Source organism: Schistocerca piceifrons, chromosome 11 (genome assembly GCF_021461385.2).
Source record: "Schistocerca piceifrons isolate TAMUIC-IGC-003096 chromosome 11, iqSchPice1.1, whole genome shotgun sequence".
NCBI classification, from domain to species: domain Eukaryota; kingdom Metazoa; phylum Arthropoda; class Insecta; order Orthoptera; family Acrididae; genus Schistocerca; species Schistocerca piceifrons.
Window position 1 is genome coordinate 149,730,445 of NC_060148.1, and position 144,179 is coordinate 149,874,623.

General features: G+C 42.7%; 1 protein-coding gene across 1 annotated transcript; it reads right to left on the reverse strand.

Annotated features, from left to right (window-relative positions):
* Nucleotides 1-41,133: 41,133 nt before the first annotated feature.
* LOC124719927 (poly [ADP-ribose] polymerase tankyrase-2-like) lies at nucleotides 41,134-100,282 on the reverse strand. The gene is made up of 3 exons (XM_047245124.1): nucleotides 100,158-100,282; nucleotides 48,397-48,964; nucleotides 41,134-41,710 (listed from the first exon to the last, which is right to left on the reverse strand). Exons 2-3 carry the CDS (start codon nucleotides 48,951-48,953, stop codon nucleotides 41,209-41,211), a joined length of 1,059 nt encoding a protein of 352 aa, XP_047101080.1. The 5' UTR covers nucleotides 48,954-48,964; nucleotides 100,158-100,282; the 3' UTR covers nucleotides 41,134-41,208.
* Nucleotides 100,283-144,179: the final 43,897 nt, after the last annotated feature.

Consider the following 144,179-nt stretch of genomic DNA (forward strand, 5'->3'; position numbering starts at 1 on the left):
AAAAAACTTTAAAGAACATTAGTAAACAGGCTACTAAAGTAAACACACAACTTTGTTAATAAAGTACGGTGAGGTAGTGAAGCTACCACCGCCATTAAAGAAAATTAAATGTCTCAGCAAACACCGGATTACTGGCAATAAAGGAATGGAGGAATTTAAAAAAGTTTTTAAACAAAAGTGTCCGGGAATATCATTAGAACATAACAGATATGACGGACCCGTGTAAGGCGGCCGCAAATCACCCACTCAGGGATGCTCAGGCTAGGCAGAATACTGACCAATTTAAATATGACCGTAAACACAATTGCCACTCTCAGGCTGGTCACTGCACCGACTTTTAGCCAGCGAAAACTTGTGATAAGATGGCTTAACTTGCTGACAGAATTAGAGCTAACCTCGTGCAAGGAAACATTACACCACACAGTCCTGAATGAGCGACCACATGATCAACCAACAAGAAGCATGAATTTACTCATAACACACGACAACATAGGGAAACAATTATACTGCTAAAACTGCACATCGCATCGGGTAGTAAAAAGAGGAGGCGGAAAGATCACTGTCTTCAATTACACCGATGAAGGGGACAGGAAACCCGATCGCCGGAGGCCACAAGGCAGAAGAAACACTGGTTACGCAAACTTATTACTTAATGATTAAACCTCCCACTAACTTAACTTGCAATTATGCTCCAACAGGCAGTACACGACCTCCGATGGCAAGGATCCACACATCTGACCGCGCACGCGTCGCCAGCGTACCCAGCACGCCACGGTCACGCGACAACACGTTCTGTCACCGGAGTTCACGTCTTCTCTGCAACGTTGACGCGTATTGACCGCTCCTTCATGTGGTGTCACCACCAGGCACCACACTCGCTAGGTGGTAGCCTTTAAGGGGCTCCGGAAGGGCTCAAAATCATGAAAAGTTCAATTTTTACTTTTTTTGCGTTTTCTGAATCTGCAGACTATTACCTTTTAATAGATATATAATTTATTCAACTCCGAAGACTACAACTATTTTTAAATTTTTTTTGAAATGTGTTCTACATGGGCGTGACCCACTGTGGCGCTGTTAAACTGCTGTCAAATGGTGTTATTATTAACGTCCGTGTTCATCAGGTACATTTTAGTGATGTGAGATAAAGTATGTGTTGTGGCTAACCTGTGATGGTTCAATATATATCGCTGGTGTGATTGTCGATTGTTTCATGTTTATTTACTCTGTCGTTATCTCGAAAATATTCGTAATTAATTCTGTTTCTTGAGTCTCTGTTTTGTTGAAGTATAATAACGAGTAAAAGTAAAGTTATTAGAAATCCTCTGAAGGCTTTTAAGAAAAGGAGAAATGTTGGAAAGCCAAAGGTATGTGTTATTACTGTAAACAATAAAGACGCTAACCAAGTGAGTGAACCTAACCTCTCAAGTACACTTGCCCATAGCAGTCAAAGTGGGAAAGAAAATACTTCACAGAAGAAGCTTGGTTCAATGAGTGAAAACTATGAATGTTTTACGGGCGAATCGGATGTGAATGAAATATTTGATATGTCGGTTCTCAAAGGAATTTTTTCAAACTGTGTAAGATGTATTCATTGTAGTGAAGTTGGTCTGGAACTCTCCATAATAAAGCACGTAGGACTTGCTAGTGAAATACAACTGAAATGTGATAAGTGTTCATACATGACCACCTTTTGGAACAGTGTTGCAGTAACTGCAACTGAAGAAAATGGTAGCAAAATCTACGAACACAACAACGAGCGATGCTTGCTTTAGACAAGGAACGCCTTCGGGCTGCAGACAGGGCTGTAAAGAGTCTAGAAATACAAGCAAGAGTAAACAGGAGGATGAACAAGAGGAAGCTGGAGGAGGAGCTTGCAGAGGATGAAGATAATCCATCCTATGGACCTGGAATGCACTAAAAAGTTAATCCAGTCTTTGTCGCTCGATTCCCAAAACTTTTATTTTCTCGTACTAATTACATGTTTTCTAAGGATCTTCCAAACATATTTGTTTCAAACTTTCAGTAAATGTTACATAGTACCTTCTGCATAATTTAACACAGCCTTTTTCCAAAAAACTGTATATTTTTGAATATATAAATAAAAAATTGCAAAAAAATGTTGTGAATTTTCATTACAATTGAAAAAAAATCATCTTTAATAACTGAACTAAAATTTTGTAAAATCCCTGTGTTAAGTTGTAGCCCATATTCCAATAAATAATCTGTAAAAAGTTCAACTTCCTACCTCAAATACTTTGTGAGGAAAGATGTAATTTATAAGCGTTATTTTAACATTGCAAGTATAGGGCGTTCCGGAGCCCCTTAAATCGGCCGCGGTCCGTTAGTATACGTCGGATCCGCGTGTCGCCACTGTCAGTGATTGCAGACCGAGCGCCGCCACACGGCAGGCCTAGTCTAGAGAGACTCCCTAGCACTCGCCCCAGTTGTACAGCCGACTTTGCTAGCGATGGTTCAATGTCTACATACGCTCTCATTTGCAGAGACGACAGTTTAGCATAGGCTTCAGCTACGTCATTTGCTACGACCTAGCAAGGCGCCATATTCAGTTACTATGTATCCTGAACAGATAATATTGTGAATCATGTACCGTCAAGAGCGACGTTCATCATTAATGGATTAAAGTTAAGTATCAAACTAATTACGTCCGCTTTCTGAATTCTAATTCCTTGTCATGTTCCAGACCTCACGTCAGTATAGTCCTTGTAACTCTTCAGGCTTTCCCGGCGATCTAATGACATCTTGGGTTGTCGGGTGTTCTGCCGGATATCAGCGTCGTACTTGCACGATATTTCGGTCACGTAGCTCGAGATCTTCATCAGGTGCGACCTGAGACTGCTCCTCGAGTGGACGTGGTCCAGTATTTATGCCTATGGCCTTCCCCCTCCACCAACGGCTGCAGGCGCTTCCTCTGTGGTCCGCGCCCATTCCCTGTGACCTGCTGGAGCGTTGCTGCTCCGTTTTCCGTCCGCTGCGGTTCTAGGTGTTCCCTCTGCGGTCCGCGCCCACCAAACCCGCTCCTGGGGGTTTCATCTACGGTCTGGGGTACCAGGCGTTCCCCCTGCGGTCCGCGCCCGCTCACCACGACCTGTTGGAGCGTTGCCGCTCCGTTTTTCGTCTGCTGCGGCTCTGGATGTTCCCTCTGCGGTCCGCGCCCACCAGTCCCACTTCTGGGTGTTCCATCTCAAGAAGCTGGACAAGCTACGGCAGAAGAAAGGGAAGATGCTGAGTTCCCTCAGTTTTTTGCTGAGGTGTCGAGATGGAGAAGTGGTACCAGTATTTGCCAGAATTAAACATCACATCAACTCCAGAGCGGCGAACAAGATAAAACGCAGAGCTAGCATGGCACCGGTGAGAGAGAGGATTCGAGATATGCGCCACAGGTTAGATGTTGTGGCCAGGGAGCTGTTACACATTCATCTGTACATGGCTGCCTCCTTAACAAGAGAAGATTGGGATTGGGTAGACCGTGCCTCCTGGTCTTTAGCTGAGTGTGCTAGAAGGAATGCCTCATCTTGCCAATCTGCAAAGTTTGACCGCATGAGCAAGAAAGCACAGCAGATGGAAGAGACACGCACGGTGACGAATCTGAGTGGCATACAGTTTGATGATACAACCTTAAAGGTACTCAGCAGGGGTCTCAACTTTGCTACGACCCCTAGAAACGTACCCATTTCAGGTTTCGTCAGTGCAGTAGAGCAAGTTGCAGCCACACTTCCACCTAATGTGGTAGAGGAAGTCCGCCGAGAGACCTGCAGGGCCCTCACCAAGGCCAGGCCGCCGAAATCGAACATCACAACCGTGGAGAGGCTTGCACTCAAGAAACTACGGGAAGACAACAGCATTGTGGTACTGCCAGCAGACAAGGGGAACTCCACTGTCATCTTGCAGCGAGTGGATTATGATGAGAAAGTACGCCAACTTCTGGAGGACCCTGCATACAGAATTCTGGAGTGTGACCCCACGGACAAGGTGGCCAAGAAGACTAGTGCTCTCTTGAAGGAAACAGGGATGCCCGATAAGATCATTAGACAACTACGGGAAAAAGCGCCAGTGCCACCTAGACTGTATGGTCTGCCTAAAATACACAAGGAGGGTGTGCCCCTACGTCCTATTGTCAGTAACATTGGGGCACCTACGTACACAACAGCCAAGTACTTGAAAGGTCTCCTGGCTCCATATGTGGGGAAATGTATTCACCACATCCGCAACTCAGAAGATTTCCTGCAACGCCTCAAGCAACTGCACATCACAGATTCGGACATCATGGTTAGTTTTGATGTGGTATCGCTGTTCACCAGGGTCCCACTGAAGGACTCACTAGAACTGATTGCAGAGAAATTCGATGGTGCTCTGTTGGACCTGTTCAGTCATACACTGACATCCACGTATTTCCTGTACAGAAACCAATATTACGAGAAAACTGAAGGTGTAGCTATGGGCAGCCCACTGTCCCCTGTGGTTGCCAACATGTTTATGGAGAGTTTTGAGGAGAGGGCATTGGAAACAGCCACATTTAAACCCACATGCTTCTTTAGGTATGTCGATGACACCTTCGTGATCTGGCCACATGGGATGGACAGGCTCAATGAGTTTCTTGAACATCTTAACTCATGCCACCCTAATATCAAGTTCACCATGGAACTGGAGAAGAATGGCCAGCTGCCATTTCTGGATGTACTAGTCCAGAGGAAAGCAGATGGATCAATTGGTCACAGTGTGTACCGAAAATCTACACACACTGATTTATATCTGCAGGCCAGCAGTTGTCACCACCCTGCACAGAAAAATGGGGTTCTGAAGACTTTGGTCCACAGAGCACGTGCCCTATCAGACCAAGAGAATCTACCCATAGAGATAGAACATCTCAAGACAGTTTTCTCCAAGAATGGATACATGGACAGACAAATTGAGAGGGCACTCCGACCAGCCACTATACCACAGGTTCCTGAAGAAGACCAAGATGAAGCAAGGAAGGTGGCATATCTGCCCTATGCTGGCTCTATTTCTGCCAGAATCAGTAGGATCCTGCGTAAACACAATATCAAGTGTGTTTTCTGTCCATCCAACAAGATCGGGGGACTGCTGGGGAGTGTCAAAGACGACCTGGGGTTACGAAAACCAGGGATTTACAATATACCTTGTCAATGTGGCATGTCCTACATTGGCCAGACGACAAGAACTGTGGAGATCAGGTGCAAGAACATCAGAGGCACACTAGATTAAGACAGGTGACTAAGTCAGCAATTGCTGAACACTGTCTAGAACTAGATCATGCCATGAAGTATGAGGATACCAAGATTCTAGCACAAACACCCAGATTTTGGGACAGTGTTATAAGAGAATCGATTGAGATTAAAATGGCTGACGATCTTATGAATCGTGACACAGGGTACCAGCTAAGCAGAGCCTGGGATCCGGCTCTGGAATTATTAAAGGAGCAACGGGGCCAGCTGCAACACTACACAAACAGAAGAACCAGAGACATGGAGATGGTAAACGAGCCCCTGACGGACTGCCAGGAGCTCCAGACCGAAGATGGAACACCCAGAAGTGGGCGCGGACCGCAGAGGGAACATCCAGAGCCGCAGCAGACGAAAAACGGAGCGGCAACGCTCCAACAGGTCGTGGTGAGCGGGCGCGGACCGCAGGGGGAACGCCTGGTACCCCAGACCGTAGATCAAACCCCCAGGAGCGGGTTTGGTGGGCGCGGACCGCAGAGGGAACACCTAGAACCGCAGCGGACGGAAAACGGAGCAGCAACGCTCCAGCAGGTCACAGGGAATGGGCGCGGACCACAGAGGAAGCGCCTGCAGCCGTTGGTGGAGGGGGAAGGCCATAGGCATAAATACTGGACCAGGTTCACTCGAGGAGCAGTCTCAGGTCGCACCTGATGAAGGTCTCGAGCTACGTGACCGAAATATCGTGCAAGTACGACGCTGATATCCGGCAGAACACCCGACAACCCAAGATGTCAGTATAGTCCTTCCCTCCTCACGCCAGCCTGCGTGAGCTAAACGCAAGCATTTCGGCATCCACTAGCAACACGGTGTTGGCTCTCTGGCCAACAGAACACTCCTTTTTAAACTCCAGTGTTGAAACGGAGGACTTAAAGAAGCTTGTTAACGTCCCACCAAGGTGAAATGAACAGCAGCTACTCGTGGGGCGATTCTGTGTACAACCAACCCGCGGGGAGCTCTTCCGTCAACTCGCCCGCTCGTTACACACAACCGACATACATCACGAGGCGACTCGGTACAGCCGACCATGCCTGCTTCGTGCTGGAGAGCCACACTGCCCTCCCGTCTCCACCAGACTCTCTGAGCGCACGCCCCTACTTCCGCGCCACCACATGAAGTAACCACCGGTCAAAGATCTCACTTCCTCCATAGCAGTTTCCCGGACGCAAAAACGCAGATATCGATAGCAGATAGAAAAGGCAACCAAGCAGCCACTTAATGACGGACAACATATCAAACAAACATGTCAGGGGAAGAAAACGAAAACCAGTGCGATCTAAACACAAGGTGTAGCACGAGTCGATACACGGCTCAGATGCTAGACAGTAAGTACCTCTCCCCTTTATTATTCAAAAGCTTTCATTGACTGCTTTAGATCAATTACCGTAACGTGACAATGAAGAAATTCTTGCTGAAAAGTAATGCCTCCAAACTTTTTATGTGAGAACTCGTAAAGCTTTTTAAATAAAACAAACGTGACTAACATTCTACACCTTTATTCTTCATGCCTACGTATTTACAGCCTTCTACTGGTCTGAGCACTATGGGTCATCAGTCCCCTAGAACTTAGAACTACTTAAACCTAACTAACCTATGGACATCACACACATCCACGCCCGAGGCAGGATTCGAACCTGCGACCGTAACGGTCGCGCGCTTCCAGACTGTAGCGCCTAGAACGGATCGGCCACTTCGGCCGGCCAGCCCTCTGCTGCTAGAGGGCTCCGAATTAAAGTGTGTAACATGACGGTGTGTAAGTTAACTACAGCAGTGCACGAGAAACAGCTAGCTTTAGTCGAGTTTCAAATTTGAACAGTTTGTACAGACACTGAGGTTCCTCTCCTTGAGCAAGACAATGCCAGAACACACACGGATGCTACGATGTCTGCAAGAATCAAAGGCTTGCTTTCACTGTCACTGATCACCCTTCATACACCTGATCATAAACAACACCTTTGAGTACTTCATTTTGACAGCGCAGAAATGGCGCAACAAAGACAGACATTCTCCACTGACAGTATCAATGAACTTGGCTCCTGTTGAGAGAAATGTGTTCGTTACCAGATTGACTATGTTGAGAAATAAATAAGTAAATATGAAGATGAAGATATATAACGTCAAAAACATTTATATTACTTAAGAAACCAGGATTTTCGCACACAAGATTAAGAGGCGTTACTTTTCAGCACACCTTTGTAATATACTGAGACTCACACAGAAGGTGCCTAATCTAGCTCTCTAAATAACTTTTTAAAAAATGTCAACATGCAGTATCTCTTTTTCCAGTAAACTACTTCAGTTATTTACAGCTGCTGCGAAAAATTGTTACTACAAAAAATTGTTAAAGTCATGAAAATTCAATTTGCCCAGCTTTGTATATTCTCAGTGTTCCCTACAATTTCTGAGTGACATGGCCCCACACGTTTATATAATATTCCAAAACAGGACGCGCGAGTGACTTTTCAGTGGTTTCCAATCTCTTTGTAGACTGACATTACTCTAGTAACCTGCCAATTAATTGAAGCGTGCCAGCTGCTTTACTGCTACTTGACCCTTTATGGTTATTGCATTTCGTACCTTTAGAAACTGTCACATTCCAGGTATTTGTATTAGTTGCCTGTAACTGTTTAATGTATTGATGAGACACCACCTGTTTGCACTTTTTAAGGTGCATAATTTTACATATCTATCCATTCAAAGCAAGTTACCCATTTTTGCACGACATTATGCTAATAACAAGACGTGACTGGACATTTGTGCATAGACATTTCTGCACAGATAATTTCATTGACTGCAAACATTCTGCGATTGTAACACACTTGGGTGTTAAAGCATCCTAAAATATCTGATCTTTCTCACTTCGAATCCTGCACAAAGTTCAGTAAACACAGGAATGAGATGACATACGCAGCTCCTGTCTGGGGATACGCAGCGTCCACACACCTGGACCGCCTTCAGACAATACAGAACAAGGTATTATCTATCATAAGCAATGCTCCCCGATACACACCGACAGCGGACCTTCACCGACAATACCGACTGGAGACTCTCCAGGAGGTATTCATAAAACTCGCCACACGACTGTACACGAAATCAAGTCACTCGAACAATCCTCACATCCTACACTTGGGCAACTACGATCACAACCGTAGGTGGAAACTCAAGCGCCCAAAGACACTCCTTAGGGACTGACCATCTATGGTAACTTCGTAACTACGCAAACGACACAATGAGGTGAGCCCCTGCACTTCAGCCACTGACTAGCTTGCTAGCTGAGCCTCTGCCAAGAGAACTGGCAATCGCAGGGAAGCCACACACGACTCACAAACAAACCCCCAACACATACCACACTGCCAGTCCCTTCAGGACCATCGAACTGACAAACCTACGACGACATGGCTATATTACAGGCGCGGCAGGAGCAGCAGCTGGCCCAGGAGACATCACCGGCCCAGCAGGAGCAGCGCTCAACTCCTCGACAGGACTGATCATTCCGTGACAATCTGGCATCGCTTCTACGGTACTGATGCATGATACCCAACCACTAACACAACCTTACCCTGCACGATCTGTCGCAGATAGCAAGAAACCGCTACTGCCCTTGCTACCCAACCTGACACTGTAGCGGAGGTTTTCTTTTCCTTGCCTTGGCACTTTTTTCCCTCTGCCCTTAAAACCGCTCTTCTTTCAAGCTTGACTCTGTCGAGCTTTTTCGACCACTTCTATCACCCAGATGCGCCAGTATTAATGGGTAGCAACCCTATCCTGACGTACGGATAACATCGCAGTTCCTCGCTCCTGCGATCTCTTCGATGTAATTACTAAGAATGCAGAGGTGACAGCAGACCTTTTGAGTTGGTCACCATGGTGGTTCCAGACTGTAGCGCCTAGAACCACTCGGCCACTCCGGCCGGCAGTGTGTAATCCACTGGAATGTACTCATGTCTATTGTCAGAACATTAACCGCTCAGTTCAGGTACCCGGAGCAGAAACACATGAAAGCCACTGTTAAAACAGGCTGTTATAAGATTAGGTTAGTGCCACAGTTCTTTGAATTGGTACGAATCCATTCTAGTGGTTTTACAACTTATTTTCATGAGTGTATGTGTGACCGGTTGAGATGTCGCTTTCTGAATACTTCGTAGTACAATATGAAACGAAAAGTATCTACACTCTTCATATTTGTCAAACTGATTAGAAGTGTCTCTCTCTCTCAGTTTCATTGTTCACACAGGTAATAGTCCAGTATACATTATCTGTCCAATAACCATCGTGACACAGCTGATTGATGTTCTTGTGACACAGTTCATGATTTTAGGACTATCACTTTCAAATAAATCACCAAGACTGAACTGTTGACAATGATATATAACACACAACTTCCATGGAAAGAATTTCAACTACTTTGGCCAAATTACTGTAGATTGAGTTGTCCATGTGTGGCATTGACACTGCACAACACACACACACACACACACACACACACACACACACACACACACCATGGAAGCTAAGCTTCTACTGAGCACCAGAGGGAGGACTCAGTAAAGACATGCAGTATAGGCAGTGATACTACAGTATGCTTATGTCCCTGCGCAAAAATTTTCCGTATTGTGAAAGAGAACTGCAGAGAATAAGAAATAAAGTACCTCTGGCAGTGGAGATAGGAAGGGCTAGGAGCTGTTCCATGGATCCAGACCTATCTAGCATGTGATCACATTGCCATACCATGTAGTTTGACCAAAAACATATGAAACTACAGAGTTGTAACCCATGGCATGAGGAATCGGAGACATTTACAAACCTACAGTGCAGCCTGTTGTAAGAAATAGTCATAATATTAATCAGTTTTAACGAAGAAAGAAAATGAAACAAAATTTTATATTCTTAAATTCTTGATAAAAGAGGAAAAAATGTATAAATGCTACAAAAGTCACATTATACGTCATTCCCAATGTTGTTGTTGTTGTTGTTGTTGTGGTCTTCAGTCCAGAGACTGGTTTGATGCGGGTCTCCATGCTACTCTATCCTGTGCAAGCTTCTTCATCTCCCAGTACGTACTGCAGCCTACATCCTTCTGAATCTCCTTAGTGTATTCATCTCTTGGTCTCCCTTACGATCTTCACCCTCCACGCTGCCCTCCAATGCTAAATTTGTGATACCTTGATGCCTCAGAACATGCCCTACCAACAGGTCCCTTCTTCTAGTCAAGTTGTGCCACAAACTCCTCTTCTCCCCAATCCTATTCAGTATCTCCTCATTAGTTATGTCATCTACCCATCTAATCTTCAGCATTCTTCTGTAACACCACATTTCGAAAGCATCTATTCTCTTCTTGTCTAAACTATTTATCGTCCACGTTTCACTTCCATATATGGCTTCGCTCCATACAAATACTTTCAGAAACGACTTTCCGGCACTTAAATCTATACTCGATGTTAACAAATTTCTCTTCTTCAGAAAGGCTTTCCTTGCCATTGCCAGTCTACATTTTATATCCTCTCTACTTCGACCATCATCAGTTATTTTGCTCCCCAAATAGCAAAACTCCTTTACTACTTTAAGTGTCTCATTTCCTAATCTAATTCCCTCAGCATCAACCGACTTAATTCGACTACATTCCATTATCCTCGTTTTGCTTTTGTTGATGTTCACCTTATATCCTCGTTTCAAGACACTGTCCATTCTGTTCAACAGTTCTTCCAAGTCCATTGCTGTCTCTGACAAGTCCATTGCTGTCTCTGAAAGAATTACAATGTCACCAGCGAACCTCAAAGTTTTTATTTCTTCTCCACGGATTTTAATACCTGCTCCGAATTTTTCTTTCGTTTCCTTTACTGCTTGCTCAATATACAGATTGAATAACATCAGGGAGGGGCTACATCCCTGTCTCACTCCCTTCCGAACCACTGCTTCCCTTTCATGTCCCTCGCCTCTTATAACTGCCATCTGGTTTCTGTACAAATTGTAAATAGCGTTTCGCTCCCTGTATTTTACCCCTGCCACCTTTAGAATTTGAAAGAGAGTATTCCAGTCAACATTGTCGAAAGCTTTCTCTAAGTCTACAAATGCTAGAAACGTAAGTTTGCCTTTCCTTAATCTTTCTTCTAAGATATGTCGTAAGGTCAGTATTGCCTCACGAGTTCCTACATTTCTACGGAATCCAAACTGATCTACCCCCATGTCGGCTTCTACCAGTTTTTCCATTCGTCTGTAAAGAATTCTCGTTAGTAATTTGCATCTGTGACTTATTAAACTGATAGTTCGGTAATTTTCACTGTCAACACCATCTTTCTTTGGGATCGGAATTATGATATTCTTCTTGAAGTCTGAGGGTATTTCGACTGTATCATACATCTTGCTCACCCGATGGTAGAGTTTTGTCCGGACGTTGGATATCCTCCCATAATATGTAGGATACTGATTGAAGAGTGTTGTGAAGAATTAATCTGAAATTTTGTGGTATCTAGATACATATAGGCATGAAAGGACTTTTATAAAACAGCCAATTCTACTGTTGGGATAAAACTTTCATAGACGGACGATGAGTCTGGAGTTGCTCTGAAAATGTTAGGCAAACGCTCAATCATGTACTTGCGTGAACCACAGTGTGACGAAAGTCAGCCTGATGAGCGTATAATCACGAATGCCCAGTTTCCATGATTTCACTGACGGTACTTGAAAGCCAAATCCAGAATCGTTGTCCTTTCCACAAGTCACATTACTCTATCAGTTTTGAGATTGTAGCTCGCTGTAAAGTAAGGAACTGAAATATTTTCTATAGGAAATATTGTCATTGAATACTGTGAAAAATGTCATTTAATCAAATTATTATTACTGTTCATAACAAAAACAATGTGTTGGACATATGCACTTGTCGGCCGTCGTGGCCAAGCAGTTCTAGGCGCTACAGTCCGGAAACACGCGGCTGCTACGGTCGCAGGTTCGAATCCTGCTTTGGGCACGGATGTGTGTGATGTCCTTACGTTAGTTAGATTTAAGTAGTTCTAAGTCTAGGGGACTGATGACCTCAGATGTTAAGTCCCATAGTGCTCAGAGCCATTTGAACCATATGCAATTACTGTGTCACACCAAACTGGTGGCAGTATTTCTCATTTTTTAAGGAACATAATTCAGTTTCCTAGTGAACTTAGATCTGACGTGCATAACAAAACCTACAGCAGAACAACGCTCAACATTACGCAGTTTTGGGAAAGGGAAATTTCTGTCAAATTATGTATAACTTTCCTGTTATTTGGGCAACGGCCTTACCGCAGTGGATACACCGGTTCCTGTCAGTTCACCGAAGTTAAATGCTGTCGGGCGTGGCCGGCACTTAGATGGAAGTCAATCCAGGCTGTCATGCGCTGTTCCCATTTTTTGGGGTGCACTCAGCATCGTGATGTCAGTTGAGGGGCTGCTCGACCGAATAGTAGCGGCTACGGTCACAGAAAACCATCGTAACGCCCGGGAGAGCGGTGAGCTGACCACACGCCCCTCCTATCCGCATCCTCAGCTGAGGATGACACGGCGGTCGGATGGTCCCGATGGGTCACTTGTGGCCTGAAGGCGGAGTGCTTCCTGTTATGTGTTACATTGTTCGTCGCCCTAGACCCGGTATCGGATTTCAGAAACATATAAAAGTAAGAGACGATAAGTAGAGGAGCCGGCCGAAGTGGCCGAGCGGTTCTAGGCGCGTCAGTCTGGAACCGCGTGAGCGCTACGGTCGCAGGTTCGAATCCTGCCTCGGGCATGGATGTGTGTGACGTCCGTAGGTTAGTTAGGGTTAAGTAGTTCTAAGTTCTAGGGGACTGATGACCTCAGAAGTTAAGTCCCATAGTGCTCAGAGCCTGTAAGTAGAGGAAACATAGGCCAGCTCACCATGCTACATATTGCCAATTCACAGGTCTCACCTGGTCATATGGCTCCAACTGATACCTTTCTACCCATTGCACCAATGTTAAAACTATTTCCATCATTCGTTTAATGTCTTCATTTCATGCTCTGTGCTTTATTCTGGCTTGAGCAATATCGTTCCATATATCATTTTTACTGATTCTAACCTTTCTTCTAAACTGACAGAAAAAAATAAAGAAAAAAATAAAAAAGAAAATCGCAACAGCAAGAAGGAAGTGTGTGACATAAACGAACGTTGGTAGGCATGTTTCCACATCTGAAAGATGATGTCTGTTCCAACTTCGTGCGAGTTGAGTTGCAGAAGAGTGGTACTAGCAGTCCAACTATGGGGATGCAAATCAGGTTTGCTTTAAATACATGCCTTAACGGTCGTGAACGCTAGTTATGTTTGAGACTGCGTGTGGTGAGTTGATGATATTCAGGAATGCCTTTAAGACAACAAAGACGCAGTTCTTCTTCTTCTTCTTCTTCTTGCGTTACGGCCTCTGTAGGACCACAGGTAGCCCCTTCGTGGACTGCATTTTCCTCTTCTTCTCCCAGAAGCTCTTCATTCTTTTTCTTCTCCTCTCCCACTCTTCTTCCGAGATCTTCAGTTTCCGTTTCTCCTGGCGGCTCCACTGGTGACATTCTAATCTTTTCCTGTATTCTTCTCTATCATTGATCTCCGTCATATTTGTCGTTGTATATTTGTTCCTCCAATTTTCCTTTCCTTCGACCTTGATCCCCAATTCCGACCGGTCCTTCCGATGTTTAACAACTCACTCGGTTCCTGTCTTTCCCCTTGTCCTCCCTGTTGTTTCCCACACTCTCTTCGTCATTCTGTCCATACTCATCCTAATTACATGCCCAGCAAACCTTGCCCTTTTGAGTTTGATTTCCCCAGATATTGTTCTCATGTTCCGGTACAATTCTTTCCTAGGTCTTCGCATCCACCTCTCTCCACCTCTTTTGGGACCTAGTATTTTTCTCAGTATTTTCCTCTCTTCTTTCTCTAGTTGCTCTGCCCCATTTCTTCCTACTGTCATCGTCTCAGCAGCATATAATACTGCATTCCTCACTGTTGCCTTGTAGTGGCTTATCTTCGCCTCTGTGGATATACTCTTCTTATTGTATACCTCTCTCGTCATGCAGAAGGCTGACCTCATCTTCTTTATCCTCTCTGTTATTCCCTCCTTACTCCTGTTCCTTCCTGTTATAAATTCTCCCAGGTAATTAAACGTGTCCACCATTTGCACAGTGCCTTCCGGTGTTTCCCAGTTTGCAATGGGGTTTAATGTCTTTGACTTGTTATAGGCGATCCTCAGTCCCACCTTTCTGGCTACTTTACTTGTCGAGTTGTGTCTTTGCGTCTTCTTCCGTCTCACTTACTATTACTATGTCATCTGCAAAGGCTAGGCAGTCCACCTGAGCCCTGTTGTCCCTTTTGTCCCCCACATGGGTCTTTGGTGTTCCCATTTCCTCGTTTATTGCTCTCCACTGCCTGATCACTTCGTCCAGTGCTATATTGAACAACAATGGTGACAAAGACGCAGTTATCAACACCTCACTGAGTTACAATGAGGTCACGTAACAGGGCCGTGAGGAGCAATCTTGCAGGTATGTAGCCACTGTACGTAACTGGTGGCAGCAGTCGTCACGAGAATGTACGGTCTACATCTACATCTACATCCATACTCCGCAAACCACCTGACGGTGTGTGGCGGAGGGTACCCTGAGTACCTCTATCGGTTCTCCCTTCTATTCCAGTCTCGTATTGTTCGTGGAAAGAACGATTGTCGGTATGCTTCTGTGTGGGCTCTCTGATTTTATCCTCATGGTCTCTTCGCGAGATATACTTAGGAGGGAGCAAGATACTGCTTGACTCCTCGGTGAAGGTATGTTCTCGAAACTTTAACAACAGCGCCGGCCGCGGTGGTCTCGCGGTTCTAGGTGAGCAGTCCGGAACCGTGCGACTGCTACGGTCGCAGGTTCGAATCCTGCCTCGGGCATGGATGTGTGTGATGTCCTTAGGTTAGTTAGGTTTAAGTAGTTCTAAGTTCTAGGGGACTGATGACCACAGCAGTTGAGTCCCATAGTGCTCAGAGCCATTTGAAACATTTTTTGAACAAAAGCCCGTACCGAGCTACTGAGCGTCTCTCCTGCAGAGTCTTCCACTGGAGTTTATCTATCATCTCCGTAACGCTTTCACGATTACTAAATGATCCTGTAACGAAGAGCGCTGCTCTCCGTTGGATCTTCTGTATCTCTTCTATCAACCCTATGTGGTACGGATCCCACATTGCTGAGCAGTATTCAAGCAGTGGGCGAACAAGCGTATTGTAACCTACTTCCTTTGTTTTCGGATTGCATTTCCTTAGGATTCTTCCAATGAATCTCAGTCTGGCGTCTGTTTTACCGACGATCAACTTTATATGATCATTCCATATTAAATCACTCCTAATGCGTACTCCCAGATAATTTATGGAATTAACTGCTTCCAGTTGCTGACCTGCTATTTTGTAGCTAAATGATAAGGGATCTATCTTTCTATGTATTCGCAGCACATTACACTTGTCTAAATTGAGATTCAATTGCCATTCCCTGCACCATGCGTCAACTCGCTGCAGATCCTCCTGCATTTCAGTACAATTTTCCATTGTTACAACCTCTCGATATACCACAGCATCATCCGCAAAAAGCCTCAGTGAACTTCCGATGTCATCCACAAGGTCATTTACGTATATTGTGAATAGCAACGGTCCTATGACACTCCCCTGCGGCACACCTGAAATCACTCTTACTTCGGAAGACTTCTCTCCATTGGGAATGACATGCTGCGTTCCGTTATCTAGGAACTCTTCAATCCAATCACACAATTGGTCTGATAGTCCATATGCTCTTACTTTGTTCATTAAACTGACCAGACTCTGGACGGCCGTGCAGAACTACTGACAGGGAAGTATGGGTCCGGTGCACCGTACTCCATTTACAGCATCAGTTTTAGCAGCAGTTGGCACCAAAGTCACAGAAATAAGTTTTAAAAATCGATTACTTCAAGGACAGCTCCAAGCCAGACCCAAGACCGCTGCCATTTCCGACTTGAGTGGTGTGAAGCGACGGCTGATTGGAGGGCAAGATGGAGACCTGCTGTTTCCTGCGATGAAAGCTTGCTCTGCCTTGGCGCCAGTGATGCCCATGTGTTAGTTACGAGGAGACCAGTTGAGGCCCTGCAACGGACCTGTCTGTGCGCTAGAAACGCTGGGCCTACACCTGGAGCTATCGTCTGGGGTGCACCCCAACTGCAAATTTGTACATCAGTCTGGTGATGCGACCCGCTGTGCTGCCATTCATTAACGGCGTTCCAGGAGATGTTGGTGTTTTCCAACAGGATAATCCTCGCCCACAAACCGCTGCTGTAACCTAACCCAACATGCACTACAGAGCGTCGTCATGTTGCCTTGGCCTGCTCGATTACCACATCTGTCTCCAAACGAGCACATATGGGACGTCGTCGGATGACAACTAGAGTGTCATCCACAAACAGCATTAACCCCCCTGTATTTACCAACCAAGTGCAACAAGCAGGTAACTCCATCCCATAGACATGTGGCCCCTGTACAATGTAATGTCTGCACGTTTGCATGCTTGCATTCAGCGTTCTGGCGGTTACGGTGGTTATTAAAATAGTTCAAATGGCTCTGAGCACTATGGGACTTAACATCTGAGGTCATCAGTCGCCTAGAACTTAGAACTACTTAAATCTAACTAACCTAAGGACATCACACACATCCATGCCCGAGGCAGGATTCCAACTTGCGACCGTAGCGGTCGCGCGGTTCCAGACTGAAGCGCCTAGAACCGCTCGGCGAAACCGGCCGGCGGCGTTTATTAATGTACCAGCATTTCACATTTGCAATGACTAATCTCGTGCTGACATTAACCTGTCATCTTTCAATGTTAATTACATACTTTACCTAGACAAATGTACGTATTCTAGAAATTTCATTAGCCTACGTTATTTACGAGGGTCAGTCAAATGAAAGCCTTAAATATTCTTTTTAAATAATATTTATTGTGCACAAGTGATACAAAGCTGCAACACTTTTCAACATAATCTCCGCCACGCTCAATGCAAGTCCTCCAGCGCTTACAAATTGCATAAATTCCTTTAGAAAAAGATTCTTTTGGTAGTCCACACAACCACTGATGCACCGCATGACGTACCTCTTCAACAGAACGGAAGTTCTTTCGTCCCATTGCGTCTTGGAGTGGTCCAGACATATGGAAATCACTTGGGGGCAAGGTCTGGTGAGTATGGTGGATGAGGAAGACACTCAAAATGCATGTCTGTCATTGTTGCAGCTGTTGTACGGGCAGTGTGGGGCCTTGCATTGTCATGTTGCAAAAGGACGCCTGTTGACAGCAATCCACGTCGCTTTGATTTGATCGCAGGCCGCAGATGATTTTTTAGGAGATCTGTGTGTGATGCACTGGTGACAGTGGTCCCTCTAGGCACGTAATGCTCCAAAATGACGCCTTTTTCGTCCCAAAAGAGAGTCAGCATAACCTTCACTGCTGATGGTTCTGTTCGAAACTTCTTTGGTTTTGGTGATGAGGAATGGTGCCATTCCTTCGTCGCTCTCTTCGTTTCCGGTTGGTGGAAGTGAACCCAGGTTTCGTCCCCAGTAACGATTTTTGCAACGAAGCCATTACCTTGTCGTTCAAAGCGCCGAAGAAGTTCTTCACAAGCATCAACACGTCGTTCTCTCATTTCAGGAGTCAGCTGCCATGGCATCCATTTTGCAGACACTTTGTGAAACCGGAGCACATCATGCACAATGTGGTGTGCTGACCCATGACTAAGCTGTAAACATGCTGCAAAGTCATTCAGTGTCACTCGGCGGTTTTCCTTCGCTATGGCTTCAACTGCTGCAATGTTCTGTGGAGTCACAACTCGTTGTGTCTGACCTGGACGAGGAGCATCTTCCACTGAAGTCACACCATTTGCGAACTTCCTACTCCATTCGTAGACTTGTTGCTGTGACAAACATGCATCACCGTACTGAACCGACATTCGTCGAGGAATTTCAATAGGTTCCACACCAAACCGAATAATAGAACGCTGTTCTTCCCTGGTGCAAGTCGCAAGTAGGGCGGCCATCTTTATATTGATACTGCGACAGTATGTCTGCATATGCACTGTGCTGCGACCTACGAGCCATTCTGCACGCTGCTTGTAGCACGCTTACCTAGTTACAGGATAACGACGCGAAATTTCATATTGTTATTACAAATTCAAGGTTTTCACTTGACTCACCCTCGTATTTTGTGGTATTGCGATATTTTTCGTCAGTGTACTTTCTTTGTTAGTCTTCACATATCTGCTACACATGTCACAATGCATTGCACAAAAATCTTGTACATCTGGTTCTTTGTACCTTTCGATACATTTTCACTTCCTACCTTTCAAATTTTTGCAGTGATCAACAGTATGACAATATTGTGGTATGCTCGTTGATATCAGACTATGAATTACCGGTACCTAGTTTGTCTGTATCTATATGGTATACTTACATATCTTGCCGGCCAGAGTGGCCGAGCGGTTCTAGGCGCTACAGTCAGGAACCGCGCGACCGCTACGGTCGCAGGTTCGAATCCTACCTCGGGCATGGATGTGTGTGATGTCCTTAGGTTAGTTAGGTTTAAGTAGTTCTAAGTTCTAGGCGACTAATGACCTCAGCAGTTAAGTCCCATAGTGCTCAGACCCATTTGAACCATTTTGAACTTACATTTCTTAAGTGGATCCTCTAAAAAGTGTGGTGCACCTGTTTAGTAATTCGTATGCAGGAGACTACTGAAATTTTTTGTAGGGCATTGCCCCAATCTTTTGAATCCTTGTAGAGCAGACTTGACAGCAGACAGTAAATGACATATAATGTGTGTGGCAGTTATCCTAGTAGGTGAAGCCGGCCGGAGTAGCCGTGCGGTTCTAGGCGCTTCAGTTTGGAACCGCGTGGCCGCTACGGTCGCAGGTTCGAATCCTGCCTCGGGCACGGATGTGTCTGATGTCCTTAGGTTAGTTAGGTTTAAGTAGTTCTAAGTTCTAGGCGACTGATGACCTCAGCAGTTAAGTCCCATAGTGCTCAGAGCCTAGTAGGTCAGAATTCTGTTGGGAGAAGGGTGGCAACTCGAGTGATCAGGGAAGGGCCTTTCCACAAGACCCTCTTGTGTAAATAAAGAGCGCCGGTATTGAAGGTAAAATGTGCGACGCTTCTGCTGGCTGCTCTCTTTATCAGTGCAAAGCTTTTTGTGTTCTGTTCAGGTCTATATGACCAGAAATTTCGTTAATTATTATTTAAATAACAATATCACTTTATAAAATTTGATAACTTTTTCTGGAAATGCAAAGTTTTAAAATATTTTAAGTGATTTGTTCATAAACCTAAACAGTTGCACATGTAACTTTTGTGTCATAGTGACCCGGCGTTGGTTACTCTGACGTCAAATACGTTCTGGCCGTCTCTCAGATTTTACAGTAGTAAAGAGTCTCGTTGTTTATACTTGGTCTCAACACTCAACAAATCAGCAAAGGCAGTGCGTTTACAACAATAGACTTGTCATTAGCACTTCTCAGCTGTTCTAATTATCGATTGTTTCTACTCAGTTTAAACTGTGACATGGAATTCTCTATCCTTTGTGATCAGTGTGAAGTGCGACATCATGGACATCACTGACTGATGCTGAGTTGGAAGAACCAGTAAATACCTTAACAAATGAAGGACCACTTTCCGATTTCGGAGATCATCTCAGTAATGCACCTAAAAAAGAATTGTATGACGTCAACATGTTCAAAATAGTATACAGACTTCTGTTTCTAAAAACTGGAACAAAGAATGGCAGTTGCAACCACCGGCACACCATGGCTGCCTCCATTCTTCAAACATCATCAAGAATACTATGAGAGTTACCAGGTATGCAAGTGGCCGAATAAGTGATGTAAAAAGGTCATTTGAAGTAGTATTGTGTACAATGCTTTAGAATGTCATTATAGAGATGTCAAACATTGAGGGTCGATGAGCTTATAGTCAATAATGGACAAACATCGATGTTTCTGTTTCCCACACACGCTTGGGAGTCATTCATTGTGGTAGTATATTCATCACATGTCGAATGTACAAAAAGTTTGGCGGACATGGATACTGGGGGGGGGGGGGGGGGGGTGATATTTTGATCAACCATATCCTTTGAAAATATTGCGTCTTGCAATCTGATAAGAAATCCAGAAGAGAGGAAAGACGATGTGCTGGTAAACTTGTCACAATGTGTAGTATCTGGACTAAGTGGTTAGAAATCCTTCCCAAACTAGACAGGATGGAAAAAAATTGTGTCACGAAGTTTTATCCCTGGATAGCTGATGCCAGTAGGAACCTAAGTTACTAATGTTGTAAACGTCGACAACGCACCATTTTCAAACTACGGAAACTTGGCGCCAGACGCTCCGATTGGCTGTGGGATTGCCCTGTTGCCATTCGTCGCTATGGTTGTCGGTTCACCCATACAAACATCTGTCGCCTCGTCACTGCTCCAACGTGATACGCACATGTGTCGAATAGGTCTACCTGTTTGTCTCTACCTCACGTCAGAGCACACACACATCACCTGCGATTTAGTCATACAGTAAGCATGGCGACACAACATTCGTTTGAAGAACAACGAGATAAGGTTTTTGTTTATGAACTAGCCGAAGGTAATGAAGCTCGACGGTTGTATGAGGAACGGTACCCAACAGCCCACCACCCACACCTCCAAACGCTTACAGCAGTTCACCGTCGTCTTGGTGAAGCAGGCTCATTAGCGGGATACCATGGTGATGCTGGAAGACCTCGAACACGACGGGATGCTGCATTTGGAGAGTCTGTTCTCAGGCACTTCGAGGAAGCACGTACGACAATATCTCGAGTGGCTGGACACGACACTGGGATGGCTCATTGGTTAGTCGGGGAGGTTTGGAGGGATGGCAGGCAGCATCCATTTAGTTCCCACCCTGTCCAAGACCTAAATCCTGTGCACGACTATGAACACAGGCTAGTGTTTTACCGGTGGATTCTGAACGTGTTGCACGAGATCCCGACTTCCCCGCCATTGTGAAGTTCACCGACGGGTGCACCTTCCATCGGGATGGCCTTTACAACGCTCAACACGTTCATTACTGGGCAAGGGGAAATCCTCATGTCACATGCGTCCAGGGAAACCAGGAAAGATTTTCGCTCAACATTTGGGCAGGCATTGTGGGTTGGCCATCTGATTGGACCAGTCCATCTACCTCCTCGACTTACCGAGACTAATTACCTTCACTTTTTGCTAGAAACTCTACCTGACTGAAAGATGTTCCCCTGGAGATACAGCTACACATACGGTTGCAACATGGTGGGACACCTGCAAATAACATTCGTGCCGTGCACGGAGATGTAAATGAACTCTTCGACAGCGGGGTTATTGGCATGGGTGCTCGTAGGACATGGCCTCTTCAATCACCAGACCTCACGCCACCGGACTTTTACCTGTCGAGATTCTTCAAGGTTCTAGTTTACCTACCCAGACGCGAACCACCTAGAAACGAAGAGTAATTAATAGATCGCATTCACCATGCCGTTAACCACATCAGGGCAGTGCCAGGAATCTTTGAAAGAGTTTGACAAAACACCGTTCGGTGTTACCAAGCTTGTGTTCCGTCGGAGAGTCACCGAGCAACTGCTTTAAGTGAACAATGTCCTAGCTACAAAAAAAGGACCTTTCTAGGGCCGACACAATTTGTAAAAGACATTTCTGTACGCGAATTAACTGGTGTTGACGGGTTTGTTTCGAGTATGTTTTATCATCAAACTACAGTGTATGTGGGGATTCGCCCCCAGAGTGGAAGGCCGGCGCGCCTCCACCGAGCGTGCGGGTCGCCTGGGATACATAGCGATCTCTGGCAGACAAAGAATTCACGGTTCTGCGTTGTCCAGAGCATCCGGCAACAGGGCAATCTCGCGGCCAATCGGAGAACGTGGCGCCAAGTTTCTGTACCTTCAAAATTGTGCGTTGTTGACCTACACAACATTAGTAGTTTTGGTTCCTACTGGCATCAGCTATCCAGGATAAAAATTTTGTGACACATTTTTTCTCCACCCTGTATAATCTAGGGAAAACGACACCATCGACGAGCAGTTAGTAGCATTCATAGGCCGCTGATTCAGATTTCTGTTTGTTTTAGTGGCTAACATGATCAGAGAGGTATTGCTTACACTGCTTACATGCAGTTGGTCACTAACTATTTCTGAATGCAAGGACTCTTTGTATGTGAAAGTTTCCTTGTAATATCAGAATTTTTTCACTCTGATAACTTTCATGTCTTGTCCCAAGTTGGATGGTACATGTCCACGCTATATCAGGTGTTCGGCGAAGGTAGAATGACTATTTTCTTCCTTCCAGCTTTTTATACAGGGTGTTACAAAAAGGTACGGCCAAATTTTCAGGAAACATTCCTCACTCACAAAGAAAGAAAATATGTTATGTGGACATGTGTCCGGAAACGCTTACTTTCCATGTTAGAGCTCATTTTATTACTTCTCTTCAAATCACATTAATCATGGAATGGAAACACACAGCAACAGAACGTACCAGCGTGACTTTCTTACAGGAAATGTTCAAAATGTCCTCCGTTAGGGAGGATACATGCATCCACCCTCCGTCGCATGGAATCCCTGATGCGCTGATGCAGCCCTGGAGAATGGCGTATTGTATCACAGCCGTCCACAATACGAGCACGAAGAGTCTCTACATTTGGTACCGGGGTTGCGTAGACAAGAGCTTTCAAATGGCCCCATAAATGAAAGTCCAGAGGGTTGAGGTTAGGAGAGCGTGGAGGCCATGGAACTGGTCCGCCTCTACCAATCCATCGGTCACCGAATCTGTTGTTGGGAAGCGTACGAACACTTCGACTGAAATGTGCAGGAGCTCCATCATGCATGAACCACATGTTGTGTCGTGCTTGTAAAGGCACATGTTCTAGCAGCACAGGTAGAGCATCACGTATGAAATCATGGCGGTGAATCGAGGATGTAAAGTACATACTGACGAAACTAAAATGAGCTGTAACATGGAAATTAAGCGTTTGCGGACACATGTCCACATAACATCTTTTCTTTAACCCTGTATATTCTATATGTCTTGTTTTGAAGTTCTTTCCTGTATTCCTGAGATACACTGATTCACATTCGTGACAAAGTAACTGGGTGAGCCACTAACTATTGCCACCAAGAATAACTCCGAAAGTATGATAGTAGCTGAAACGCTTGTGGGCCCATAATATGACGTTGGTTTTTTGTTCCTAGGTGGGGTCGCGTCAGAGATATGAAAGTCAACTTCTTTTTTTAGTGGAATGTTATAGTTTGGCTACCGAGACGATGATTTCATCTAATGAGATGCCACAGCTATTTTCTGATAGCGGCTATCGAGACGAATCCAGTGATGTGTAACAGTAAGGTCTTTGAAGGTCAACGGAGGTCAAAAAGGTAGCATGAACGTCCATTTATAGAAAGTTTTCGAAATAATGACCATTGGTATCAATGCAGTGCTGCAATCTTCTTATGATGGACTGAGTGGTATTCCTCATCACATCGGCATTTATCGAAACACATGCTCTGACAAATCTCTCTCGCATATCGTGCAAATAGTAAATATTCGCCGAATAAGGCGTATCCATCTAACGTGCCACTGACATGTAAACTGTGTTCGACGGTTTCGCAATACAATACTAATAGGAACAGTAAGACTAGTATCGTCGAATCAAGCGAATGTGAATGATGTATTCCTTCGAAGAACAAGTCGATATGCTTCTCATTTACGTAGAATGCCAACGAAATTCAGTGAGAGCTATAGACTTTTATGCTGAAACATATCTTCAGCATACTCACCCGACACGTCGAACATTTAAATATGTGTGTGACAAATTGAGAACAACTTCTCATTCTGGAATTTCCAAATCGTTGGACTGGACGCGGAGGAGATGTGTCGTGGCCGGCTCGTTCGCCAGACTTGACGGCTCTGTATTTTTTCTTGTGGGGATTCGTAAAAGACATTGTTGATAAAGACGTTCCAACTACACTTGAAGATATACGAGAGAGAACTGTCAGAGCATGTGCTTCGATGAGTGCCGATGTGATAAGAAGTACCACTCAATTCATAAGAAGATTGCAGCACTGCATTGATACCTATGGTCGTCACTTCGACCACCTTCTGTAGATGGACGTTCGTGCCACCTTTGTTACCTTCTTTGACCTTCAAAGACCTTACTTTTACACATCACTGGATTCGTCTCGATAGCCACTATCAGAAAATAAATACCAAACCATAGCATCCCATTTAAAAAAAAAAAAAAGTTTACGTTCGTATCTTTGTCGTGACCGCAACTAGCAACAAGAAACAAACGTCATATTATGGCGCCCATTGTCCCATGCAACTTTTGTCCCACAAACTTTTCAGCTCCTATCATACTTTCGTAGTTATTATAGGTGACTCACCCAGTATATCTGCATCTTGGTATTTATCTGGTTTGTCTGTTGTTTGTTAACGTGATAGGTGCGTGTTTCTTATTCTGTAGGCAATACGTAATCCCTGCTTCTTTTATGTATTCGCTATCCTGTGGGTTGCTTTGCGTTTGTACGTCATGTTATGGGCGTTAATGTTTTGTTTTACTGTGTATGGTGTGGTATCTGTGAGGTTCTGTGTATTCTCTGCTTGTTTTCATTTTTCTTTGTGTTTTTGATTTTTTGGTTGAGTTTCTATCCTATATGAGTGTTTTAACCATTGTTTGCGGCTGTGAGCTGTACTGTTTGTAATTCTTTTTCATAGTTTTCTTTGGTGAGTGGAATATTATTTAGTCTGTGTAACATGTATCGTAGGGCTGTTAATTTTCGATTTTTCAGGTGGTTGGGCGAAGCACGTATAATTGTATCTGTAGCTGTTGGCTTTCTGAAGATGTCAAGTGTGTGCTTATTGTTGCCTCTCTTTACTGTTATATCCAAAAAATGTATTTCCTTTTGTGTTTCTTCCTCCATGGTGAACTGAACACTTTTATGTATATCGTTAATGTCTGCATTAACTGCTAGTTTGCCTACCATACAGATTATGTCATCCACATATCTGTATCAGTAAGCAATTTTGTATCCTTTCTTTGTGAAGACTGTATCAAAGATTGTGTTTTCTATGTGGTTGATGAACATGTTTGCCAATGTTCCCAATATTGGGTATCTCATTGGAAGCCCATCTTCTTGTAAGTAAAATTCTTTTTTCAAATTGGAAGTAATTTTGGGATGTGATTGCCTTGAGAGCTTCAGTTATTTTATTAATATTATCTGCAGCTAGTTTTTTGTCTGTCAGTAAGTTTTCTTTAATTAGTTTTAGTGTGTATTGAGGTATACATGTTCTCCATGTTGAAAGGGTGTCATTCCGTTTGTGGAACATGTAAGTCCTTTATTTGTGTAGAGTTCATTTGTTTTTCCCTGTTGTTGCATTATGATTTTGTTCATGTGTTTTGCCACATGGTATTATGGTGTGTTCACGAAATTAATAACAGGCCTCGACGAAATCAGGCCTTTGTGAACCTAGGATTCACTTCTGAATGTTGGTGCCTTTGTCTTCTTTTGTGTGATGTGTTGTTTCTCTTTATCTGTGGATACGTGTTTGATGTCTCTGAGGTTTTTTATATATGTCTGGAAATATGCTGTTGTACCAGATTTCAATTTTTTAGTATTGTTAGATGAAATCTTTGGTTTTTCCCTATGTATTGTTCTTTATTGATCAGTTCTGTGTTGTTCCCTTTATCAGCTCTTGTGTCTATGATGTTGTCTTTCTTTGATATGCTGATTATGTTGTTTATTTCACTAGTTCTCGTGTTAGCCCAATATTTATTGTGCTATTTTCTTGTTTCACTTCCTCTGTCAGGATGCTTTCCGTTTCTACAATCAGTTTCTAGGTAGCGGTTAACTATTTTTGTACTGATGTTCTGTTTGAGCCTTTCCTGTAATAGCTAGGCTTCTGTCTCTGTTAATTCTGAATCTGTGTGTTTCATTGGTTTTCGGTGGCATTTGTAGTGGTACAGGTATTGTACTTTATAATGCTTTGCTTTCTGGTTGTTTTGAAACGTCCCCTTTGAAAAATTTATACAAGACTGTGCTTAAACTGACACACAATATTTTGTTAGCGCAACGCAATCTGACTTTCAAAATTCCCTACAAAAGAATGGCCCTGACTAACATTAAACTATACCTTTCACAAATCACTTACCTCACAAAAATCTTCGCTGCTCAAGCTACTGCAATACAGCGAGCGCCACTACTGCCAGCTAAATAAAAGATTCAAACTATGGAAGGCACTAACTACTGATAGGGATAGTTAGCAAATGAAAGATATTAATAGAGAACAAACAATGTATTTACCTTGATATCATCATATATAAATATAGCAGTTCATGACAAATTTCAAAACTCCGCCATCTCTCTCCCCACATCCACCACTGCTGGCGGCTCACCTCCAACTGCGCAACGCTACGCGCTGTTCACATCCAGCTGCCGCTGCCCACCACTACAATGGCAGACAACAATGCAAACTAGCCACAGACTGCACACAGCACAGCCAGTGATTTTCATACAGAGGTGGCGTTACCAATAAAAAAACCTAAACAGCCTACTTACATAGCCCCCATGCTCCCCACAAAAATTTTTACAAATTGGATTGGGCAGTGGCCAATACAGATTTGAAAAAAATTTTTCATAATTACAATAACAAAGAAATCAAATGCACACACTTATTGATACAATGTTGGTCAAAAGCTAAAAATTTCTCACAGTCCATAAAGACAGTCCACATTGTTCATCACAGTAAAAATGCAGAGTTTTTTTCAAAGTCTGAGCAGTAAAAGAAAATGCACATAGAAGTAGTGGATTTCCATGCAGTCTTGAAGAAGTAGTGTTGTCCTTCCAACGGAAAGACAGTGCTGACTCTTGACATGCAGACAGGTAATGGGCCACAACATAGCAAACCCACAGCAGAGTCATTCGACGTTTTGAAGAATATTGGTAGGTAGGTCATCACAGAACAGACCCACTGTAGTCCTGGTAGAGATTACGGTATTGGTGGGCCACCAGAGGTGCAGACCCACTGCAGTCCTTGTAGAAATAATGGTACTGGTGAGTCAGCAAAGGTGTAGACCCACTGTAGTCCTTGTAGAAATGGCCAGCAGCCATCTGTTGCGACTGTGCAGGTGCACAATCACCATCGAAGAGTCTTGCAGAGAATATAGCAAGTCCATAAACCACCACTTGTGCACTCACAAAGTGTTTGGAATTGTCCTTAGAACCAGCAATGCTGTTATCCAGTCCCTTGCTGAATTATTAACACACGTGCAAACACTAACAGTCCCTACTTCTCACATATTGTCCATATACTACGACCAACAGAAACGTGTGCAGTGAAATGTAACTTAATTTGAAGAACTTGTGTCTGTACAATTATAAATTTACAACATGAAAATACAATTACAAAGGTACAAAATACATCATTAAAGAACATAACAAACAGATAACATTTGTAGTAACACAGGCTTTACAAAAGAATAGAAATAAACATATACATCAGTGGAATTATGACATGAGTACATACATAAAGGATCACAATAACTTTTGAAACATCAACTTCACACATGAGCATTGAACAGAACAGAATTAATAATGTCTAACATCTTTACAAAGTAAATAACATATTATTAATGCCAATTATATTCGAGGATAACAGTATTCCTCATCATAGTGAATGTAGCTTAATATTAAAAGAAGAAAAAATTCTATGAAACTACACAGAGACAGGAAGAAAACAAATACACAAGGGTACACAAACACATAGTGGGATAACACCAATAGGAAAGGACAGGGTTCGTTTTCAGTGTAACATTTGGTACTGCAGTCCAACCCAAAAGTTCATATATCTTTCCTCTTATTTCATCCTTTGTTTCCACCAAAAAAATTCTATCTAAGCATGCTTTCTGTATATATATGTTCACACATTTCTTACCTCAACATTTATTTCCAAGAAAATCCTACCTAAACCTGTTTTCTCAATGCATTTCTTCCAATTCATCGCAACTCATTCTCTTAGAGGCTACCCCCTCTTAAGCTAACTTAAATCTACTGAGCTCAGATGCTAAGCTAAGGGACGAGGCAATGCAGCAGCACAAAATAAGTAACACAAACAGCAATGACCAAAAAATTGGAAAATTGCAAAGCAAGCTACAGTAAATCTAAATTACCAATATGAGCCAATGTGCAGCAACAAAAAAATAAATCTGGCTTAGCAGAGTAACACAAATTAAAGTTCAGTAGCACTATGCCTGGCAAACAGCAGCTTATATCTAAACATGACATAGCTCAAGCAGAAAAAATAGTACACTAAGGATAACAATGCAGATAAGGGAAATGTATAATCACATCTTAATGTCTAAGTAATTAAAGTGGTGCACCACAACAACTTATTGTAAAAGAAATATTACCATGTACTTGAAAAGAATATTATGTATGCAGTTACTGTTACTAGTCCCCTCTTATTGTTCTTTCCTTTCCAAGTGCTCCTTTTTTGAAGAATGTGGATCACAAAATTATTATTTAATAGATCTGTTGACAGAAAGTGTTCACATTAGCAAATGCATTTAATTTTATTTTATGAAACCAATGCTGCAACACAGCTGGAAAACAGATGTCAAATGAAATAAGCAACTATGAAAAGCAAAGCATAAAAATATCATTCAGTAGTCATGTGACATTTCATAAGTTAGTAGAAATTCTCTCAACTCTCATAGAAAGACGCTTGTCGTAATCAAGAGTGCAGATGTAAAAATATTTCTCGTAATTTCATTAGGCATTTCAGTAAATATCATAAATTACGAGCTCCACAGTATGCTTTCAACAAGGAAATGTCAATAGCAAGGTTAATAGAAGTAATGAGGGTGTCGCATTTGCAATATTTTCTCTAAAGGAATGTCAATGGCGAGGAAAAGGCCTGCCTTTTTTCTTTTTTTTCTACCTGTGCTTCCGGAAAGGCACACCCTTTTTTTCTACCTGTGCCGCTGAAAGGCTAATGGCTTTTTTTTTTCGGGCGGCTGTCGCCCAGGTGGGTGCCCGCGACGCATTACGTGCAGGTGGTCACTTAACTTTCTTACGGAAATTTTTACGACAGCAGTTTCCGCTACAGTGACAGTCTCACATAAAAATATTTCACAGGTCAAGAATTTGCATTACAAATCTGTAGAAACAAAATGCTATTGATATAACAGTGTCCAAAAAAATTTTCGTCTGCATTGTAATACATTCACGCATATACACACACATTTCATACTCTTAAAGTACGTTTCTTGGTTTCCAACATCCTTTTCATAAATCAGAGTCCCTAAACACTACTCATTATTCCTTACCTCATTATACACATACATATTCGTCGACACTTCTTCAATATTTCATCATGAGAAACACGTAGCATAATAAACATTCCTCAACAACATGATACACATCATCGTCGTAATAATAACATCATAACACTTCAGTCAAATCTCAAAATCGTCGTAACTTCCTCCAATAATTTCTAAGCCTAAAAAAATTCTCTGCTCATGTCAAAAGTGTCAGCTGCCTCAAACATACTTTAAAAATCATGATCTCATACCAAATACATCATTCAAAGCTCTCATAGTATCACAATGATTCCGAAAAAATATGAACAGTTTACAAAGTACAGACAAAATACAGTTTCATAAGTGTGAAGTTATCCAACTGTGTAATTACGTAAACATCTGTCACTGATATAGTAAAATAAATGTTTGTCTCTCTCAGTTAAATGATAAGATAGCTGTGTAATTTGTGTGTTAGAGAAATATGGTACCGATGTGTAAAGTTGTATAAGCAAATACCATATTAGCTAGGGTTCCTTGTGCTTGCCAAACACATGGTACACAAAGTAGGCGTGTACCCCCCTGAGGATTAATGTAATTATACCCTCAGGTGTTACAGATTACACCAATGGAATGAAATATATCACGGAAAACTTTCTTTATAATTCAAAAATCTTTAAAAATAAATGTTTTAAGTATAAAATTGATCACTCAAATACGTGTACTGTAGCGCTAAACTGTGCGTCTTGTAACATAATCTCTGTGGAAGTGTCGTAGTTATCGTCCTCCGAAAGCTAAGTTCTGCAGAAGTCAATGTACTTACCTCATGATAAACAAAAGTGAAATGCTTTGCGTATAGATATCGTAGTTATTATGCTTATTGGTGTGATGAAGAAAGTACTGTACAGTAACGTATTGTTGTGCCACGAAAAAGGCTGTCTCATTGTTGCTATACCACAAAAGTTACTACTAAAACATGTTTTTCTTTCCAGAAGAATTCAGAAAACTGTGCAGATATAAAACAGATACACCGCAAAAGCAACATTGTAAACTGTCACTCATTAGTAGCGTCGTGATAAAAATCGTGTAGCTGTCACATAAACTAACCACTGTGTCATCTGGTATCTCACAGAAAGTACTTTAAATCCAGAATATATTTTCAAGTAAACCAAAATGTTTCATTAAAATCTCATTAGCAGTACCAGTATATGTTCTAAGTATGTAAGCCTTATAGTCGTTACATAATCGTGCAACTAACAAGCAAGAATGTACACACACAATAACACTGTGACGTCTGTTCACTATAACAATGCATTCGTAATTTCTGTTGAAATAAGTTCTCTTGGTTCTTGATTGGATATTTAACTTCAAACATTGTTGTATGTTAACAGATTCTAAGTCTGACAAAGCATATTAGTAATGTGAAGCGAAACATTTTATGACAAAGACTAAGTTAAAAAGCAGATTATCTTTCAATAAACGGTTTTACATGTGAAATGTGGTGTAAACCTTTACTCTTCCTAGTACGCAGAGTTTCAACTTCAACGCAATTATCATGTGGTATACGTCGTATTCTGTAAGGTCCATTGTAAACTAGAAAGAATTTGTGACTCAAGTGTTTCTTCTTATGTGACAATGAATGAGCTTTAATGAGAACTTTCTGACCAATATACAACTTCTTTGCATTTGCTTTACCGTGTAGTTTTCTCCTTTTGTCTGCTGCAGATTTTATATTTTTAAGAGCCAAATCAATTATGTCTTTGTGTCAAAGTTTACGTGTATTCGGGAAAGGTACAAGCTCTCTGATTCTGTACGGTGGTTCTTCATTCTTCAGTACAAGAGTAGGTGGTAAGGCAGTGGAATCATGAGGCATTTCATTCAGCACATTTTGAAATAATTGTAGATATCTGTCCCAATGCTGATGCTTTCTGTGACAATAAAGTCTGCAAAGCTTATTGATTTCTTTCATAATCCGTTCGGAAGGGTTACAATGTGGTGAGTACAATGAAATAAAAACAGGTTTGATTTTATGGTTGCGAAGCATGCGTGACCAAACAGCAGATCTGAATTGCGGTCCGTTATCTGAAATGACTTTACTAACGTGTCCAACTTCACGTAAGAAATTTTTAACAAAGGCGTTGGATACAGACCGTCCAGGGGCTTTACGTAACGGTGTGAAAGAAACAAATTTTGAAGTAAGTTCAACAGCGACTAGAACGTACGAAAATCCATTAGATGTTCTGACAAGCGGTCCCATGAGATCAACAGCCGCAAATTCTTTTAATTTAGAAGGAATAATAGGAAACAACGGAGCACGATGTGAGACAGTAGATGGTTTCGCCTTTTGACAAAGTTTACAAATAGACAAGACTCTTCGAATTCTTTTTTCCATATTGTTAAAATAACAAGTCGTTCGAAGAATATGATAACATTTTCGTGGACCAAAATGTGCGTAGCTGAAATGAATGTACCAAATGAGCTTATTAACAAAATCGTCTGGAATGCAAAGTACCCATAGCTTGTCATCAACAGTGCAGCGTTTGAAGAGTATGTTGTTTCTAACCAGGTAATAATGCCGAATCTGAGTGTGTGTCTTTTCATGCCATTTGCTCTTGATGTCTTTCCAAATCGGATCTTTATCTTGTTCATGAGCAATGTCCTTTAAAGATGTCGTGATGAAGTTTTCAAAGGCGACTTTCTGAATGTAAAGAATACTGAAATTTTTCTCGAGGTTGCCTTCTGTGTTACTTTTCTCAAGCCCAGTCGGTGCGCGTGACAGTGCGTCCGCAACAATGTTCTCCTTGCCGGGAATGTAGACTATTGTGAAGCGGAATTCTTGCAGAAACAATGCCCAACGTTTTAACCTGTCATGATTTAATTTTGAAGACATAAGAAATTGTAATGCACGATGATCACTGTACACTTTTACGTGCTTACCAGAAAGAAAGAAACGGAATTTGTTAAATGCCCAAACGATAGCTAAAGCTTCTAATTCAGTAACGGAATAATTTTTTTCAGATTTTGTTAGCAATTGGCTAGCAAAAGCAATGGTTTTCTGAATGGTAGTGTCATTTTCTATGGCTTCTTGAAATAAATGGGCACCAAGACCGACTTTAGAAGAATCCGTGCTAAGGCAGAAATCTTGTGGCAGATCTGGATGAGCTAAGATTGGCGCGTGAAGTAACGCTTCTTTCAAAGAATTGAATTCCAACTGTTCTTGTTCGTCCCAGTTCCAAATAGTATTTTTTCCAGTGAGAGAACAAAGTTTTGGTGTAACAAGAATTTGCATATTCAGAAAACGACGGTAAAAATTTACGAGACCTAGAAAACTGCGGACTTGTCTTTTTGTGGATGGAACTGGAATGGCTCTGATTGCTTCTAACTTTTCAGGATCCGGCTGAATGCCTTCAGAAGAAATAATATGTCCCAAAAACCTCACCTTTGACCTACCGAATTCAGACTTTTCCAAGTTAACTGTAATTCCAGATTCTGCAAAAATACGTAACAAACTGTTGAGGATGCGATTATGTAGTTCCCATGAAGCTTCTGCTATTAGAATATCGTCCACATATAAGGTGATGTGACGTTTTAAGAACTCAGGTAATATGGAATTTAGCCCGCGAATGAATGCTGCTGAAGAAATGTTCAAACCAAAGGGAAGTTTCCGAAACTGATAACAAACGCCGAAACAAAGGAAAGCTGTGTATTCTCTACATTCTGGATGAAGTTCGATCTGATAAAAGCTGGATCGGAGATCAATGGAAGACAACACTTTTACACCATTAAAATTTTGAAGAAGTTCTTCCAACGTTTGCGGCCTGTCTGTTTCAGGAATAATGATCGTATTGATTTGTCTCGAATCTAAGACAAGCCTGATCGATCCATTTTTCTTCTCAACAACATGTAATGGATTGTTGTATGAGCTTACTGCAGGCTCAATAATGCCCTCGTCGAGCATAGATTGTATTTCTGTTCTAACACGGTCCCTATAATGTGCTGGAATTACATATGGTCTAACACAAAATTTAGTATGCTCACGAACACGAAATTGGTATTGAAATCCCTTGATTGTTCCTGTTTTATGAGTAAAAACTGTGGAATGTGCTTGTAAAATCTCAAAAAGGTCCTGCCTATCAGTGTCATTACAATTCTCAATTGTTTGAATTTTATTCTGAATTAACTTATTAGTGTCAAATGCGCCGTCGGTATCATCCCTGTCAGTACTTGCAGAGTGATTGTTAGTGTCTAGTTCCGTAGAAAAGTCCGAACTGTTGTCCAACAGAAAGTAAAGCCGATTGATTTCTTCGTCATGGTTTGAGAGCCAATCTTCAAATTTCAAAGCTATTGACTTACCTTCCTTCTCTAAACTTATTTCAGCATCGTAAAAGTTTAAGATTGCTTTGAATTCATTCAAAAAGTCTACTCCCAATATAATTTCCGTCGACAATAATGGAACAATAAGAAAGTTCGTAGAGAAGCTGTGGCTTTGACAAAAGAATTCTAAGTTGGTTTGTTGGCGTACATCTACACTTTTTCCAAAGATTGCACCTTGTAATTTAATCTTACGTAACGGAAGTGTGGGGCAATCGTTCGATTTGTTGCATTTGCTAAAGGCTGTTTCACTAATTACTGAGATGGGACTGCCAGAGTCAAGTACTGCCGTAACTTTTACGTCATTTACAGTAATGTGAATCACAGGATATGCAATGTTGTTAAGTTTTAGGTCGTGTTCCTGGAGTAAGATGTCCCTAATGTCTTCCATTTTTACGTAATTACTAGCTACGGCAGCTGCGTCATCAGTTTCATAAGTACGTTTTGTTGCTGCCAGCGGTGTGAGTCATTGCCTATTGTCTCTTTGTTGGCGCGCGTCGTTATTGGGATTTGGAGACCTAACTTCTACAAATTCACCGTGACGAGAGGGCCCTGCTCTGTTTGAATCCCGCCAGTTCTGATGCAATTCAGGTCTGTCGTTACGATCATATCGTCTGTCGTCATGTCGGTAGTTCCTGTAGTTTCTTTCTTGTCGGTTAAGTGGTGGAGAATTTCTCCCTGAATCGTAACTGCGCGCTGGACCGTTGCGTCTAAAGTTATTCTGTCTCCCTTGATAATAATTATTTTGGTTCCCAAATTGTCTGTTTCTCTGATTGTCTCTGTGATAGTCACTACCGCGGAGAGATGATCTTTCCCTGTAATTATTACTACTCTGCCAACGGTTATAATACGGGTGGTGTCTGTTTCGGTCGCGATTTGTGTTGTGAGAATAGCCTTGTTGCGTCCAGTTATTATTTCTTTCATCGCGGAATTGCGACTGATGTGATCTGTAATTGTTGTGCTCCTGCATTCCGCGATTGTCAGTGTCACTTTCCAATTCTTTCAAGAGTCCCTGAAAAGCTTCAATGTCGTCTTTGCAACGTCCTGCCAAAATAATATGTCGTAAATGTTCAGGTAATATGATTAAGCAAATGCGGATGAGTTCTGAGGGGCTGTATGGGTTTGACAGGTACTGATTCTTGTGCAACATGTCTTCAAAATATTTCACAAGACTGGAGAATTCAGATTGTTCGAAATGTTTCATCATTATGATACCATGTTTTACTCGGTCTTGTGTGGCTTGAGACCAATATGCTGGGAGGAAGGCATGGTAAAATTCTCCTTCACTGTGGCAATCGTGAATGACCGATCGCATTCTTACAGCTGGTTCATTCTCTAAGTAGCCACACATAAATTCTAATCTGTGCTCCAATGACCAGTTGGGAGGAAAACAATGAGAGAATTGATGGAGCCACGCTTGTGGATGAATGTCGTTGCCGGAATTCTTAAATGTTTTGAATTTACGTGTAGTAATGAACAGCTTATAGTCAAAATCATCATGTCGGCGAGTCGCATATCGGTCGTTGTTAGGTCGTGTCGGCCGTTCCATCTCAAAATTCGGTGCACATTGCCAATTTCTTTCATAACTTCCGAAATGCCCTGTGTTATTATTTTGCGGCTTTTCCGTATTTCTAAGTCGCTCTTCCCGTGTTGGAGCGCGAGTGCCCTCTGAAATACGTAATTCTTGTATTACCTGTGTCAGCTGATCTTGTACTTCCCGGATTTCTCTTTGGTGTTGTGTATTAATTTGATTCTGATTTAGTTTGAATTTCCTAATTTGTTCGTACTCTTCTGTGTCATTAAAGACTACCGGTCTTGCGTCAATCAGATTATCATCTACCTTCGTAGATAAATTAGTGAACTGATCCAAAAGTTCGGCTACTTTCTCCGATAGTGTACTTATTTCCTCAGTGTGTTTTTCTGAACCAAGTTTCAGAGTATCTACTGTGTCCTTAAAGTTTTCCTGAGTTTTTGCAAGTTGCATAACCGAATCGGTAGATGCAACTGAGTCAAATTTAGCTTGCAAGGTCTCATGATTTTCATGAACAATAATTTGCAGTTCTTTTATGGCTGCTTCGTGATTCTGTAATGCATTTTCATGCCGCGAAAAAATAGGTTGAAAATGCTCACAAATTTGAGTTTTTACGTCATTACAGACTTTTTGACATTTCGATTCAATGTTATGTAACTCAGTAGTTAAATCTTCACGCGTTTGTTCAAGAGTTTGTTCCAATGTGTCTAACTTTTGAAGCTGTTGCTGTGTTTGTCTCTGATTTTGTTCCATTGTGTCTAACTTTTTGAGATTTTGTTCCACTGTGTCTAACTGTTGCTGTGTTTGTCTCTGGTGTTGTTCCATTGTGTCTAACTTTTTGAGATTTTGTTCCACTGTGTCTAACTGTTGCTGTTTTTGTCTCTGGTGTTGTTCCATTCCGTTTGTGGAACATGTAAGTCCTTTATTTGTGTAGAGTTCATTTGTTTTTCCCTGTTGTTGCATTATGATTTTGTTCATGTGTTTTGCCACATGGTATTATGGTGTGTTCACGAAATTAATAACAGGCCTCGACGAAATCAGGCCTTTGTGAACCTAGGATTCACTTCTGAATGTTGGTGCCTTTGTCTTCTTTTGTGTGATGTGTTGTTTCTCTTTATCTGTGGATACGTGTTTGATGTCTCTGAGGTTTTTTATATATGTCTGGAAATATGCTGTTGTACCAGATTTCAATTTTTTAGTATTGTTAGATGAAATCTTTGGTTTTTCCCTATGTATTGTTCTTTATTGATCAGTTCTGTGTTGTTCCCTTTATCAGCTCTTGTGTCTATGATGTTGTCTTTCTTTGATATGCTGATTATGTTGTTTATTTCACTAGTTCTCGTGTTAGCCCAATATTTATTGTGCTATTTTCTTGTTTCACTTCCTCTGTCAGGATGCTTTCCGTTTCTACAATCAGTTTCTAGGTAGCGGTTAACTATTTTTGTACTGATGTTCTGTTTGAGCCTTTCCTGTAATAGCTAGGCTTCTGTCTCTGTTAATTCTGAATCTGTGTGTTTCATTGGTTTTCGGTGGCATTTGTAGTGGTACAGGTATTGTACTTTATAATGCTTTGCTTTCTGGTTGTTTTGAAACGTCCCCTTTGAAAAATTTATACAAGACTGTGCTTAAACTGACACACAATATTTTGTTAGCGCAACGCAATCTGACTTTCAAAATTCCCTACAAAAGAATGGCCCTGACTAACATTAAACTATACCTTTCACAAATCACTTACCTCACAAAAATCTTCGCTGCTCAAGCTACTGCAATACAGCGAGCGCTACTACTGCCAGCTAAATAAAAGATTCAAACTATGGAAGGCACTAACTACTGATAGGGATAGTTAGCAAATGAAAGATATTAATAGAGAACAAACAATTATTTACCTTGATATCATCATATATAAATATAGCAGTTCATGACAAATTTCAAAACTCCGCCATCTCTCTCCCCACATCCACCACTGCTGGCGGCTCACCTCCAACTGCGCAACGCTACGCGCTGTTCACATCCAGCTGCCGCCGCCCAACACTACAATGGCAGACAACAATGCAAACTAGCCACAGACTGCACACAGCACAGCCAGTGATTTTCATACAGAGGTGGCGTTATCAATAAAAAAACCTAAACAGCCTACTTACAGTTTTGTTAGTGAGTGTTCCGATGTTTCGTTCTGTGTATACTGCAGTGTTCTTGCTGTGGTGTGTTAATTTTTTTGTATTATTTTGTTCATTACTGTTGAGTTGTTAATCAATGGTGATAAGTCAAGATCACATCATTTAACATTCTATTAAGCATGAATTTCTTGTTATAAAGCGACTTGATTTCAATATTTAGCCAAGTGTTTTGTGCAAACGATTTCAGTCTTTGTGTTGCCAAGGAGTTGTTCTGACCTTTGCATTGATATAACTCGGAATTATTTATTTTGCAAGTCTGACTGAATCCAGTGTTTCAGATGGTCTTGTGGAGTGTGACTTGCAGAGTATTCTCAACAAAAGATAAACACTCAGCGACAGTTGGCAAACTACACACTGTAAACACACACGTGTTGATCACAAAATGAAAAGTGCAAGATATCTGAGTGATGTGTTGTAACAAATATGGCTGAAAAACACCGTAAATCGGCCAGCTGGAGCATGGGAACTAATGAACACATCTCCGGGACCACATATATGATCTAAAAGCACTTGAATTCGTAAGTAACACCGAACGATAGTTTCACTGCACGAAATTTGTGTTACGAAAGTTGATTCTAATCTAAAAAACAAGAGAAAATGTAACATAGTAACACACTGTAACTACTACATAATAGCTGCGTGTAGTAGCCGTGTGGTCTAGGGGAACTTGTCACAGTTTGTGCGACTCCCCCCGTCGGAGGTTAAGAGTCCTGCCTCTGGCATGGGTGTGTGTACTGTCCTTAGCGTAAGTTAGATTAAGTAGTGTGTAAGCTTCGGGCTCGATGACCTCAGCAGTTCGGTCCCATAGTACTTACCACAAATTTAAAAAAAAATTACTGCATAATACACTTATTATATGTACAAAAATAGATTTAAGCGTCAGGAAATCGTTTCTCAAAGTATTTGTATGGAGTGTTGCCATGTATGGAAGTGAAATGTGGATGATAAATTATTTGGACAAGAAGAGAATAGAAGCTTTCGAACTGTGGTGCTACAAAAGAAAGCTGAAGATTAGATGGGTATATCACATAACTAATGAGGAGGTATTGAATAGAATTAGGGAGGAGAGAAATTTGTGGCACACCTTGACTAGAAGAAGGGATCGGTTGGTAGGACATATTCTGAGGCATCAAGGGATCACAAATTTAGTATTGGAGGGCAGCGTGGAGGGTAAAAACCGTGGAGGGAGACCAAGAGCTGAATACACTAAACAGACTCAGAAGGATGTAGGTTGCAGTAAGTACTGGGAGATGAAGAACCTTGCACAGGATAGAGAAGCATGGGGCACATTTTCATTTTCATCTCACGCGCTATGCGAATAAACAAAACTACCGTTACTGGGCAAACACAAATCTTAATGGCGTTCATGAGCGCCCTTTGCACGCTAGTAAAGTGACAGTGTTGTGTGGTGTTTCATCACATGGGACTGTCAAACCGTATTTTTTCGCAAATGAACAGAGAAAAACAATAACTGTCAATGCCAATCGTTACGTGGAGACGTTAGGAACTTTCGTTGCACCTGCATTGAACAACCGGTTTCAACAGGACGGAGGAACATCACACACTGCACAGCAATCAGTGGCATACGTGCGAGAACTGTTTGGCAGCCGTGTGATCTCAGGATACGGTAACATTCCCTGGCCCCCTATATCGCCAGATTTATCCGTTTCTGATTTTTTCTTGTGGGGCTACCTCAAGAGAAAAGTCTACACGACTCGACCAAGAACCCTGGATGAGTTAAAACACAGAATTCAAGATGCAGTATCCCAGCTGAGATGTTGCAGTGGTCAATGTGGACTCTCAACAGCATATTTCGCGAATGTACACTACTGGCCATTAAAATTTCTACACCACGAAGATGACGTGCTACAGACGCGAAATTTAACAGACAGGAAGAATATGTTGTGATATGCAAATCATTAGCTTTTCACACAAGGTTGGCGCCAGTGGCGACACCTACAACGTGCTGACATGTGGAAAGTTTCCAACCCATTTCTCATACACAAACAGCAGCTGACTGGTGAAACGTTGTTGTGATGCCTCGTGTAAGGAGGAGAAATGCGTACCATCACGTTTCCGACTTTGATAAAGGTCGGATTGTAGCCTATTGCAATTGCAGTTTATCGTATCGTCACATTGCTGCTCGCGCTGGTCGAGATCCAATGACTGTTAGCAGAATATGGAATCGGTGGGTTCAGGAGGGTAATACGGAACGCCGTGCTGGACCCCAACGGCCGCGTATCATTAGCAGTCGAGATGACAGCCATCTTATCCACATGGCTGTAACGGATCGTGCAGCCACGTCTCGATTCCTGAGTCAACAGATGGGGACGTTTGCAAGACAAGAACCATCTGCACGAACAGTTCGACGACGTTTGCAGCAGCACGGACTACCAGCTCGGAGACCATGGCTGGGGTTACCCTTGACGCTGCATCACAGACAGGAGCGCCTGCGTTGGTGTACTTAACGACGAACCTGGGTGGACGAATGGCAAAACGTCATTTCTTTGGATGAACCCAGGTTCTGATTACAGCATCATGATGGTCGCATCCGTGTTTGGCGACATTGTGGTGAACGCACATTGGAAGCGTGTATTCGTCATCGCCATACTAGCGTATCACCCGGCGTGATGGTATGCGGTACCACTGGTTACACGTCGCGCTCACCTCTTGTTCGCATTGACGGCACTTTGAACAGTGGACGTTACATTTCAGATGTGTTACGACCCGTGCCTATACCCTTCATTCGATCCCTGTGAAACCCTACGTATCAGCAGGATAATGCACGATGGCATGTTGCAGGTCCCGTACGTGCCTTTCTGGATACAGAAAATGTTCGACTGCTGCCCTGGCCAGCACATTCTCTAGATCTCTCACCAACTGGAAACGTCCGGCCAATGGTGGCTGAGCAACTGGCTCGTCACAATACGCCAGTCACTACTCTTGATGAACTGTGGTATCATGTTGAAGCTGCATGGGCACCTGTACCTGTACGCGCCATCCAAGTTCTGTTTGACTCAATGCCCAGGCGTATCAAGGCCGTTATTAAGGCCACAGGTGGTGGTTCTGGGTACTGATTTCTCAGGATCTGTGCACCCAAATTCTGAGAAAATGTAATCACATGTCAGTTCTAGTATAACATATTTGTCCAATGAATACCCGTTTATCATCTGCATTTATTCTTGGTGTAGCAATTTTAATGGCCAGTAGTGTATTTGTACAGAAGGAAGCCGTTTGAGGAACGTAGTTTTTTAAAAATGATAAATGCCATGAATGTTATGTAAATGGCAAAGTGGTAAGGTTTCAATTACTATGAATGAAATTTCTTTCCTTCATCATGTCTAGTTTTATTGGATTGTGGAAATGTTCCTGTTTTCTGTGTCGTGCTGTAGTTCGTAAATATGGGTACAAAGAATGACTGCAGGATTAACTTTTTTGTATTATTTATTTTAAAAAAATAACAAATTTAGGTAGAGAAGCAGTTTTAGTCTTACTCCAAAGTTATCTGTTGGAGTGCTGGTTTAATCTCAGCATGTCTACCAAGTGCAGGTGGTTCTTCTGCCTGGCGATGTCCAGCGCCGTTTCCCCACAGCCAGTCCTCACCCGCCTGTTAGCCCCTGCTTCCAGCAGCACCGCCACCGCTTCGGCAAAGCCATTGGATGCTGCATCGTGCATTGGCGTCCACCCCCATTGATTCCTGGCGTTGGGGTCGGCGGAATTGGCCAACAGCAGACGCATCACATCCAAGCAGCTATTGAACGCGGCCCGGTGCAGAGGCGTGGTCTGCACCTCGTCTCTGGCATCCACCTCGGCTCCAGCTGTTACCAGGCACCGCGCCACCTCCAGGTGCCCATTGCACGCTGCATAGTGCAAGGGGGTCCACCACCACCCACCCCTAGCTGCCACGTCCGCCCCTGCCGTGAGCAGCTCCTTCAGCTCCTCCACAGCGCCCACCTTAGCTGCCTCGATCAGCCTCCTGTCCTTCTCCTCTGCAGGAAGCCTTCTGTCAAAACAAAGAAATTCTCACACTTTTCTCCAAACACACACTTCTGATAAACTAAATTATAATGGAAGCTGAACTGTGACCAGTTATAAAAACACGTATGTACAATGACAAATTAAAAATATACAGTACTCTCCTATGATACAGATCACTGGGAAAGTATTTCTGCATATTGAGGTTTGGATATATACTTGCATCATGATCTCCAAGTACTCACACTCTTCATTAAAATTTTTACATTGCACATCTCAAGAAATTCATTTGTCATTTTGATTCCTAAGAGTAAGTTCACTTGATCTCAAGATGCAATTGTTAAGCAGTCATTCCCCCTGGTGAAATACATGCTGTGTACGTGTGTGTGTGTGTGTGTGTGTGTGTGTGTGTGTGTGTGTGTGTGTGTGTGAGGTGATGTTTGTGGCAGAACGGTTCTAGGCGCTTCAGTCAGGAACCGCACTGCTGCTGCTGTAGCAGGTTCGAATCCTGCCTCGGGCATGGGTGTGTGTGATGTCCTTAGGTTAGTTAGGTTTAAGTAGTTCCAAGTTCTAGGCGACTGATGACCTCGGAAGTTAAGTCGCATAGTGCTCAGAGCCATTTTGAACCACACCCATGCCCAAGGCAGGATTCGAACCTGCGACCGTAGTGGTCACGCGGTTCCAGACTGAAGCGCCTTGAACCGCTCGGCCACCCCAGCCAGCTAAAAATAACAAGTTTCTGTTTTTGAATACTTGTGATATAACTTAGAATGAGAAATGATCTTTTACAAAATAATGTTGTGAAGTTCGCGTTTTTGAAACATACATTCTTACAATCAAAGCAAGAAAACCACAAAATTTGTGCTACTGTAACAGTATCAGTTTCTCCCTTTCATATCATGAACAAGTTGAGATTGTATTTGTGTCCAGCCAAGCAGATGGGAACAGTAGAGCGGCAGTACGGCTATAGCAAAACAATATTCCCTCACAGACACTAACCACACCACATAACATTTTAAGCTAGTTTTGTGTGTTTGTGTGATCATGGGTCCTTTCAGACAGACGAATGTGCAGGGAAACTGAGGACTTTGCATAGGCCAGGTCTGGAAGATATTGAAATGAACCCTTGTACAAGCTATGGGCAAGTGCTCTCCAACATGGTGTAAGCCAAAGTACAATTATGTGTATCCTGCATGACAGCTGTTACTATCCCAATTGCGTGCAATCCCACAAGGACCACTTCAAACATTTGTTGGGATGTGGATGTTATGCAGCTCTGTGATAAGCTCCAGCATCACTTCTTGTCGTTGCATCCACATACTCGTATATACCTGCAGTTGGCTCCTGGGTAAGTGTAAAGCGATGTAAGAACTGTACATATCCTAAGCTTTTACCTGTTCGGTAAAATTAAAGTTTGGCTTCTAGACCTCTTTGTAAACCACTCATTTATAATGTTCCCACAATGAGAGTGCTTTTGCAAACAAATTAGCTACATATTCTCTGAAGAAAGTGTTTCTGCTTATTCTGTTTTCATTTATGGAGGGTACATAAATATTAAATAACAACAGATCCTGTAGCCATACCACTAAGGCCCTTCAATCATTTCAAACCGAATGTATTACATTTTACTCCATATCTAGATAAAGTTGTGTATCCAACTGTATCGCCTACATTACACAATGTGTCATATCGAAATTTTTATTTTTTATTAGATTTTACTTCCTATAAGGAAATTATAGCTCACTCTGCTGTGTAAAACTAGCCTTTAAAAGTCTTTAAAAGTGTTACTTTTTTATAACGTTGTAAGTGGCGTGAATAAAAGGACGCTATGTGCAAGAAGCATGAAGCGCCCTTTGAATGTATCATGATAGCTAAAAGACCCACGCGCACTTTGAATAAGAAAATGCAATTTGACACTGAAATCAATATAAAAGATAGGGTCGCCACCAACTCTAGCCACACGACAAAGAAGAGGTAGCACTGAGTCGGAAAATTACTTAATTTATTAATAAGAAAAACTCACAAAAGAACATTCATTGTAAAGTCATTGATAAAGAATGGGATGTAGTTATTAATATGATCCAGGCATTCTTCCCGTGAATCAAATATTGAGTAAAGTAAATAGGTCGTGAACACCATGCGTAAGTGCAGCCTGCAGCAAATTTTCGTGAAAACACGATCTATTCCAGAGCATTTGTTTCAGATAAAAAAAAGGGACACTAATCACTACACCTGTGCACATGGAAACGCTATAGGTGGGCCAACAAGGAAAACTACAAGGTAAATGGCGAAGGTAACGGCGACGTAACATCGGTACACAAGATAAGATTGAAGGCAAAATTATTTATTCCTTAAAACATTGATGTAGTGCATCTATAGACTGCTGTTGCATGCGAACTATGTACAATTGCTTGTGAAATACTATACGTTTCATAACAGTCTCGCGTGCCCACTCGGTCCGCGGAGACAAGTTCTATGGACCGTGGCCAAATTTTAATCACATAAGACGAAGAAAATCCACAAATACACAAAAATTACCAAGATCCGGAAAAGATTAGAAGCATACACATACAGTTGTAGGCACATAAACATTCACACTGAACCGAGGGCACTTCAACATATGCAACTCCTTTGTGCTGCGTTCCTCTCACGGATCAAAGTCAAGACTGCATTGGGAATCAAACTGAAAGTCTACAAAAGCCTTGCATTCCCTGCTGCAACCCAGCAAGTAAATCTTTATAAGACGAAATTCGAGACCAAAAGCTAAAAGCTCCCCTCTCTATGTGACAACGCGCCACGCGGTCAGTCCAACTCACCCTTCTTCGACTGGAGCACAGCTGTGGACGCTTCCCGTACCAGCGGCAGACTGCCTCGCGCTTCTCCAGCCTCTTCCACGCTCCGCGTGGACCGGAAAACCCCAGGATGCCATTTCCGCCACCAACCTAACGCAGGTGGATTTCTCCCAAGTAGCGGAAACCTCTTTGCCGACTTGACCACTACGAGAGTTGGCAATGAAAGTTGGCTACAGGACCCTTTCAAGGTCTTTTATTTGTCCTCAAAACCATCTGATGTCCACCAAAGAGAGACCCCTTCACTTTCTTTGACCTGCACGTCTTAGTTCTTATTGGTTATTGGCAAACATACCTAATAGTACTCAGTCTCGAGACACATTCTGCTTTCCAGTACGGTTTTCTTATTCTCCTTACCAACGAACTTTTGGCCACCTTTTTTTTTTAAGTGCTCTTCTAGTTGACTTTATTTTCTGCTCTTTTATTTCCTCCTCGGATTGTTCCCTTGTAACTTTTTAGTAACCTACTGGGAATGCATCCTGAATGATGTCCTCTCTCTTTAAATTGGTGAAACTGTAGTGATGTCTGTATTGTGGCAGACACACATTGTGGCAGCGTGCATGGAACGTCTGCTCTTAATTACACACACTGATAATGCATCACATTCCTATGTAAGCTTATTACGCTTATACCACATCGAGTTTTAATATCCTCCTGCGCCATCAGGAACACTAACCCATGGTTTCCCACTTTGGTGGGCTGTTTGTGAAAGCTGTGACTGTCATGCTTTAGGCCGCTGACTTGTGGAGAGGTCCACCTGTTAGCTTTAAGGTGTCGTTCTGGCTGCTAATTGTGCACTGTGAGACGTGATATCGGCATAGTGATATGCTTCAAGTCTAAAAATTGCAACAGGTCAGAATTTATAGTATGACAACACCACAAATGGAAAATGATAGATACATGACTGCCATCCTTGTATGGTACCACAGCATACTCCAGAGTTCCTGGTGCTGGTAAAGAATGACATTTCCTGCTCATATTCTGTTTCTGTTTAAGCTGCATTGCTGTCTTATTGGTAGAAGCAGCGAAGCTACTTTTTGTACAGACGTTTGCATCGTGCAACCCAAGAGCTCAGCACTCTTCTACTGGCCTGCAAAGAGCACAGGTCACTGTTATATACTGAACAGTTGGAGCTATGAAAATCTTGATTCATTCATGATCTTTGTTATCTAACTTATTTGCTAATAACCACAGAACAGTTCAATCTAGTGATCCATCGAACCAGTTATGAAAAGGCAACGAAAACATTGAGAGCTACACTAAATGATCAAAAATATTCGGACATCTCAAAAAACATACGTTTTTCATATTAGGAGCATTGTGCAGCCACCTACTGACAGGTACCCGTTATCAGCGACCTCAGTAGTCATTATACATCGTGAGAGAGCACTATGGGACGCTCCGTGGAACTTGTGGACTTTGAACGTGGTGAGGTGATTCGGTGTCACTTGTGTCATACGTCTGTACGCGAGATTTCCACACTCCTCAACATCCCTAGGTTCATTGTTTCTGATGTCATAGTGAAGTGGAGACGTGAAGGGACACGTACAGCACGACAGTGTACAGGCAGACCTCGTCTGTTGACTGACAGAGAATGCTGACGGTTAAAGAGGGTCATAATGTGTAATAGGCAGAAATCAACCCAGACCATCACACAAGAATTCCAAACTGCGTCAGAATCCACTGCAAGTACTATGACAGTTAGGCGGGAGGTGAAGAAACTTTGATTTCATGGTCGAGCAGCTGCTCATAAGCCACACATCACGCCGGTAAATGCCAAACAACACCTCGCTTGGTGTAAGGAGCGTAAACGATGGACGATTGAAAAGTGGAAAAACGTTGTGTGGAGTGACGAATCACGGTACACAATGTGGCTATCCGATGGCAGGGTGGGGGTATGGCGAATGCCCGGTGAATGTCGTCTGCCTGCGTGTGTAGCGCCAGCACTAAAATTCGAAGGCGGTGGTGTTATGGTGTGGTCATGTTCTTCATGGAGGGGGCTTGCACCCCTTGTTGTTTTCTGTTTCAGTATGACAGCACAGTCCTACGTTGATGTTTTACGCACTTTCTAGCTTCCCACTGGGGAAGAGCAGTTCGGGAATGGCGACTGCATCTTTCGACACGATCGAGCACCTGTTCATAAAGCACGGCCTGTGGCGGAGTGGTTACACGACAATAACATCCCTGTAATGGACTGGCCTGCACAGTGTCCTGACCTGAATCGTATACAACACCTTTGGGATGTTTTGTAAAGCCGACTTCGTGCCAGGCCTCACCGACCGACATCGATGCCTCTCCTCAGTGCAGCACTCCGTGAAAAATGGGCTGCCATTCCCCAAGAAACCTTGCAGAACATGATTGAAGGTATGCCTGCAAGAGTGGAAGCTGTCATCAAGACTAATGGTGGGCCAACAACATACTGAATTCCAGCATTACCGAAGGAGGGCGGCCTGCAAGAGTGGAAGCTGTCATCAAGACTAATGGTGGGCCAACAACATACTGAATTCCAGCATTACCGAAGGAGGGCGCCACGAACTTTTAAGTCATTTTCAGCCAGGTGTCCGGATACTTTTGACCACATAGTGTAGAGAATTGCCGTAGCCGTAACAGAGATACACCAAACAGAAACTCAGTAGTAAATATTGTAGGCTTGACAATAACAAACAAAAACACACATACATACAAAAAAATGTTCAAATGTGTGTGAAAATCTTATGGGACTTAACTGCTAAGGTCATCAGTCCCTAAGCTTACACACTGTTGTTGTTGTTGTTGTTGTTGTGGTCTTCAGTCGTGGGACTGGTTTGATGCAGCTCTCCATGCTACTTTATCCTGTGCAAGCTTCTTCACCTCCCAGTACTTACTGCAAACTCCACCCTTCTTAATCTGCTTGGTGTATTCGTCTCTTCGTCTCCCTCTGCGATTTTTACCCTCCACGCTGCCCTCCAATGCTAAATTTGTGATCCCTTGATGACTCAGAACATGCCCTACCAACAGAGCCCTTCTTCTTGTCAAGTTGTGCCACAAACTCCTCTTCTCCCCAATTCTATTCAATACCTCCTCATTAATTATGTGATCTACCCATCTAATCTTCAGCATTCTTCTGTAGCACCACATTTCGAAAGCTTCTATTCTCTTCTTGTCCAAAGTATTTATCGTCCATGTTTCACTTCCATACATGGCTACACTCTATACAAATACTTTCACAAATGACTTCCTGACACTTAAATCTATACTCGATGTTAACAAATTCCTCTTCTTCAGAAACGCTTTCCTTGCCATTGCCAGTCTACATTTTATATCCTCTCTACTTCGACCATCTTCAGTTATTTTGTTCCCCAAAAAGCAAAACTCCTTTACTACTTTTAGTATCTCATTTCCTAATCTAATTCCCTCAGCATCACCCGACTGAATTCGATTACATTCCATTATCCTCGTTTTGCTTTTGTTGATGTTCATCTTACATCCTCCTTTCAAGACACTGTCCATTCCGTTCAACTGCTCTTCCAAGTCCTTTGCTGTCTCTGACAGAATTACAATGTCATCGGCGAACCTCAAAGTTTTTATTTCTTCTCCATGGACTTTAATACCTACTCTGAATTTTTCTTTTGTTTCCTTTACTGCTTGCTCAATAAACAGATTGAATAACATCGGGGATACTTACACTCTACTTAACCTAAATTATCCTAAGGACAAACACACAGACCAATGCTCAAGGGAGGACTCAAACCTCCGTCGGGACCAGCCGCACAGTCCATGACTGCAGTGCCTTAGACCATTCGGCTAATACACACACACACACACACACACACACACACACACACACAATCTGGAAACACAGAGGAGTGCCTTGTCTTGTCTTTACCTGATTTCTTCACGTTTCTCATCGAGTAGCCGCTTCACTTCACCTGTTTCTTCAGGCTGCTCGCGTTCCGCATCAGCCCAGCCCTGCGTGGCGAACACCTGGGGGTTGGACCATATGAAGCTGATGGCAGCCGACTTGAGGGTAGGACAAGGGTGCCTTAGAGCGAACACAGCTGTGTCCGCTGCGTTCTCCACAGTCAGCCGAGCAGCCAGCTGCTGCTCGCAGTCGGCCTTCAGCCCCAGCAAGCCGTACTTGTCTGCAGCCGCCAGGAGCTGAAGGCTCATGCTGGATGGCTGTGGAGACTTGAGCGTATAGCAGTAGCCCACCACCAGGCGCAGGACTGGGCCCTCCACGTCGCTGATGGTGACCACGCCACTGCTGGCCTCCAGCGTGTCGTGGCGAAACATGGCGCCGAACACGGGGCTCCTGGCTGCCAGGACTGCCCGGTGCGCCACCAGCCGCATCTCCCCCGCCACCAGCACCACGATGGCGCCGTCCGAGGCGTCCAGCACTGCAGCCAGGTCCTCGGTTACGGTGTCCTCAGCCTTGGTCTCCATTGAGGATGATTCTGAAACACGGCACCACTGAGCAGGCCTTTGCCCTTTCACAGCACCCTCAGCACTTTTACAAGGCAGAGGAAAAGCTTTGTCAAGAAACAGATTTTAAAAGCCGGCCGGAGTGGCCAAGCGGTTCTAGGCACTTCAGTCCGGAACTGTGCGACTGCTACGGTGGCAGGTTCGAATCCTGCCTCGGGCATGGATATGTGTGATGTCGTTAGGTTAGTCAGGTTTAAGTAGTTCTAAGTTCTAGGGGACTGATGACCTCAGATGTTAAGTCCCATAGTGCTCAGAGCCATTTGAACCATTTATTTATCCTTGCTGACTCACACAGTTAATAACTGCATTTCTTCTATAGCACAATAGCTGTATTTCCCTTATTGTTTAGCCGGCTGCTGTTGCCGAGAGGTTCTAGGCGCTTCAGTCCGGAACCGCGCAGCTGCTATGGTTGCAGGTTCGAATCCTGCTTCGGGTATAGATGTCTGTGATGCAAGGGTGTACCCAGGATCTGAACTGGGGGGGGGGGGGGGGGCAGGTGATACTAGTCTCAGGAAACAAGGACTCGAGACAACATACAGCACTTCTTATTCAATAAACAGTAAACCAGTGGAAAACTGCTTTTAATAAAAATTTTAAATGCAAGAATGCACTTGTACAATCCGAGAAAACGTGCAGCATTTCTTATTAAATAAAACAGTAAACTAGTGAACAACTGCTTTAAATAAACATTTTAAATATAAGAACAGTACCATAGCGAGGTGCCTGTTTAGACTGCGGGCTGAGCAGAGCGATGCAGAACAGTGCTGCACGGTAGCTCCGAGTTTTGTTTCGAGCGATCGTTGGATGCGATTTCTTGCGATGGACATTGAAAGTCCCATATGTACGTCAACATCCCGTATTGTGGGATCAGAAAAAAAAAAACACTGCCACGACAGAGGTCTGGTATGCCAAGCTTGGAATGAACTGTATACCTACAAAAAAATAAAATAAGTAACTACCAAAAATACTACTGACAAGAAACGCATAAACTTTGGTATATTATCATATTTGAGTTAAGTACAAATTTTATCAATTTAATAAAGAAATGATAGCCCCAGTAGTTACAGTACTCAATAAACGATTTATGAGGTAAATTTGCAATAATGACAGTTGACAGGTTTTGAACATCTCTCCTCATCCTTCTTGAAGCTCCACTCTTTGCTTCTGAAAACATGCTCCAAAGCGCTGTTTTCGATTATGTCCTGGTAAGAACTCAACTGAAGCGAGATTTTGGGTCTACCTTTATCGATTAATATGTTGTAAAAGAAGGAGATGTACTGAATAACAATGTCTTCGTGTTCTAAAGCAGTTTTTTTCTTTGGGAGAATATGCAACTTGCTCGTCAAAAATCCGAACGTGCGTTCCACTAGCACTCTAGCCGCCGATAAGTTTTTTCTAAATAATCTTTTTTCGTCACTTAGTAACAATCCAGAATATGGACCCATTAAATTATGCAAGTGAGCAAGGGCTTCAGGCAGCCCTAATGGGGCTTTTACTGAAGTGCCCGGTAGTATTTTCGGTGATGGCCAGTTTTGTGGAACGTTCTAAAAATTATTTTATAAATCGCTTGCACTAAATGTCTCGCCATCTACTGTTTGTCATAACCTGCACGTCAAATGCTATTAATCTACAGTTAGCGTCACCTGTAACTAAAAAATTAATAGTTTGGGAGCAGAAAAGCATTTTGCATTTAAATATAAGAGGCGAAACCATGTTGTTCGTTAGAAACTTCACACAGTCATGATTCCTTACTGCCTACAAGTGAATACGCTGTTCCTTGGCGACGTAACATGCCTGCAAGTAGCAGAGCGGATTGCTTATCGCTCAATTTATTATTTCTATAAACTTCCCTGCAGACAGTAACGTGCCGAAGACGAAAAAATTACTCCCGGATCTGCGTGAACGAGTTCGAATATCTTCTGGGGGGGTACGCCCATACTGTGATGTCTTTAGGTTAGTTAGGTTTAAGTAGTTCTAAGTCTAGGGGACTGATGACCCCATAGCGCTTAGAGCCATTTGAACCTTATTATTTCAATATCCTCATTATGCACCTGACCAGTGACATCCTGATTATATACTGCATCACCATAGAAGTGTCAAAAACCTCATTTCTTTAACTTCTATACACATTCCAGTGTTACTTGAACATTAAGTCTTTCAAAATGTTGACGTAGGACAATACTAACAAGAGACAAGTGTTTTACTAAGCGACTTCTACTCTATCTTGACATTTAGGAAAACAACGATATTTTGCGACTGGAATCTGTTGTTAATTGCTACTCCCATATGTTGCCACGCAGGAGCTGATTCACGAAGCTTACTGGTCATATGCTACCAAAGTTTGGGAGGGAGGGGCTAACTGAGAAACATTAGCTCTGGGAAACTGCTACAGTCAGACAAATTACTCCTCAACATATTCAAACATGACGACGACCGACCATGTGTACACGAAATGTTGAGTGAATCATTGTGAACATGCCATCCATTGTACTAAGACGATGCAATCGTTCCAGAAGTAGACTCAGATTATCACAGCTTTTGAGATGATACTGATAACAGGGTATTACTTATTGAGTTACTTCTCCATTGCAGCACCACAACCTTTTGCTTGCCCAACACTCACTCCCAATTCATACAGACACAATACCAGCATAGACTCTTGGGGGGGGGGGGGGGGGAGGGGGGTGTCGATACACTACTAAGTAACTGGTCTTCCTATATTTTACTGGCATGACTCACTGTTCTTGGTGGTCATCAATGACTGCTGTCAATTAGCATATAACCACCGACTCCAATGTTTAAAAACCAGATACCAGAATCTTTAATCAAACTCTGTACAGTGTCAATACAAATGACACAAATTAAATTCCAATAAGAGGATTTCCCATTGGGCGTGTCAGGGAGGCATCCTGGAGATTTCTGGTGGAGGCAATGGCAATCAGAGTGCAATGTGTGACCCACTGCCATCAACACTTTCCCCAAACACAGTGGTGCGCATCTAGTCCGTCAAAAAACAATTCTACAGTTATAAATTCATCATTTACATTTGGTCTTTCCTCGTGTGTAGCACTTCTTTACCATACCCTTCCACTGTGTTTCCTTGCTAATTATAGAGCTGTCACATATAGTCTTAAAGATGTCTAAGGTCATAAGAGGTCTCACCGATTGTATGAGCAAAGTGGAATGACCTCAGTATATCATAAACATTAAGGGTCATTTTACAACTAACTACAATATTAGATGTAAAAGTAAGTCCTATGCATACCATACATCAGTATCTAGGGATGAGAGTGGCGTGTTATACTGCACAAGAAAAGTGTTCTTCTGGGACACTCTGTAGTAATCTTTCTCTATTTCTAAGTGGACATGTGATGAAGACCATTTAGATTAATGACTTTTTTGGGGTGAAAATATGTAGTTTGGTAACAGCTGCATAAAATATATTGCAGGTAGTTAGTAGACTTGAGACAGACATCGTCCAAATATACAAAACAGAGGTAAGAGTATGATGTTAGTGATTACTACTGCAGTTTATCTGTGTATATGGACTCAGCGTCGCAAGTGTCACGTGACCTTGATCTGTACTGGAGATCTTTACTTCTCCAGCGTATGGGCAGGTAATTGTATTCTGTGGGAAGTTAACATAATTGCTTTGGTTGAAGTGTTAGGTAGAAACAGTAGGTGAGTAGTACTGTAGAAGCAGCAGTAGCTTGTTTCACAGTGGCGATTTTTATCCTTATATACAAATACAAACTGCCGGGAAGAAACCGCATTACCAGGATGGAGTTGTGTGACATAACGAAAATTGTTAGCCGTGTTCCTACATGGTGTCTAATACACACATCGCACCAGTCACATAAGAGTGGCGCTAGTAGCGCAACTATGAGGATGCAAATCACTCAGACTCCGTCTGAACAGGCCTTGGGAGGCCAAACGGTACCGACCGGGCGCCGTGTCATCCTCAGCCCACACACATCACAGGATGGGGATATGGAGGGGCATGTGGTCAGCACACCGCTCTCCCGGCCGTATGTCAGTTTACGAGACCGGAGCTGCTACATCTCAATCAAGTATCGCCTCAGTTTGCCTCTCAAGGGCTGAGTGTGCGGCAGACCAGATGGTCACCCATCCAAGTGCTAGCCCAGCCCGACAGCGCTTAACTCCGGTGATCTGACTGGAACTGGTGTAGCCACTGCGACAAGGCTGTTGGCGATGCAAATCAGGTTTGCTTTAAATACACGTTGTAACGGTCGTGACGGTTAGTTACATTTTAGACTGGAAATGGTGAGCCGGTGTAAGAATGACTAAGGCGACAATGACGCCATTATGGACACCTCACTGAGGTTGAACGAGATCATGTAATAGGGCTACGAAAAGCTGGACGTTCCTTCCACGATACTACAGAAAGACATGGCAGGAATGTAGCCACTCTGGCAGCAGTGGTCATGAGAATGTGTGGCCAAAAAAACATTGGGCTCTGGATGGCCACATGACACTTCCGAAGGGGAGACCATCGTGTTCAGCATTTGGCTCTAGCGCATCTGCAGCAACAATTGAAATTGTTGGCACCACAGTGACACAACCAACCGTTACAAATCGGCTACTTTAAGGACAGCTCTGAGCTAGACGCACTGTAGCGTGCATTCCGCTGACCCCAAACCATCGCCATTTGCGACTTCAATGGTGTCAGTGAGAGCTCATTGTAGAGATGGTTGGAGGTCAGTTGTGCTTTCTGAGGCGGCCAGTGTGGCTGTGCGGTTCTAGGCGCTTCAGTCTGGAACCGCGTGACCGCTACGGTCGCAGGTTCGAATCCTGCCTCGGGCATGGATGTGTGTGATGTCGTTAGGTTAGTTAGGTTTAAGTAGTTCTAAGTTCTAGGGGACTGATGACCACAGATGCTCAGAGCCATTTGAACCATTTTTGTACTTCCTGATGAAAGCTGGTTCATGAAAGCTGGTTCTGCCTTGGCTCTGTGCTGGTCAGAAGGAGGACACTTGAGGCCCTGCTATCAACCTGTCTTTATGCTAGGCACACTGGAGCTACACCTGAGTTATAGCCTGGAGTGCCATTTTGTGTGACAGTAGGATCACTCTTGTGGTTGTCTCACGCACCCTGACTGCAAAACTATACCTCACTCTGGTAATTGGACCTATTGTGCTGCCATTCACGAATAGCACTCCAACAGGACAACGCTGACTCACATACCGCTGTTGTAAGCCAACAGTCTCGCAGAATCGGCATATTGACTTGGCCTGCTACATCACCAGATCTCTCTCCAACTGAGCACATATGGGTCACGATCAGACGACGGCACCAGCAGCATCCACAAAGAACATTACCCATCCATGTACTGACTGACCAAGTGCAACAGGCACACAGTTCTATCCAGCACCTGTGCAACACAATGCATGAAAAATATGCATGCTCACATCCAACATTCTGGCGGTCACACCGCTTATTGAGGTTACAGCATTTTACATTTTCAATGGGTTATCTCGGTCTTGCACTAACCTGTGATCCTGCAATGTTAGTCAAATACAAACATCAAAAAAAAATGTCTTGCATCATCACGGTTCCGAGAGTTCCGAAACCTGTACAGAAAATTGGAACAGAGACCAACTTGATCATTTCCACCCTTTTTATTGCTCATGAAAACCACACATACAGCGAGACCTTCAGAGGTGGTGGTCCAGATTGCTGTACACACCGGTACCTCTAATACCCAGCAGCACCTCCTCTTGCATTGATGCATGCCTGTATTCGTCGTGGTATACTATCCACAAGCTCAGTATTTCTGTGTGGGATTTCAAACAATTGGTTGAGTCTAGTTGTTGAACTCCGCCGGGAAAAAGGAAATCTGACACTTTATTTGGAGGCATCAGATGACGTTCCCCATCTCAGTGTATGAGGTGGACAGAGTATTCTCATTTTCGACTTTTCCGCACAGCAGCGTGCCTCGCTTCACGCGGGGTGGGATCGGCAAACAACTTTTTAGCGAAACTTCCTGGCAGATTAAAACTGTGTGCCGGACCGAGACTCCAACTCGGGACCTTTGCCTTTCGCGGGCAAATGCTCTACCATCTGAGCTACCCAAGCACAACTCACGCCTCATCCTCACAGCTTTACTTCTGCCAGTATCTCGTCTCCTACCTTCCAAACTTACCTTCCAACGGCACACAGTTTTAATCTGCCAGGAAGTTTCATATCAGCGCACACTCCGCTGCAGAGTGAAAATCTCATTCAGGAACTTTTTAGCAAACTAGCGGTGGCAGAAAATAGCTTAACTGGATTAAATAACAGGTTATTGAGTACTCACTTTTGGCGAAATAACCTGTTTCACCAGTGCCAGGTAGTTATTCCGACAACAAAAAATGGTTCAAATGGCTCTGAGCACTATGGGACTTAACATCTGTGGTCACCAGTCCCCTAGAACTTAGAACTACTTAAACCTAACTAACCTAAGGACACCACACACATCCATGCCCGAGGCAGGATTCGAACCCGCGACCGTAACGGTCACGCGGTTCCAGACTGAAGCGCCTAGAACCGCTTGGCCACACGGGCCGGCATTTCGACAACAGCCAATTCCGCGCACGTCATCTGTTATGTCAACTTGAGCACACGCCATTACCTCCCCTCTGGTCTCGCTCTGTCTTACAACGGATAATGAATGCCCTGACCACGTTACCTTCGTAGTACCACGGAAACAGCTGGTGAGTAACTGCAAATACTGGGTGCTGTCTATTTACCGACGAATGTACTTCTAGTTAGGTCTAACTCTGTTTGATCATGAATAAATGACAATGACGTTAAGATCTACATCTACGTGATTACTCTGGTATTCACAATAAAGTGCCTGGCAGAGCGTTCAATACACCACTCTCGAACGGTGCGCGGGAAAAACGAGCACTTACATTTGTCTGTGCGAGCCCTGATTTCTCGTATATCATCGTGATGATCATTTCTCCCTATGTAGGTGCCTGCCAACAGAATTTTTCGCAAACTGGTGATCGAAATTTCATGAGAAGATCCCGTCGCAAAGAAAAACGCCTTTGTTTTAATGATTACCACTCCAATTCAAGTATCATGTCTGTGGCACTATCTTCCATACGTCGCCGTAATACAAAACGAGCTGCCCTTCATTGTACTTTTTCGATGTCATCCGTTAGTCCCATTTGAAGCGGATCCCACACCACACAGCAATACTCCAGAAAAGGGAGGACAAGCGTGATGTAAGCAGTCTCTTTAGTAGATCTGTTCCACCTTCTAATGTTCTGCCAATGTATCGCAGTCTTTGGTTGGCTCTACCCACAATATTATCTATGTGATCGTTCCAATTAAGGTTATTTGTAATTGAAATCGCTAAGTATTTAGTTGAATTTACAGCATTCAGATTTGTGTGACTTATCGCGTAATCGAAATTTAGCGGATTTCTTTTAGTACTCATGAGAATAACTTCACTCGTATCAATTGCCACTTTTCGCACCATACAGATATCTTATATAAATCATGTTGCGATTCGTTTGGTCATCTGATAACTTTACAAGACGGTAAATGACAGCATCATCTGCAAGCAATCTAAGACGGCTACTCAGATTGTCTCATATGTCGTTACTATAGATCGGGAACAATATAGGGCCTATAACACTTACTTGGGTAACGCCGGATATTACTTCTGTTTTACTCGATGACTTTCCGTCTATTACTACGAACTGACCTCTCTGACAGGAAATCACGAATCCAGTCGCACAACTGAGGCCATACTCCGTAGGCACGCAGTTTGGTTAGAAGACGCTTGTGAGGAATGGTGTCGAAAGCCTTCTGGAAATCTAAAAATATGGAATTAATTTGACATCCCCTCTCGATAGCACTCATTATTTCATGAGTATAAAGAGCTATTTGTGTTCCGCAAGAACGATAATTTCTGAATCTGTGCTGACTATGTGTCAATAAATAGTTTTCTTCGAGGTACTTCATAATGTTCGAATACAGCATATGTTCCAAAACCCTACTGCAAATCGACATTAGTAATGTGGGCCTGTAATTCAACGGATTACTACTACTTCCCTTTTTGGGTATTGGTGTGACTTGAGCAATTTTCCAGCCTTTAGGTACGGATCTTTCTGTGAGCGAGTGGTTGTATATAATTGTTAAATATGGAGCTATTGTATCAGCATACTCTGAGAACAACCTGATTGGTATACAATCTGTACCGGAAGCCTTGCTTTCATGAAGTGATTTAAGCGACTTTGCGACACAAAGGATATCTATTTCTATGTTTCTCAAATGGCTCTAGGTACTATGGGACTTAACATCTGAGGTCGTCAGTCCCCTACACTTAGAACTACGTAAACCTAACTAACGTAAGGACATCACACACATCCATGCCCGAGGCCGGATTCGAACCGGCGACCGTAGCCGCCGAGTGGCTACGGACTGAAGCGACCAGAACCGCTCGGCCACAGCGGCCGGTTTCTATGTTTCACATCTTGGCAGTTATTCTTGATCGGAATTCCACGGAAATAACTGCCGGAATAACTGGTTATTTCCAGAGGTACGTATAGAAATACTAATGGTTGCTGGTAACAGTAATATTGGACAACTGGTATCTGTAGAGCAAATATTTTCTTTTCTCAGCTCCACGATCCCAGAACATTATACCACACGACAGGATTGAGAGAGAGTATGCCAGAACTCATTTTTCCAGGCCAACACAGTGAAAAACATTTCTGAGGCCTGAAAATAAAAGTATGTTAGCAAGAATGCTTGGTCTCAGACTAAAAGTTAATACGTCGTCAACTGAAACAGTTTTGCGAGCAGTGTTTAAAACCTTACTCAAACCTTTATCATTGTACTCTTACAAGGGGAACCAGCCAAAGGTCGCTCTAGGACACGGACGAAACTTCGCAAATAATGAGACCGTCTGAACGGTTGCATAGTGATTAAGAGGTCTAGCTGGTGTCCAATGCTGCTCTCCCTTCATATTTTGTTGTTGAGGATGTACGTGACGTGAATATTGTTGTGGCATCGTGAAATACAGTGAAATTATCGACAACTGAAGTAATTGTTTGAGATCTTATTAACAGATTTTATCATTACAGAATTTATATCATTTTATATTCTAACGGTAACTGAAAATAAAAACAAAGTCTAATATTTCAATTTTTGCTTCCATTTCTGCTTTTTACCTGTAGATAACCATTGCCTTCCCTATGACCACAGCAGTCATAAAGACATTGAAAGCATAACAGTTTTGAACACTACGGGCAACGTGCGAAGTCGCATATGTCGCGGTCGTATTTTTTTAGTCTGTCAACTGAAAACCATTAGGAAAATCAACATCGTTAACGCTAATAAATACCTCGCGGTTAGGCGTTAGTTTCGCGGCAAACCACAACGCATACAAAGGCATTTTCTCGAAAGCTGGAGCCAGAATCTGATGAGGGATCAAAGGGTATACTGTGACTCCATCGCTCCTACTTGTCAGCTACCTTTTGCTGTGCGATGAGAACAGGGCAGTAATCAGCGAATGTAACTATTCACCTGTCGTCGCAGGGTTGATACAATGGCGTCCACTTTAGTCAAATTACTGTTAACGAACACGTCAGTATTCTGATTTTATAGACACACAGGCCATCGCGTAAGGGAGTGGAAGTTCTAGAATGTGTGTGTTTTATTTTATTTTTCAATTACTTTCAATAGTATAAAGTTACATAAGATTAGTAATCAGAATGAAATTTTCGCTCTGCAGCGGAGTGTGCGCTGATATGAAACTCCCTGGCAGATTAAACCTGTGTGCCGGACCGAGACTCGAACTCAGGACCTTCGCCTTTCGGCGGCAAGTGCTCTACTAACTGAGCTACCCAAGCACGACTCACGACCCGTCCCCCTAGCTTTAATTCCGCCAGTACCTCGTCTCCCACCTTCAAAACTTCACAGAAGCTCTCCTGCGTACCTTGCAGAACTAAAGTGCGCGTCATTTATGACGGCGGCCGAGTTTAGGTTCGTTCTGCGCATCTGACATCACAAAACACAATCAGCCAATGAACAGAGAACGACGTTGCCAGAGCTCGACTGCAGTGCAGAGCACAGATGAGTGTCTTCAGTTTTAGAAACGTTCAGTCATAAATAAAGTAATTCAACAAAAGCAATGTCTTGATAGCAGACTTTCTTTTATAGAAAGTTTGGAAAAAGCATTCTTTATACCGATTGCTTCATAATCAATTAATTAATTAAACCAAACAAGCAATAAGCCTCCTAATTCAGGCGATAGCAAGGAAAGGTGTTTGTATCATTCCCACAAACCGCTTTTTCCGAATAAAGAACAGCGGTACTTGTTTATTTCCTATTGTACTTCGACCAAACGTGAGTAATTCATAATCATGCCAGCAGTGTTTGTCGGTATTTTGCGTGATATTTTAAAGTCCTCCGGGAGATGTACTGAATGACTAGCTGTGTTAGCGTAATGACTGCCAGCACGGTAGCTCAGCGTGTTCGGTCAGAGCGCCGGTTGGCCTCTGTAATTAAAAAAAACTGAGTCGAAGGCTCAACCACCGAACTTGAACAGGATGTCTTGCGACGTCCGCAACGACCAAACACAATGATTAAAAAAAAAATTTAATGATTAAAGTGTAGGGTTGGTAAGCGAAACGTTCTGAGTTCAAACATTGATTGGTGCTTAATATTTTGTTTATTTAAAAACAATATCGAAGTGTCTTACTTCATGAATTTTATTCGTTTGAACGTAATTTTTGGAAATTTCTAGTGGCAACTAAAATCGACCATACGGAAAGTATACGCTATCGACTTTTACCTCTGCAAACTCTTCAAAATTTCGTGCAATGGTTTACTACATCTAATGCTGCACAATAACTGCGTTGAACATCGAAACAAAATTAAGTCATTTATGGGGGGAAGGTATCAGTCAAGATGATGTTTAAAAATCAAATTTTTGGGCCAAATAGATTTTGTGAAATCGAACGATAAAGTGTGTCAAAGCAGTATGAACACCATGTGTCTGCACAGGCGAGCAGTGCAGTGATGACAAAATCGCGCACAGCGCGGAATACGGGGAGCACGTCTTTGTAGCAGCGAAAGGGTTAATGCGGCCGTGGTGGCTTGACTTCATAAACTGCGCGCTCCCCCCTAAACATAAGTTTGCGAACTATACTATGGCGCTGCTTCTCTTGGTGCGTACAACTGGCAATGCAGCAATCTCCCGCGTCTGGGCGGGCATGCGCGAAGTTAAAAGAATTGAACTATAGCACTCCTGGAAGAAAGGATATTGTGGAGACATGGCTTAACCACAGCCTGGGGTATGTTTCTAGAATGAAATTTTCACTCTGCAGCGGAGTTTGCGCTGCTGATACGAAACTTCCTAGCAGATTAAAACTGCGTGCCGCACCGAGACTCGAACTCGGAACCTTTGCCTTTCGCAGGCAAGAGTTCTACCATCTGAGCTACCCTCGCACGAGTAGGAGACGAGGTAGTGGCGGAATTAAAGCTGTGAGGACGGGTCGTGGGTCGTGCTTGGGTAGCTCAGATGGTAGAGCACTTGCCTGCGAAAGGCAAATGTCCCGAGTTCGAGTCGGTCTGCACACAGTTTTAATCTGCCAGGAAGTTTCAAGATTGGTAATGTTTAGGTTACAAGCAACATACTATGAAAGCTTTCACGACCGGATGACATATCTTCTGGTAAACCTTACGGGATGTAAGGTCGTGGTCCATGACACTCTTCAGCTCCTAACGTTTCGTCCAGAGCTGCGCTAGACATCTTCAGAGGGGTGTTTCTCACCGGAGGAGAAACACCCCTCTGAAGATGGCCAGCGCAGCTCTGGGCGAAACGTTACGAGCTGAAGAGTTTCATGGACCACGACCTTACATCCCGGAAGGTTTACCAGAAGATACGTTACAAGCAACAGTCGATATCCCAATAGCATTTGGCCGGCCGTTTTGACCGAGCGATTCTAGGCGCTTCAGTCCGGAACCGCGCTGCTGCTGCGGTCGCAGGTTCGAATCCTGCCTCAGGCATGGATGTGTGTGATGTCCTTAGGTTAGTTAGGTGTAAGTAGTTCTAAGTTCTAGGGGACTGATGACCTCAGATGTAAGTCCCATAGTGCTTAGAGCCATTTGAACCAATAGCAATGAAATGAACCTTAGCTGGTTACAGGCGTTGATATACGTCAACGGGGACAGATGAAAACGTGTGCCCCGACCGGGACTCGAACTCGGGATCTCCTGCTTACATCTTTTTTTGTTAAATCTCATTTTGTTCGTTTTCATTCGTTGTATGTGCTCGGGGCGGACGTCGTAACACACCCGTTTAAGTTCGTCTTTGATCGGTTAACTCAGTATTTTTATTACAGAGGGCTGCTGACCTTCCATCTGAGCCACCGAGGACACAGAGGATAGCGCGACTGCAGGGATTTATCTGTGGCACGCCTCCCGCGAAACCCACATTCTCAACGTATTGTCCCGCACTACATTCGTAGTGCCCCCGCCCATCTGTACTCATTACTCGCGGCGCGTTGCCGATTCCCGTAAGAGTTCGGGCACTGTATGGGCATTCGTACAGAAGAAGAAGATGGTCAAGTGGCCGGTGAGCCTTAACTATGTATTTACTAAGATGGTATCTGTTCTTTCAGACATGTAAGCAGCTAAGGGTGTCCATTTAATTCTAATTTCATTCTAACGAGCTGCTTGGTCACCGATGGTATCTGTTCTTTCGGACATGTCCGAAAGAACAGTTACCATCTTAGTAAATATGAACCAACAGCATTTGTCTATTTGCCCCTTTCGGCTTATGTTAAAGACATTTTCAGAATTTTTGGCCACTTACGGAGGCAACGGCCTTGTCGCAGTTGATACACGGTTCCCGTAAGATCGCCGAAGTTAAGCGCTATCGGGCGTCGCCGGCACTTGGATGGTTGACCATCCGGGCCGCCACGCGCTCTTGCCATTTTTCGGGGTGCACTCGGCCTCCCATCATAACGACCGGGGGAGCGATATGCTGACCACACGCCCCTCCTGTCCACATCCTCAGCTGAGGATGACACGGCGGTCGGATGGTGCCGACGGCTCACTTGTGGCCTGAAGACGGAATGCTATGGCTGGTGCTGGCGGCTCCGTTTTCCCGTGGAACCAAGATTGCACACAGTATAATCACACAGTATACGATGGTGTTACGACGAGAAACCCGAAGAGCCGTCAGCACCAGCCATAAGGGGCCAAAAATTCTGAAGATGGCATTAACATGAGCCGAAACCGGTGAATAAACAAATATTATTGCGATCTCGACTGTTGATTTTAACCTAAATATATCACCAGATCGCTTACTCCATCGACAATGTTGTCTAAATTTATGAAATTTGTGATGGTAAAATATTTTTTGATCTTTCAATCAATGCTAATAACATAAAATTGTATAACACATGTAATGATAGAACATTTGAATGGGATTTTAACTTCATTTTTCTGTTACAGTATTGCAGTGCCTGTGTTGTTAAGGAGATTTTTTTTTTTTTTTTGGTGGGATTTAAGGGCGCTCAACTACTGAGGTCATTAGCGCCCAGTCACAGTTGTTAGAGCAGATGGAATCTAGTAAAACTCAAGGGGAGGGGGGGACACCATAAAGTACTGACAAAGATGCAGATAAAAGACGTAAAAAAGTTACATGTCTTTGGACAAGCCAGTAAAAGTTATAAAACGCAGAACACGAGCAGCTGCTCGAGCGTCATCGGCTAAAATATCCGGTAAAGTAGATGGCAGGGACAGGACAACACGAGATTGACTAAAGCGGGGACACGACAATAAAACATTGCGCACTGTTAATGCTTGACCACAAGGGCACTGCGGGGCTGGCTGGGTCACCGGAGAGCAGGTAGCGGTGGCTGTTAATAAGAAGAATGGGATGGTCCCCCTTGCATCTTTCCTCTTTACAAGGCGGGCACCGCAATATCGCATTTACCAGCCGAGACCTGGCAACGACTTTCAATTACAATCTCCACCCCTACGTGGGCTTAACGTTGCGTGTGTACGAGTGCGGGCTGTGAGGTTAAGGGCGACCGCTCTCGTAAAGCCGAAAATCCGGGTTCGAGTCGCGGTCAGGCACACATTTTCATTGTCGTCATTCCCTTACACAGCTGCTGGTTGTTCGTATTTGCTACTGCCAATGGGTTTCACTTGTATAAGAGGAGCGTTTTTGAAGCAAGTGCCGTTCTGAAATTAAAAAAAGACGTGCTAAGATATCTCAATAATTTTATTTTTACATGAAAGCCTGTACCTTGACCTACATTTCTACATAATTTCCGTCAATATTGAGGCGTTTGTCATTACATTGTACCAGTTTTTGAGTACCCTCCTCATAGAAGTCTGCTGCCTGACTTGTTAACCACTGCACCACCACTGTTTTGACTTCGTCGTCGTCGTCTTGAAGACGCTGACCGCCCAGGTGTTTCTTCAAGTGCAGGAACAGATGGTAGTCACTGGGCGCAAGATCGGGGCTGTACGGAGGTCACATTCAGCCAGAAAAGTGAAAAAAATGGTTCAAATGACTCTGAGCACTATGCGACTTAACTTCTGAGAACTTAGAACTAATTAAACCTAACTAACCTAATGACATCACACACATCCATGCGCGAGGCAGGATTCGAACCTGCTATCGTAGCGGTCGCTCGGTTCCATACTGCAGCGCCTAGAACCGCAAGGCCACTCCGGCCGGCAGAAAAGTGAAGTTTAAGCAAACAATTTCTGCCCAGAAAATCACGTGCACAGTTCTTTGGGACAGGAAAGGAGTATTCCTTGTGGAATGTTTGCCTCGTAATGAGACAATCAATGCAGCATCTTACTGTAAGACACTGCACAATCTGCTCCGTTCAATTCAGAGCAACCGACGTGGCAAGTTGAGCAAGGGCATCGTTTTGCTGCAAGATAATGCCCGTCCGCTTGTGGCGAATCAGACCAAAGATCTCATCACATCTTTTCGATGGGAAACTAGATTATCCTCCGTACAGCCCCAATCTTGCGCCCAGTGACTACCATCTGTTCCTGCACTTGAAGGAACACCTGGGCGGTCAGCGTCTTCGAGACGAAGACGAAGTCAAAACAGACACCGACCTACATAGGGAGGAACGATCACCACGACAAAATAAGGGAAATCAGAGCTCGTACGGAAAAATATAGGTGTTCATTCTTTCCGCGCGCTAGACAAGATTGCAGTAATAGAGAAATGTGAAGGTGGTTCGATAAACCCTCTGCCAAGCACTTGAATGTGATTTGCAGAGTATCCATGTTGATGTAGACGTACGTGCTAGCGAGAGAGACATTCCTAATTGAAGACATCAAATTTCGATGTATGATGCCACACACCAAGGCTTATAGAAACCAAGTGAAGGTCATGGAGCATTAACGAGAAAAAGTATGGTCAGAGTTCTATGGCACCGAACCAATAACGAACCGCTCATGAACAGCACCGAACTTGGAAGTGTGACATGTCGTAACTAGAATATCTACTCACGGCTTTTATCATCTTATTTGCAAAAACAAAGTTTATCACGACTCAACCACAACATGTGTGTGTGAACTGTGTAACGAAGCCTGTGAACGATATGACACAGAACTGTGCTGTAAAAGAGTGAAATCTATAAATAAATACGCAAAAAATGTAAATTGGAAATGTAAAATGTTAAGTAAAACAGCTGTATTTTCCTATTTGGCTTTAATTTTATTAAATAAAATACTTTGTGTCTGACCACAGCCACTAATAGAATATCAACAATAATAATAATAATAATAATACTGGCTGGTCAAATGGTCAAGAGCACTATGGGACTCAACTGCTGTGGTCATAAGTCCCCTAGAACTTAGAACTACTTAAACCTAACTAACCTAAGGACAGCACACAACACCCAGCCATCACGACGCAGAGAAAATCCCTGACCCCGCCGGGAATCGAACCCGGGAACCCGGGCGTGGGAAGCGAGAACGCTACCGCACGACCACGAGATGCGGGCAATAATAATACTGTGTACAGCACTATAATAGACCCTAAGTAGTTACTGCTGTGACGTACTGTCAGTTACTTCATTTATCTGTTTCGAATCGAGTAAAGAAGGAATTTCTGGACTACGGCAGGTACTGTCTACAACTTGGACAAATCCTTAGGATTTGTTACGTATATGTCTCATTTTTATCATCAGCGACGTACGGAACAAAGCGTAATATATGTGTATAGTTGATGGACTATTTGAAGACGCTGTAACCTTCACCGCATTAATGCTACTAATTGAGAAAATGTAATTATTGATAACTTATATAATCAGTATTAGAGTCTTATAGAATTGTAATAGCAGTAATGATCTTTTCAAAATAATTTAGTTTCTTGACTGAAACAAAATCGAATATTTTGGTTTTTACCCCTCGGAAAATTTCGTTTCACTCCTCAGTGGGGTAATTATTTCCAGGTTGCGAACCCCTGCCGTAGACACTTTGCAAGCGCCCATAGTGTTACTTAACTGGAACTATGTCTGTGACAGACACAGCAGTAAATAAATGTGTCTGGTAACAGAAATATACAAATTATTAAGAAACAAGGCTCACTGAGGCGAGAAAACCGGAATTTAGTATACTGTAAGTAATAATCGAAAATCCTGTTACGTGCGAGTAAGGGTGTCAACAGAAGGCAGAGGCGGCGCAGGTACTAGGTAATGTTTAATTGCACTCAGGGGTAATGATCTAAGAAAGGCGGGGGAACCGCTGCTCTACGGAGTCGTGAACAAAAGCACGATGAGCCGTTGGGCGCAGCGTCTGATCTGCAGCGTGCCAGCTGACAGCACACACGAGTGGCTTCTGCGCCGTTGGAACGTGCGGACAGTCTCATTCGAGGTGATCGGCGGATCACAATCAGACACCTCGCTGCACAAATAGACGTCCATATTTGTAGTGCTGACACACTCGTCCACCAGTTGGCGTACTCGAAGGCGAGTGCCCGCTGAATTCCTCGCCACCTAATAGAAAACCGTAAACAGCGAAGAAGGACCATCTGTGCGGAACTGCTTGTGCGCTACGGGGCTGATCTTGGAAATTTTTCTTGCCGCACAGTGCAACAGGCGATGAAACCTGGGATCATGACTTTGAGCCGAAAACAAAACGGCAATCTACACCTACGTGATTACTCTACTATTCAGTAGTGTAAAACACTAAGATTGACGTGTTTCTGAAGTCAAGATTCCATCATCAGAATAATAAAAAGTAAAAGAACCTGTTAAAACTCGCTAAAATGGAACATGCACCAGGCACAATAAAATTGATGATAAAATTAAAACATCGTGGCTACTTCCCTTGTTGCAGCCGTGTCTTCCAAGGTGCATCTCCACATAGTCGTCAAAATATAAAAACTCTAAAATGGTGTCGCCTATGGTGTTCAACATCTAACCACATGGCTCTTCCCTCTATCGTCGTAAACCGCCCGTGCGTCTTTGTTGAATCACACACCACGTAGCCAAACACGACACTGAAACGCGAGTGAGCTCACGCGCCAGTAAACAAGGGAGTCACAGAGATGTCTATACAAACAGATAGCGTATACATGTTCCAAGGACCTCATGACATGATGGTATCCTAACAATTGCTAAAAATGTAGTTACTAAAAGAAACCAGTGAAATGTTTGAAAAAGTTATTTGTATCACCAGTTAGCTGATTACACGGCTGCAACAAGGGTAGTGGCCACGATGTTTTAATTTTATTATCAATTTTATTGTGCCTGGTGCATGTTCCATTTTAGCGAGTTTTAACAGGTTCTTTTACTTTTTATTATTCTGATGATGGAAGCTTGACTTCCGAAACGAGTAAATCTTAGTGTTTTACACTATAAACAAGTGGTTGAGCCGATATATTTTTTAACATTAAAAATGCCTTTGTTTTAATGATTGCCACTCCAATTGACGTATCATGTCCGTGGCACTGTGTCCAATCTTTCGCGATAATACAAAACGAGCTGCCCTTCTTTGTACCTTTTCGATGTCATCCGTCAGTCCTACCTGATGCGGATCTCACACATCACAGCAATACTCCGGAATAGGGCGGAAAAGCGTGGTGTAAGCAGTCTCTTTAGTAGTACTGTTTCAGCTTCTAAGTATTCTGCCGATGAATCGCACGCAGTCTTCGTTTAGCTCTACCCACATCATTATCTATGTGATCGTTCCTATTTATGGTATATGTAATTGTAATCGCCAAGTATTTAGTTTAATTTACAGCCTTCAGATTTGTGTGAGTTATAGCGTAATCGAAATTTAGCTGATTTCTTTTAGTACTCGTGTGAATAACATCACATATTTTATTTATTCAGGGTCAACTGCCACTTTTCGCGCCATAGAGATATCTAAATCATTTTGCAATTCGGTTTGGTCATGTGATGACTTTACAAGACGATAAATGACAGCATCATCTGCAAACAAGCTAAGACGGCTACTGAGATTGTCTCCTACGTCGTTAATATAGATAAGGAACAATAGAGGGCATGCAACACTTCCTTGGGGAATTAAAGCTGCGAGGACGGGGCGTGAGTCGTGCTTCGGTATCTCAGATGGTAGAGCACTTGCCCGCGAAAGACAAAGGTCCAGAGTTCGAGTCTCTGTCCGGCACACAGTTTTAATCTGCCAGGAAATTTCAATATTCGTAATGTTCAGGTTACAAACAACAGTCGATATCCGAATAGCATTTGTTTTTTTACCCCTTTCGGCTTATGTTAAAGCCATCTTCAGAATGTTTGGCCCCCTGTGGCTAGTACTGGAGGCAACGGCCTTCTAGCAGTGGATACACGGTTCCCGTAGGTGCAACCAAATTTTTATTGTTGCTGTTGTGGTCCTCAGTCCTGAGACTGGTTTGATGCAACTCTCCATGCTACCCTATCCTGTACAAGCTTCTTCATCTCCCAGTACCTACTGCAACATACATCCTTCTCAATCTGCTTAGTGTATTCATCTCTTGGTCTCCCTCTACGATTTTTACCCTCCACGCTGCCCTCCAGTACTAAACTGGTGATCCCTTGATGCCTCAGAACATGTCCTACCAACCGATCCCTTCTTCTAGTCAAGTTGTGTCACAAACTTCTCTTCTCCCCAATTCTATTCAATACCTCATCATTAGTTATGTGATCTACCCATCTAATGTTCAGCATTCTTCTGTAGCACCACATTTCGAAAGCTTCCTTTCTCTTCTTGTCTAAACTACACTCCTGGAAATGGAAAAAAGAACACATTGACACCGGTGTGTCAGACCCACCATACTTGCTCCGGACACTGCGAGAGGGCTGTACAAGCAATGATCACACGCACGGCACAGCGGACACACCAGGAACCGCGGTGTTGGCCGTCGAATGGCGCTAGCTGCGCAGCATTTGTGCACCGCCGCCGTCAGTGTCAGCCAGTTTGCCGTGGCATACGGAGCTCCATCGCAGTCTTTAACACTGGTAGCATGCCGCGACAGCGTGGACGTGAACCGTATGTGCAGTTGACGGACTTTGAGCGAGGGCGTATAGTGGGCATGCGGGAGGCCGGGTGGACGTACCGCCGAATTGCTCAACACGTGGGGCGTGAGGTCTCCACAGTACATCGATGTTGTCGCCAGTGGTCGCCGGAAGGTGCACGTGCCCGTCGACCTGAGACCGGACCGCAGCGACGCACGGATGCACGCCAAGACCGTAGGATCCTACGCAGTGCCGTAGGGGACCGCACCGCCACTTCCCAGCAAATTAGGGACACTGTTGCTCCTGGGGTATCGGCGAGGACCATTCGCAACCGTCTCCATGAAGCTGGGCTACGGTCCCGCACACCGTTAGGCCGTCTTCCGCTCACGCCCCAACATCGTGCAGCCCGCCTCCAGTGGTGTCGCGACAGGCGTGAATGGAGGGACGAATGGAGACGTGTCGTCTTCAGCGATGAGAGTCGCTTCTGCCTTGGTGCCAATGATGGTCGTATGCGTGTTTGGCGCCGCGCAGGTGAGCGCCACAATCAGGACTGCATACGACCGAGGCACACAGGGCCAACACCCGGCATCATGGTGTGGGGAGCGATTTCCTACACTGGCCGTACACCACTGGTGATCGTCGAGGGGACACTGAATAGTGCACGGTACATCCAAACCGTCATCGAACCCATCGTTCTACCATTCCTAGACCGGCAAGGGAACTTGCTGTTCCAACAGGACAATGCACGTCCGCATGTATCCCGTGCCACCCAACGTGCTCTAGAAGGTGTAAGTCAACTACCCTGGCCAGCAAGATCTCCGGATCTGTCCCCCATTGAGCATGTTTGGGACTGGAAGAAGCGTCGTCTCACGCGGTCTGCACGTCCAGCACGAACGCTGGTCCAACTGAGGCGCCAGGTGGAAATGGCATGGCAAGCCGTTCCACAGGACTACATCCAGCATCTCTACGATCGTCTCCATGGGAGAATAGCAGCCTGCATTGCTGCGAAAGGTGGATATACACTGTACTAGTGCCGACATTGTGCATGCTCTGTTGCCTGTGTATGTGCCTGTGGTTCTGTCAGTGTGATCATGTGATGTATCTGACCCCAGGAATGTGTCAATAAAGTTTCCCCTTCCTGGGACAATGAATTCACGGTGTTCTTATTTCAATTTCCAGGAGTGTATTTATAGTCCACGTTTCACTTCCATGCATGGCTACACTCCATACAAATACTTTCAGAAACGACTTTCTGACACTTAAATCTACACTCGATGTTAACAAATTTCTCTTCTTCAGAAACGCTTTCCTTGCCATTGCCAGTCTACATTTTAGATCATCTCTACTTCGACCATCATCAGTTATTTTGATCGCCAAATAGCAAAACTCCTTTACTACTTTAAGTGTCTCATTTCCTAATCTAATTCCCTCAGCATCACTCGACTTAATTCGGCTACATTCCATTATCCCCGTTTCGCTTTTGTTCATGTTCATCTTATACCCTCCTTTCAAGACACTGTCCATTCCATTTAACTGCTCTTCCAAATCCTTTGCTGTCTCGGACAGAATTACAATGTCATCGGTGAACCTCAAAGTTTTTATTTCTTCTCCATGCATTTTAATACCTACTCCGAACTTTTCTTTTGTTTCCTTTACTGCTTGCTCAATATACAGATTGAATAACGTTGGGGAGAGGCTACAACCCTGTCTCACTCCCTTCCCAACCACTGCTTCCCTTTCATGCCCCTTGACTCTTATAACTGCCATCTGGTTTCTGTACAAATTGTAAATAGCGTTTCGCTCCCTGTATTTTACCCCTGCCACCTTCAGAATTTGAAAGAAAGTGTTCCAGTCAACATTGTCAAACGCTTTCTCTAAGTCTACAACTGCTAGAAACGTAGGTTTGCCTTTCCTTAATCTTTCTTCTAAGATAAGTCGTAGGGTCAGTATTGCCTCACCTGTTCCAACATTTCTACGGAATCCAAACTGATATTCCCCGAGGTCGGCGTCTACCAGTTTTTCCACTCGTCTGTAAAGAATTCGTGTTAGTATTTTGCAGCTGTGACTTATTAAACTGATAGTTCGGTAATTTTCACATCTGTCAACTCCTGCTTTCTTTGGGATTGGATTTATTATATTCTTCTTGAAGTCTGAGGGAATTTCGCCTGTCTCATACATCTTGCTCACCAGATGGTAGAGTTTTGTCAGGACTGGCTCTCCCAAGGCTGTCAGTAGTTCTAATGGAATGTTGTCTACTCCTGGGGCCTTGTCTCGACTTAGGTCTTTCAGTGCTCTGTCAAACTCTTCACGCGGTAACACATCTCCCATTTCATCTTCATCTACCTCCTCTTCCATTTCCATAATATTGTCCTCAAGAACATCGCCCCTGTATAGACCCTCTATATACTCCTTCCACCGTTCTGCTTTCCCTTCTTTGCTTAGAACTGGGTTTCCATCTGAGCTCTTGATGTGATGGATGCAAGTGGTTCTCTTTTCTCCAAAGGACTCTTTAATTTTCCTGTAGGCAGTATCTACCTTACCCCTCGTGAGATAAGCCTCTACATACTTACATTTGTCCTCTAGCCATCCCTGCTTAGCCATTTTGCACTTCATGTCGATCTCATTTTTGTGACGTTTGTATTCATTTTTGCGTGCTTCACTTACTTCATTTTTGTACTTTCTCCTTTCATCAGTTAAATTCAGTATCTCTTCTCTTACCCAAGGATTTCTACTAGCCGTCTTCTTTTTACCTACTTGATCCTCTGCTGCCTTCACTATTTCATTCCTCAAAGCTACCCGTTCTTCTTCCACTGTATTTCTTTCCCCCATTCCTGTCAATTGTTTCCTTATGCTCTCCCTGAAACTCTGTACAACCTCTGGTTCTTTCAGTTTATCCATCTCCTTAAATTCCCACCTTTTTGCAGTTTCTTCAGTTGTAATCTACGCAATCAATTATGTTGAAAAATAGGGTTTCGTACCCCAAATAGTGGGGAATAATGCGGTGTTTTGGAATCTTGAATGAAACCAACCTGGTTTCAGAAATAAGAGCATTGCATTACTTACTGAACACCCCTCGTAAAACTCATTTTTGCTCTTAACGTTCCATGTTTTAGTCCCATCTATTGAGACTGATCCCCACTGCTAAATACGAGGTATGTACACAAAGTCAGTTCCGTTTCGTTATATAAAAGAAACGTGTACAGATACAGAAAAACTATTTATTGTACAAAAATCTACAACTTTTAAACTACTTTTCTACATAGCTTCTGAAATTTTGTAGGTATTTGTCATAGCGTGGCACAACTTTTTGTATGCCTCCTTCATAGAAGGTTGCCGCCTGTGTATTCAAGCATGTGGTAACATGTTCTTTCAGCTCGTCATCATCGTTTAAGTGTTGACTGTTGTGTTGGCAGAAGAGCCAACACCGTCTTACGAGTGGAGACCGAAATGCACGCGTTTTAGCTCACGCAGGCTGGCGTGAGGAGGGAAGGACTATAGTGACGTGAGGTCTGGAACATGACAAGGAATTAGAATTCAGAAAGCGGACGTAATTAGTTTCAACTTTAATCCATTAATGATGAACGTCGCTCTTGACGGTACATGATTCACAATATTATCTGTTCAGAATACATTCTTGAAGATACTAATTATAGTAACAGAATATGGCGCCTTGGAAGGTCGTAGCAAATGACGTAGCTGAAGGCTATGCTAAACTGTCGTCTCCGCAAATGAGAGCGTAATTTGTCAGTGAACCATCGCTAGCAAAGTCGGCTGTACAACTGGGGCGAGTGCTAGGAAGTCTCTCTAGACCTGCCGTGTGGCGGCGCTCGGTCTGCAATCACTCATAATGGCGACACGCGGGTCCGACATATACTAGCGGACCGCGGCCGATTTAAGGGCTACCACCTAGCAAGTGTGGTGTCTGGCGGTGACACCACATTGACCACCAAGGGCAGATTTTAGGTGTAAGAAGAGATGAAAGTCGCTAGGAGCGAGGCCCAGGCTGTACGGGGGATAATCAAACGCGTCCCAGTGGAACGCCCGTAAGAGTTTCCAAAATGAGATTTTCACTCTGCAGCGGAGTGTGCGCTGATATGAAACTTCCTGGTAGATTAAAACTGTGTGCCCGACCGAGATTCGAACTCGGGACCTTTGCCTTTCGCGGGCAAGTGCTCTACAAACTGAGCTACCGAAGCACGACTCACGCCCGGTACTCACAGCTTTACTTCCGCCAGTACCTCGTCTCCTACCTTCCAAACTTTACAGAAGCTCTCCTGCGAACCATGCAGAAATAGCACTCCTGAAAGAAAGGATATTGCGGAGACATGGCTTAGCCACAGCCTTGGGGATGTTTCCAGAATGAGATTTTCACTCTGCAGCGGAGTGTGCGCTGATATGAAATTTCCTGGCAGATTAAAACTGTGTGCTGGCGGAAGTAAAGCTGTGAGTACCGGGCGTGAGTCGTGCTTCGGTACCTCAGTTGGTAGAGCACTTGCCCGCGAAAGGCAAAGGTCCCGAGTTCGAATCTCGGTCGGGCACACAGTTTTAATCTGCCAGGAAGTTTCATATCCCGTAAGAGTTGTTTGGTCACATTCACCGTGTGAGGTCGGGCATTATCGTGGAAAAAAAAGAACACCTTTGACAGCAATCCTCGGCGCTTGTTCTGTATTGCGCGGCGCAATTTCTTAATGGTCTCGTAGTAAACATGTGCAGTGATTTTTTTGCCTGGTGGTAAGAAATCAAACAGAAAAATGCCTTGTCTGTCCCAAAAAACGGTGCACATGACTTTTTGAGGTGTCAAGATTTGGTTAGGCTTAACCTTTGCTGGGGATGAAGTGTGCCTCCATTCCATTGATTGCCGTACGAGACCCAAGTTTCATCCCCCGTGACTATCCGAGAAAGAAAACCATCGCCTTCTTCATTGTAGCGTGTCAAGAACTGAAGTGCATTGCTCATCCGTTGTTTTTTGTGTTGTTCAGTAAGAATTTTGGGTGCCCAACGTGAGCACAGATTTCGAAATTTTAGTTTTTCAGTAACAGTTTCACGAATTAGTGATCGTGAGATTTGCTGAACTCCCATAGCATGGGCACTAAGTGTTAACTTACGGTTGTGCTTAATCCTCTCTTCAGTTGTGCGAACCAATTCATCAGAAATCACAGACGGGCGTCCACTTAGTTCTTCATCGTGCACTTGATCACGTCCTACATGGAACAGTCTGACCCCGGGGGGGGGGGGGGGGGGGGGGGGGTTGGGCGGGGGGGGGGAGCAAATGGCCTGCGCATATCGGCGAATACTTTTGCGCATGACGTCAGCATAGAAGCACGTTGTGTCGAGGCGCCAAAAGAGCTTCTTTTCGTAGTGTTGTGTAAGTAGGCTGTTTAGGTTTTTATGTTGGTAACGCCACGTAGTGCTCTGTATAAGAATTGCTGACTGCACTGTGTGCAATCTGTGGCTGGTTGGACTCATTGTTGGATTATTCGCTAGTAGACATGGGCAAACTGAAACGCATAACTGTTACGAAACAAATGAGACAGTACAATACAATGTTTCGAAACAGTGAAACAGTTTGTGTTTCCTAATTGTATAGGCCTACACATTATATCATATTGAGTGTCCTCTGTATAAATACTGCCATATAGACACAAATGAGGTGCGATAGCGCCAATAATATCGCAGAAAGTATGAAACTTTCACTTGGGTGTCTTGGCAGTTTCGTATTTCCTGCAGCAGATGCGCTGCTTTCGAGTCCTGTGACTTTCATATTTTCCAATTGGCTGAGGTCGGAGTTTGTATGTTTGACATAACAGGTGTTGCCAAACTCGTCTCCCTGTATTCGAGTGCCCAATTTTGATAGGTTTTATGAGTGGTGATCTGTATGTGCTCTTGAAAAGGTATATCATGGGATATAATTTATTGAGGTAACATTCTGGGAAGCGAGGCACTGAATTAACATTTATGAGTGTGCCACTCACACTTTTCTTACTTACGGTTAAATTTTCCATTTGTTTCGGTATGTTTCCTTGAAGTATAACATCCAGTCTAAAATTTAAAACAATTCATACGGTGTAATGCCTTTGTGATACCTATATCGTAGCAGATTTACACCACTTACAATTCTTGTTAAGGAAGTTTGTTTGATGTACAGGTATATGGAGTTCCCTCAAGTACTCACAGCAGGCAGATATATTATAATTTTATTACAAACTTCCCCTGGAAATCAGAGATAAAGTTACGTTGCTGTCGAAATGCAATTTTTATAACAGTATCTGAAAACCAAAAACAAAAGTATGAAAGTTCTGTTGTTGATTTCACTAAGAATTATCTATGATCAATACACAAGATGCCTATATTGTGTAATAACCAAACATAGCGCATCTACAACACAAACATATACTTACATAAATGAGATAATTATTCTCGAACACACAAATAAATAAACAAACTCAAAAAAATTAAACTCACTGAATGGTGAGCAAAAACGTAAGTGTCTTCTGCGTGCAACAAATCTGAGAAAAATATTTTTGCAAGGTAGCTACATTCGAATCCTGCCTCGGGCATGGATGTGTGTGATGTCCTTAGGTTAGTTAGGTTTAAGTAGTTCTAAGTTCTAGGGGACTGATGACCTCAGATGTTAAGTCCCATAGTGCTCAGAGCCATTTGAACCATTTGGTAGCTACATTTAAGATTTAGTAGACTAAGCAAAATACAGTCAAATACAAAGCAGTGCACATTGACCAGAGAAGAACAAAATGATCAGAAATTTTACTGTTTCATTTCTGAGTAGATTTACTGTACCTGTTCTAAGTTGTAGTTTAGAAATATTATTTTTGATACTTTTTGCTTGAAAGACGAGATCGTGTGTCTGTTATTGTTTGCCCCTGCTTTGAAAATATGCGCTCACATGGAACAGAGGTGGCCATAACACAAAGACGTCGTTTCATTATTTCAAACGGCGTTGGAAACAACACATGATTTTCTTTCCGCCACAGCAATGGATCTTGTGATCTGTGTATCAGTGGCATCTTCATATATTTATCAAGCTCGACTATACTTGCAGCACGTGTATGTCATAAGAGAGGTGTAATTTAACTGAATGTTTTTCATACTTCTATTATTTTGAATAAATAAAGCAGATATTACACCATTTCGGAATAGGGCAGTCAATTAGAAACGAAGCTTTGTTTTCGTAAACCTTAAGCTTCGTGCTGTTGTGTGTCAAAAAGATTTCGACACACTTCAAAGTGTTTCATGAAGTGAGATGTTAAATGTGTTTCAGTATCTGTACCGTGCCCGAATCTTGTCCGAGACAGAGCGGAATGAAACGTCACTGTTTCGACACAATTATGTCCCTTCCAAGTACAGGTGACCTGAAACAGCGTTATTTTGAAACAACGATACAGTTTCTGTGTCTGGCTCGAGATCGAATCTGGTCCGGTTGTCCGAGACAGGGGCAAAATGAAACACCACTGTTTCGAAACAGTGAACCACAGCCGTTCCGAAACACTGAAACAGTTCCACGTATCGATACACTGTATCGAAACATAGAAACAGTGGCCAAGTCTATTCGCTAGTGTAGTGTTGTGCTGTTGGACGTGAACAGCGCGTAGCGTTGGGCTGTGGGGGGTGAGCACTATAAGCGGACGATCTAGACGTGTGTCCGTCAGAAAAAGGAAATTTGTAGGACTGGATGTCATGAACTGATTATATATATATATCATCATCATCATCATCAGCCAATTCAATCGTTAAATGATGTGGCCTCTTCGAGTCGTGGATTCAGGTAGGCTTTCAGCAGTCTTCTCCAAGTGGGACGGTCTTGGGCAGTTCTCTGCCAGGTGTTACCAGCGATCTTCTTGATGTCTTTGTCCCATCTGTCTGGTGGTCTTCCTCTAGGCCTCTGGTGCTCCCTCGGACTCCACTCCAGTACTAGCTTCGTCCATCTGTTGTCTTTTCATCTTGCGACGTGGCCAGCCCACTGCCATTTCAAGGAACCTACTGTCTCTAAGATGTCATTAACCTTCGTCACAGACCGGATGTCATCTGCCCTTTTCCTGTCCTTTCTTGTATAGCCCAGCATTGATCTCTCCATGGCTCTCTGTGCTGTCCTAAGTTTCCCTTTTGTAAATGAGTTCAGTGTCCATGTCTCGCAGCTATACGTCATCACAGGAACAATGCATTGATCAAATACTGCTTTCTTCAAATTTACTGGCATTTTTTATCTGAACACTTTTGAATTCTTCCCAAATGCTTGCCAGCCAAGCTTGATGCGTCGATAGATATCTGGCCTTATATCTCCCTTCATATTTATAATCTGGCCAAGGTAGGCATATTCACTGACCTCTTCTAGCAGACTGTCCTTGACCTTCACATCTCCCGCTGGGACTCATTTGTTGGACATTACTTTTGTTTTGGAAAGGTTCATGTTCAAGCCAACCAGCTGACATTCCGATGCAAGATCTGTAACTAAGTTTTGGATCTCTGCGAAGTCTTTGGCCAGTAAGGCAATATCATCAGCAAATCTCAAGTTGGTAAGCCTTCTTCCATTAATTCTAATTCCCTTACCTTCCCACCTCAACTTTGACATAGCCATTTCCAATACAGCAGAGAACAGTTTTGGGGAGATGGAATCGCCTTGCTTGACACCCCTCATGATGCGGAATTCTTGAGTTGATTCGCCAATGTTAACATAAGCTGAAGAATTCTCGTAGATTTTCCTGAGCACTTCAATGTATGCTGCTCCCACTCCTTGCTCACTCAAAGGTTGGAGGACAGCTACATGGCCAACGGAGTCAAATGCCTTTTCAAAGTTAACAAAGGCAATGCAGAGAGGCAGTTGGTATTCATTCGCTCTGCTTATCACTTCACTAATGGTCAGAATGTGGTCAATAGTGCTAAAATTGCTTCGGAATCCTGCTTGTTCTATAGGTTGGGCTGAGTCTAGGGTGGAACTAATTCGTTTTAACAAGATCTTTGTGAAAATATATATATATATACTGACTTTTTGATCACTATATATATAAACACTATTAAGGTAAATACCAGGTGATCAAAAAGTCAGTATAAATTTGAAAACTGAATAAATAACAGAATAATGTAGATAGAGAGGTACAAATTGACACACATGCTTGGAATGACATGGGGTTTTACTAGAACCAAAAAAATACAAACGTTCAAAAAATGTCCGACAGATCGCGCTTCATCTGATCAGAATAGCAATAATTAGCATAACAAAATAAGACAAAGCAAAGATGATGTTCTTTACAGGAAATGCTCAATATGTCCACCATCATTCTTCAACAATAGCTGTAGTCGAGGAATGATGTTGTGAACAGCACTGTAAAGAATGTCCGGAGCTATGGCGACTTCAGGTAACCCCAAAGTCAATAATCGCACGGACTGAGGTCTGGGGACATGGGAGGCCAAGCATGACGAAAGTGGCGGCTGAGCACACGATCATCACCAAACGACGCGCTCAAGATATCTTTCACGCGTCTAGCAATACTTTTTTCTTTGTTCTAATAAAACCCCATGTCATTCCAAGCATGTGTGTCAATTTTTACTTCTCTATCTACATTATTCCGTTGTTTATTAAGTTTTCAAATTTATACGGACTTTTTGATCACCCAGTACATTGTTTATTCTCTATCAAAATCTTTCATTTGCGAACTATGCCTATCAGTAGTTAGTGCCTTCAGCAATTAGAATCTTTTGTTTAGCTGGCAGTATTGGCGCTCGCTGTATTGCAGTAGTTCGAGTAACAAAGATTTTTGTGAGGTAAGTGATTCGTGAAAGGTATACGTTATTCTTAGTCAAGGCGATTCTTTTGTAGCGATTATTTAAAGTCAGAACTGCGCTAAAATATTGTATGTCAGTGTAGTGATGATCAGAATAGGTAAAGAGGAAACTGTCTAAGTACGTTGAGATTTACTCAGCTGGTTCTGTATCAAATAACGATAGAGTTTTTCCAGCACTGTCATTCTTAATTTTCAAAGGGGAAGTTTCAGTCGTTGTGCTTTAGTTTGTGGTGTTGCGGTGTTTTGCAAACGTTTTGCTTCAAAATGCCTGGGTGTGGTGTAACAGTGTGTCTGTCGTACAGCAAAAATACAAAAGGCACGGATATAATTTATTATTCGGTCCCAAAAAACGTTAAAGTGCAGAAGGTCTGGATAATGAAGTGCCACCGAAAAGATCGCTTCAATGTTGCGACGTCAACTCTTTGTTCATTACATGTCACATCAGATGATTATCTCCGTGACTTGCGAGCAGAACTTCTTAATCTACCGCCGAGTGTTAGTGGAAATTCAGGCGCTGTTGACATAGTTTCTCCGAATAAGGCAGACAGGTTGCAGGGAAGAAAGACAATGAAAAAATCAATTGAGCACCTGGCTACTGTGTCTCCGAAAAAAAGAAAAATAGACCAGTCAACAGCGACAGATGACTGATAGTAAACAAAGCAGCGATCTCTGTAAACGTATAGAAGAATTAGAATACAGGAACCGCAGACTGACAGCTATGTGTAAAAACCCCAGGTATAGTGAGAAGTGCTTGAAACTCAAAGTGAAAGCTTGTGTGATAAAATAAAATATCAAAAAAAATGTCAAAAGAAGCAAGTGCAGAAGAAAGTAACTTAAATATTAGGCAAATTGTTTTCAAAAACTGCTTGTTGAGTGGGAAGAAACGAGCAAAGTGGCAAAGGGAATATATTTGTAAAGCGGTTACACTTCCTGCTGTGTCTAGGAAGTGTTATTTGTTTTTAAGGAATCAGGTCGGTTTCCCACTTCCAGGACTTTCAACACTTAAGAGATGGACGTCACGCTCTTTCAGATGCTTTCCTGGTGTACTCACAGATGTTTTGCAACTGAAGAAAGTCCACTCATCCGTATTGACAAAAAATCGAACGTACGTGTGTGTGTGTGTGTGTGTGTGTGTGTTTGTGTGTGTGTGCGCTATCATTCGACGAAATGAATGTAGATAGCAGTATTATTTATGATCCTGTTGAAGATTTTGTTGTAGAGCCACACAGTAACGTGCTATTTGTTATGGTACGTGGTTTGTTTTCTGGATGGAAGCAACCCATTGACTATGATTTTGACACACAAATAACAGCTTATCGATTAAACAGTATTGCCTGCTCTGTACAAGATGATGTTGCGGTGGTGTGCGACCTCGGAACAACAAATGGATCTGTGTGGAAAGATTTTAATGTGATAGAAACAAATTCCTGCTTTTCCAATCCGCAGTATGAAAAGAAACGACTGGGTGTTTTCAGATGTTCCACATTTGTTAAAATTAATGAGCAACCACTTTCTGGATGACGGACAAAAGCCTCCAAGTGGGAAAATTGTTAATAAATCGATTATAGAAAGCCTGCTCGCATTAGACAGGAGTGAAATGAAGTTGTGTCCTAAACTGTCACAGCTTCATCTCAGTGTTAAGGGGAGAGAGCTTCAAACGGTTTATTTGGCAATGCAACTTTTTTCCAGTACCGCAGGTAAAGCCATAGAGTACCTAATGCCTAAAGAAGAGGAAGCAAAAAATTTTTTTCAGTTAACAAACGACGCATTTGACATTCTGAATGCTCGGATATACAACAAGAACGCGTTATCATGTGGTTACGGGATACATAAGGATGTTCAAGAAAGAATATTAAGAGAACTGTACACGTGCGCCGAAAAAATTCGCATAGGCAATACAAATCACTTGCTCCCATTCCAGAAAGGCATAATGACAACTGATCGGTCATTATTTGGACTGTTTTCTGACCTTCAGCTACTACAAATGACATATATTTTAACTGCAAGATTGAACCAGGATGCACTGGAAAAATTTTTCTCGCAGGCCAGAGCAATTGGTCATTTGCGTTTGAACCTTTCTCCAACAGAAGTAACATATCGATTACGGCTGTTACTGCTGGGGCACAATTCTCATGATATTCCTCTGTCAAATGACACATTCGTAGAGGCAGATGAGTGTAACGGATTTTTAACGTCACATCTGGTCACAGGAATTTTTCCCGACATGAGAGAAGCACTGCAGATGATAGAAGGTGAAAAAAAAGCTACAAGATATAAATTTTCCTCTTTAACATGCACCAGAAGAATCTCAAAGAGGGATCTACATCTACATGGATACTCTGCAACTCACACTTAAGTGCCTGGCAGAGGGTTCATCGAACCACCTTCACAATTCTCTATTATTCCAACCTCGTATAGCGCGCGGGAAGAATGAACACCTATATCTTTCCATACGAGCTCTGATTTCCCTTATTTTATAGTGGTGATCGTTCCTACCTATGTAGGTCGGTGTCAACAAAACATTGTCGCATTCGGAGGAGAAAGTTGGTGACTGGAATTTCGTGAGAAGATTCCGTCGCACCGAAAAACGCCTTTCTTTTAATGATGTCCAACCCAAATCCTGTATCATTTCTGTGACACTCTCTCCCATATTTCGCTATAATACAAAACGTGCTGCCTTTCTTTGTACTCTGTCAGTCCTATCTGGTAAGGATCCCACACCGCGCAGCAGTATTCTAAAAGAGGACGGACAAACGTAGTGTAGGCAGTCTCCTTAGTTGGTCTGATACGTTTTCTAAGTGTCCTGCCAATAAAACGCAGTCTTCTGTTAGCCTTCCCCACAACATATTCTATGTGTTCCTTCCAATGTAAGTTGTTGTCAATTGTAATACCTAAGAAATTTGTTGAATTAACGGCTTTTAGATTAGACTGATTTATCGTGTAGCCGAAGTTTAACGAGTTCCTTTTAGCACTCATGTGGATGACCTCACACTTTTCGTTATTTAGGGTCAACTGACACTTTTCGCGCCATTAAGATATTTTTCCTAAATCGTTTTGCAGTTTGTTTTGATCTTCTGATGACTTTATTAGTCGGTAAACGACAGCGTCATCTGCAAACAACCGAAGACGGCTGCTCAGATTGTCTCCCAAATCGTTCATACACGTAGATAAGGAACAGCAAAGGGCCTGTAACACTTCTTTGGGGAACGCCAGAAATCACTTCTGTTTTACTCGATGACTTTCCGTGAATTACTACGAACTGTGACCCCTCTGACAGGAAATCACAAATCCAGTCACATAACTGTGACGATATTCCATAAGCACGCAACTTCACTACGAGCCACTTGTGTGGTACAGTGTCAAAAGCCTTCCGGAAATCCAGAAATACGTAATCGATCTGAAAACCGTTGTCAATAGCACTCAACGCTTCATGTGAATAAAGAGCCAGTTGTGTTTCACAGGAACGATGTTTTCTAAACCCATGTTCTCTGTGTGTCAATAGACCGTTTTGGTCGGCCGGTGTGGCCGTGCGGTTCTATGCGCTTCAGTCTGGAACTGCGTGACCGCTACGGTCGCAGGTTCGAATCCTGCCTCGGGCATGGATGTTTGTGCTGTCCTTAGGTTAGTTAGGTTTAAGTAGTTCTAAGTTCTAGGGGACTGATGACCACAGATGTTTAGTCCCATAGTGCTCAGAGCCATTTGAGCCAATAGACCGTTTCCTTCGAGGTAATGTTCGAACACAATATATCTTCCAAAATCCTGCTCTGCAGAAGGATTCCGTTACCTGGCTGGCTACATTGTATATCGTGCAAAGAACTGTGACAACACACTGGGAACGCCTTCTGGTGATATTTTAAGTCCTCCAACAAATGAAAATTACGGTTGGAATAAAGCCCTATCTCGCAGTGGGCTTACAGTTCCAACAGATGAGTGGCTACAAAAGATGTCACAGTTTTAACTAATTTTTAATGAATTTAATGGATTGGATAGTATTTCCAAGGAAAAAAATATAGTGGAAACAATATGCACTGCTGTCCAAACTACAGGGTGTTTCAAAAATGACCGGTATATTTGAAACGGCAATAAAAACTAAACGAGCAGCGATAGAAATACATCGTTTGTTGCAATATGCTTGGGACAACAGTACATTTTCAGGCAGACAAACTTTCGAAATTACAGTAGTTACAATTTTCAACAACAGATGGCGCTGCGGTCTGGGAAACTCTATAGTACGATATTTTCTACATATCCACCATGCGTAGCAATAATATGGCGTAGTCTCTGAATGAAATTACCCGAAACCTTTGACAACGTGTCTGGCGGAATGGCTTCACATGCAGATGAGATGCTTCAGCTGTTCAATTGTTTCTGGATTCTGGCGGTACACCTGGTCTTTCAAGTGTCCCCACAGAAAGAAGTCACAGGGGTTCATGTCTGGCGAATAGGGAGGCCAATCCACGCCGCCTCCTGTATGTTTCGGATAGCGCAAAGCAATCACACGATCATCGAAATATTCATTCAGGAAATTAAAGACGTCGGCCGTGCGATGTGGCCGGGCACCATCTTGCATAAACCACGAGGTATTCGCAGTGTCGTCTAAGGCAGTTTGTACCGCCACAAATTCACGAAGAATGTCCAGATAGCGTGATGCAGTAATCGTTTCGGATCTGAAAAATGGGCCAATGATTCCTTTGGAAGAAATGGCGGCCCAGACCAGTACTTTTTGAGGATGCAGAGACGATGGGACTGCAACATTGTGCTTTTCGGTTCCCCATATGCGCCAGTTCTGTTTATTGACGAAGCCATCCAGGTAAAAATAAGCTTCGTCAGTAAACCAAATGCTGCCCACATGCATATCACCGTCATCAATCCTGTGCACTATATCGTTAGCGAATGTCTCTCGTGCAGCAATGGTAGTGGCGCTGAGGGGTTGCCGCGTTTGAATTTTGTATGGATAGAGGTGTAAACTCTGGCGCACGAGACGATACGTGGACGTTGGCGCCATTTGGACCGCAGCTGCAACACGATGAACGGAAACCCGAGGCCGCTGTTGGATCACCTGCTGCACTAGCTGCGCGTTGCCCTCTGTGGTTGCCGTACGCGGTCGCCCTACCTTTCCAGCACGTTCATCCGTCACGTTCCCAGTCCGTTGAAATTTTTCAAACAGATCCTTTATTGTATCGCTTTTCGGTCCTTTGGTTACATTAACCTCCGTTGACAACTTCGTCTTGTTGCAACAACACTGTGTTCTAGGCGGTGGAATTCCAACACCAGACAAATCCTCTGTTCTAAGGAATAAACCATGTTGTCTACAGCACACTTGCACGTTGTGAACAGCACACGCTTACAGCAGAAAGACGACGTACAGAATGGCGCACCCACAGACTGCGTTGTCTTCTATATCTTTCACATCACTTGCAGCGCCATCTGTTGTTGAAAATTATAACTACTGTAATTTCGAAAGTTTGTCCGCCTGAAAATGTACTGTTGTCCCAAGCATATTGCAACAAACGGTGTATTTCTATCGCTGCTCGTTTAGTTTTTATTGCCGTTTCAAATATACCGGTCATTTTTGAAACACCCTGTAAATACCCGGAGTTTTCTTCACTACATGTCAGAACACGACTTTTCATTCGTATGCGGTTCCTCAATGTTGTTGTTACTGTTGTGGTCTTCAGTCCTGAGACTGGTTTGATGCAGCTCTCCATGCTACTCTATCCTGTGCAAGTTGCTTCATCTCCCAGTACCTACCGCAACCTACATCCTTCTGAATCTGCTTAGTGTATTCATCTCTTGGTCTCCCTCTACGATTTTTACCCTCCACGCTGCCCTCCAATACTAAATTGGTGATCCCTTGATGCCACAGAACATGTCCTACCAACCGATCCCTCCTTCTAGTCAAGGTGTGCCACAAATTTCTCTTCTCCTTAATTCTGTTAAATACCTCCTCATTAGTTATGTGATCTACCCACCTAATCTCCAGCATTCTTCTGTCGCACCACATTTCGAACGCTTCTATTCTCTTCTTTTCCAAACTGTTTATCGTCCACGTTTCACTTCCATACATGGCTACACTCCATACAAATACTTTCAGAAACGATTCCCTGACACTTAAATCTATACTCGATGTTAAAAAATTTATCTTCTCCAGAAACGCTTTCCTTGCCTTTGGCAGTATACATTTTATATCCTCTCTACTTCGACCATCATCAGTTATTCTGCTCACGAAATAGGAAAACTCATTTGCTAATTTAAGTGTCTCATTTCGTAATCCAATTCCCTCAGCATCACCCGATTAATTTGACTACATTCCATTATCCCCGTTTTGCTTTTGTTGATGTTCATCTTATACCCTCCTTTCAAGACACTCTCCATTCTGCTCAACTGCTCTTCCATGTCCTTTGCTGTCTCTGACAGAATTACAATGCATAGGCAAACCTCAAAGTTTTTATTTCTTCTCCACGGATTTTAATTCCTACTCCGAATTTTTCTTTTGTTTCCTTAACAGCTTGCTCAATATACAGATTGAATAACATCAGGGAAAGGCTACAACACTGTCTCACTCCCTTCCCAGCCACTGCTTCCCTTTCATGTCCCTCCACTCTTGTAACTGCCGTCTGGTTTCTGTACAAATTGTAAATAGCCTTTCGCCTCCTGTATTTTACCCCTGCCACCTTCAAAATTTGAAAGAGAGTATTCCAGTGAACATTGTCAAAAGCTTTCTCTAAGTCCACAAATGCTAGAAACGTGGGTTTGCCTTTCCTTAATCTTTCTTCTAAGGTAAGTCATAGGGTCAGTATTGCCTCACGTGTTCCAACATTTCTACGGAATCCAAACTGATCTTCCGCGAGGTCGGCTTCTATCAGTTTTTCCATTCGACTGTAAAGAATTCGCGTTAGTATTTTGCAGCTGTGACTTATTAAACTTATAGTTCGGTAATTTTCACATCTGTCAACGCCTGCTTTCTTTGGGATTGGAATTATTATATTCTTCTTGAAGTCTGAGGGTATTGCGCCTGTCTCATACATCTTGCTCACCAGACGGTAGAGTTTTGTCAGGACTGGCTCTCCCAAGGTTGTCAGTGGTTCTAATGGAATGTTGGATTCGTACAGACAGACATTCTACACGCCGCAACACGGTACACGTGTGCTATTGCTGCTGACCAATCATCGCATTTGTATTTTGTTTCCATACGCTTTATTCTTATGACAAACGAAGTATACACTTCCGCTCCTGAGACCACTTTACGGTGTGTCACGGCCACAGGAGAGTGTTGTTTACGCGCGTCTGTTACGTAATTCACTCCGCCATTCTAGAGCGCTACTGCCTGTTGAATGGGGCTGGTCAGAGGACGCCATCTGCACGCTGCTGCTGCCTGCAGACTTCTGCGGTCACGCGGCGCGCACGCGCTGGGTTGCATTTTGTCGGCGTGTTTTTCACGCTGGACACTGGTCACACGAATGAGAAAGGCGCTGAGTTTTTATAATCCGTCAGCCTTCCAGCAAGAACATAGAGTAAATATCTCTGAAGTGAGCATTCACATGCGCAGAACAGATTTTGTGTTGTCAACATACATTGCCGGCCTGGTCACGTGTTCTCGGGACGTCGTGTGTTTGTCCGCATAGCGCCCTGAATATTTCGAATGTCACTACATCCCTAGTACAGACGGATTCTTTTCGTACGTGTCGTGGATTATTTATATATGTTGCGCAGACATTTTAACAGTATCCATTTGATACCGGGAATAAGCCAGCTATCTTTGCGATAGGTGTCACAATTCAGATGCACTCTATTTTTGATAGTTTTCGGTATGATACGGCATTTTATACAGCGTGTTACAAAAAGGTACGGCCAAGCTTTCAGGAAACATTCCTCACACACAAAGAAAGAAAATATGTTATGTTGACATGTCCGGAAACGCTTACTTTCCATGTTAGAGCTCATTTTATTACTTCTCTTCAAATCACATTAATCACGGAATGGAAACACACAGTAACAGAACGTACCAGCGTGACCTCAAACACTTTGTTACAGTAAATGTTCAAGATGTCCTCCGTTAGCGAGGATACATGCATCCACCCTCCGTCGCACGGAATCCCTGATGCGCAGATGCAGCCCTGGAGAATGGCGTGTTGTATCACAGCCGTCCACAATACGAGCACGAAGAGTGTCTACATTTGGTACCGGGGTTGGGTAGACAAGAGCTTCCAAATGCCCCCATAAATGAAAGTCAAGAGGGTTGAGGTCAGGAGAGCGTGGAGGCTACGGAATTGGTCCGCCTCTACCAATCCATTGGTCACCGAATCTGTTGTTGAGAAGCGCACGAACACTTCGACTGAAATGTGCAGGACCTCCATCTGGCATGAACCACATGTTGTGTCGTACTTGTAAAGGCACATGTTCTAGCAGCACAGGTAGAGTATCCCGTATGAAATCATGATAACGTGCTCCATTGAGCGTAGGTGGAAGAACATGGGGCCCAATCGAGACATCACCAACAATACCTGCCCAAACGTTCACAGAAAAACTATGTTGATGACGTGATTGCACAATTGCGTGCGGATTCTCGTCAGCTCACACATGTTGATTGTGAAAATTTACAATTTGATCACGTTGGAATGAAGCCTCATCCGTAAAGAGAACATTTGCACTGAAATGAGGATTGACACATTGTTGGATGAACCATTCGCAGAAGTGTACCTATGCCCCACATTAGTGATTTTATCCCTGCTAATTCGTCCTTTTTTCTGCTATTTCTGCGTATTTATTTTCTCATTTTTGCGACCTAAAGCACAATTTCTCTTACTGGTGACACTTTGAAGTGTTTATTTAACGCATTTTACGTACTTGCTCCCAGTTTATTAAATAAATAGTAGACTGAGTAAGAAGGGGGGAAAAGGGCGATCGGAGAATAAATGTACTGTAAAGCAAATACAGTTGGTCATGTAACAATCAACGTATATAACAACATTAAGGGAAGTGGAAAGTGACACAAATGAAAGAGTTTGGGGACATGTTTACTAATATTTTACGCTTCTTAATCAAATGGCGAAGAAAATAAATTGAAGGCAAAATGCAGCAAAGAAGATGAATGTGTACTTTGATTAGCTACACTATTGTGTTTATTTGATTTGTGCAGAAAATGTATTTAAGCTGAATGCAGAAATTGGTAGTAGGTGCTGTGGAAAATTAAAAATAGTTGGTATAGCATCTACCTTCAGCCACACACGTCCAAATTTTTGTCTTTCTAAACATTCCTCTTCAAAGTGTTTTGAACATACTTTGGAATATTTTGTGGGGACAAAATTACTCCTCATTTTCTGGAGCCACGTCTTTACTCATTGTTCATCCTTCGGGAAACTAAAATATAAATCACACATAATCATTCTCGATGTCCTAGACACACTTAACATGGTCTCCTACTGTAACTTTATAGTAAACAAAAGGTTTGGACACACATATTATACGAAGACCATTACAGACTCCCACTCTATTGATTTTATCTTTCTCCCGTCTTTCAAATCTATATACATAACCGACAAGTCACTGATAAATGCATGGAGGATAGTATTTGCTGAAACAACTAACCATTCCCTTTCCTGTTCCACTAGCAAATTTACGAGAGGAAGCGATTCTTTGAATGCTTTTGTACGAGCCGTAATATCTCTTATACAGTCATAAAATCGTAGAAAATAGTAGAATCAAAGCCTTAATTATAATGCGTCTCGAATTTTTTACACATAGTACCCATGAGAGGGTACTATCCCCCCTTTCGCATATTTTTCTTTGCATCCGTAGCAACAACAGTAATTCACCATCGTTTTTACACTGTCAACAAACGGTGAAAACACAACAAAAACTCTTGATAATATAAACTTCAAACGCTGAGGAAAGCACACACGCACAGCGAAGTCCCGAAAACACTTGACAATCCTGGTTTAATGTTGACAACATGCGCAGAATGCAATGCTCACTCCAGAGATATTTACTCTGAGCTAGAGCGGCGGGTTTGGATGACTAAGAATCTGTTGCCTGCATAGTAAGTACAGCAAGCAATCGGTGATTTACCTACATTCCGTTCGCGTGTTTTTTTTTTCATTATTTCCATTAGTAATTACTGCATTTCGTATAATTAAACGTGTTTAGTAGAAAATTAAGACAGTGCAGACGTGTCTGCGCAATATATCGCCACTGATATGACAAGCGGAATAGTCGGTATAACTTCGTGGAACACCCTGTACGCAGGTGTTGCTTGTGACAGGTGGGAACTATGCAGTTCGACGTTCAGTTTGCTGACTTCTCTGCAGCCTTCTCGTTGTGCTTTATATGACGTACCGAAATGGATCGTCTGGACAGCGAACTAATTATTATGGAAGCGCAGAAACACGCATGTATGTACGACACACGAGACGAAGAGCATACAAAGAGAGAGAGAGAGAGAGAGAGAGAGAGAGAGAGAGAGAGAGTTGTGGTGAGCAGTTACAGCAGTCGTTTTGGCAGAAAGGTGGGATAGTCTGACAGAAACAGAAGTCAGATCTTTGCGAGCACTGCCGGCCGGTGTGGCCGTGCGGTTCTAGGCGCTTCAGTGTGGAACCGCGTGACCGCTACGGTCGCAGGTTCGAATCCTGCCTCGGGCATAGATATGTGTGATGTCCTTAGGTTAGTTAGGTTTAAGTAGTTCTAAGTTCTAGGGGACTGATGACCACAGATGTTAAGTCCCATAGTGCTCAGAGCCATTTGCGAGCACTGACAGTAAATATTTTAGTAGTATCTATAAACAGTGTACACTGAAATATATTCAAGAATAAAATGTCAACAATTCCATTTTTAGACTAAGAAAACTAGTCTTCATTCGAGGAATTTCGCGCAACGATATTGTCGTGGTACACGTCCTTGAAGGGAGCAAAAGTAATCAACTCAACAATCTCTGATACTTTTGCCGCTATTATTCCCTTTTGTTCTATATGCATGTCAGCGTGTCATCAAAATTGAAGCCATCTTCCAGTAGTTGCTTTGTGACTACTTTGTGAGTAAAGTAGAACCACGTATTTATCAGTAACTCTAAGATCATCAATCTTAAATGGGAATGTGCGTGAGATTATAACGTCTCGTCTTGACAATATTTTTCAATATAGCAACTTTTCTTTATGTTCAGCCCACGTGGGGTGTATTTTGTGAGACCAGTACTATGTGCTTATACAATTGTTTGACCCATCAGGTTAATAGTAAGACAACAGTAACCAGCTCGAGGTTTTTCTTTTGTAAATTGCGTTTCGGTGTAATTTATTTTAATTATCAAAATTATTGTGGAGTTACACTCTTTGTGTAAACCAAGTTGACCACGTGAAGCATGTGGTGTAATCATCAAAGTAGCCCTCAGCTATTCTTTTTGGGGAAGATTTCACAGAGAGTTAGTATGAATTTAGTATAACAGTGTGTGGTAATTTCATGACGGACAGGATTGCGCTACGAACGTAACTTCTTTGGGTGAAAATTGAATCGGTTGGTTGTAGTTAATTTCCTCTTGCATATGTTTCAACATTCGTCGTGTGTTATTTTATGAATGCAATGTTGTATGCAGTCTCCCAATCTTGGCTCCATATTTGATGTGTTCTGTAAGATTACAAACTCACATTTTCACAATACTAAGTAAGGCATCAGTTTAGTTATGAATCAAGTTAATATGGTGAAATTTTAACGGAATAATGATCAATGTTAAAATAAATGGCCAAATATAAACTGATTTATTTCTTTTTATTTAAATTCTCTTTATATATCACCGGTTGTCGTAAGATGACTATTAAAAGATTATAATTAATGTTAGTCTGGTTGGGAATTTGGTAAGCAAGACTGGATACCTGGTGCAACAGTTGCTCAGTAATGCAAGGTTAACTTCCCCAGATAGCCCACAGCTTTTAACCCGCTTTTACTGTCTTGAATATCAGCACCGCTTTCAAAACAACTTAATGCATCAACATTACAATGGAGGGGACGAAAAGGGGGGCTTGCCTCCACCCAGGAGTACAGAGTTTTTGTTCGTAACAGAATTCTCACACAATTGTAATTTTCGTGATTCTGCAAAACCTCTCGTTTAGCCAACTGTAGCGTTATGTGGCTGATAGCAGAGAAATAATATAAAGTGGCGCACGAAAAACCGGCCCGCCAATTACGCAGGATTTGTTGACGGCTACGAGCAGAATAGATAAACATGTAATAATTAGGCAGTGAGGAAATAACAAATAAGCTAATGGAAACAACAACTTCGAAACAATAGATGACGATTGGTAAGCGGCAATGAGAGCAGTCTAGTACTCGGGGCCGATTTTTCGTGCGCCTCCTTGTAGCACTGAAATATTATTGTAGAAGTTATTGTATTCTCTTTACAAAATGTGACACCAGACATTTGATTGTGGAATGCGGACTTCATTCGGTTGTTAAGTCTGTCTGCCTTCCATAACATTGACCATGCTCTTTTACCTTGGATCAAATAAAGACAGAAACTGGCCATTTCCTTTGCATGTGTAATAAAAAAATCTTGCCTTTTTAGAAGAATGTCTTCTGCGGTTTATTGACATAGTGAAGTACGCTGATATGCTGTTTTGTTACCTGAAAAGATGTATGTATTACATACCACGTAATTTTATGTAATTTACGAAATTATGAAATACAGTTTAATTACCGGTCACGGACGTTGAATAGAATACGAAAAGAAACAGAAGTTCAGAGTTCAAAAAGGTATGAAACAGATCTAGAATGGGCGTGCGCAGCGAACGAAACTAACAACTGTATACTGAACTAGCTATGACGAGATGTTGCCACAACTTTCACAGACGCACCACTGACGGGATTTCCCTACGCTCCACGCTGCGCCAGTAACGCATCCGCGTGGCCAGCACCGACCAGTGCCTTGACTTCTGCGTAAATTACGTCACACGCGCGCGTGGAAAAACCCGCTCGGGCCTAGTGGGGCACCAAGGAAATTGCGAGCTCCACATGTGCGTCAGCCATGCTGTTCCATATTTCCCTCCCTTGCGACGAAATAGAGAAAATGGAGAGAGAGGGAAAGTATGAAATTATGTATAGACTGGATAGTTAGATAGTTTTTGAACGTACAAGAAAGGGGAATAACATGGAAATAGAAAGAGCGGATGGTATTCTAGCAGAAGAACCACAGGAGGTTTTGAACAGATGGCAAGAATATATTGAATGTCTGTATAAGGGGGATGAAATGCAAAGTGAAATTAAGGTTGAAGCGGAGCAGTACGTGCCGGAAGATGGAAAGGGATTTACCACCTTGGAAGCAGAAGTAGAAGTAGAAAAGGTGCTGAAGGAGATGAAGAATAGGAAGGCATGTGGAATAGATGATTTGCCAGCAGAACTGTTCAAGAGTCTGGGAAACAAGGCAAGAAAAGAAATAGTCTACCTTTGTAACGAGATGTATGACAAGGGGGAATGGCCTGAGGACTTCGCTGCAACAGTTATGATACCAGTAGAGAAAAAGAGGAACACTAAAAAATGTGAAGAGCACCGGACCATCAGTCTGATTTCTCAAGCAGCTAAAGTCTTGCTGAGAGTGTTGAATAGAAGGTTATATGGCAAGCTGGGTAGAGGGATTGCAGAGGAGCAGTTCGGATTTTGAAGAGGAACAAGAGATGCTATTGGCCTGCTAAGAGCTATAGGGGAAAGATATATGGAAAAGGGTAGAGAAATCTTTGCTGTTTTCATAGATTTGGAAAAGGCGTTTGACAGAGTTCAGTGGAACAAGCTGATGGATATCTTGAAGAGGAAAGGAGTAGACTGGAAAGAGAGACGACTGATACAGAATCTATATTTACACCAGAAAGTAAGGATAAGGATTGGAAATGAAATGTCGGAAGGAAGCAGCATTGGACGAGGTGTTAGACAGGGTTGTTGCCTTTCCCCACTGTTGTTTAACGTATACCTTGAAGAGATTATTGCGAAAAGTTTAGATGGGAAAAGGGGAATGGCGGAAAGAGAATAGAATGTATAAGATTTGCTGATGACATGGTATTAGTGGCAGAAAGTGAATACCATGCTCAAAGATCTGAATGAAGCTTGTGTGGAATATGGGATGCAAATAAACTCAGCAAAAACAAAGAGTATGGTCATCAGTACAAGACGCAGACTGTCCAGTATTAAAATAGGACAATCTACCATTAGCCAAGTAAGTGAATTTAAATACCTCGGAAGCACAATAACTGAAGACTTGAGATGTCACCAGGAGGTGAAAACTCGAATTGTCATAGCGAAGGAGGCATTCAACAGAAAGAGGAGACTTATGTGGCAAATTAGATAAAGGACTAAGGAAAAGGCTTGGCAAATGTTTTGTCTGGAGCGTGGCACTATATGGGGCAGAAACATGGACACAGACGAGAGGATGAAAAAAGGTTAGAAGCATTTGAGATGTGGATGTGGAGGAGAATGGAGAGAATAAGCTGGATGGAAAGAGTGAGTAATGAAAGAGTATTGGAAAGGATCGGTGAGAGAAGATGTCTGCTGAAGGTTGTATGAGAAAGGAAAAAGAACTGGTTGGGACATTCATTGAGAAGGGAGTGCTTGCTAGCAGATGCTTTGGAAGGATTGGTTTGTGGGAGAAGACTGAGAGGAAGAAGGAGATACAAGATGATAGACGACATAAAGGGAAGAGGAAATTATGTGGACCTGAAGACGATGGCAGAAGACCGGACAGCCTGGAGAACAACCATGTGAAAACCTGCCTTTACGCAGAACACTGATGATGATGATGATCATGATGATGATGATGATGATGACGATGATCCTCCCTCTCCCCCCTCCTCCCCCCTGCAACCCTACATCCAGTACGATTCCACCTGTTTGGCCGCATTGCGTCATCTCCAGGGTCAATGCCCTACGTCTTCCGGCCTTGAGCTGGTGACATGCGTATACATCCGTCAATGCCACGTGCCTCCTTTGACTATTTTTCTTTCATTTCACAATTTAACATCATGACAGTTAACGGTCTTAGTATATAACAGCCTACTGCATGAAAAAGAATGACAACTCAAAATGAAGGGTTAAGTTTTGAATGTAACAAAACCTAAACATCGTAATGGTAGAAAGTTTTTCGGTGTCGCCTAACATAAGAGAAAATACACTGAAGTGAACTCTCTGAAAACGAAAAACCATACACTGATAAGCCAAGGAAACTGATACACCTGCCTAATACAGCGTCGGAATCCCCGCGAGCACGCAGAAGTGCTGTAACATGGCATGGCATGGACTAAACTAGTGACTGGAGTAGAGTCTGCTGGTCCACTGACACCATGAATCCTGCAGGGCTGTCCATAAATTCGTAAGAGTACGAGAGGCTGGAGATCTCTTCTGAACAGCACGTTGCAAGGCATCCCAGATTTGCTCAATAATGTACATGTCTGGGGAGTTTGGTGACCAGCGGAAGTGTTAAAAAAATGGTTCAAATGGCTAAGCACTATGCGACAACTTCTGAGGTCTTCAGTCGCCTAGAACTTAGAACTAATGAAACCGAACTAACCTAAGGACATCACACACATTCATGCCCGAGGCAGGATTCGAACCTGCGACCGTAGCGGTCGCTCGGTTCCAGACTGTAGCACCTAGAACCACGGGAGTGTTTCATCTCAGAAGAGTGTTCCTGAAGCCACTCTGTAGCAGTTCTGGACGTGTGGGGTGTCGCATTGTCCTGCTGGAAGTGCCCTAGTCCGTCGGAATGCACAATGGGGCTGAATGGATGCAGGTGATCAAACAGGATGCTTACATACGTGTCACCAGTCAGAGTCGTATCTGGATGTGTCAGTGGTTCCCTATCACTCCAACTGCACACACCCCACACCATTACAGAGCCTCCACCAGCTTGAACAATCCCCTGCTGACATGCACGGTCCATGGATTCATGAGATTCTAGTACTAGGCTCGTCCGACCAGGCAACATGTTTCCAGTCAACAACAGTACAATGTTGGTGTTGACGGGCAGAGTACCATCATCATCATCTTTGTTGAGTGTCTCAATTCCCCTGGTGTGTAGACAGCACCTGTGCCAAACTGATTACCAGACTATCATTACAGCTTCGCAGTGAAATCAGTTATTGCTTACCACGGAAATCAGTGTTTACATGTTTAAATATGCCCTCTCTTTCACCATGACTGCCTGTCTCCTCTCTCATTCTCTCTTACTTTCGCTCAGCACTTTTATCAAATTTGTTTTACGTTTACTCTGTCCACTGCCTCCGAATGTGTTGTTCCTCATACTGTCGATCTAAGTGTTTTGTTTCATGACCTAATATAATGTGTTTCTTGCTTCCCCTTGCTTAGACATAATATGTAAATAGTGTGGTGTCACCGCCAGACACCACACTTGCTACGTGGTAGCCTTTAAGTCAGCCGCGGTCCGTTAGTATACGTCGGACCCGCGTGTCGGCACTATCAGTGATTGCAGACCGAGCGCCGCCACACGGCAGGTCTAGAGAGACTCCCTAGCACTCGCCCCAGTTGTACAGCCGACTTTGCTAGCGACGGTTCACTGACAAAATACGCTCTCATTTGCCGAGACGATAGTTAGCATAGCCTTCAGCTACGTCATTTGCTACGACCTAGCAAGGCGCCATTATCATTTGCTATTTATCTTGTGATTCATGTACCATCAGAGCGATGTTCACCAATTATGGACTAAAGTTAAGTATTCCAGAAGCTACGTACTTTTCTTGCTACTATAACGTCCTAGTCCTATTCCAGACCTCACGCCAGCCTGCGTGAGCTTAAACGCGTGCCTTTCGGCTTCCTCCTAGTGGCTTGGCTGTCTTGCCACGCCACAACAAATAGTTGAAATACCACATCATTTTAAAGCTGGAAGTTTTTTTTTAATATATAGTGAAAACCAGGAAATATCCTGCATCCATGTGCTAGTAAACCTGTAAAAACAATACACAGAACATTAACTGCCCATACCATACGAAAAAAAAGAAAAATAATTATTTGCTCTCCATCCCATTTATGTAGGCCTCAAAATAGAAAACATAGACGACACAAAATATCACTATAGCCAAACTAGTATTCTGAGTGAAAAGATATTACTATTGTTATTGTTTTTCTTTTCTTTTGTGTAATTTAGCTCCTTATTGCGTTCAACCTTTTCTGATTTCGTTCTAGTTACACGTATAAACGATTGCTCTCCTTTTCACAAAAAGCTATGTTATTGTGCTAAACTGAATAAGCAAGCACTAACGAACGTTGTTCGAGGGACACTCACAAATTAAAGAGACCCACGAAAACAAAGACCTGGACACTAGCAAGAGAGATCAATTTATCGTACTGAAAAACGTAACACGTATGGTGTTTTGTAAAACGTAATTTGTTATTCTGTAACAAAAAGTATACACACGTTAAAAAAAGAAAAAAGATCGAAGTCCTAATTTTTTTTCCTAAAGGTAATTTTTTTTTCAACATAGGTCCTATTATTTCAGATATATGGCATTTCAAAGATAACATAATAAAAAAGACACGTGTACTTGCACGAACTTTACTTAAATGTCCAATCGTATTTGGCTGTTTGCTAGTTTTGATTATTACAACTAATATTATATTAATAACCATCGATAAGTAAATGATCAAACGTATCATGTTTTCCTTAAAATGTATACCTATTGTGATTTGCGAAATCCCTTACAACTTCAAGGCACACAGAGCTGTTTTGCGCCATGATGCTTTGACCGGCACACACTGTGATCGGCGCTATTGGCCAGTTAACTAGCGTAGCTAATTTAACAAGAACGAATAGTGACACGTGCGATTTTTTTCAAGTCCCAAAATTTATGTTAAAAAAATGTATCGGCTCAACCACTTGTTTATAATGTAAAACACTAAGATTGACGCGTTTCGGAAGTCAAGCTTCCATCATCAGAATAATAAAAAGTAAAAGAACCTGTTAAAACTCGCTAAAATGGAACATGCACCAGGCACAATAAAACTGATAATAAAATTAAAACATCGTGGCTACTTCCCTTGTTGCAGCCGTGTCTTTCAAGGTGCATCTCCACATTGTCGTCAAAATATAAGAAACTCTAAAATGGTGTCGCCTATGGTGTTCAACATCTAACCACATGGCTCTCTCCTTTATCGTCGTAAGCCACCCGTGCGTCTTCGTTGATGCCACACACCACGTAGCCAAACGACACTAAAACGCGAGTGAGCTCACGCGCAAGTAAACAAGAAAGTCACAGAGATGTCTATACAAACAGATAGCGTATACATTTTCCAAGGACCTCAGGAAATGATGGTATCGTGCCAATTGTTAAAAATGTAGTTACTAAAAGAAACCAGTGAAATGTTTGAAAAAGTTATTTGTATCACCAGTTAGCTGTTCATTCAGTGTGTTCTGATCATCCACGCTATGTATCGTAATTTCCAGCTGTTCTAGTAGATCCAGCTTTTTCCTTTGTCCTGTCTATGTAAAATAACGAGATCCTGATCTGTTCCCAACATGGGGTGTCCCGTTTCCCAAATATGCGTGGCTACAGCTGACTTTTCGAAATTATTAAGCCGGTAAGCATCGCTATGTTCTTTGTAACGTACTTTAAAGGACCTACCAGTTTGGCCTACATAGCTTGCCTTGCACGTGTTACACTGAATTTTATAGACCCCAGCTTTCTCATATTTATCGCTTTCCTGCTGTAAATTATTTCTTAGTTTAAATCGCTGCGTATTATTTGTCTGAAAAGCGGTATCAACTTTAAAAGGTTTGAAAATGTTAGCCACTTTTTGCGAAATATCACCGAAGTATGGTATTGTGACACTCTTAATATTTTTTGCGGTATTCTTCCTTGCATTGGCGCGCTGTTTCTGTCGTATTAATTTATTGACAACGTTTTGGTGATATCCGTTAGCTCTGGCTAGTTGTTTCACGATGTTCAGCTCAGTCATTCTGTCTTCTTCATTCATTCATAGGGACTCTATCAAAGATCTAAAAGCAGAAAGTTTCTGGCTCTTAGGATGGCAGGAATTATTTTGAATCAACACATCAGTTGTGGTTGGTTTCCTAAATATTTTAAAAACATGCCTACCATTTCGTTTCCCAATACTTAGGTCGAGAAATTGCAGATCACCATTTTTCTCTTCTTCCACAGTGAATTTAATTTTACCGTGTAACTCGTTAAATTTATTTACTATTTCTGCGACTTCTTTTTATTTTCCATTAATAAGAAGCAGCGTATCATCTACATAGCGTTTGTAATATACAATTTTATCCACGGGATGTTGCGGGTTAACGAGGAGTCTTTTTTCCAAATGATTTATAAAGATGTCTGCTATGGTTCCAGATATACTGGAACCCATAGCCAGTCCATCTTTTTGCATATAAAATCTATTGTTAAAAGAAAAATAATTATATTTCAGAACGAATTCTAACAGTTCGATGAATTCGACTATTTCTTGGCTGAGGCAGTGTTTTGTACTTACGCAAATTTTCTGTGACGACCTTAACTGGCTCATTTACCGGCAAATTCGCATTTCTCTGCCTCGTGATGACTGGGTGTTGCGTGATGTCCTTAGGTTGGTTAGGTTTAAGTAGTTCTAAGTTCTAGGGGACTGGTGACATAAGATGTTAAGTCCCATAGTGCTCAGAGCCATTTGAACCACATTCGCATAAAGGTTTTTAATGTCTAGAGATACTAGGCGGGCCGTGTCAGCGAGTTTTAACAGGTTCTTTCACTTTTTATTATTCTGATGATGGAAGCTTGACTTCCGAAAGCGTCAATCTTCGTGTTTTACACTATAAACAAGTGGTTAGCCGATATATTTTTTTAACATTGACATTCACAACCACGACCTCTGATCCAGGATGGATAAAATCAGAAGACAGGAGTAGCGAGACTGGCAAAAGAACACGTCACGTGTTACCTACAAACTCTACAAAGCTAATGCAAAAACACCTATTAATGTTTTCATTCTCTGCCCTTTCAAATGTCGTATGTGAAGTAATACGACCAGTGTTGCAAAATATATGCAATAAAAAAAAATGTTGGCCGCTACTTGATCCAGAGATTCACGGATTTCGGAGACTGGGCGCTTGACCGCCGCCACCTTCCTGGCCAGAATGGCAGCGCACCGGCACATGTGTGACGCGCTAAAACTTCACTTGCGACATTCTCGAATTTTTTAACGAGGAGAGGTCCCCAGCGGTGCGATAGACTTCTTGAAATATACGGTGATTTAGGTTAAGATCCCACTTGCCATACTGCAGCCATTCACCCTGGTGGGCCCTCGGTTGCGAGTAAATGACGAAAAAATAAAAACAATGAAATTTTGTGTGACACTCAGTAACAATAATAACGCAGCTTTACGTAATGTGGTCCCGTGTTATAATGGACAGGATAACAGTTACCCAGGCAAGAGATCGTGGGTTCGAGTCTTGTCAGCTGCACTAATTCTTTTTATTTCTAAATCTTTATCGAAATTACTTCGATCATTATTGTTATTCGATTAACTGGTTTAAATGAAGTTTTCATTTCTATTCCTTTGTCACATCATTTTAATCACTGCATAAACTTTTTTCATTTGTTTCAATTTTTCTTTATATCATTATTGTTCCAATCGGAATTTTTGTGAATATGAATTCAACTATAATATTCAATTATTTGAAAATTCTGATCTATTGGTTGAAAAACAGTAAACGAAATAATCTATTTATATTTGTACAATGATGTGAAATATCTATTTTCGTTAAAAGATGTGCGTTTTTCTGCACAGTAATTGTCATACACAGATTTAATACCTAAATACCTATTGCCCTTGGGACAAAATAAAGCATACAAAAATTGAAATGAAGGACAGGTTTATAAGCGAAACGGAATTCAAACAAAATGATAAATAGACATAATGAACGCAATAATGTGGACAAAAAAGCAGGGTGATAAAAGCAATTTCAACAAAATTAATAGATAAAATTTTTGAAAAACGCATGAACAAAGATTTCAAGCGGGCAAAGAGCGACAGGAAGAAAAATGACAGCAAGTGACAGCAAGCGAGTGGATATTATGATTAAAATTATGTGACAAAGGAATGGAATTCAAAAATTGCATTTAAACCAAATAACTGAATAAAAGTATTGATCAGAGTCATTTCGATAAAGATAAAAAAAAACAAAGAATTTGGAACACCTCACGAGATTCAAATCCACAACCTCTTATATGTGAAGCTACCATCCTATCCATTATAGCACGCAACCACGCTATGTAAAGCACATATTTTAGCGCTACTCAGTGTCACACAAAATTCTGATTTTTTTTTTCGTTAATTACTCGCAAGCGAGGGCCCACCGGAGTGAATGTCTGCGTGTGTGATACATGGAATCTTAACCTATATCAGCGTATAGGTAGTTTCGAAAAGTCGATCGACCGCTAGGGACCTCTCCTTGTAAGCAGTACGCCTTATTAATTACGAATTACGTTGTCCTCCTAGCGAACTACTAAAAGTGTACAACGTTTGGAGTGATAATGATGATGTTTTGTTTCTGGTACGTTCAACTGCGCGGTCATCGGCGCCCGTACAAATTCCCATTCTTTCCGATCTCGCCACTGTCATAAATAATGATGAAACAACACAAACACCCGGGCGGAGAAAACCCCCAATCCGCGCAGGAATCGAACCCGGGACGACGTGATACAGAGCCAGCAACGGTACCCACTAGACCGCGAGCTGTGGACTTAAACTAAATCCGTCATCCAAACATCGTGGCCGCGCTTTGTGGCATGTAAACAGGACGTTCTGACATTTTGCAGCTAGCCACAACCAGCAACGTATTGTGCAACAGTCGAGAGTACACATAAGTTTCATTTCTCGTAAATATGCTCCCGGAATCAATGAAGGTGGTGGGTAACGTGATGGATCGGCGCTCCTACCTGGCGTGTACGCACACACATACACACACAAAAATCTGTTATCCTGTAGAGACGGAACCCAGCGCTGCCTGTTCTGCGACGTCCTACCGCTGCCACGCCACGCAAGTGACTGTTCCAGAACTGTAGCGGCAGCACCTCTGCGGTCACGTGACTCGCCCCGCCCTCCCCTCCCCCCTCCCCCCGAGTCCAGGACTGCTGGAGGGGGAGAGGTGGCGGCCGAACGGAGACGGCCTGACCGCGTCTTGCAACATTTTTCCCTGTAATACGAGGTTTGTCCGGAAAATACGTATAAAAGTTGAATAATAACTTTATTTTACAATTATTCAGGTATTACAATATGGTCTCCTTCAAAGTACTCGCCCTGAGACGCGATACACTTCTGCCAACGCCGTTTCCACTGTTGATAACATTGCTGAAAGTCTTCTTTTGTGGTGATGTTCAGTTGGCGTGTCGTTTCCGCATCGATGGCTTCCACATCTCCCAAGTGCCGACCCCGAAGCACCATTTTGCATTTCGGAAACGTGAAGAAGTCACACAGGGCTAGATCGGGTGAATAAGGCGGGTGGTCTGTCACGGTGGTTGAGCTTCGGGCCAAAAACTCGCGCACAACGAGCGACGCGTGAGCGGGCGCATTGTCGTGATGGAGGATCCACCTGCCCCCTTTTGCCAACTCGGGCCACACGAGCTCTGACACGTGTCAGAACTTCAACGTAAAAATTTCCGTTCACTCTCTGGCCGGGAGGCACAAATTCCTTGTGAACAACGCCCCTAGAATTGAAACGTCCCCTTAAAAAAGTTAGTGAATGATTGTGCTGGTAAACCTCTTACGTTATTTGATTTTCAAGCAGCTGAGCAGAACTGAACGTACTCAGACATTTCGCTCTTGACCAATTCTGATCAACACTAAACTGACACACAATATTTTTAGCGCAACGCAATCTAACTTTCAATAATCCCTACAAAAGAATGGCCCTGACTAACATTAACCCATAAATTCACAAATCACTTACCTCACAAAAATCTTCATTACTCACACTACTGCAATACAGCGAGCGCCACTACTGCCAGCTAAATAAAAGATTCAAGCTACTGAAGGCACTAACTACTGATAGGCATAGTTAGCGAATGAAAGATTTTGATAGAGAACAAGCAATGTAATTACCTTAATAGTGTTCAAAAGTCATACTATATAAATCAGTCCATGATACCCGATATTATAAATTTACTCTTTCTGATGGACACACGTCCAGATCGTCTGCTCAAAACTCTGCCATGTTTCTCCCCATATCCACCACTGCTGGCGGCTCACCTCCAACTGCGCAACGCTACGCGCTGGTAACAGCCAACTGCCCAACACTACAATAGCATATACTCCGACAATGCATACCAGCCACAGACTGCACACAGCACAGTCAGTGATTTTCATATAGAGCGCTACGAGACGTTACCAACATAAAAACCTAAACAGCCTCCTTACAGAATCAAAGAAAACAATCAACATTGTCTTCACATTGGACCTTGATTTTCGCGATTTTTTTGTTCTCGGTTCTCCTGCTAGTTTCCATTCCTTGCTTTGAGATTTGAGCTCCACATCGAATTCGTAAAACCAGGACTCGTCTCCAGTGATGACTGGGTTGAGAAAGTCCCCTCGTTCCTCTGCTTCCAATCAATCCTCACACCACTCGACCCTCTTTGCTTTCTGTTCTGGCGTCAAGAGCTTCGGTACGATTTTCACACACAATGTCTTCATTTCAAGTTTTTGTGTCAGGATTTCGTGAACGATTGTTTTGGGGATTGACAGCTCGTCAGCAATCATTCTGGCTGCCAATCTACGGTCTTTAAGAACACAAGCCCGAATTCGTTCAACATTTGCATCGGAACTCGATGTCGACGGGCGTCCTGGGCGAGGGTCACCGTTCACCCCTTCGCGGCCATCCCGGAACTTTTTTAACCACTTGTTCACGGTTGGTTCCTTCAGAGAATTGTCCCCGTAAACCCGTTTCAAACACTCGAAAATCTCACGACCATTCTTGCCTAGCTTTGCAAGAAACTTGATGTTGACGCGCTCTTCCTCAATCAGAGAGAGCTCCATGCCGACGGCAGGTGACAAAGGGTCGCTGTCAACAAGCTGCCGCGCACTCCCACCTTCACGCAGAGTGCTTTGACTCGAACTGGGCGTTGATGGGATTGATTACAGCAGTAGTCCCACCTGGCGGGGACTGCAACTTGTAACATAGAGACATTATTCAACTTTTATACGTATTTTCCGGTCAAACCTCGTATATCGACTGATAACTTCCTGCGAAAGCACTTACACACAAGCCCAACGAAGGCAAACGAACAACAGTGATTGGATTAGGCCGGGCGTTTGTCAACAACGCATTGGCGTTCGGTCCGTCATCCTCACCAAAGCAACGGCTCGGGACTAGGCTGTTGCAAAAATATCGATATATCGACACTCTTCCGAAATGTAATGTAAAATAGTGGCGTCGTATCTACTCCAGACGTATCGATATGTTGTTGTTGTGGTCTTAAGTCTTGAGACTGGTTTGATGCAGCTCTCCGCGCTACTCTATCCTGTGGAAGCTTCATCATCTCCCAGTACGTACTGCAACCTACGTCCTTCTGAATCTCCTTAGTGTATTCATCTCTTGGTCTCCCTCTTCGATATTTACCCTCCACGCTGCCCTCCAATACTAAATTGGTGATCCCTTGATGTCTCAGAACATGTCCTACCAACCGATCCCTTCTTCTAGTCAAGTTGTGCCACAACCTCCTCTTCTCCCCAATCCTGTTCAATACCTCATCATTAGTTATGTGATCTACCCATCTAATCTTCAGCATTCTTCTGTAGCACCACATTTCGAAAGCTTCTATTCTCTTCTTGTTCAAACTATTTATCGTCCATGTTTCACTTCCATACATGGCTACACTCTATACAAATACTTTCAGAAACGACTTCCTGACACTTAAATCTATACTCGATGTTAATAAATTTCTCTTCTTAAGAAACGCTTTCCTTGCCATTGCCAGTCTACATTTTACATCCTCTCTACTTCTACCATCATCAGTTATATTGCTCCCCAAATAGCAAAATTCCTTTACTACTTTAAGTGTCTCATTTCCTAATCTAATTCCCTCAGCATCACCTGACTTAATTCGACTACATTCCGTTATCCTCGTTTTGCTTTTGTTGATGGCCTTTGCCGTCTCTGACAGAATTACAATGTCATCGGCGAACCTTAAAGTTTTTATTTCTTCTCCATGGATCTTAATACCTACTCCGAATTTTTCTTTTGGTCCTTTTACTGCTTGCCCAATATACAGATATATCGTTACCGAAATGGCCATACCGAGTGCTGATATTTTTATTTTATATTATATTTTTTCGCAATTTTCTTTAAACATTTGAAGCTGTTCATTTGAAATTCTAGTAGGAAATAAGTTTCCTTTCACTGTGTGAAGGAGTCTTACTATTTCTTGAGTTCCCAGAATGAGATCTTCACTCTGTAAAGCAGTGTGCGCTGATATGAAACTTCCTGGCAGATTAAAACTGTGTGCCGGACCGAGACTCGAACTCGGGACCTTTGCCTATCGCGGGCAAGTGCTCTACCGTCTGAGCAACCCAAGCACGACTCACGCCCCGTCCTCACAGCTTTACTTCTGCCAGTACCTCGTCTCCTACCTTCCAAACTTTACAGAAGCTCTCCTCCGAACCTAGCAGAACTAGCACTCCTGAAAGAAAGGATATTGCGGAGATATGGCTTAGCCACAGCCAGGGGGATGTTTCCAGAATGAGATTTTCACTTTGCAGCGGAGTGTGCGCTGATGTGAAACTTCCTGGCAGATTAAATTCCATGTCTCCGCAATATCCTTTCTTTCTGGAGTACTAGTTCTGCAAGGTTCGCAGGAGAGCTTCTGTAAAGTTTGGGAGGCAGGAGACGAGGTACTGGCAGAAGTAAAGCTGTGAGGACCGGGCGTGAGTCGTTCTTGGGTAGCTCAGTTGGTAGAGCTCTTGCCCGCGGAAGGCAAAGGTCCCGAGTTCGAGTCTCCGTCCAGCACACAGTTTTAATCTGCCAGGAAGTTTACTTCTTGAGTTTTCGTCACGTCCAATCTTCCTCTTTGAGTTTGTGAATGCAAGAAGAGAGAGAAAAGATTAACACGATTTTAGTAAACTGTAGGAGCATCTAAGAAAAGGTCCCAGATTATCATCGCTTACTGAACGTTATAATGCACAGATAGTATTGGGGACAAAAAGCTGGTTGAAACCACACGTCAATGACAACGAAATCGAAAGTTGAGATTGGGATATTTACCGTGAGGATAGGTTATTCGCCAATGGTGTCGGCGTGTTTATTGCAGTAAATAATGCGATGAAATCTAGCGATGTTATCACGGATTGCGAATGTGCATTAATCTGGGCGAAGTTGAGTATCAAAGAACTATTAAAAATGGTGATCAGATGCTTTTATAGACCACCTGGGTCAGGATCTGTAGCTGTGGAGCGCTTCAGACAGAACTTGCAGAATATCATTTGTAATTTTCCTGATCATGCCGTTGTAATAGGGGGTGACTTCAACTTGCCACGTAGAGATTGGGAGTGTTATGCCATCAAAACTGGTGACAGAGACAGGGATTCGTGTGGCATTGTTCTGGATGTCTTGTTCGAAATTTACGTTGAGCAGGTAGTTAGAGAACCAAATTGAGAGGGTACCGTCTTAGACCTCCTGGCAACAAACAGGAATGAAATTATAGAATCAGTTAACGAAGAGGAAGATATCAGTGACCATAAAGCTGTGACAGCATCTATGACGACTGGTCGTACAAGGAATGTTAAGAAAGGAAGGAAGATATATTTGCTCAGCAACGGTGAGAGGATACAAATTTCAGGTTCGGTGATGAGGACGAGGATGTGGAGAAGAAACGGAAAAAATTCAAAGGAATCGTTCAATATGCTTCAAATGGTTCAAATGGCTCTGAGCACTATGGGACTCAACATCTTAGGTCATAAGTCCCCTAGAACTTAAAACTACTTAAACCTAACTAACCTAAGGACATCACACACACCCATGCCCGAGGCAGGATTCGAAGCTGCGACCGTAGCAGTCCCGCGGTTCCGGACTGCAGCGCCAGAACCGCTAGACCACCGCGGCCGGCCGTTCAATATGCCCTAGACAATTATGTTCCGAGTAAGGTTTTAAGGGACGGGAAAGATCCACCATGGTTTAATGGCCGTGTTAGAAAAGCGCTACGTAAGCAAAGAGCACTTCTTCTCAGATTGAAGAGAAGTAAAAACCTAGCTGACAAACAAAAGCTGAACGAAGCGCAAATGAGCGTAAGGAGATCATTGAGAGTAGCGTTCAATGACTGAAAGTAAGACGCTGTCAACCTGTCTGACTAAAAACCCTAAGAGATTTTGGACGTATGTTGAATCAGTAAGTGGGTCAATATCATCTATTCATTCTCTCAGCGACCACACCGGCACTGAAACGGATGATAACAGAGAGAAGGGCGAAATACCGAATTCGGTCTTCCGAAGTTGTTTCACCGCAGAAGATGGTAACATTGTCCCTCTGAAATGGCAGACATTGAGGTACCGGATCGCGGAATTGAAAAGCAGCTACAATCGCTTAATAGTGGAATGGCTTCCGGACCACATGAGATACCTATAAGATTGCATAAAGATAATGAAAAAGAAATTGCTGCCCTTCTAGCAGTAATTCAGCGTAGATCGCTTGAGCAACGAAAGGTGCCTAACGACTGTAAAAAAGCGCAGGTCATTCCCGTTTTTAAGAAAGGCCGTACGACGGATCCACACAATTATAGGCCTATATAGTTGACGTCAATCTGTTGTAGGATTACGCATCATGTTTTATGCTCAAGAATTATAACATTTTTGGAAAATGAACATCTCCTCTATAAAAGTCAACATGAATTCCGCAAACAGAGATCCTGGGAAACTCAGCTCGCTCTGTTCCTCCATCAGATCCACAGCGCAGTGGACAACGGCACTCAGGTTGATGCCGTGTTCCTTGATTTCAGTGAGGCATTTGACACCGTCCCGCACTGCCGTTTAATGAAAAAAGTACGGGCTTACGCAGTATCTGAGCAGATCTGCGATTGGATTCAAGATTTCCTTGCAGATAGAACTCAATACGTCGCTTTTAACGGAACAAAATCGACAGATGTAAAGGCAATATGCGGAGTACCACAGGGAAGTGTGCTATTTACAATATATGTAGATGATCTAGTAGAAAGCGTCGGATGCTTTTTAAGGCTATTCACAGATGATGCATTCGTCTATTCCTAAGTTACAACGCCAGAAGATAGTAAGAATTTACAGAATGACCTGCAGAGAACTGATAAATGGTGCAGGCTCTGGCAATTGATCCCGAACGTAAATAAATGTAACATATTGCGCATACATAGGAAAACAAATCCACTACTGTACAACTACACTGTTGATGACAAACAGCTGGAGACAGCGTCTGCCGTAAAATATCTATGCGGAACTATCCAGAGCGACCTTAAGTTGAATGACCACATCTACATCGATACCCTGCAATTCACACTTAAGTGCCTGGCAGAGGGTTCATCGAACCACCTTCACAATTCTCTATTATTCCAATCTCGTATAACGCACGGAAGGAATGAACACCTATATCTTTCCGTACGAGCTCTGATTTCCCTTATTTTATTTTGGTGATCGTTCCCGCTTATGTAGGTCTGTGTCGACAAAATATTTTCGCATTCGGAGGAGAAAGTTGGTGACTGGAATTTCGTGAGAAGATTCCGTCGCAACGAAAACCGCCTTTCTTTTAATGATTGCCATCCCAAATCCTGTATCATTTCTGTGACACTCTCTACCATATTTCGCGATAATACAAAACGTGCTGCCTTTCTTTGAACTTTTTCGATGTACTCCGTCAGTCCTACCTGGTAAGGATCCCACACCGCGCAGCAGTATTCTAAAGGAGGACGGACAAGCGTAGTGTAGGCAGTCTCCTTAGTAGATCTGTTACATTTTTTAAGTGTCCTGCCAATAAAACGCAGTCTTTGGTTAGCCTTCCCCACAACATTTTCTATGTATTCTTTCCAATTTAAGTTGTTCGTAATTGTAATACCTAGGTATTTAAACAGATAGTGGGAAAAGCAGACACCATGACCAGATTCATCGGAAGACTGTTAAGGAAATGAAACTCTTCCACGGAAGAAGTGGCTTATAAGGCACCTGTTCGCCCGATTGCTCATCTATCTGGGATCTCTGTCAGGGAGGACTGACAGAGGAGATAAGATCCAACGAGTAGCGGGGCGTTTCGCCACGGAATCGTTTTGCTGGCGAGAGAGCGTTAAAGAGATGCTAAACAAACTCCACTGGCAGAAGTTACAACACAGGCGTTGTGCATTACGGAGAGGTTTACTATTGAAAGTTCGGGACAGCACTTTTCAAAAAAATGGCTCTGAGCAGTATGGGACTCAACTTCTGAGGTCATTAGTCCCCTAGAACTTAGAACTAGTTAAACCTAACTAACCTAAGGACATCACACACAGCCATGCACGAGGCAGGATTCGAACCTGCGACCGTAGCGGTCTCGCGGTTCCAGACTGCAGCGCCTAGAACCGCACGGCCACTTCGGCCGGCAGCACTTTTCAGGAGGAGTCGGAAAAAGATATTACTTCGGTCACGTATTGACCACGAGCAGACAATTCGAGAAATTAGAGCCAATACAGAGGTTTACCGACAATCTTTCTTCCCACGCACTATTCGCGAGTGGAACAGGGTTGGAGGTTATCAGATAGTGGTTCCGAAAGTACCCTTTGCCACACACCATTATGTGGCTTCCCGAGTATGATGTAGATGTAGATGAAGTATAGATGGCACAAAGAAAGAAATCCGATTGCACTAGCGCGTGGATGGAATAACAAGATATCCGATGTGAAGAAACAGCACACCAATTGCGTCTAAACAATTTTTAACGTAACTGCAGTCCACTCCACGATCTATGGCGGTTCGCGTATGTCGAAGCATGGACGGGGATTGCATTGTTGGCCATTCCAAGCGACAGTTGCGGTATAGGAAGGCGCGTGCTTTCTGCTTGAAGAAAGCGTATATCCTGCAAATTGTGTCTCTCGCGCGCTTTAGCAGAATTCATCTCTTACCACCACCATAATCGATGACAACTCTGAACAAATGGAATGGAAATTCAGTAAAAAACTCGCTACGATCACGTTTAATGTTATCCTTAGCTACGGCATTCACGGTAGTGTGCCCACAAAACTTCTGATCCGTCATTGGCTGTTGGAGAGTGCGTCTCGTAGGCGCGCAGAACAAACCTAAACTAGACAGGCATTCTTCAAAAATAGTTGCCGAAACTGATGACCAAAAATCTAAATGACAAGATTGGTCTTTGCAGTGCACATGGATGTGTGAGAGGAAACGCTGACGTAATCGGCGCTCGGTGCTACCAACAGAAACTGCTGCGTTTAACTTCACCACGCAGTTTTGACACTACAACTGTCAGGTCGCTGGTGTTGGCAGAAGTGAAGAAACACGAAAGTCGACATGAAATGTTCCAGGCAAGTCCATATGCGACGAAACGGAACGACGGACCCAACAGATCTGTTATTGTGGCCACTTACAAGCAGGTACGATTCTTAGCAAAGTGGTCATCGCCAACCGTGAAACGTGGATCGTTTTCCTTTCAGTTGTTGCTTTAAGGGGGATAAGCGGGCTGCTAGCTTGTTGATGTACAAAATATCTAATAACGAATCAATACTTATCAACGTCTACATCTACGTGATTACTCTGCTATTCACAATAAAGTGCCTGGCAGAGGGTTCAATGAACCACCTTCAAGCTGTCTCTCTACCGTTCCACTCTCGAACGGCGCGCGGGAAAAACGAGCACTAAAATTTTTGTGTGTGAGCCCTGATTTCTCTTATTTTATCGTGATGATCATTTCTCCCTATGTAGGTGGGTGCCAACAGAATGTTTTCGCAATCGGAGGGGAAAACTAGTGATTGAAATTTCTGAGAAGATCCCGTCGCAATGCAAAGCGTCTTTGTTTTAATGATTGCCACTCCAATTCACGTACCATGTCTGTTGCACTATCTCCCCTATTTCGCGACAGTACAAAAGGAGTATCCCTTCTTTGAACTTTTTGGATCTCATCCGTCAGTCCCACCTGATGCGGATCCCACACTGCACAGCAGTATTTCAGAATAGGGCGGACAAGGTGGAGTAAGCAGTCTCTTTAGTAGACCTGTTGCACCTTCTAAGTGTTCTGCCAATGAGTCGCAGTCTTTGGTTTGCTCTACCCACAAAATTATCTATGTGATCGTTCCAATTTAGGTTATTTGTAACTGTAGCCCCTAAGTATTCAGTTGAATTTACAGCCATCACATTTGTGTTACTTACCGCGTAATCGAAATTTAGCGGATTGCGTTTAGTAATCATGTGAATAATTCCACACTTTCTTTATTCAAGGTCAACTGCCACTTTTCGCACCATACAGATGTAAGACGTCTTGGTCTCCTGACCTTCATTGCTTACATATTCCGCCCTCTGCAATCATATTTCGCACATCAAGACGCTTCATTCGAACCCAAACTCGATAAGATAAAGTCAATGTTGTATGAATTCATGTAAACGATACGCAGACAACAAGTGCACACCGGTATTGAGAGGCTCGAGGCTGGTGTAGACACACACATTCAAGACACGGCGGTCACAAGAGCTTTTACAGGGTGGCGCAGATGGATCGGGTGGTTTTAAAATACTTGTCAAACTGTCAATTGTAAAGGTATTGGATTGAAATAAAGTGCAAAACGTGTAGTTACAATGGAAGTTTATTAACAAAAAAATAGTAATGTTAGTTTTTAAAAATTACATCCATCAAATGCCCTCCTTCTCGAGCGACGCATTCTTGGAGTCGGTCCTTAACGTTCCGCATTGCCCGCTCAAGCACATCACCAGGAATTGATGTGATTTCGGTGTGAATTGCTGCCTTCAACTCCTGAATGGTCCGGGGTTTGTTCATGTAGACCCTTGCTTTTAAATAGCCCCATAAGAAAAAGTCACATACCGTGAGGTCCGGCGAGCGAGGGGGCCAATGGACATCTCCATTACGGGAAATCAAACGGCCAGGGAACAGAGCGCGTACAGCTTGCATTGATATCCTAGCGGTATGTGCAGTTGCCCCGTCTTGTTGGAACCACATATTGCCCATGTCGTAATTGTTCTCTTCAAGTTGTGGGAGAAGAAAATCTTCAATCATGTTCACATAACGCTGCGAATTAACAGTAACCGCCTGCTCCCTTTCATTTTCAAAAAAGTAAGGACCAATTATCCCTACCTTAGAAACCCCACACCAAACCGTCACTTTGTCACTATGGAGAGGCCGTTGGTGTAGATCTCTTGGGTTAGTGTCGGCCCAGTAACGGCAATTTTGCTTGTTTACGTATCCGTTAATGTGAAAGTGAGCCTCGTCAGACATCATGATAATCAGGTTTACATCTTCCAATAACTCCAACATCTGTTGGCTAAACTGAAGCCTTTGAAGATGGTCTGTTGGGAGAATCTTCTGTACCAACAGGATTTTATAGGGGTGGAATTTCAGTTCTTCGTTAAGAATCCTTTGAAGGCTCCGACGTGACATTCCAAGAGCTTGAGCACGACGTCTCGTTGATCGACGTGGGCTCGCAGTGACATCGCGTCTCACACGCTCCACGTTCTCAGGCGTTGTTATTGTTGGCGGTCTAGGCGTCCATTTTGGAGCACATGAACCAGTAGTGCGGAAATTATGCACCCAACTCAATATCGTATCTCGCTTAGGAACACTACCGCGAGGTGGGATGTTGAAACGCCGGCGAAAGGCACGCGTCACAGCAACAATTGACTCGTTATTGCGTATGAACTCTTCCACTGCGAAAACATGATGCTCAACGGACCACGTAGCCATCGCGACTGACTGCCAGCCTGCAACTGAAACTTCCCGTCCCCCCCCACCACAGGACGAAGTCGCCGAACACCTGGCTCCCCCCCTCCAGACGTACAGTCCACTTCAAAACCACCCGATCCATCTGCGCCACCCTGTAGTTCGGGAGAGGTGGACCGCACGCTGAGATTCTGGTCCCTTCAGAGGACGATTCAGCCTATCTACGTCGGACGGCGACCGCCCGTGGAGCGGACAGCGTGTGCCCGAGTGAATGGGGAGAACGTCCCCGCGTTCAGCTTAAAAGCAAATTCCGCTACATTGTGTGGGAGCGCCCAGCCTACGCATTCTTTACAAACATAGCATGCAGTTTCAGAGGTTTTCACAGGAAGACAGCAAACGCCAAACGCCGATCCTACAGATTTCCGGATTGGTCGCCTTAAACGAAACGGCATTCTCCTGTTTTAGAAGAGCGATGCTGATTGGCAGACGATATTCCTGATGCCTTGAGCTGAAGGAGTAACGGAAGACACCGACAGACGTACCCCTTCACGTCTGGCGTGGAGAGGGGCCGCTCCGTTGTCACTCTTGGAGCGAGAACAGGTAACGAGAGTGTGTGCGCTCATACATTGCGAGGTACACTAAATTATAGAATCTACATATGTAAATGATGCTCTAAACCCCCCCGCCCCCTCTATTCTAACTCCGACTTTTGCTGTTGCACAAGGATTAAAAAATATACGCAACTGACTGTAATCAACCCTGCAAGTGGAGTAGAAAAGAGTTTGGCACCTGCAATAATTTAATTTGATAAATAAGTTAAATAAACGAAGGTTTCATTAACATAGTAAGGAATGATAGGTTTGCTCTACCAATTAACAGAATGAAAGTTCTGTCCAAAATAACAATATGATTTATTAAGACTAAATACAAAATACTAAACCAAAACACATGAAACATTTACAATACATCAAATTGGCTCAAATTGGATACTCATACAAACACTGTAAAGGTGAATTTGTCCCTAAACTAGATTGTGAAGTTTAAGACGAAGTGGTATGTGGAGCCAATTCCTTGCTACTCAAATCATAAGAGAGACACACAACTAACCCAACATTAATTGCTGGTACTCAAGACAGAACAAAGTTAGAAAAAGACGAACAGGCACGCTCTGCTGAGCTCTGATTATCACCTAGGAAAATCCCTATCTGCCGGTGCTGCGGACATACATTACCAAACTGTCTTCTTAACTGCCAGAACACGATCTGGCGTACCGTAGGCGATGGCTGGTTGCTTCGACGTCCTCGACCGAAAGGCGACAGCCGACTCTCCACAAGAGCACCCGTACCAAACCAAACACAGAACATCCCTGCCCCCACGACAGTGGCCGTGGTTAACCGTTCCAATCAGCAACTCGAAAACCGGCGGAAAATTCCACTCCATTGCCGGAGCACTACCATTCCACCAATGGAGATTCTTGGCGCCAATTTCTGCGCTGATTTTGCTACGTCACGGAGCTATGCCACAGTTACTATTTTGCAGAAAGGGCAGGAATTTACCCGCCACAACTGCCTGGGTACACAAGTCATTCCCACGCCTCGCTGGTAGCCCGCCAGAAAGTGTTTTCGCTAAGTTTCTGCGAAGTAACGGAACCTCTAGCCCAGCCGCTGCTTCAGGCCCCGGCAGGCGTGTCTCTTGACAATGTCGGCGTCTGGAAAGCATTCACTCGACTGTCTCACACACGTCAGCTTAACCCTCTCGAGATCAGCGGTGCCCGCCTGTCACCGGACCACCTGGGTGACGAGAGACGCTGCGTGGGAAGTCCGCGTGTGAAGGAATAGCAACTTTCCACCGCATGCAATTAGAGAGGAGAATCGTAAGATAGAAATATGAGAGGGGGCTCATGCCACCTCTCAACATGTACTCAAAGAGCGTCGAACAAGTCTCACCTCAGTACTTCACTGGGAGACGACTCTGTCGAGAGCGAATCGGAGTGTGACTCTATATTGAGTCCTTGTGATTAAGTGTTGTTCACTGTGTTGGCCGCCACACTTATTGTGCGGTGTGAACAGACAGAGTTATAGTTAAACACCTGCAAGCGAAATTATGAGTCGCATTGCGGTGGACTGGTTATCTGACCGGTGTACCACGCCAATAGTTAGACTACGGGCGAATAGGAGTCCTTGACTTCATCAAGGCGTAGGGAGAGTTTTGATTGGCAAAGGTCAATCCAGATAGACTGAGAGTTATCTTATTTGTCAGCAGCAAGCAGCGCAGACAGCAGTCATCGCAGCTTACGGTATTGTGCGCTACAGCTCTTGCGAGCCCCGTATTTCCTCCACAACAGTGCACTTCACTGCATTTCACACGCGACAGCCTCGACCGTACCTAGCAATATTCTAAAGGATAATTATTCAAGTTGAGTAGGTGCAGCTCTCAGCCATCCTGTTAAGTCAATAACAATCTTAAACTTTGTATAGTAATTTCATTAGCGAATCCTATGCTTAAGAGGTAACTTCACATTCCGAAAAGAACCCGGAAATAACTTGTTCAGTTCATAACTAAAAGTGTCATTGTGACTTCACAGAATTTTTGCAAAATAAATAATAATCTTCGTTAGTTTCATGTTTTTCTTACACTGACTAGCACTACTCCAGTACCTGAGTATCCCACTAGTTACATAAGAAATTTTGTGGATTTTTGTGTCATTTCCTTACAGTGGACGACTCCAGAAGGAATTTATTGCTGAAAGTTTTTGAGGCATTTCTCTTTAGAACGTTAGGAGCGTCTGTCTGACTTCTGTAGTAGTGTGGGGGTGGAAATTGCATCTTGCAGGAGCCACAGGGTAAAGGGTACATTTCATATTAATCCATTGCACAGAATAACAGAATAGCACCCACACGTTCACAGACAGATGTCTTATCTAAATTATTTTGCAATTTGTTTTGATCAGCTAATGAGTTTACAAGACGGTAAATGACAGCATCATATGCAAACAATCTAAGACAGCTACTGAGATTGTCTCTTATGTCATTAATATAGATCAGGAATAACAGACAGCCTATAACACTTCCTTGGGAAACGCAGGATATTAGTTTTTTCGTTATTCGAGGGCTGATGATATTTTTGAAATATCGATAAATCGGATACCCGACATTTTTAAAAATATAAACAGTCCTAGTTGGGCCAAGAGATTCGGTCATGTGGGATCGCAGTTGGCTCTGATGACATGCCGAGGTTGCTCCTTATTTCTCATTCTTATAGATTAATAGAGTAGGGCTTTAATAACAGTTTCTCCGGGCGTTACTATGAAGGTTCAGCAGTCGTCGGGTGTGCAACATTTGCGAGTGTTATTCGGAAAGTCCGATCGGTCGCTACACGGACACCACAGTGAAAATCCGTTAAAGCTTTGCATAAGCCTGTTGGACAGTGTCTCTTAGTACGTCCGTCAATCGCTTCACCGTTGTTCTTTTTAGTTTTGAGCGTACAGTGAACACATAAAAAACGCTTAGCAAATAATGTCTCTTGCAAAGTAGGAGTGTCTCTGAGAGGTATCTCCTGATTTCTTGGAGACGACACAACGTAGCTGTCGTGCACTTCCTTCATCACAACAATTCGCGACTCCGTACTGCAGGAGCAATGAGAGCAATCCTACAGTCTTTTCGATGGGAAGTGTTTGATCGCCTACAATACAGCCCGAGCTTGGCTCCCTCCGATTTTCATCTCTGTTCACTTAAACCGCTGGCTATAAAGACAAAATTTCGGCACACACGACAAACTGCAGATTAGCGTACGGAGTTGGCAGATAGGGTATTGGCCGGCCGTGGTGGCCGAGCGGTTCTAGGCGCTACAGTCTGGAACCGCGCGACCGCTACGGTCGCAGGTTCGAATCCTGCCTCCGGCATGGATGTGTGTGATGTCCTTAGGTTAGTTAGGTTTAAGTAGTTCTAAGTTCTAGAAGTTAAGTCCCATAGTGCTCAGAGCCATTTGAGCCAGGTAGGGTACTGGAAAGTTGGTACAACTCTACGAGAAATGTCTCAGAGCGGCGACTATGTAGACAAGTAGCTAGAAGGTGTATCTGTTGCAAATAAAAACATGTTTGATTTTCTCTATGGTTTCCATTTCGCTGGCGATCGAGCTATCCAAATAACCCTCGTATCTACATCTACATCTACATGACTACTCTGCAATTCACATTTAAGTGCTTGGCAGAGGGTTCCTCGAACCACAATCATACTATCTCTACCATTCCACTCCCGAATAGCGCGCGGGGAAAACGAACACCTAAACCTTTCTGTTCGAGCTCTGATTTCTCTTATTTTATTTTGATGATCATTCCTACCTATGTAGGTTGGGCTCAACAAAATATTTTCGCATTCGGAAGAGAAAGTTGGTGACTGAAATTTCGTAAATAGATGTCGCCGCGACGAAAAACGTCTTTGCTTTAATGACTTCCATCCCAACTCGCGTATCATATCTGCCACACTCTCTCCCCTATTACGTGATAATACAAAACGAGCTGCCCTTTTTTGCACCCTTTCGATGTCCTCCGTCAATCCCACCTGGTAAGGATCCCACACCGCGCAGCAATAGTCTAACAGAGGACGAACGAGTGTAGTGTAAGCTGTCTCTTTAGTGGACTTGTTGCATCTTCTAAGTGTCCTGCCAATGAAACGCAACCTTTGGCTCGCCTTCTCCACAATATTATCTATGTGGTCTTCCCAACTGAAGTTGTTCGTAATTTTAACACCCAGGTACTTAGTTGAATTGACAGCCTTGAGAATTGTACTTTTATCAAGTAATCGAATTCCAAAGGATTTCTTTTGGAACTCGTGTGGATCACCTCACACTTTTCGTTATTTAGCGTCAACTGCCACCTGCCACACCGTACAGCAATCTTTTCTAAATCGCTTTGCAACTGATACTGGTCTTCGGATGACCTTACTAGACGGTAAATTACAGCATCATCTGCGAACAACCTAAGTGAACTGCTCAGACTGCCACCCGGGTCATTTATATAGATCAGGAACAGCAGAGGTCCCAGGACGCTTCCCTGGGGAACACCCGATATCACTTCAGTTTTACTCGATGATTTACCGGCTATTACTACGAACTGCGACCTTCCTGACAGGAAATCACGAATACAGTCGCATAACTGAGACGATACCCCATAGGCCCGCAGCTTGATTAGAAGCCGCTTGTGAGGAACGGTGTCAAAAGCTTTGCGGGAATCTAGAAATACGGAATCAACTTGAGATCCCCTGTCGATAGCTGCACTGCAAGAAGTTGATCATCAGGAAACGAAGTAGAAGATGAAATGACGCCAGTGAACAACCTGTCTTTTAAAAAGTAGGGGACAGTATGGTGTGACAAAATTTCTGCCCCTGAAACTGAATTGAAGTATGGGCAGTTTTTCCATTTTCTGTATAATATCGCGCACATTATTTTCTACGGCTCATTTTTCATAAGCGCCAAAGAAACTGGTATTGGCATGCCTATTCATATACAGAGGTATGTAAACAGGCAGAATACGGCGCCGCGGTCGACAACGCCTACATGGGACAAGTGTCGGTCGCAGCTGTTAGACGGGTTACTGCCGCTACAGTGGCAGGTTATCAAGATTTAAGTGAGTTTGAACATGGTGTTACAGTCGGCGGACGAGCGATGGGACACATAATCTCTGATAGCGATGAAGCGAGGATTTTCCCGTAATACCATTTCACGAGTGTACCGTCAATATCAGGAATCCGGTGAAACATCAATCTCCGACGTCGCTGCGGCCGGAAAAAGATCCTGCAAAGAACGGGACCAATGACCACTGAGGAGAATCGTTCAACGTCACAGAAGTGCACCGCTTCCGCAAATTGCTGCAAATTTCAATGCTGGGCAATCGACTACTGTCAGCGTGCGAGCCATTCAACGAAACATCATCGATATGGGCTTTCGGAGCCGAAGGCCCATTCATTTACCCTTGACGACCGCAAAACACAAAGTTTTACGCGTCGCCTGGGCCTGTCAACTCCGACATTCGACAGTTGATGACTGGAAACATGTTGCCTGGTCGGACGAGTCTCGTTTCAAATTGTTTCGAGTGGATGGACGTGTGCGAGTACGGAGACATCCTCATGAATCGATGGACCCTGCATCTCAGAGGGGGCTGTTTAAGCTGTTGGAGGCTCTGTAACGGTGTGGGGGGAGTGCGGTGAGAGTGATATGGAACCCCTGATACGTCTAGATACGACTCTAACTAGTGACACGTACTTAAGGATCCTGTCTGATCACCTGCATCCATTTATGCCCATTGTGCACTCCGACGGACTTGGGCAATTCCAGCAGGACAATGCGACAGCCCACACGTCCAGAAGTGCTAGAGAGTGGCTCCAGAACACTCTCTAAGATAACACTTCCGCTGGCTACCAAACCCCTCAGGCATGAACATTGTTGAGCATATCTGGGATGCCTTGCAACCTGCTGTTTAGAGGAGATCTCCAACCCCTCGAACTCTTACGGATTTGTTCGCAGCCCTGCAGGACTCATGGTGTCAGTTACGTCCAGCACTACTCAGACAATAGTCGAGTCCCAGCCACGTTTTGTTTCGGCACTTCTGCGTGCTCGCAGGTGCCCTACACGGTATTATGCGGGTGTGTCTATTTCTTTGCCTTTTCAGTGTGTATCCCTCCAAGCGCCTAACCTTTTCAATTTGTTTTTACAATTGCAGTTTGTAGGCTCCTATAAACATCCCCTCTCGCAATAAAACCATCAGCCTTAATGCTGTCTCAGTTCCGCTCAGTACTGCAATATTTTTAGACACAGTAAACACATACCCGTTCAACGGGCACAGCAGATCGCCACGGAGCTGACGAACACAGGACAAGGCGTCCACCCTAGAGGATGCGTCCCCAAGCCCAACTCACCGGCACCCCCTCGTTGTCACTGCTCCCAATCCGAACTGCAACCAAGACCAAGCACTCCGTTGGCTCTGATCTGCCAACGCAAATCCGACTTTGGCTAACGAAGCGGTCATTGCGTTCGTTGAGGTTCGTTGGTCAAGTGTGCACCCGCCATGACCGAACACTGCATTACAAGTGAGTCGCTCGGTCCTCCATATCGCTGCTCGTCCTCTTAGTCTTCGTCAGTGACGACACGAGCCACGTATTGTAAACACCAGATAGTGGTGAACCAGTAGCTTCCGTCCTCCCACGGTTCTGAAAGGCGTTCCACACTGCATCGCATCGTCGACTGCCTTGCGGTGTGGTCTTCGCTAATGTTTGACTGGATCGATGAATATTTGACTAAAACAAGAGAGTACTTCATACTGTGCATGTTTTGTGTTGTTTTTGTTGTGTCCTTAAATCCTAAGACAGGTTTGATGCAGCTCTGTATGCTACTCAATCCTACGCAAATCTCTTCATCTCCGAGTAACTACTGCACACTGCATCCTTCGGAATCTGCTTGGTGTATTCATCTCTTGGTATCCCTCTACGATTTTTACCCTCCACGCTTCCCTCCAGTACTAAATTGGTGATCCCTCGATGTATCAGCACATTTCAAAAGCTTCTATTCTCTTCTTGTCTAAACTATTTATCGTTCATGTTTCACTTCCATACATGGCTACATTCCATACAAATACTTTCATAAAAGATTTCCTGACACTTAAATCTAAATGTTAACAAATTTCTCTTCTTCAGAAACGCTTTCCTTGCCATCCCCAGTCTACATTTTATATCCTCTCTATTTCGATCATTTACTGCGCAAATAGCAAAACTCGTCTACTACATGTTTTACAGAAACGAAAATAATATTGGGCACGCTTCAAGGAACGCTATTACGACCGTTGATATTCTCAGCATTCGTAGACGACTTAAGAGGTAGAGTCAGAAAAACTATAAGATTGCTCCGCGACTATGTTGTTGTCCCCAGGGAAGCATCGTTATTGGACGATCCAGAGGGAAAGTTTGGAAACAATTTTCACTTTGTGTAATAAATGACAGCTCTCTTTAGATGCCACTAACAAAGAGAAAGTGTCCGATAGGATGTGATTGCAGGATCATCTTTAGTAGGTATCCATGTGTGAACATAGAGAGTCACTTCTAAGTGACGATGTGAAACGGACTAGTCGCGTAAAATTAGTATTAGTGAAAGCGAATGGGAGACTTGGATTGGTTGCAAGTGCTGTGAGGAAGCATGGTGCATCTGTAAAGCGTCTTACTAGTGCGACTGCCCCAGCGTTTGGAGTTCGTATCAAGCAGATGACGACAGACATCGAACGAATTCAAAGACGCGCTAATATCATCGCAACAGGTTGGTACATCGGCAGTCTAATACATAAGGTCAAGGGACTTTTATAGGAAACTCTGGAAGAAAGACGAACCTCTTGAATAAATTGAAATAACCTGAGTTCCATAGGAACTGCGCGACTGTTCTGCTGCGGCCAATATACTGGGTGATCAAAAAGTCAGTATAAATTTGAAAACTAAATAAATCACGGAATAATGTAGATAGAGAGGTACAAATTGACACACATGCTTGGAATGACATGGGGTTTTATTAGAACCAAAAAATACAAAAGTTCAAAAAATGTCCGACAGATCGCGCTTCATCTGATCAGAACAGCAATAATTAGCATAACAAAGTAAGACAAAGCAAAGATGATGTTCTTTACAGGAAATGCTCAATATGTCCACCATCACTCCTCAACAATAGCTGTAGTCGAGGAATAATGTTGTGAACGGCACTGTAAAGAATGTCCGGAGTTTTGGCGAGGGGTTGGCGTCGGATGTTGTCTTTCAGCGTCCCTAGAAATGTCGGTCGATCACGATACACTTGCGACTTCAGGTAACCCCCAAAGCCAATAATCGCACGGACTGAGGTCTGGGGACCTGGCAGGCCAAGCATGACGAAAGTGGCGGCTGAGCACACGATCATCACCAAACGACGCGCGCAAGAGATCTGTTGGACATTTTGTGAACTTTGTTTTTTTTTTTTTTTGTTCTATTAAAACCCCATGTCATTCCAAGCATATGTGTCAATTTTTACCTCTCTATCTACATTATTCCGAGGTTTATTAAGTTTCCAAATTTATACTGACTTTTTGATCACCCGGTACATCTCCCTAAGGGATCGTAAATGTACGAGAGTAAGTCAATTATTATCAGCAAATTAGTTATATTTTTGTTTATTTTGGTAGTACTGCCATTTTACGTTGATGACCCAGTCTTTGTTTATTTGTTGTTATATCTTTGCAGTTTTCAAGCTGCTAGGTTAGTTTCATTATCGCTGTCTGTTTGCAGCAAAGAAGAGCTGTTATATTGCTAGAGAAGGCCGAAATGCACGCTATAAGCTCACGGAGGATGGCGTGAGGTCTGAAACAGGATACGTAATGAATGCTATAAAGAGAAGTACGTAGCTTCTGGAATACTTAACTTTAATCCATCATTTGTATACATCGTTCTTGATGAGACATGCTTCATACGATAACTATAAATTGCTATGGCGCCTTGCTAGGTCGTAGCCATTAACTTAGCTGAAGGCTATTCTAACTATCTTCTCTGCAAATAAACGAGGCTTCGTCAGTGTTGCATCGCTAGCTAAGTCGTCCGTACAACTGGGGCGAGTGCTACTAAGTCTCTCGAGACCTGCCGTGTGGTGGCGCTCGGTCTGCGATCACTGACAGTGGCGACACGCGGGTCCGACGTGTACCAATGGACCGCGGCCGATTTAAAGGCTACCACCTAGCAAGTGTGGTGTCTGGCGGTGACACCACAAGAGCAACCAACGTTCAGTGATCCGTTTTTTGTGGTCGGAAGGCGTATCAGGGGCCAAAATTCATCGACGAATTTCGGCACTGTACGGGAGCAGTGTTTTGTCAGAATGGAGTGTCTACGAATGGATTGAAAAATTCCGAAATGGTCGCACAAGTGTTACGCACGATGAAGGAGCCGGACGACCGTTTACCGCCACAAATGAAGAAACCGTTGAGCGTTCACGTGAAATGATTCTCTTAGACAGTCGATTAACTATTGACGAAGTGGCACATCGGCTGTAAATTAGTCACGGTTCTGCTTACGAAATCATCCACAATAGACTTGGGTTTGTGCAAGATGGGTCCCAAATCAATTCATACAGCTGCATAAACAAATGCGCTAGGACATCTGCAACAAACATTTGGATCGCTATGGTAACGAAGGGGAGAACTTCTTAGACAGGACCATTACTGGTGACGAAACATGGATCCATCATTACGAGCCGGAGAGTAAACGGCAGACTATGGAATGGAAACAAATTCGCCGGGCAAGAAAAAGTTTAAGACGTAACCGTCCGCAGAAAAACTGATGTTTAAGATTTTTTGGGATGCACAATGTCCAGTACTGGAGCATTATGGGGAAAGGGGCCCAACAATAAACAGTGTACGTTGCAGTGAGATGTTTACTGCCAGGCTAAAGCCTGAAATTCGAAGCAAACGCCGACGATTGCCGTCAAAAGGTGTTGTGTTGCTGCACGACAATGCCCGTATGCATACTGCTGCCCACACTCCTGAAACGCTCCAGAAACTCAAATTTGAAAGTACTGGATCATCCTCCACATAGTCCTGATCTTGCCCCTTCTGACTATCACTTGTTTGGCCCACTCAAACAGGTTTTAAGGGGCCGTCGATTTGCCTCGGACGAAGCAGCGAAAGAAGCGGTGCATTCGTGGCTCGCAGTTCAACCGAAAACCTTCTTTTATGATAGCATCATGAAGCTTGTATAACGATAGACCAAGTGCGTCGACTCGCAAGGGGACTATGTCGAAAAATGGTGTTCTTATAAGTTTCCTATTTGATTACAGTAAAATTTTATAACTACTTTGTGGATAATAATTGACTTACCGTCGTAAAACGACATACATTTGGAGACATAGATAAATATGTTGGTAGGCAATTTGCACTCGCTCAATACGCGAATGCAATAAGAGAGGAAATCGAGAATATTGGATCGAAGTGCTCTCCGCTGTGAATTGTCGACGTGCGTTTGTCAGATCTACTGCAGGCGTGACTGGTTCTGTTGTGCTCCGCGTGGCATATGACACATTCAATAGCTCATTGCGGACTGTACAAGGGAAGCGATAGAGAAAGCATTCCACATTGAATTTCGGCAATGTTCTGTAATGGTTCACATAACCCAAGACTAAAACGACACCGAAACCAGAAAATGATATAATTTCTCGCCAGTAACTCCAGAACCATATAGTGTAAAGCTTACTGAAGCCGCAGTATTTCCCCTTGCACTCTGCGCAGCTAAATCTGCAGCTGAGTGGGATTCGAGACAATTATTTCTAGAAATATGTGAGAATTCTGAAATAAATAAAAACCCTACTACGCCAGTTTCAAGGTGGAGGCGGACAAGTGCCCCCCTTTGGCCTCTCTTGTGGACGCCAACTATGTTCACATGTGAGAGGGACTTTTCATACTTTTTAGTAGGCAATAGTTATTTGGCTCAACGTTACGTGGTTTTGTATACATTGTATACCTGAATTTTATTTTCCTATGCCATACTCAAAAGTTTAAACTCTCGTGTTCCAAGCTGCTACTCCAGCCGGGTGTAAAATGAATGTGCGCAACGGAAAATAATAAACGCTAAAATGATGATTTGGCCCTGTCTGACTACCCCCTGAACAAGAGCTCAGGATCTCTTAATTCTATAAACTACAATCTAAACATAAATGAATGATGAAGGCAACTAATCCTACTAAATGATAAACCTTGTTGCTGATTATATTTTTATTGTAGATTAAAGAAAGTTTACATTTCCTAAGTAAAATTACTAATCAATTGCCCAAATCTGCCCTATATTATGACTGCGCGATGTAATATCAATAGCGCTTAATGACTGACACCATCTACGTACCAAACACTAGAAGACACTACTTTCAAAGATGATCTACGGTGGCGTGGAACCTCAGTGGAAATAAACTAACGTGATCACAGCTGTTTAGCTTTTATAGCCCTAATAGGCCGAAGCAATTTGCGATATCACCGTACGTACTGCGTCCGGTGCGTCGCAGTGATGTTTCTCGCACTCTTCTGCGACGATCGAAGAACTCCAGCCACAAAATAAAACTCTCTCAAACACTAGGACTGCAGAAGGCGGTCCTCTGACTAGTACACTCTAATACACTGCTGGCCACCGTAAATGCAACACCTTGAAGGAAGCATCCGAATCAAGTGAAATTTACACCATGGGTTTGCAGCGATGAGATATGCAACTGATTAGAATTTCAGCGCAGACGCACATCACGCGCGCCTGTGGCGCCACCTCATAGCGCCATTTAAGGCTTGGCGATTTCGACGAGTGTACGTTCGGCACGTGTGTTTACCTTGTGGTTGTTTCACAAGACAATCAGTTATGCCTCGTAGGCAACAGCGAACATCGTTTGATCAAGTATCCGAGTTCGACAGAGCAAGGATAGTGGCTTACCGAGATTGTGGATTATCATACAGAGAAATCGCTAGTCGTGTTGGACGAAACCAAACAACTGTAATGCGGATATGTGACCGTTGGATGCAGGAGGGTACGACGGACCGACGTGGTCGATCGCATTCACCTCGGCGCACCACTGCACGTGCTGATAGGCAAATTGTGCGCATGGCAGTGACGGATCGCTCAGTGACATCCCGAACCATAGCACAGCACATTGCGTCTGTAACGCATCATCCAGTGTCTGCGTGTACCATTCGACGCCGTTTACAGCAGAGTGGACTGTCCGCAAGACGTCCATTGCTTCATCTACCATTGACGCAGAACCACAGACGTCTCCGTCGCCAATGGTGTGATAACAGACGGATGTGGACGGCAGAATGGAATGACGTTGTCTTTACTGACGAGGCACGCTTCTGTCTGCAGCACCACGATGGTCGGATTCGAGTGTGGAGACACCGTGGAGAGAGGATGCTGGACAGCTGCATTATGCACCGCCACACTGGTCTTGCACCGGGTATTATGGTATGGGGCGGTATTGGATATTACTCTCGCACGCCTCTAGTGCGCATTGCCGGTACTTTAAATAGCCGGCGCTACATATCCGAGGTGCTGGAGCCAGTTGTCCTTCCTTACCTTCAGGGCTCGGCCACAGCCATATTTCAACAGGATAATGCTCGACCACACGTGGCACGCATTGTCCAAAGGTTCTTCGTCAATAACCAGATTGAAGTGCTTCCCTGGCCGGCTCGCTCTCCGGATCTTTCGCCGATAGAAAACATGTGGTCCATGGTTGCTCAACGAGTGACCCAGATTCCATCCCCAGCTGCCAGACCACATGATCTTTGGCAACGTGTGGAAGTTGCTTGGGCTGCTGTACCCCAGGAACACATCCAACGTCTCTTTGACTCAATGCCGAGACGTGTGGCACCGGTGATCTCCAACAATGGCGGCTACTCTGGCTACTGATTCTGGCAGGAACCACATGTCACAGACGTCTGTAAACGTAATCATTTGATACTTGGTCAACATGTTATCTACAAAATAAATTTTGTTGTGCTACCTCTTGTCTTTCTTGGTGTTGCATTTACGGTGGCCAGCAGTGTACTTCTTCTCCTCTCTGTGTTCTACAGACGAGAAACGCGAACTCCCAGCCACAAGGACGGAGTTCAGATAACGTCTCAACGCAAGTATAGGCAGAAGTGCTCTTAAATCACTGAACGCTGCGTACTCAACGACGAATTCCAACCTGGAGGTGAAGTCCAGAATTGTATAGGTTCGCAACAGTACAGTGCGTAACTGGTCTGTTATAACTATAAACTCTCCTGAGAGCAGAGACAGCAAGTCCGCCTGTACCAACAAAGCTGATACTGAGCGACCGTCACACACGGGCGCTCACAACGGAAGACCTTGTCTCCCAGCACGGCTTGGCTCCCCACCATCGTAATTCCGAAAACGAATCATATTTCCGAAACGACGGATTATTCTCTCTCTCTCTACAGATTCTTCCGAACGCCGACTAACCAAATTCTAATCTTTTGCCATGCAACGCGGAAAATTTGTGAGGGAAAACCTATACTCGTACAATGGTACGCTTCTGCATGGTTTCCGAGACGCCGATTCTTTGTTCCTCTCACCTGCGTCCAAGATTTTCATAGTTTCCGTAGTATAATCCTTCCGGTTCGGCTAAAAACCGGCCGGTCGCGACTCTATTGTGCTCCAGCGCTTAGGTGCTATGACGTCTGTCTTGCTACTTCCTGTGTTCAAGCAGCACCAATAGACCCGTGTGAGTCTTCCACCGAGGGCTTGAGTTCCGTCTGCTGTCGTTCCAGTCTCTACCAGTATGATAATAAAGACACTCCATCACCTTTCATGCAATAAGCGTTTACAATTATTTACAAGGCGTATGTGACAATGTCAGTTTTCCTTAAACATTCATATATACGATGTACTACCTATCAAATAATACCTAATGTGGTTGTAGATCACGACAAAGTATGTGGATGAGTGCTTGTAAGGTGCGAAATTATAGCCACCCTACAGTGTACAAGAGAAGGTATACACTAACGGAAAAAAAAATCGCAGCATCAAGAAGGAGTTCTGTGACAAACCAAAGTTTGTAGGCGTGTTTATACGTGTGAAAGACGATATCTATTCAAATTTCACGCCAGTCGCGCGAGGCTGCCGCCAGCAGCGCCTATATGAGGATAAAAATGAGGTTTGCTTTAAATACTGTCAAGAGCATTATAACCTTTGAGATTGGATGTGGTGAGCTGATGATAGTCAAAAACGCCTTTAAGGCGACAAAGGCGCCATTATCACACCTCACTGACTTTGAACGAAGTCGTGTAATAGGGCTACAACGAGCTGGATATTCCTTCCGCAACAGTGCAAGAAGACTTAACACGAATGTGGGCACTGTATACAGGGTGTTACAAAAAGGTACGGCCAAACTTTCAGGAAACATTCCTCACACACAAATAAAGAAAAGATGTTATGTGGACATGTGTCCGGAAACGCTTAATTTCCATGTTAGAGCTCATTTTAGTTTCGTCCACCTACGCTCAATGGAGCACGTTATCATGATTTCATACGGGATACTCTACCCGTGCTGCTAGAACATGTGCCTTTACAAGTACGACACAACATGTGGTTCATGCACCATGGAGCTCCTGCACATTTCAGTCGAAGTGTTCGTACGCTTCTCAACAACAGATTCGGTGACCGACGGATTGGTAGATGCGGACCAATTCCGTGGCCTCCACGCTCTCCTGACATCAACCCTCTTGACTTTCATTTATGGGGGCATTTGAAAGCTCTTGTCTACACAACCCCGGTACCAAATGTAGACACTCTTCGTGCTCGTATTGTGGACGGCTGTGATACAATACGCCATTCTCCAGGACTGCATCACCGCATCAGGGATTCCATGCGACGGAGGGTGGATGCATGTATCCTCGCTAACGGAGGACATTTTGAACATTTCCTGTAACAAAGTCACGCTGGTACGTTCTGTTGCTGTGTGTTTCCATTCCATGATTAATGTGATTTGATGAGAAGTAATAAAATGAGCTCTAACATGGAAAGTAAGCATTTCCGGACACATGTCCACGTAACATATTTTCTTTCTTTGTGTGTGAGGAATGTTTCCTGAAAGTTTGGCCGCACCTTTTTGTAACACCCTTTATAATTACTCGCAGTAGTGGCCACGAGAATGTACGGACGGAAAGGGACCGGGCTGTGGTCTGTCACAAGGCGCGAGGAAGACCATAGAGTTCGGTGTATGGCTGTGGAGCACCGTACTGCATCTGCAGCAGCAAGCACAGCAGCACTTGGCACCAGAGTGGCACAACGCACTGTTAGGTTTCGTCAAAGACAGCTCCGAGCCAGATGCTCTGCAGCGAGCATTCCACTGACCCCAAACCAACGCTGTTTGCGATGTCAGTGGTATCATCATGGCCAGAATGGAGGTCTGTTTTGTTTTCTGATGAAAGCCGATTCTGTCTCGGTGCAGATGACGGCCGTGTGTTGGTTGGGATGAGGCGAGGTAGGCAGCAACAACCACTGTGCCTGTAGTTCAGACACAGTGGACCCACACCTGGAGTTACGATGTGGGTTGAAATTTAGTATGACAGCAGGAACATTCTCATGGTTTTTACAGGCTCCGTGACTGCAAATTTGTTGGTCATTCGACCTGTTGTGCTGCCATTCATTAACAGCACTCCAGGCGGATTTCCAACAGGATAACACTAGCACACCTAGCACTTTTGTAACCTGAAGTGCTCTATCGAGAGCCGACATGTGGCCTTGACCTGCTCCGTCACCATATCTTTCTTCAGCCGAGCACATATCGGACGACAACTCAACCACAGACAGCAATAACCGTTCCTGTACAGTCTGACCAAGTGCAACAGACATTGAACAACATGCCACCAAACAGCATCCGGCGCCTGTACAACACAAGGCATGCCCGTTTGCATGCTTGCATTGAACTTTCCGCCAGTTACACCTCTTATTGATGTACCACAATTTCACATTTGCAATAGCTTATCTCTGCCGTACATTAGCTTGTGATCCGCAATGGTAACTTCTTAAATACCTTACCTAAACGAATGTACTCCCATTATTTTAATTTTAGTACTCTACATTGCAAGATGTATGAGACAGGCGAAATACCATCAGACTTCAAGAAGAATATAATAATTCCAATCCCAAAGAAAGCAGGTGTTGATAGATGTGAAAATTACCGAACTATCAGTTTAATAAGTCACAGCTGCAAAATTCTAACACGAATTCTTTACAGACGAATGGAAAAACTGGTAGAAGGCGACCTCGGGGAAGATCAGTTTGGATTCCACAGAAAAGTTGGAACACGTGAGGCAATACTGACCCTACGACTTATCTTAGAAAATAGATTAAGGAAAGGCAAACCGAAGTTTCTAGCATTTGTAGACTTAGAGAAAGGTTTTGACAAAGTTAACTAGAATAGTCTTTCAAATTCTGAAGGTGGCAGGGGTAAAATACAGGGAGCGAAAAGCTATTTACAATTTGTACAGAAACCAGATGGCAGTACAAGAGTCGAGGGGCATGAAAGTGAAGCAGTGGTTGGGAAGGGAGTGAAGCAGGGTTCTAGCCTCTCCCAGATGTTATTCAATCTGTATATTGAGCAAGCAGTAAAGAAAACGAAAGAAAAATTCGGAGTAGGTATTAAAATCCGTGGAGAAGAAATAAAACCTTTGAGGTTCGCCGATGACATTGTAATTCTGTCAGAGACAGCAAAGGACTTGGAAGACCAGTTGAATGGAATGGATAGTGTCTTGAAAGGAGGATATGAGATGAACATCAACGAAAGCAAAACGAGGATAATGGAATGTAATCGAATTAAGTCGGGTCATGCTGAGGGAATTAGATTAGGAAATGAGACACTTAAAGTAGTAAAGGAGTTTTGCTATTTGGCGAGCAAAATAACTGATGATGGTCGAAGTAGAGACGATATAAAATGTAGACTGCCAATGGCAAGGAAAGCGTTTCTGGAGAAGAGAAATTTGTTAACATCGAGTATAGATTTAAGTGTCGGAAAGTCGTTTCTGAAAGTATTTGTATGGAGTGTAGCCATGTATGGAAGTGAAACGTGGACGATAAATAGTTTATACAAGAAGAGAAAGGAGGCTTTCGAAATGTGGTGCTACAGAAAAATGCTGAACATTAGATGAGTAGATCACATAACTAATGAGGAGGTATTGAATAGAATTGGGGAGGAGTTTGTGGCACACCTTGACAAGAAGAAGGGACTGGCTGGTAGGACACGTTCTGAGGCATCAAGGGATTACAAATTTAGCATTGGAGGGCAGCATGGAGGGTAAAAATCGTAGAGGGAGACCAAGAGATGAATACACTAAGCAGATTCAGAAGGATGTAGGTTGCAGTAAGTACTGGGAGATGAAGAAGCTTGCACAGGATAGAGTAGCATGGAGAGCTGTATCAAACCAGTCTCAGGACTGAAGACAACAACAGAACAACTCTACATTAATTTTTTTTTGTGTTGCAATTTTATTTTGCATCAGTCTATGCGCAATGATTGAAAGGGTCTTAAACACAGGCATTTGAAAAGGTTAATGACTTGTTGCACAAATGTAGTCAACTAGACAGCATGCAACATAATACAATCACCCTGTGCAGTATTGTTACAGCACTTTCTAATCATATGAGCACTCAGATACAATGAGGACTCCATCATAGCGACGAGAATGAGTCATGTCTCCAGCAAACAAAACAATCTCTGATGTAAGTAATTAATGTAGAGCTGAACATTTATAAAAGATAAATATGTATAGCAAAAGCATGGAAAGGAGTTCCGGCTTTGTGCTGACGGGTCGAAATTGAGCGAAACAAAACACAGCGTGGGTCAGAAGATTACTGGCCCTGGGTGTGACAACATGCTAATCTGTGAGTATTGTTTTGTCAAATCGCAAATATTTTAAATTTTTTTTACGTTTTCTGAAATTTTTTAAATTTTTTATACGGTGATGTAGGCCCCTCGATGTCGTTTGCCTCACCTCTAATGTCTTTCCGCTATCAGTACGTGGATATTTCAGAACTGGCTTCTGTTTTAAGGGAAAATTTTCCTAATACTGCAACAGGATCTTCCGTAGACATCGCGCATTCGCCTTGCGTCCTTCGCTTTTGCGCGTTCCCGCTTTTGCGTTTGTATCCGCTGTATAACAAAACAACATGTCAAGAGTAGCGAATCGGACTCGTAATCTGAGTCCAACTGCGTCGAGAGTTCTGTGCAGGACATTGTAGGTGGCTCTACATTTGCTGGGTCGCTATTTCGGTCTCGCTGCTCACTTATTCCCTCCCTCCTTCCCTCCCCCGCCTCCTGCCCGGCCTCGCCAAACAGAAACACAAGTCACGCCTGCCTCTGAGTAGTCGCGTTGCGTCAGCTCCTTAGCTGGCTACGTCATCCCGGCCACATCCGGGGCCAATCAGACGTACGAGTTGTGAAAAGAGCTTGTGGACGTACCGCTACACGGCTTGTTCGCCACACTTCGCGAACGTTCGGCTCCGTGCAGGACCTGCCGGGAATCAGTATTCACTGAAGCCTTAATATTGTTGTGCGCTATCGAGAAGTTGCACGCACTTACACAACGTTTGAATTCAAATGTGTTTGAAGGTTGTCGCTGCAGCATACGCGACACGGACCGACAGCCACGTGTCTTCTCGGCAAAGCAGTGGAGCGGACGCGATGACAACTATGAATTACTTAACATCCGGTTTTAAGAAAAGTAGTCGGTGAAAAAATTTGATTCTTCCACAACCTATAGCTTGATATCTTTAAACGATAAAGGTCGGAATTTATTTTCGTTATTCGTCATAGTTACTGTGCTGCACAAAATTCGGTACATGGCTGCACGAAATGTTTAAGAATTTTCAGAGGTAAAATCACATTGTGTAGACTTTCCGTATAGTTCATTTAGGGCCATACATTATTGCATCTGAAATGTAAGCAGTATATCCAAATTGAGACCGGAATGATATCTCTTTTCATTCTTGAGATATTGGTTGTTATATCAGCGGACGGGTCGCTTGCAGCGCGTCCGAACCTTCGCTGCGCTTCGGGAAGCAAGTGGTCGTAAAAAGCATCGAATCTCATAAAATGTTCAAGATAGTAAAACGACGAATTTTGGAAATGACGGCACGCAGAAAGGACTATTTTATCATATGATTAACACTCGATACGTCTTTGTATACACGTGAGCAGAGTGAAAGCAAGACTCCCTATAAATTACAGCATGAGGTTATGTCCAAATTTTCATAGCCAAACGAAGGGACAGAAACAGCGAAAGGTGGCTACACTGAGTCACAGCGCCAGAGATTATTATTCCACCGCCTCCACTAGTGCAGTGGTAGTTCAGAGGTTGCCCTGGGCAGTACTTGTTGAGAGGATGTCGAGAGCAGTACCAGTTCAGAGGATGTCGAGAGCAGTTGTTGTTCTGTTGGGCGAGAGAGTAGATGCTGTTCCGTTAGTGTAATGTGCAGATGGAAGATGTTGCAATGATCACAGTGTATTTTTTCGTCAATATATATTGAGGTAAATATATATATATATATATATACATATACATATATATATATATATATATATATGTATATATTTCACATTTCTTTAATGACAATGCCTCTTGGTCACAGGTTCACTCAACAAAGCATCTGGCTCATGTTCATGTATTAGACTTGTAATTCCGGCTTCTATGTGCAATTATAGTATTTCTGGTTTTTCAATTAGTTCATTGTAAATGGTGTTTAAAATATCTTGTCGTATTGAGGAAGAACCGTGCCAGATACATGTACGTTGAGTCACACTACCACACACAGAACAGCTACATTTGTGCTTTGTTGTTTCGTAGCTTTTATAGTTGCAGGGGACTTAATTAATTAATTGTGTTAATGGAAATTTCTTGTCATTTTTTATTTTTATTTTATGCAGTCAGATTGCGTCCTAATATAACTCAGGGCCAACTGGTTACGAGATTTTCTAACCAGACACACAGCTACTAAAGTTATTGCATTAATTTTTTTTTAATTAAGCCCCCATGCACGTGGCGACAGCTGCTTCGGATCGTCCCTTGGAATTCTTCTGATAGTAAAATTAGTAGACAGTAGTATTGCTGTAGTAATTTGTAGTTTAGTAATTGTAGTCTATATTGCATGTATAGATTTGGTAATTGAACATTTGTAGTTGTCTTGTCATTCTTCTAATGGTATTTTTGTAGAATTTAATTTTTGATGAGTCGTACATTGGTTTGACAATTTTGTGCAATTGTGAAGATTTTAATTGTTCGTTAATCGTGTTTGTCGGGAAGCATTTCGTGTGGATGGTATTGTTGGTGATAAAGTGTTATATTGTGTGTAATTTTCGTATAGTGACGAGTTTTGTATGTTTTGTAAATTATTACGCGATCGATGAAAAAGACAAAAATAATGGATAGTCAGAATGACGAAATTGTTAACATGGCGAACTCGCCAACACAGGAGAACAGTATGATGAATAATGAAGTAGAAAACAATTTAATAAGCCGGGAAAATAGTCCGGAACCAGTTCAAAATTTTTCACAATCAAAAAATTTTCAGAATACGAGATTAACGACAGAAAATTCTGGAATAGTATCCAACACAGATAGCTTTACAGCTATGATGATGGAAGTTAGTTTTACGGGAAATGTTAGGGGAGAAAAGAATTTCGAACCAGTTAATATGGAGCAGTTGATGAGTGCAATATTAAATTTAGTATCAGAGTTAGGATCTGAAATAAAAACAGTGGCAACACAGTTACAAACTGATATGGGAACAATGATAACACGGTTATACTCACGAATAGGGACATGTTTTAAAAACATGAAAGATGAACTAAAGAAAGAAATTAGATAAGAAGTCCAACCGATTTTGAATGTTCACAATAATAGATTAATTTCAATAGAAATTAGACAAAAGGAACAGGATAGAGAACAGGAAGAAAGAGATCGCGTGATAGTACAAAAATTTTCAGAGTTAAATCTTCAACGTGCACACTATAAGGAAGAAATATTTGAAAGAATTGAGGAATCCGTACCAAATGACAGAATAAATAACATAATACAACAATATGAACAGTTATCTACTAAATGTGTCAATACTGAAACCCGAGTCGCGACACTTACGGAAGACGTAAATAATCACAAAGAACAAATACGTGACTTATCGGAAAAAGTTGAGGAGATTTCAGATAAATTGACAAGTCTTAGTTTAAATGGCGACAGAGGTTCAGATGATACAGCTCCATTGCCATTTGCAGAAACAGAAGAGTACCAGAATATAAATAAACATGTTGAAAATCAAGGAAAATTTAAAGAACGCTTTAAAAGGGAATTTGAGGCGTTACGAAAGCAAGTTAACCAAATTGAAAGCGAAATCGAAGGAAAAGACAGTAGAAGAAATTTAGAATCACCGATAGCAGCGGGTTTTAAAGAGAATAATTTATTTCATTTACGAGATGCAACAAGAGAGCGCCAGACGCGCGAACTTGACAATAATCGACATTCGGACTGGGACAGACGCGGTAGGTCTTTGTCGCCACGAGGCGAAAACTTTGACTATAAACACTTTTCAACTGTTCGGAAATTTAGGATCTTTCGCAATTCTAATAATGACATACATCCATGTTCATGGTTAGATCAATTTATGTTCGCACTTCCACCAAATTGGCCACTAAGTCACAAACTAGAATTTATGTGTGGCTATTTAGGTCCTCAGGGGATTCACTACACTAAGTGAATATGTGCCGTAGCTTGCACAGGGCCCCGAGCTGTAGTGGTGCTATTTCCCTTTTAGTTTTCTGCACTGCTGCCTACTCTTTTACTATTCTTTGTATCTATCAAAACAACTCTTCAACTATCAATCTATATAGAAAAGGAGTCAGTAAAGAATAACCGGATATGACTATTTTAACCAAAAGTGACAGTTTTCGGGATATTGATGAAAAACGAACCGGCGACGCGCATGGGTGCACATATTAGAGATTGTAATAATTTAAATGATTTTTATCATGCATTTCTATCGGCATATTGGTCCGAAAACACGCAAGACAGAGTCAAACATAGTCTTATTATGCAGCGTAATTTTAAATAGTCTGAGTTCCGCACGCCGGCGGAATACTTTGAAGATATGATTCGAAAGAATCAATTCCTTTCCAACCCTTGTAGCCCAACTGAATTAATTTTCATTTGTTTAACTAAGCTGCCAAAATCGATAAGACACATTGCTTTAGCCGGAAGGTGTAAAGACAACATTGAAACTTTTAAGACTTTGCTACAAGAACTTGAGTATGACAACGACGACGGAACTTCTTGTAATTTTTTCAGTAACGGTAATCACAATAGATTTTCAGAGAAAAGGGATAATGATCGGAACGGACGTTATAGCGGTAATTTTGAGAATGACAGACGAAACAGACAGGACAATAGATACCAGCCTTATGACAATAACAGACGTTCTAATAGAAATTGCACAGACAATTATAATAACGGAAATTCCTACCGGAATGATCAATCATACGGAAACAGTAATCCGTATCATCAAGACAGAAATTATTCATACAATAATAGAAATTCTTACTACAGAAATAACCAGGGTAGTAGATCTAACAATAATTTCAGAAGTGACAGTCGGAATTACACAAGAAGTAGTCATGCAGGTAGCCAGGAAAAGAGAAATTTTAATAACAGACACAACCAAGAATTTACACGTAACAGACAGGAGGGACCTAATTGGCATCCTCCACGTGACATAAATTCAGAGTGACAAGTGCAAATCGTAGAAATTGATCCGCGAAAGGACGCGAATAATCAAAGACATGACGCAAACAATCGACAATGACTTGTAGCTTCAGCTTCTGTCAGCAATATAGACGGTTCAGAAAATGAATTTACACTACGTACGCTTGGAAGACATGAGAGATATTTTGCTAGACGAAAAGGGAAATAATGTAGACGCATTTTTACATCCTGTTATTGAAGTATGCATGAGTAAGAATAACTTCATTGCGGTTTTAGATTCTGGGAGCCCATTGAATGTTATTAGTGAATCAAATTTCGTATATGTGTAAGAACTATTGCTTGTCCTGTGTTACCTGTTTCTAAAACTACAATTCGAGGAGCTATATCTGGAAAAAGTGTGGAAGTCAAACAACAGACCAACTTAAATTTCATTTGTCAAGGATATGAATTTTCTGCTAATTTTATTATTGTTCCATTACCCAGTACACAAATTATATTAGGTATGGAGTTTCTGAACACATATAAGGCAATTTTAAACTTTAAGGAAGGAAGTGTGAACTTGACTGTTGTCGGAATGCCGAGATGTTTGAAATTTTTCGAGTGTGTAACGAAATCTGAATCAGACACAAAATGTTTAAGGTTTCTTACTTCTGATGTTTTCGCTGATTATTATGACGACAATGTGTTCATTCATGACAACGACAATAGATACAGAGACGGGATGGATGATATAATTAATAGTGAAGAATTAATTAATGAAAAGGTTAACAAAGCTGAAGTGACAGATGACGTTGTAAGAGAAGAATTGCACCAAATTTTGACTTCACGTGCTACAGTATTTCGTCATTACACAGGAACTATACAAGGCTTACAATAGTTATTTAAAGTAAAAGAACACACCCCATTTCGAGGAAAAACGTACGTTATTCCTTTGGCTTATAGAGACAAGGTTAAGAGTGAAATTCAATGCATGTTAGATCAGGGCATTATTGAGCCAGCAGCCAGTCCTTATACTAGCCCATTACATGTCGTTCTTAAAAAGGATGGGTCAATTCGTTTGGTTCTGGATTCCAGACAGATAAATAATATCATCATTCCTGAAACTTATCGTCCACAAAATTTAGATGAACATCTTCAACATTTCCATGGAATTAAAGTTTTATCCACAATTGATATGCGCGCAAGTTTTTGGCAAATAGAACTCCACACTGATTGTAGAAAATACACTGCGTTTTTAGCCTTTGGTAACTGTTATCGATTTCGGAAATTACCGTTTGGACTTACTGTATCTTCAGCAGCATTCATTCGTGGTTTAAACGAAATTTTACCTGTTTATCTTCGTGACAATATTACTTCATATGTTGACGATATTCTTATTGCTAAACGTTCTTGGAGTGAGCATAACAGAATTTTGGATTCATTATTACGTATTTTTGCAAGAGTTGGCAATACAGTGAACTTGGAAAAATCTGAATTTGGTCGTTCTCAGGTGAAATTTCTTGGTCATATTATTTCTACAGAAGGTATTCTTCCTGATCCACAGAAACTAGACGCTATTCGTAATTATGCTATTCCTACTACAAATTTTCTGTAATTTTCTTAGACGCTTTATTAGATTTGACAATTTGGCCACACCTCGTTTATGTGAACTTTCTGTAAAGAATTCTAATTAGTGTTGGGATGAGGAAGCTCAATTAGAATTTGAACAACTTCGTGATGCTTTAGTTGCTGCTCCACTTCTTTCACACTCGGATTTATCTAAAGATTTTTGTTTGACGACGGACTCATCATACAAAGGCCTAGGTGCACACTTATTTCAAGAGATAGAAGAAAACGGCGTTGTATTACAGAAAACTATTGCATTTGGAATTCGTGTTCTCTCTAAATCAGAAAAGAATTATTCGATTATGGAACTTGAAACTTTAGCTGTTGTATGGGCTTTCACAAAATTTCGCATATTTTTGTATGGCAGACATACTGAGGTTTACACCGATCACCGAGCTCTGGAATTTCTTATGTCAACAAAATTAACACATGGATGATTGTCACGATGGGCGCTGTATCTACAGGAATTTGATTTTAGTATTGTTTACATACAGGGTTCTTCAAATATTATTGCTGATGCTTTGTCACGTGCACCTATGGGTTTGAAACAAAGTGCTGAGGAGGACTGCAAAGAAAACAATTATTGTTTGATGTATATTCAAGGTGTTGCGTTTGAAAATTTTATTTCGTCTTTGCTCCAGGACATCGCTAAGAAGCAAAACAAGGCTCCAATCTGGAAGGACATTAAGGAGAGGTGGAGGAGATAGGAAAGCGTAGCGATTAGACAGTATTATTTAGTTCGCAATGATAATCTTTTTAAACGAAAATCGGTTGACAACTCTGTTTGGTTAGTTTGCATTCCTGATGAGTGGGTTAATAAATTGATTTGGTATATACATTTCAGTTATGCACACTTTGGTCCCAGAAAATGCTTTCATAAATTACGAGAAAATTGTTACTTCAGTAATATGGAAAAACGTATTCGATCTGTTCTTGCCAAATGCAAATTATGTCAAAAGGCTAAGCCGCCAACTATTTCTCACAGAGCACCGTTGTTTCCTATCATTCCAGCGAAATTAAAGGACATGGCTGCAGTTGATTTGTTCGGTCCAGTGGTTCGTTCTACTAATGGTTTTGCGTACATTTTGGCAGCAGTGAAATTGACATCAAAATATGTGTGTTTTACACCTTTATGCAAAGCAACAGCTCGTTCAGTATCTAATGCTTTTATCAAACATTTTCTTAAAGAAGTGGGACATGTTGATAAGGTTTTATCAGATAATGGATCACAGTTTCGCTCTAAAATTTGGCTTCGTACTCCATGGCGTCGTAAGATTAAACCAATTTTCATTACACTTTTTCACCCTCAATCTAACGCTTCAGAGAGATGGACGAAGGAAATCAATAAATTGTGTTGTCTTTATTGTCATCATAATCACAGAACGTGGGATCAGTGTCGTTATATTTTTCAAAACATTCTGAATGAACTCCCTAATGATTCAACTTCTTTACCGCCTATATTGATATTAAAAAATAAAGCACCGACAAATCGCATTTCTGAAATCGTTCCTTTTCCGCCTACATGGAAACTGTGGCATTCTGAAGTTGTCAACCTGGCTCTACAAAATATTGCATCTGCAGCTGCTAGAAGAGAGAAATCAGCTAAGCGTCCTGGTCGTTTAAAAACTTTGTCAGTTGCTCAAAATGCGTTAATTAAGTCTCATCGTTTGTCTCACAAAGGAAAAGAGAGATTGACAGTTGCGCGTGGACGCGCAGAGAATACAAGGATACCGCGCCGTGTTCCGGCGGCGGCACATGCCCAAAGCGACAGTCAGTCTGCGCGCCGCACAAGGTAGTCGTTGACCGCAAACAATTACTTCCTACGTCACGCTTATGTACACCTGATCGAGCGCTCAGTGCGAATGCACTGACAGCCGTAGACAAATACACAGTCTAATTTCTCCGATTAAATTCAGTATAAAGCTATAGTGACTTGATAACTTACGTTATTAACGTTCAGTTTTTTCCAGGATACAGTTGTATAAAAAATTTAATAACTTCTCGTAAATTCTGTGTGTGTCCAACGTTAAGAGGACTTGCTATCGAGAATATTTCAGGAGGAATGTAATTTCGAAGAAGAAAGTAATAAGCTAAAAAGGTAACTATTAACTGAATTTATTTTTAAGGTAACATATTTCTACTTAGGTATGTACTTTATATGTAATTTGCTGCTCGCGATTACGTGATTTATACTTTGTGTTAACTGATTTTGACAATGATTGATTAATGAACAAGGTTGTTACTTATGTATATTATGCATCGCTTGGCTGCTCTGCTTTTTCACTGATGTCATATTTTTTTTATTATGTGCCTGCTGTGCCTATTTCTTTAAATTATAATTGTCACCTGATTAGTTGTGCTGATATGGTTATGTATGTAAGTTGTACTTTGTGATTTATCTGCTTGCGCCTTCATGTTTACTTATAGAGATTACATATGAACATTTATTGCTTATGCTGATATGATGCTAATGACCTGTTTGTTGCGTAAGATATATACTTGCTGGTTTGCGTATGGGTTGCATATTTACACGATTCTGTTTTGTCGTCATAACTACTCTTTAATTTGGTATACAGAAATGCTTATAAACTGTATACGAACATGGAGTTTAGGTTACACTATGGTATTAATTATTGATTGTTCGCTTGGCAGAGCCTCGTTGTAGGGATTGTGCTACATCCATTTCTTGACATTATGTTCTCTACTGGTATATTTATTCGCTATTGCAAGTTTTGCTTACGCTCAGTGCTTTATATTTTAAGATAAGAAAATGAACTGCTATAATTCTGCGAACTACATTGGTACAACAAACATGAACTGGAGGTTTTATGGATGCTGTATAAATTTATGCTAATAGAAAGGGAGCTAACGACATGAAATACCAACACTAGCTTTACACCATTGACAGTTATTACACTGCATTCTTCGTGAGCAATTGAAATAGCAAGTGACACTTGTCACAAAGAAATACTCCACATGTTTGCTTCTGTTTTGCCATGATTCTTGAAGTGGTGTACACACTGTGAAATATTACAATTTATTCATTCAAAGTCTTATGTGATCATTCATACTATGTACTCGCACCTACTTACTGAAAGTTATTCAAACTGAAGGCTGTTAGAGGTCATGTATGCATTTCTTTTACTTTATGATGGACAAGGTAACCAAAATGTATTTTATACTTCATATTGAGTTGAAGATGTGGCTCAGGTGGATTACACAGAGGTTGTGTGTGGACATCGTGTCTTCGGGTTGTATGAGATGATGAATTGAAGTTTGCACTAGGATTTTATCTGGACTCGTTTGAGGAGACTGACTTGTTGTTATGGAAGTGAAATGATATTGGTGATAAGGTTTATATGTATCGACGTATTGAAGAGGTATCATTGAAGTATTGAGATTATTTGTTGCTGATGATTATTGGAATTTTGGTGGATAAGAGGTAAAGTAAGTGAGGAGCATATTTTTTTTTGTTGGTTTATATGGAGCAAGAAGGATGAAGATGGCAGACTAGAGCACTCCAGTGGAAGGAAGATTGTCTGCACACACACTTTATTTAATCAATAAGCAGTATATACTTTTTTTTGGTGAGAGGAAGTATTTGCATATCTTGGCACACTGACAGTTGTTCAGTAACCGTACATTTTGATTTGGCTGGCCAAACATTGGTCTTGACGTGATGACTATGACGTTTACTAACTATTATTGACTATTATACACTGCTGCCACTACTACTTGATACACATGTTGAACATCAAATTTTGACAGAATTGTATTTACACAGTTAACACTATTCAATTACACAGTAGTACTTAATATGTGGATGAAAGATGAGTGAGTGTGTTTTGTGTGTTTTCCTTTCCTAATCCCAAATAATTGGTTCTGACCTACCTCCTAAATATTATTTTACTTGTTTGTTGTGGCTTGCACTGACACCCATATATATTATAGGTTTACTGATATTTGTATATTTATAATAGTTAATATGACAATTATCTGATATCATTTCTGTGTTTATTATAATTTGTATGTTTAGTGTAAGAGCACTGATAATAATTTTGTAAAAGCAATTGTGTGTGAAATTCAAACTGTTGTTCGTGCTTACACTTATTAACATTGGTGGGTGCCACTTGGAAATGTTTAATTTCTGCTGAGGAACTCTGATGAACTGTATAATTATTGCTGGTGAATATTATGAACTGTTACCTGCACTTATTAACATTTGTGGGTGCCACTAGGAAATATTTAATTTCTGCTGAAGAACTCTGATGAACTGTGTAATTATTGCTGGTGAATATTATGAACTGTTACCTGCACTTATTAACATTGGTGGGTGCCACTTGGAAATGTTTAATTTCTGCTGAGGAACTCTGATGAACTGTGTAATTATTGCTGGTGAATATTATGGACTGTTACCTGCACCTGTTCAACATTACTGGGTGCCACTGAGGGAACTGCTGCTACTGAGATAATGTCACTTGTTGCTGTCTGCACCTGCTCAACATTACTGGGTGCCACTGATGGAACTGCTGCTACTGAGATAATGTCACTTGTTGCTGTCTGCACCTGCTCAACATTACTGGATGCCACCGCTGGAACTGCTGCTACTGAGGTAATGTCACTTGATACCGTCTGCACCTGTTGACCATTGCTGGGTGCCAATGTTGGAGCTGTTCAAATACTGCTGATGAAATGTTATGGGACTGCTATTTGCACCTTTTGACCATTGCTGGGTGCTACTGTTTGAACTGTCAACTACTCTGAGGAGTGCTACTTGTTTATTGAACTATTGAAAAGATTTTATGTGAATATTTGTATAAACTGATTTATTGTGTATAGGCTGTTTACGAAATGTTATGAGACTCTTACCTGCACCTATTCGTCATTGCTGGTGCCATTTATTGAACTGTTTAACTACTCTGAGAAATGATACTTGCGTAAACTATTATGTAAAATCACATCTATGCAAGCATTTGTATTCCTTACTGTATTTTATATATTAGGTTATTAAAGGGTCAGTGCAAAGCCAAAATTTATTTAGGTATGTAATATTTACTTATTAATATCATATTTTATTTTTGTCTGTGTTTTTTGGACGAATTTGGTGGTATTTTCAACACCTATGCTGGCAAAAATACCACCAAATTCTAGCCCATGGAGGAGAGGCATATGAAAGGTGGCTACACTGAGTCACAGCGCCAGAGATTGCGCCAAAGATTATTATTCCGCCGTCTCCACTGGTGCAGTGGTAGCTGAGAGGTTGCCGTGGGCAGTACTTGTTGAGAGGATATCGAGTGCAATTGTTGTTCTGTTGGGCGAGAGAGTAGATGCTGTTCCGTTAGTGTAATGTATAGATGGAAGATGTTGCAATGATCACAGTGTATTTTTCGTCAATATATATTGAGGTAAAAAAAATATATATTTCACATTTCATTAATGACAATTCCTTTTGGTCACAGGTTCAGCCAATAAAGCATCTGGCTCATGTTCATGTATTAGACTTGTAATCCTGACTTCTATGTGCAGTTATAGTATTTCTGGGTTTTCAATTAGTTCATTGTAAATGGTGTTTAAAATATCTTGCCGTATTGAGGAAGAACCGTGCCAGATACATGTACGTTGAGTCACACTACCACACACAGAACAGATACACTTGTGCTTTGTTGTTTCATAGCTTTTATAGTTGCAGGAGACTTAATTAATTAATTGTGTTAATAGAAATTTCTTGTCATTCTTTATTTTTATTTTATGCAGTCAGATTGCGTCCTAATGTTACTCAGGGCCAACCGGTTACTAGATTTCCTAACCGGGCACACAGCTACTAAAGTTATTGCATTATTGCATTTATTTCTTTTTAATGAAGCCCCCATGCAACAGGTAAACATGGTATCAAAGTGATCAGCATGAGGTCTAGTTTGGCATGAAAATACTTAACTGCTTGAAAGTAATCAGGGTAATTAACGAAACCTTAATTAATAAGCTGAGGAAAAGTTAAAATACTTCAAGATAAGCTGTTGCCAAGCTATGTAAATGAAGAGTCAAAAATTTCATCTGTTGAAGACCTAGCTATTTTGCACATAAAAAGATAAATTGGTTCTGTATTTAAATGTCAAAAAGGCTTCCTTCAAATGAATTACGTGAGGAAGGCAAACGAGGAGTCAGTGAGATCACGCTTTCTGAATAAAACTTATTTCATAAAATATTTGACTGATTTCTTTCATTTTTTTAATTTTGATTTGTGTAAAAGAAATAAGTCAATCGGAGAAACGTTCTATGTGCCTTTGATTGATGCTCGAAATCATGAACAGAAAATGAAGTGCACCAAACGTTTCTCTTATATTTTTTATTTCATACTTTTAGATAAATCATTACACGAAACGTTTGCCTTTCTTTTCTAAAATTTTGTAAGCTTTACTTTTACAGACTATTTAGAGTAATTGAAAAGCTTGGCCTTAACACTGACTGCTGATGAATTACGTTCGCAACATCAAATATCTGTAAAATTTCATGGTTCATTGTAATTTATTAGGAATTACATGTATGTGGTATATTGGGATACGTGTGAAGATCAAGTTCTTTGGCAAGACCTTAAAAATATACTTATCGATGCAGTGTAAACAATATACATAAAACTTAGTATACAGTATTGTAACTGAGTCAGTAAAAGTACAACAACTTTCCAGAATCGAACCCCAGACATTTCCTGGAGACGAAATCACGAATTATACACGCTACCCTTACACCGCAGTTAGCTTTCAATCTGTATACTTATGTTGTTATTTAGCATAGTTAGTCATGTCGTAATCGTTCCTCCGCATTTATTGCCTGTTAAAAGTTCTTGATCATGTAAAAAAACATTCGTATTTAATTTATTGATGAGAATGCTCCTCTGCTCATTCACGTGAGCAATTTGTCTGGTGATCGTAGTCGATGATCACACTTTATTAATAATTATAGTACAAAGTTACATCACCAGTTAGTGTTACATTTTAAGCAAGTACACCAAGTCCTTTCATCCATACATGAACTTTTTCATCATTACTCACTTTACGACAAGAGCGAGTATACAAAGTAAAAGGCATATTGCTATATACACAACTAGGTCTAGACTGGGACTTAGCATCTATCCCACAATGCCAGGTCTTGTAAGCGATGACGTCTCGGTCGGCGAAAGATTCGAGTCCAGGTAGGGAGGCATTCTCACATCGAACAATAGCCAGGGTGAACCATCCACTTCCGGTATTTCCTGTGCCAGCATCCAAGCTGATATTCACTCGACATCCTCGGAAAAATATGGGACCAGACCATTCAATATAACACTTTGTGCTATTCCATTTGTACCAAGTTTATTTTCGAGGCTAATTATATGCTTGTAGACAGGCATGCGGTGGCGGCGTTGACGATACACACGTCGACGAGGCATAGTGCTTCAATGCTGTCGCAGATAGAGCTCACAGCGGATGGTTCCGCCGGCGTGCACTGCCCGCTTCTATAGGGAGGGAACGACCTTGGCTACGTAAGCGAGCTGATAAGGGACTTAGATTCTGCAGGCACCAGCAGGCGAGCGTTATCCCGGACGGCCATACTAGGTGTTCTAGAGTATGCGCGTACGCTGGTGCGCCGCCCTGGCCTGGTGTGATATTTCATGCACAACATTGCTTTTCGCTATATTTTCTTAAGTAAAGCTAATTCTGTAGCCTTACTCTCCAGCTGCCATATTCTACAGGTTAGGGGTGCCGTTTTATAGAAACAGCTGGTTGGCTCTAACAAGGGAACCTCCCCATCGCACCCCCCTCATATTTAGTTATAAGTTGGAGCAGTGGATATGCCTTGAAAAACTGAACACAGATCAATCGAGGAAACAGGAAGAAGTTGTGTGGAACTATGAAAAAATAAGCAAAATATACAAAGTGAGTAATCCATGCCCAAGGTACGCAAGAACAAACAGAGAACAAGCATAGGAGTGCCTTGGTCCCGTGGATGGCGTTAGCAGCTCCGGAAGGAGAGGTCATTGGTTCAAGCCTCCCCTCAGGTGAAAAGTTTGACTTTTTATTTTCACTTTATGTGACAAACGCTTATGTTTTCATCACTTTTTTGGGAGTGATTATCACATCCACAAGAAAACCTAAATCAGGCAAGGTAGAAGAATCTTTTTACCCATTCGCCAAGTGTACAAGTTAGGTGGATCGACAACATATTCCTGTCATGTGACGCACA

Bases quoted from the DNA above. Each gene is read 5' to 3' on its own strand.
- LOC124719927 (XM_047245124.1), bottom strand. From the start codon at position 48,953: ATGGAGACCAAGGCTGAGGACACCGTAACCGAGGACCTGGCTGCAGTG. The intron at 41,711-48,396 runs GTAAAGACAAGA...TTGTTTTGACAG, and splicing joins GAGAAACGTGAAGAAATCAG to AAGGCTTCCTGCAGAGGAGA.